The sequence below is a fragment of the Sminthopsis crassicaudata genome, chromosome 2, assembly GCF_048593235.1.
Source record: "Sminthopsis crassicaudata isolate SCR6 chromosome 2, ASM4859323v1, whole genome shotgun sequence".
NCBI classification, from domain to species: domain Eukaryota; kingdom Metazoa; phylum Chordata; class Mammalia; order Dasyuromorphia; family Dasyuridae; genus Sminthopsis; species Sminthopsis crassicaudata.
In genome coordinates, this window is record NC_133618.1 from 661,484,303 (window position 1) to 661,628,481 (window position 144,179).

The window sequence follows — 144,179 nt, forward strand, 5'->3', positions numbered from 1 at the left end:
AAACAAAGAGTGTCAAGTCTGAATATGAAGCCTGGCTTAGATTTGGGGTGAGAAAAGCCAGGTTCAAATTTGAGCTCTGCTCCTTACTGGGCAAATGGGCAAAATGCTTCACTTGCTCTGGCCCTAATGTCTTTAATGATGGGACTGGATTATTTTGATGACCTTGAAGGCCCCTATGTGCTTCAAAAACTATGACATCATGGGACTATAAAAAATCTCTTTTTTTTTTCCCTTTCAGTTCTCCAGGGTATAGAATTCCATTTTGCCTCATTTTACTTTTGGGTCCAAAATCGGCACACCCATTTAACACCAAAAACATTATTTTGGAGTAGATTTTTATTTTTGTTTGGGATAGAATTTTGGTCCTTTTTTTTGGACTGCTGTTTTAAACTATCTTTTTTGGGGAGGGGATCCAAGTACCAATGACTTTTTCCTAAGCATCATTATTTAAAAGGAAAATCTTTTGAGATGGCAATTTCTAGGAGTACTGCTAGGGCAAGAGTTGGGGGTTAGGATCTGAATTATTTCCCACATAGAATTATTGATTCTGGGTTCTGGAGATCTGAAAGTTCTTTCTCAATTTTTTAGGAGTTTTTAGGTGGTTCTCAACCTATCAGTTCTGTTCTCCCATGCTGGAAAGTCCTTTCTTGGGTGCCCTATCAGTTAGAGTCTGGAATTTGCCAGCAGTTCTCATTTCTTAGCATTCTTGTTGTTTCTATTCAGTTATTTTCAGTCATGCTTGACTCTCCATGATCCCATTTGGGGATTTCTTGGAAGAGATCCTGGAGGAATTTACCATTTCCTTCTCCAGTTTAGTTTTACAGATGAAGAAACTGAGGCAAATTGCCCAATAACATAGCCCAAACAATCTGGTTTCTTCCTGGAGATGATCCACAATCCACCAGGATCTTTTGCAATGTGGCTTTCTGGCTTTTGTTAGGATTTTTAAATTTTTAAATCAATTTTCATTTTTTTCCAGGCAAATGATTTTTTTTTAAAATTCTACTAATAACACCCAATATAATAATAAAGTGATGGTAGATGCTAAGATCTTGGAACCAATCCTATGGATTTGGCAGAGGAAGTGTTTGCTCTCAGTCTTCATTTAGGAGAATTTGAGTAGAACAGCCTCTGACCAGGTAATTGGTGAAGCTCCATGATGGGAGCCCCCTGAGAAGAGGGGAACATGGCAATGGCTGCCATTATGGAAAGTAGAACATATTATGTTATACTGAATGATGATAAGTTAACAACTGGCAGCAGCAAGAGAGAGACAGAGCTAGGTTGGAAGTCAGAAAATCTGGATCCCATTGGTTCTGCCATTTGCTGTCTGGGGGACATTGGGTAAGTCTCCTAATGTAAAAACTAGACAGGATGATTTCTAAGTCCATAATCCCACGAAAGTGCTTTCCTTACAACTACTCCTTGAGGTAGGGAGTAAGAGTGTTAATTCTGTGGAAGTTTATGAATATAAACCTTCAGCAGGGACTATTTCTTCATATTTGGCTCCCTGTCTCCTAGAGTACTTGCCATTTGGATGTCTCTTAGTAACTCTCTAGTAGTTTATTTTTGAATGATTGAATCTCATCTGAGCAAACTGAGGCTCAAGAAGTTTAAATTATTTTTATCTAAATACAGCCAGTAAAAATCTCAGTGTGGAAGGGAGAAAGGAAGATAAGGGGAGAGAGACAGAGAAAGACAGAGACAGAAACAGAAAGAGACATGCACAAAGATAGACAGAGAGATAGAGAGAGACAGAAAGAGAGAGAAAAACAGACATAGAGGGAGGAGAGACAGAGACACAGAGATAGAGACACAGAGAGACAGCTAAATCACAGGACCAATATTTCCCTCTATGATCAATTTAAGGTAATATAATTCTTAATGGATAATACAGCTAGCTTCAGGGCCAAGAAGACTTGGGTTCCAATTCTGTTCCTAATGTCCATTGCCAAGGAACCATGGACCAAGTATTTAATGTCTTTGTGCCCTTAGGCAGGTTTCTCAATTTGCAAATTCCACATGTTACAGAAGATATAATTTGCATTCATGGAATTTTCATGGGAAGGGTTCCTCAAACTGAGAGAAAAGAGAGACAGAGATAAAGACAGACTCAGAGACAGAGGGAGACAGAGACAGAGAGAAAGAGAGAGACAGAGGGAGACTGAGAGACAAAGACAAAGAAAGACAGAGACTGAGACAAAGAGAGAGACAAACAGAGATAGAGACATAAAGACAAAGAGACTGACAAATGCAGATCCAGATGTGTGAATATCATCAGTTTGAGGAACCCTTCCCATGAAAATTCCATGAATGCAAATTATATCTTCTGTAACATGTGGAATTTGCAAATTGAGAAACCTGCCTAAGGGCACAAAGACATTAAATACTTGGTCCATGGTTCCTCGGCAATGGACATTAGGAACAGAATTGGAACCCAAGTCTTCTTGGCCCTGAAGCTAGCTGTATTATCCATTAAGAATTATATTACCTTAAATTGATCATAGAGGGAAATATTGGTCCTGTGATTTAGCTGGTATAAAGAACTTCAAAATAAGAAAAATCCCTCTACGGATGAAGATGAGGATTCCCTCTGCAGCTGACAGAAAGGGTTGCCTAGAACACTGAGAGGTTAGGTAATTTGCCAATCTGTTTCAGAGAGAGTGCTTGAACCCCAATCTCCGTGTATCAGAAGCCAGCTCTCCATTGGGCCACACTGCCTCTCATATGATAAGTTTACAATATTGTTTATTTAACTGCTTAATATTCAGCGAGCCTTCATTGAATTGCATGGCCAGGAACCATCAGGAAAGTCTCCCTCAGATGCCTCCTCCTGGAACAGAAGGTTCCTGGGGTTCTACAGGGAAATGGAATCTGACCCCCAGCTGGAAAGGTTCAAGCTCTTCAGCAGAAAGGACGTCAGAGCTCACCTCCTCCACCCCCCGCTCTTTTTATAGATGGATTCTGAGACCCAAGGAAGTAGAGTGATTTTTCGTTAGAGGTAGGATTTGAATTCAGATCCTCTGTCCTGGTTTTAATTGGAGATTTCACACTACTGCACATTGAAATGTTTTGGTTACAGGAAGAGAAGACACTGTCTAGTACATCAGGGGCCGAGAGGCAGGGGTGGTGATTTCCTTCATGGAAAGTGGATACAATGAATAAAATCCCATATTCTTGAAGTATTAGGGTTCTGTTTTATAGTGATTCTTAAAGCAACAAATAACTCTCCATTCATTCATTCACAATGGAATTAAGTCCATTACTTTCATTGCTACTCAGTAATGATATTCGACATTTATAGGCTGGTATGAGGGAAGTACTATATATAAATGGTACCTTAAAATGCCTCAAGTGGTAATTTATGAAGGGGGAAGGGAAGGATGTAGAGTTCTGGGATTTTTCAGCCTGTCTCATCTCCTGGGGAGCTGGCAGTCTGGTTCCAGATGGCCCTGAGTCCTTATTCACAAATTGGCTTCTGGGCACTCTTTCTTTGGATAGATCTCCCAGATCCCCTCAAGGCTTATTATTCCAGACTCCAGACCTATGAGGAGCAGGTAAATATAAAATCAGGGTTAGTTTTCCCCAAATTTATAGAAGAGAAGGGGTTACTACCCCCATTTCTCAGACGGGGAAACTGATACCTGGGGAGTCAGGCTCAAACTACTTCTGTCCCTCCCGATTTTCTAGCACCTCCAAGTTTCTCAAAGTCTCTCTAATGATACTGGGAGCATGGAGATCAAGGTCTCTACGTGAGACAAGGCAGATACCCAGCATTTGTACTTGGGATGATGCTAGCTTATTAAGCTTTATGAAGGGAAGTGATTATAGAAATTGGTCTCTTATTGTGCTGAAGTAGAAAGCATTTGAAGTTAGAAGATCTGGATTCAAATCCCCTTTGCTCCTAACTGCCTTTGTAATCCCAGACAAGTTCCTCTGCTTTTCTGAATTTCATTTTAGACTCCAAGGTCTATCATCCTGAGATAATGATGTGGAAAGGTGTTTCAGGGAAAATCCAATCCAATTAACATTTATTTAATAAGATGCTCTTTTAGTAACATGAATTCTAAGAGGAGACTGACAAAAAGAACCTGTTCATTCTAATATAAACCTGTAAATATATAAGTTGATATAAGAAAGCTTGAGAAGTGAGACACAGCTAATGACATATGGGTCCACATCTCTCTCCCCTAATCTCCATGATTATTTCATGATTTGCTGTGGCCAAAACACTTCAGCATCTGACAGTTTTGATCAGACTCCACATAGAATAAAGTTTCTGGAGTTTCAAAGGCCCCGGATTCAAATCCTACTTATGACTGCAGATCACCACTTCCTGTGGTCTCAATATCCTCATCTGTAAAATTAGCAGCTTGTGCAATAACTCAAAGAAGGATTTTGGTAGGAAATGGTGTGTAAACCGAGCCACAGAAAAAAGCAAAGGTCTTAAGAAGGGAAGGTGAGAAGAAACTATATTTTAGGCATGGGATAGAAGTGGAGGGAAGCAAAGATCCAGAGCTGGGAGATGAGATCCTGAACTTAGAAATGTCAAGTCGGCTGCTTTGGTTGGAATGTGCTGTGTGAAAGCGACTACCAGAAGGTAAGTCTGTAAAGGTAGACTGAAGACACTTGGAAAGGTTTTAAATGCTGTGCTGAGGAAGGTTTATTTTTATCCTACAGTTTTGAGGAGCTACTAAAAATTCTTGAGGGGGAGTGAAATGATGAGGGGTCTGAGTCTTCAGAAGATTATTTTGGCAGCCATAAAGAAGCTGAATTGGAGAAGGGGCAACTGGAAACCAGGATAACGTGTTTTTTTCAGTAAGAAGTGATGAGGTAAGGTGATGGGTAAGCCCAGATGGTAGCTGTGTCAGTAGAGAGAAAGGGACCATTTCAAAGGATTCTTGTTTTGGTTTTTTGATCACTGAAAAGATTTTTTAAAAGAGAAGAAAGCTTAGTGAAGGACCTTAGCTTCTCTATCCTTCTTCTCTGGACCTCACATCCTCAGCCCCTCCCTAGGTCCCTCCTCCTGCTGATTCCTGCTCCATCAAATCTGGTTGCCGGTTCCCTTTTCCACAAATCAGGCAGTTTTATGGGCTGTAGAAACACTCCAATTGTTCACTCAATTACTCTGAGTGGAATGAATATATTCATCTCTCTCTTAACTCCAGTTAGACACTCAGGCTCCCCTCCCCCATGCATGGGCTTGCGTTAATAATGCATGTTCAATAGATATATTATTTTTTTAAAAGAACGACCCCAGGCGGCTCGTAATTTCTCCTAGCACCAGCTCTCCTCCCCCTCTTGCTCCCCCTCCCCCTCCCCCCAGACTGCAAGTTACAAATGACATGTGCTAAGTCCTCTTCCCTCCCCCACATCAGGCCAACAGCTGCTTAAAATTTCTCTTATGATAATGCCAGTCGTCCCTGATTAATATTGATTTTCCTTTCCCCCTACTCTTTAGAAAGGTTCTCTCTCCCACTGGTCTTTGCCTCAGTAAACTCAATCAGGCCCCGGGCAGGAACCACTTCCATCAGCTAATGCAGTGAGGGCCTCTCAGGGAGAAAGGAAGAAGAAAAGGAAAGGGAGGGCGAAGAGAGGAAAGAAAGGGGTTAGGGAAGAAGAGGAGGGAGGAAATAAAAGAAAAGAGAGGGAAGGAAAGAGAAAAGAAGGGAGGGAGAAAAGGCGGGAGGAGAAGGGAAGAGAAGGGAGTTAGGGAAGGAGAAAAAAGGGAGGGAGGGAAGGAGAAAAGAAAGGAGAAAAGGTGGAAGAGAGGGAGTTGGGGAAGGAGTAAAGGAGGGAGGGAAGGAGAAAAGAAAGGAGAAAAGGTGGAAGAGAGGGAGTTGGGGAAGGAGTAAAGGAGGGAGGGAAGGAGAAAAGAAAGGAGAAAAGGTGGAAGAGAGGGAGTTGGGGAAGGAGTAAAGGAGGGAGGGAAGGAGAAAAGAAAGGAGAAAAGGTGGAAGAGAGGGAGTTGGGGAAGGAGTAAAGAAGGGAGGGAAGGAGAAAAGAAAGGAGAAAAGGTGGAAGAGAGGGAGTTGGGGAAGGAGTAAAGGAGGGAGGGAAGGAGAAAAGAAAGGAGAAAAGGTGGAAGAGAGGGAGTTGGGGAAGGAGTAAAGGAGGGAGGGAAGGAGAAAAGGTGGAAGAGAGGGAGTTGGGGAAGGAGTAAAGGAGGGAGGGAAGGAGAAAAGAAAGGAGAAAAGGTGGAAGAGAGGGAGTTGGGGAAGGAGTAAAGGAGGGAGGGAAGGAGAAAAGAAAGGAGAAAAGGTGGAAGAGAGGGAGTTGGGGAAGGAGTAAAGGAGGGAGGGAAGGAGAAAAGGTGGAAGAGAGGGAGTTGGGGAAGGAGTAAAGGAGGGAGGGAAGGAGAAAAGAAAGGAGAAAAGGTGGAAGAGAGGGAGTTGGGGAAGGAGTAAAGGAGGGAGGGAAGGAGAAAAGAAAGGAGAAAAGGTGGAAGAGAGGGAGTTGGGGAAGGAGTAAAGGAGGGAGGGAAGGAGAAAAGGTGGAAGAGAGGGAGTTGGGGAAGGAATAAAGGAGGGAGGGAAGGAGAAAAGGTGAAATGGAGGCTGTTTCTCACTCCCCCCCTCCCCTCTCCCGGTGACAGCCGCCTCCAGCTTAAACACGTTCTGCCCCAGGCTTCCCCAGTGCTGGTTAAAAGCTACCTGAGGCTTTCTCTTTGTAGAAACGATTTTCTTTTATGGAAAACCAACAAAGGCTCTGTCAAGATATTTTTCATCGCTTAGCAAGGGGGACTGTCAGCCTCGGAGTCACGCAGAAGGAGGGAGGGGAGAGGGAGGGGGCGAGGGAGAGAGGAGGAGGGGGAGGGAGAGGGGGAGAAAGGGGGAGAAGGGGGAAGAGGGAGCGGGGCTTCTCCCCAAGCTCAGCGCCAGCTTGTCAGGGAGCGCAGCGCGGCGCTGCGAGGCCGGGGCGGCGATTTGTCGCGCTTGCGAAGATCCATCAGCTTAATGCCCCGTAATTATCCGCCTGGACTGTCACCTCGAGCGCGCCAGCGGCCCAGCCCAACCGAGCCGGAGGCCGGGCGCTGGGAGGGAGCCCTGGGGCGGCGGCCCCGGCCAAGCCGGGCAGGCCCCCCCCCCCCCGTGCCCCTCCCGCCCAGTCACTTCACTTCGATTCAATTCAATTCATTTTATTTCCATTCAAAATCAATTCAACTCACTTTGCTGTGATTCCATTCAAAACATTCAATTCAAGTTAATTGTGTAACATTTTTTTCCTTCCAGGGCGAATCAATTCCATTCATTTCCATCCGATTCCATTCATCTCCGTGCAGTTGAGACGGCAGATAATTCATTTCACTCCATCTCAGTGCAATCCGGTCCAGTTCAGTCCAATTCGGTTCAGTGAAGCTGATTTCCATTCATTTCAGACAAATCAGTTCGATTCATGTCATTCCAGTTCAGTCCAATTCGGGGCGTTTCACGTGGGCTCCTTCATTCGACGGAACTCAATTTAGTTCAATCCACTTTGGTTCAATTCCACAAACACAGATTATGTATTTGTAAGCAGGGACCGAGCCGGGGCGAGGGGGCAAAGGCGTTTATGCAGGCGTCTGAACTTGCCCCGGGGAGCTCATTGTCTGTGGGAGAGCAAGGCCCAGTCCCGGAGACTGTATTACACAATATGACTTTCGTGCTCGGCGAGGAGACAGCAGGAAACCTTCCTAGAAGGCCTGAAGATCTGGGGATGAATCCAACAGACAAGAAAGGAAACAGCTCTAGCAAAGGCACGGAGGTGGGAGATGACTGAGGGGCTCAGTGGAGGGGGGCAGAAGAAGTGTGTGCACAGAAGCAGAAAAAGAAGTGTGCAAGGCATTAGTGCTTGATTGGGCTGTAAGGACAGGGCATCGCGGGGATGGTAAAGATATAAGTGATAGTGATTAATTCTATAGAGAGATGAGAAAAGAGCCCCAAAGGAAGAAAGTAAGATCTAGGACCCAGGATGCCTTATTTCCCAGCCATAATCAGGAAGAACAGAAAGTGACTAGGAACTTCTCTGAGGTGCAGTTCCCAGGGGTCCCCATTGGGATGCTCCCTGTTGCAATCTGTGGGGTTGAGGAAAGAAGAAGGGATGGGGAGGGACGGAAGAAGCCATATAGATGTATTTTAAATTTAAAAAAAAATTGTGTCTTTTCCTCTCTTTACTATCCTCACCCCACACTTTTCGAGGAGGTAGGGACTGTTTCACTTTGCTTTTTTATCCCCATGGTACTACTTTGCAAGTAGTAGGGTTTTTGTTTTGGAAGCAATTGGGGTTAAGTGACTTGCCTAGGGTCACACAGCTAGGAAGTGTTCAGAGCTCTATCCATTATACCATCTAACTGCCCTTAAAAAGTAGGTTCTTTATAACACATTTAACATGTATGGGGCTGCCTGCCATCTAGGGGAGGGGGTGCAGGGAAGGAGGGGAAGTACAAGGGATAATGTTGTAAAAAAAAAAAAAATTACCCATGCATATGTACTGTCAAAAAAAAAGTTACAATTATAAAATTAATAAAAAAAGAAAATATCAAAAAAAAAAAAAAAAAAAAAAAAAAAGGAGCTTCTTGGGGAAACTAGGTGGTGCAGTGGATAGAGCACCAGCTCTGAAGTCAGGAGGACCTGGATTCAAATCTGGCTTCAGACATTGATTCAGCAAAAAAAAAAAAAAAAAAAAAAAAAAAATTGGTTCTTAATAAATTTTTCTAGATTGCTTGATTGATGTGTTCAGATGTTCCACAACCAGGTGATATGGGCCCCACTGGCCGATGGATTTTCGCGCCAGCCCAGCATTCCATGCCTGCTACAGATCAACTTCCCATGACTTTCTGTGGTTTTTCCCAAGTTTGGTTTTCTATACCCAATTAGGTTTTCAACCAGCATTTATTTTTGGCAGCTCCCAAGTTGCTGCCCATGGTCCCCTTGGGATTCCCTTGCAGGGTCTGTTGCCAGGGGAAAGCTGATGTTTGGATATCTGGGCCGTGCCAGCCAAAGCCTGTGATCCTGGGCATAGGCAACATGCTGAGGTGGGCATTAGCAAGCAGCAGTTGAGTGTGGGGAAATGATTGACCTATTGCATTGAGAGCAAGCATTGGGGAGCTAAGGTGGGCACAGAGAATAGCAGAGTAAGGCTACAGAGGAGTCGGGGTCCAGCATCTAGTACATAGTAGGTGCTTAATGTTTATTGATTTATCTCAAAGAAACATTCCCTTTGGATAAGAAGTTACAATTGAAGCACAAACCAGCTCCTGGGAGATTTTCTATACTCTCTAGCAATCTCCTCCCAATAGTATTGGGTTAATAATCCCCTTACTTGCTTCTGCCAGTCTCTGACTTCCAACGAACCCATTTCCCTAACCACTAGGTCTTACAATGGACAAATTTCCTCTTAGTTCATTGGGAACAAAGATTGAATTTTCCAAAAAAGAACTTGAAGGGGATTACAAGATACTGGAAAAAGCAAAATGGAGAACAGAGATTTGACTAATTTCATTTTGGACAAGGAAATCTTGTCTTAAAGATCCCCCATCTAGCCACAGATGCTAGCCAGGAGAAAGTGACGTCTTGTTCCCAGCTAATCCCCAGTTGATCTCAGTTTCCACCATTCTTATGTGTCAAGAATTAGACTATAGATGTGTCCTTGCCACTATAGAGCTGGCATAATATTATGGACATAACTTGTCAAAGATCACAGTATCATTGATCTAGAAAGTACATTAAGATGCTAAAGTCCATCTTTGTGGACTGGGGAATGGCTGAACAAGCTGTAGTGCATGACTGCAATGGAATACTAGTGTGCTATAAGAGATGAGGAGCAGACAGATTTCAGAAGAACTTGGAAAGCCTTATATGAACTGATGCAAAGTGAAGTGAGCAGAACCAGGAGTTTTACTGTACAATCTACAGCTGATCAACAGTGAATGTATTCTTTAAGTCATTGATACAATGCAAGGATCCAAGACAATTCCAAAGGATTCATGATGAAACATGCTACACACTCCCAGGAAAAAAAAAAAACTAAAGAAGTCTAATGCAGATCAAAGCACACTATTTTTCACTTTGTGTGTGTGTGTGTGTGTTTCTTTGGAGTGTCTTTTTTCACAAACAACTAAAATGATAATGTTTTACATAATTTAACATGTATAACATATAAAATTGCTTATTGTTTCAGGGAGGGGGAATGTGAGGGAGGGAGAAAATTTAGAACTCAAAAAATTTTAATATTAAAAATTGTTTTTACATGTAACTGGGGGAAAATGAAACATTATGAAAAAAGTGCTGAGTCTGGGTTCATTTTACAGGAGTAGTCTGCACATTATGATAACGATGATTCTATGATGTTATTCACTTCCTAGATTTGAATTTCTATTGGCCTTATTCTGATAGGACTGGATGCTCAAGATCTCATTCCCACTTACACTGATATAGGCAATGTGTTGCCAAATATTCCTACTTTTATAGCACAGGAAGCTAGGAGGTGCGGTGTGCCAGCCATGGAGTCAGGAAGATCTTTATTCAAATGCAGTTGTGAGACCCTGCACAAATCCCTTGACTCTGTTTGCCTCAGTTTCCCCATTTGTAAAATGAGCTACACAAGGAAATGGCAAACTGCTCCAGTATCTTTGCTAAGAACCTAAATGGGGTCACAAAGAACCAGACAAGCCTAAGAACAACTAGATAAGAAAAATAAAAAATTTCATAACATCTCTCATCTATTTCTTTGTACAGTCACTACCTTTATCACCTCTCACTTGGATTATTGTGAGAACCTCCTTATATCCCCATAATATCTCAGCTTCACTTCAGCTTCACTTAGCTGCCAAAATGATTTTTTTCAGAGGAGTCCTGTTCATGTCACCCATGTACACTTTAAATTTTAAAGGCTCCCTAGTGGTTCCGGGATCGACTATAAAATCTTGAGACATAGAACTATTCATAACCTGGTGCAGGGAGCTGCCTTTGCAATTTCCTTACATTTTACACCCTTAATGCAGTCTGCAATAGTTGTAGTATAGCAGTCTGTTTGCTCTCCATCTCTGCCCTTTTTCCGCTGTCTGTCCTCCATGTCTAGAATGCTCTTCTTCCTCACCTCCACATGGTTATTTCTTTGGTTTCATTCAAAACTCAATTCAAATATTACCTTCTTCAGGACTTTCTTTGTCTCCCCACCCCCTCCTCCATCTATCTCCTTCAGAGATGGAGGAAATTTGTTTGGTTTTCCCAATTTAGAGAAACCAGTCATCCTGAAGAGGAAAGAGAGAGGGGACAAGAGACTAGACTGGTTTTACCTCCCTTTTCTCAGCATGGAATGGTGGAGCAAGTATTGGAGCTGGAGCCAGGAAGACCTCAGATGCTTCATGTTACAGATAAAGTAACTGAGGCTCAGAGATTGGCCTTGTCCAAGTTGTCCCAGAAAATATGTGAAAAAACAAGATTTGAGCTCAGGGTTTCTAATTCCAAATATAGTGCTTTTTTAATAAAATGCTGCGCTCAGTCTCACACTGATGTGCTTGTGCACCCCTGTGCATATTCATGTAGTCATACATGCAAACAAACACACACATACCACATACATTCATCTATATACACAGGCATATTGACACACAAAAAACATATGCATTCATTCAAATTCATATGGAAATATGTGATATGTACATATATATGCATGTTTATATGTTTATATATAAGTATATATTTGACATACACATATGTTTATACATCTATAATATATGTGTGTATATATGTGTGTATACATATCATATACATATATGTCTGTAAATATATATGTATACATATATATTTCTGTATGGGTTTGTATATATAAATAGAGAGACTACATATATACATATATATATACTATATACAAATGTGTTATAATGATATATAATGAAACATACTTACATAATATGCACACACAGATTCCTTCCCATTTCCCTTTCCCCCTTCCCATAGTCACACATATACGGACACAAAAACAGATGCATCCCCTGAGCTCTTCTCGCTTTATCTGCACTCATCTCCCCAAAGTGATGGTAGCCAAATGAGGAAGAGGCCAGAGGGACGGCTGATGTATGAAGCAAGATTAAAAAACCCAGATGAGTAATGGGATATTTAATAAATGCTTCTGCAGATGGAGTGGGGAGGGACAGCTAATGAGGGCGGAGAGCCAACAGCGGACCACAGACGTAGAACAGAGCCAAGACCACCAGGAAGCAGAGAAGTCAGGGAAGAAAAGAACATGTGAGGCTAGTCCTTTCCTGCCTATTTCACATCTCTACAGAATTACTTTGGAGAAGGGAGCACTTTGATCTTCTCCAGAAGAGACAGGAGCTGTCCTGAGCTCCAGGATGGACCTAGCTTCAGGTGGGGGGCTAGTTGTAGCTGCTCCCAAGCCTGCTCTCCTCTCATCTTTGCCTCTTAGGATCTCTAATTTATTTTACTTTTGTCATCCACTCTTTTCAAAGAGGATCAATGACATCATGGAGGGGGGGATTGCTCTTGAATTAGATTTAAGCAAGATCAAGTTGCCCAAAATCATCTGCTTCAATCTCTTCCAGAGTCATGGAAGTCTAGTGAGGGGACCAAAATCAGGACAACTGTTGATGGCCCAGGATGCAGTGGATGACCATGACGTTTTCAGTGCCCAACCAAGCTAAGTGCTCCACAGCATATGCTTCAGCCGCCATCATGGCTATTGCAACAAATTGCTCTCACCTGCCCTTTCCAATAGGAGAAGTTTTCACATGCTTCAAATAGACAGTCGTTTAACTCACCAATGATTGCCTCAACCCAGTTTAGTCCATCTGACAAGATGGTTTTACCAAGGAGTGGCCACTGCACATGCAGCAGCTTCTTGGAGCCACAGATGATAGTTGGGTAAAAGGTGGACACCAAAGCCCTCCACACACCCCTCTAGTGTCTTTTAAAGCTTAATCAAGCACCAACTTCTCCATGAGGACTTTGCTAATCCCCCAGTCAAAGAACATCTTCCCCCTAGAAATTACCTTGTATTTTGGGGAAGTTTATAGTTCTATATATGAGAAGAAATTTTGTCTAGTGGATAGAGAGCTGGGGATCCAAATCATGCTTCTGATCCACACTGTCTGTGTGATCCTGGCTGGTGTGATCATTCCCAGTACTCTAGGAAACTCTTTAAGACTAAAAGTCAGTCAATAGGTAAGTCAATAAACACCTCCTAAATTCTTACTATGTTCCAGAAACTCTGCTAAATGTTATGGTTACAAACAAAAAACAAAAGAAAGTCAAGGAGCTCTACTGAGGGAGATAACACATTATGATGTACAAAGAAGCCATGTAGGGGATAGATCGGAGATGATCAACAGAAGGATGTACCAGCAGTAATGGGGAAGAGTCAATCTGCACTTTCCCATATCATTGAAGATCTAATCTCAAGCCTTCAATTTGTCTAGTATTTGTAATATTACCTCTGGGAAACCTCCCCAGTTTAATAATGAGAAGTTTGCAAATTTGGTCCTCAGGAATATGATAATTCCCCCAGTTTCAAGGTACTCTGTTGGTCCATACTTCTAAACTGTAATTCATGAGCCCCCATCAGTATATTTAGGTTTCATATTCAGTCAGTAGATATAAGTATCTCAAAATAAAGGCAATTATTAAGGTAGACAATCTCTAAAGCATTACATTAATGAATCTGGAGCATATTCTCCAACTAGCACACATAGTATTATGGAAAGAATGGGAAAAATATAGAATACTGATAATAATGCAATATGGGAAATTATGAGGTCAAGAGAAATCATGATTTGGCTATTGCAAGACTTTCCACATCTTTATTATTCCCATGGTGTCCTAAAGCAGATGGTTTGGAAATGATCCAAGCTTTTTGCCCATTTTATTTTTGTATTCTCAGTGACTAGCTCATTGTCTTGCATATAGAAGATGCGTAATAAATGCTTATTAGTTTAGATTGGATTGAATTATTTAATTTAAGGACCCAATTAATGATGCTTATGGAGGTAATACTTTGAACTCTATCTCAGATTATACTTACAATATTGTGTACAGCTCTTAATAAAATATTTTAGGAAAACTGACAAACTACAGCATATTAAGGTACATAGCTGGGATGATGAAGGGATGACTATGCAGATTTGTAAGAATATGAAGTAGCAAAAGCTGAGAGGTGAATAAAAATATAGGTAGTTAAATTAACTATAAAGAATTTATGAAGTGGGGCAGCTAGGTGGCGCAGTGGATAGAGCACCAGCCTTGAATTCAGGAGGACCCAAGTTCAAATCTGGTCTCAGACACTTAACACTTCCTAGCTGTGTGACCCTGGGCAAGTCACTTAACCCCAGCCTCAGGGGGGGAAAAAAAAAAGAACTTATGAAGAAAGCTGTTATCTGTATCCAGAGAAAGAAATGAATAGAAGTATGTGTAGAATAATTTTACATTTATATATATATATATTTTACACATAATATATGTATGTATGCATACAAATATACATATATACAAATATATAACATATATATATAAAATATATAACATTTCTATAATACCTCATCTCTGAAAAGTCATATAACCAGACACAAAACCTGGATGTATATACACAAATATATATGTTTGTATTCTCATATATAAACATATGCACTCTATAAAGGTGTGGCCATCTCTAGGGAAGAAAAAAAGTGAATTTATGTAATTTTGTTGTATATTTGAAAAGATTAGCAAATTGTGCATTGTAGTGTCCTGGTTGGTTTTCTGGAGGTCTCTGGACCAGCCTTGTTTCATTAAAGTAATCACCACAAGAATAGCCAGTTGTTAAAAGTCCAAATCCTTTATTATATCTTTCACAATCTAGTTTCTTTGCCTGGGGCCCGGGCTAGCTTTCTGGAAGTCCTCCAGAATGTGTCTTGGTTTCTGTGGGGGAAGCAGGAGGACCACCACAGCGCTCTCTGTCTTGATGTCTGTCTCAGTCTGAGAGCTTGTGCTCCAGCCTCCAGACACCATAAAGGTAGGAGATGGAATGGATCTCTGGCTGAGTTTGTCTCAGCTTATATGGAGTACACTGAGTATAAACCAATCATTATATCGTTAGGGAACCATTATTTGTTGTAAGATTAAATCAATCATACTGAACTAGAGAACTATTAAGCACCATGCTAAACTAGATAACCATTGTCTCATCAATTCTACTGACTTAAAACCTTGTAAGAATCCTTGTTTCAAGTACAGAGTTCTGGCCCATAACAGTGCATAGTGATTTTGTAGTCTCATGCACAATCTTTTTATTGTACTGTTATGGAAATGTTTGTTTTATTCCATCAATTAAAATTAATCAATGAAAAAAAAAATAGGTAGTATCTCTCTCATAAGGAAGCCTTCTCAAAAAAGTTACTCTAGGTCCAGAATCCTTGTGGATCTCCCTCACCTCAAAAATGACAAGTCAAGAGTCACCATCAATGTGCTGGTCAGTGAGAAAACACTATTTGCTCACAGCAAGGGCACTTAATGAAATAACATATTAAAAATAGTAATAGGACATTTCCCCCCCAAAAAAATAGTGCATAATCTTTCACAAATGTTCATGGCATCAGTGCGAAGAATTAGCATAATTTGTAAAAAAAAAAAAATATATATATATATATGAACACACACAGGTAATGCATATGGCCAGGGCACATTGCTGGAATGACCAGGACATACTTATAGAGGGTAAGTCTTTCTTCTGATGGTATAGAACTATGTTTCTTTCCTACAGCATCTAGCAAAGGGAGGGACACAGAGCAATGCTCTTTTGTTAAACTTATGGATTAAGAGAACGTGAATTTCTTAATATATCTGTCATAGAACAAGACACTGAGGTACTTGACATGGATTGGGGAAAGGATGTGGGCTCTCCTGTGATGAGCAATCCCTTCTCTGTTTCCTTACACAGAGATATCTGGTGAAAGTTTCTTTTAAAGCTTAACTCAAGCACCAACTTCTCCATGAGGACTTTGCTAATCCCCCAGTCAAAAAATCTCTTCCCCCTAGAAATTATCTTGTATTTTGGGAAAGTTTGTATTTCTATATATGAGAAAAAAAACCTTGACTAGTGAATAGAGAGCTGGGGATCCAAACCATGCTTCTGATCCATATCAAAGCTAGCTTCCTCCATCACCCTTCAATGATGTCTGTGGCCCCTGTGCCAGCAGCAAGAGAGAAATAACAATAATTCAACTGAAGCAGTGTCACTGAAGTAAACTGCTTTCTTGAACCTAATATTTGTTCTCTCTCTCCCAAGACCTTTTCCTCTCTTTTCAATTTCTTATTTGGCAGAATATTAAGGACTCAAACTTATATACCATCCTACCAAGAAAAGTCCAAGAAGTCTTTGAGAACATAGCCGGTAGGTAGAAATTGCCAATTCCATTCCTTGGGGCTACTTTCAGTTTTGCTTTACAAAGTCCTGATCTACTGATCAATTCATTTTTGCCCTTGATCCTGCTCCAGAATCTATTGCCATTCTTCTCTGCCCTCATCTTTATGCTAAGGTCACTCCCAAAATCTAGCCTATTCCAAAGAGGTATTGAGACAAAAGAGACAAAGGATACTGTAAGGATGGATTGGGGGGACTGAGGAAAGTGGAGATGAAGTTGAAGGAAACAAAACTCTAGTATGATTTGGAGCCTCCTTGAAAACTGAGGCTAGAATTCTTCCTATAATACCTCATCTCTGAGAAGTCACATAACCAGACACAAAACCTTACAGGCAACTGATAGGACTAAATAGCTTCTTCTATAATATGACAAGCAATGCTAACAGACCTCAGAAAGGTCAGAGAGTTTAGGTCCAAGAGGTTTATAAGTTCTAGCTTCAAAACCAGGAGAAACTTGAGTTCACATCATGACTCTGACACTTACTAGATGTATGACTTTAGGTAAGAAATCTCACATTTGAGTCCCCTTTTGAGTCCTTATCTGTAAAATGGGAATAATAATACTTGGATTACCTATTTCACTGTATAATTTTGAGGAAAATGCTTTATAAATTTTAAAGTTTTAAAGAAATATAAATTATTGTCTTACTCTTTAAATCAGATTAAGATGCAAAATTCTAGGTTTTTTTCCCAACAGAGGACAAATTCATTCCAGAACCCTTCATCTTGAACTTACATAATCTCAAGATGGAGGCATCATGCATTACATGCTGGCTGGATTTCAGGGACAGATAAATTTTAGAACTTGGAAAGGGCTTTGAAAGTACTCTCAACAGAGACTTTTACTCTGTTTACTTTTATTCAATGGCCTGCAAGCCAAGGATCTGGATACCATCTAATCCCAAATGTTGTCTAATTTAGTCAATAGTCCATTGGAGAATGATATCTCCTTGGGATGTCCTTGGGAGGATTTTTTAAATACTCAAAAATTTCTGTTATCATCAGTTTGGGAACCTCTTCCACTGATGCAGATTGCAGCGCTTCCATGCCTCAAAGTTTTATGAGTTACCACAAACAAACACGATCTAGGCACTTAACATGGCTGAACTGTACCTAGGAAATTTGGTAGAGCTCATTTTGTAGAGAACAAAGGGACCACATTCAGGAGCCAGGCTACTAAAATTCAGGTCCTGCCTGTGTGACTTTGGCTAAGTTACTTACTTTCTCTGGGTCTCTCTTTCTTCATGGGTAAAATGAGAAGGTTAGGTATGATAATCTTGGAGCTTCCTTTTAGCTCTCAATCACCCAACAACCCTATGACACACACAGAGATTATTGCTCGCCTGTTTTTGAATGTTTCAGTTTAGCAGGACCTGTCAGAGTTCGTATTTTGCTGGCATGGAAATAAATTTTTGATTCTATAAAGATAATCTAGAGGGAAATAGAATTCACTTTTCAGCCAGTTGGCTGCAATGCCTTGATTTCAATTCAACAAACATTTATTAAGCATCTGTTGTGTTGAGAGGAAAGCTACTCCATAAAGCAAAAAATATCTGGATAGAGACATTGTATAGGCTCTTCTCTTTAATGTAGTTTCCACTGTATGTCCAATATGGCTCTCTCTTCTGACATTATATGTCCTTTCTTTCATTTCCCTAATGCAAAGAGCAGAGTCAGAAATCCTGTGTTCTGGTTGCAATTCTGTGTGATGTTGAATATCACTTTATCTTCTAAGTCTCAGTTTTCCTATTTGTAAAATGACAAAGTTGGAGGAAATTATCCCTAAAGGGATAACTTCAAGAGACCTCACACTAAGAAAGACCTTATTTTAAAAAATTGATATCTTTTGTCTTTATATAACTTTCATTTCTTAATATCTCCTTTTTTAATCTCTCTCTTTCCCTCATAACAGAGAGCCATCTTTTCTAATATACAACAAATGAAAGAAAAAAATCTGTTCAGTATAACCACAAAGATGTCAATTAAATTAAGCAGCAATGTTCCAAATCCTTAGTCTACCACTCATTTTTAAATTTTATTTTCCAATTTATTCTTTTTAGCATTTTAAATTTTGTTTCAAATTCTTTCTCTCCCTCTAGCCCATATTCTACTCCCTAAGAAGGTAAGAAATATGGCATTAATTATAAATGTAAAATCATGCAAAACATATTTCCATATTAGCAATGTAACAAAAAAGCAAGAAAAATAAAAGTCAGCAAATTAATGCTTTGATTTATAATTAAAATTCATCAGTTCTTTGGAGGTAGACAGCATTTTTTCATCATGAGTTCTTCAGAATTATCTTTGATCATTATATTGATCAGAGTTACTGTTAACATGTACAATGATCTCAAAGTTCTGTTCAATTCACTTAATATCACTTCATATAGGTCTACCTAATTTTTTTCTGAAACGATTCCCTTCATCGTTTTTCCACAATAAGACTATTCTATCATAATCATATACCACTTCTTATTCAGTCATTGCCTAATTGATGGATATCCTATCAATTTCTGAATTTTTGCCACCTCAAAAAGACCTGCTATAACTATTTATAATTATTTAGCCAAATCCATAATCTCCCATATCAGCAAAAAAAGGTAAAGGAAAAATGTTCTTATATCTTATCTTCAGGGCCAACCTTCATTATGATTACACAGTATTCCCCAAAAGTCTTATTGTCATTTTAGCTATAAAAGGCTTTAGGAGCCCTCTGTGTTGTTCCAGTCACTGTGTACATTTTTTCCTGGTTTTGCTTAATTCACTTTGCATTGGTTTATATAAACCAAGGAAGAACTTTCTAACAATTAAAGTTGTCCAGCATTAGATGTAGTTATTCAGTTATCAAAATAGAAGTAGAATAGAATTCACAGGTCATCTATTTCAACACATACTTATAAAGGAATCCCTTCTATAGTTCCCTCAATAAGCCTTTGTTTGCAGACACCCAGTGATGGACCCCTTCTTTGGAAAGCTGCTCATTTTACTCTGGAATATCTTGAGTTCTTTGGAAGTTTTCTTTATATGTTGTTTAGTTATTTCAGTTATGTCCATCTCTGGGATTTTCTTATCAAAGATACTGGAGTAGTTTGCCATTTCCTTCTGCAGATCATTTTATAGATGAGAAAAATGAGGCAAATGAGATTTAAGTGACTTGCCCAGTATCATTATCCTCTGGAGTTAAGTACAACAAGACTAATCCTTCTTCTATGTGCAGCTCTTGCAGGCCTCAAAAATTATGTGTCTCTATGTAACTTGGTTCTTGAAGCACCTCACCATATTGGATGCTCTCCAGTTTGTCAGCATCTTGACCCCCATAACTGAGCACAGTACTCTAGAGGTGAGCTACCTAGGACAGCATGCAAGGGCACTATCAGTGCTTTCCTTCTGGATACCATGTCTATTGGTGTCGCATAAAAGCTAGTTAGTTTCTTTGGCTGCTACATCACACTCTTAACATACATTGAGATTTTAAATAGTGGTGACTCATTACTGACAATGTAATGTTCTTAATCACCATCCTAAGCTAGACAACTATTGTCTCATCAATTCCACTGACTTAACAACTTGTAAGAATCCTTGTTTCAGAGTTCTGGCCCATAACATCTCCCACTTTCTTTTGTTTTAGAATATAAGGTGGCAGAGAGAAGCCCGGGATGCTGGAGGTGGGGCTGAACCACCTCCCCTTTGGGATCCTGGCCAACCTCATTCTATTTCATACCAGCCTATTCAGCCCCTTGTCCACTTGCAAGGCTCCTCAGAAGCATGGATGGTCTTTGCCCAGTCAGCAAGAATTTATTAAAGCCCTGATATATGTCAGGTACTGAGTTAAGTGTCGGGAACACAGAGAAAGGCTTTCAGTCTGAAGGGGAGACATTCAAACAACTGTGCACAAATAAGACTCAGGCAGAACAGGTTGGGGTTGACTTCAGAGGGAAGTTACCATGATGAAAGAGCCCCAGGAAAGGCTTCTGGTGGAAGGGTGAGGGAGGCCAAGGAAACCAGCAAGAGCCTTCTGGTCCTGGGAGACAAGACAGCCAGTGAACATGGAGGAAGGAAGGACAATAAGAATGGAAAGTCCCCATGCAGCTCAGCACCTATCCTGCAATTTAGTCTCAGTTTCCTAGAGCATCCACTGGTTGATTTGCCCAAGATCACACACCCAACATGTATCAGAGGTGGAACTTGAAGGTTTTTCTTACTTTCATGGCTAGACTGCTATCTACTATGTCTCTCATCTTGCAGAGAGTCGATGTTTAATACAGGCTTATTGGATTGGCCTGAATTCAATCTCTAATTGAATCTTCCTTCCAGATCCAAAAAAAATCTGTGATTCTATGATTTTGTGTTATAGCTTTGCCGAGGCGAAAGTGGGGGAAGGGGGGAGACACACACACACAGAAAGAGAGAGAGAGAGAGAGAGAGAGAGAGAGAGAGAGAGAGAGAGAGAGAGAGAGAGAGAGAGAGAAGGAGGGAGGGAGGGAGGGAGAGAGACAGAGAGAGAGAGAGACAGAGAGAGAGAGACAGAGAGAGACAGAGAGAGAGAGAGACAGAGAGAGAGACAGAGAGAGAGAGAGAGAGAGAGAGAGAGAGAGACAGAGAGAGAGAGAGAGAGAGAGAGTGTGTGTATCCTTGGTCTTAGGGAAATCCAAGATCTAAGTGCACCGACATGGCTAGAAATGGTGATGTGATAAAGCCGGGACCCTGCTCTGGCCTTCTGTCCTGTGTTCTCTCAGGGCACAGACCTGTGAGCAGAAGTGTGCTCATCACTTGCTAGAAGAATAAATGCTGTCTTGCAAAAGGGCTTATTTTTATTTCAAAACTTTGGATCAAAACTTCTTTTCCCCAGAGACCTGCCTTCATTAGTGTCACCTTACTCTGACTCCTATTGTTTTTCTTGTCTCCTCATCTTCCCAAATGACAGGTAGAGAGTTGTGCTCAACTGCATTTAGCAAACCCCTGTGGTTTTGGGGGTATGAGGAACTTCTCATTTGTAGGTTTCCAACTCAGGTTGTCCCAATGCCAAGATCAGACCTTTATTCACTATCCCACATTATTGTTCATCTGTGTGTTTATAAGAGGCTTATATAGGAGACTGTAGTTTCTCTGTCTCTCTCTGTCTCTCTCTCTGTCTCTCTCTGTCTCTCTCTCTTTCTCTCTCTCTCTCTCTCTTTCTTTCTATCTCTCTCTCCTTCCTCTTTCCCCTATTTCACTCTTTCTGTTTTTCTCTTTCTGTTTTTCTCTTCTCTCTGTCCCTCCATCTCTATCTCTGTCTCTCCTCTTTCCCCTCTTTCACTTTTTCTGTTTTTCTTTTTATCTTTTTCTCTTCTCTCTATCTCTGTCTCTCTTTCCTCTTTTTCCTCTTTCACTTTTTCTGTTTTTCTCTTCTCTGTGTGTGTATCTCTCTCTTCTTTCTGTCTTGTTGCCCCAGCTGAGTCTCTCTGTCCTCTCTGTATCTGTTTCTGTCTGTCTTTCTGTCTGGGAATGTCTCTCTTTCTCTATCTCTTTGTCTCTGTCACTTCCCACACTCCCCCTCCCCCAATCTCAACTGGATCTGATCATTGTAGTTGACATTTAAATAAAGATTGAAGGACTACTAAGTCTTTCCATACATTTTCTCATTTGATCCTCACTAGAACACTGAAATATCAACCTCCACAGTTGTTAATATTCCCATTTTAGAATTGAAGACATGGAGACCCGGAGTTAGGTAAACGACTAGCTCAGAATCACACAGCTATGGCGTTATCAGAAATAAAATTTGAAACCAGGCTTCTGACTCTCAGCTACAGTTATGTCTCTTAACAGCTCTTGGAGACTGGGACAAAGTCTTTCCCTTCACCTTTTCCCAGAGTGCAGCCTGTCCTTCCAGAACCAAAGCTGGGAGCTAGATTTCTCTGTTCCTTAAATAGTTTAAACACAGACTTTAAAAATATGAATATGAATATTATCCACAAATACACTTTGATACATGAGTAACAATAACAAAAATTGACACAAAACCAGTTCTTCCAATAGGTGTGATGATGGTCAGAAGGTAAAATGGGAGAGAGGGGAGGAAACTAACTGTATCTCATCTTTATCTCTGACTAAGGCACCAGAATCCTCCTCTGGCCTTTCCCCAGGTGCAGAGCTCTGCCCCCAGAGGCCTCTGGTTCCTGGGCTGGAATGAGTCTTAAAAGCTCCTGAGAGAAGCTAAGCTGGGAAATATGAGAGTGGGGAGGAAGAGGTTTTGACATCAGGACCTCCTGGAGTCTGAAAGGTCTTGAATGGAAGCACTTCACTTTTCTTTTATCCAGGGAAAGGCCCATTCTGCGGCTGCTGGCTTTGTCTGAAGGTGCTCTTTGTCCTGTAATTAGTCTGACCTACTGTTTTCTCCCAAATGCCTTTGGTTTCTGCAAAAGAAGAGGGACCTTTTAAATCATCTATTTCCCACCCCAATAGAATGGCCTGGGGAGGGGGGAGCCTCCTTCTGCTCCAGCTAGGCCCATCACCCAAACCTGCTTTAGCATCTGCTTGGGGAGAGGGAGCTGGGCTGACGTGTGGAGGAGGTGGTTGTGACCTGGAGTTCCCCTCTCCTTTTTCATACTATTTTATGTTTCAGGGGCTCCTCCCCCTCAGCTGCTTTTCCGAGACACCCCATAAAATTCTTTAATGAAGAATGCTGGATCCTTGAAGGGTCCTTGGAGATTCCCCACTCCAGCCCCTTCATTTAACAGAGGAAGGAGTTGAGATCCAGGGAGGAAACATTGGTGAGTAACAATAATACTGGATGATCTTTAGCCCTTAACAAAGTCCTTTAGGCTCGTGTCAATCATGTTAAATAACCTGGAAACAACCTCGTGAGGTCAGTAGTATAGGTATTTTGGTCCTTTTTTTGCTGAGAAGAAAACTAAGGCATAGAAAAGTGCAGAGTCACCAGGCTAGGACAGTGGCAGAGTCAGAGCTTCTGGGCTGTTCTGTTTCCCCTCTCTCCTACCTTGGGTACAATGAGAAAGACTCACATGTTTTCTTCCTACTTCACTGCTAACTCAGGAACCTCCTCAGTGCAAGGCTAGAATCCAGAGCCAAGAGGCAGGGTTCTCCTCACAGAGCCATCCTCCTGCCCCGGGGGAAGTGCTGGCTAAAGTACATTATAAAAGGAAAAGCTATCCACCTATGGATGTTTCTACTAAGCTTATACCCCAAAGAGATTTTTTTAAAAAGAGGAAAAGGCCTCCAAATGCACAAAATACTTATAGCAGCTCGTTTTGCAATGATCAAAGAATTGTGAACCAATGAAGTGATATGTTAGGGAATGCCCTGGACAAAATGTGGCACACGAATGTTTTTTTTTTTTTTATTTTAATTTAATTTAGTTTTATTTTTACAAAAATTTTATGCATAGGTAATTTTCCAGCATTGACAATTATAGAACCTTTTGTTTCAACTTTTCCCCTCCTTCCCTCCACTCCCTCCCCCAGATGGCAGGTCGACCAATACATATTAAATATGTTATAGTATAAGTTAAACACAATATATGTATACATGTCCAAACAGTTGATTTGCTGTACAAAAAGAATCAGACTTTGAAATAGTGTTCAATTAGCCTGTGAAGGAAATCCAAAATGCAGGTGGACAAAATTAGAGGGATTGGGAATTCTATATAGTGGTTCACACTCATCTCCCAGAGTTCTTTCACTGGGTGTAGCTGGTTCAGTTCATTACTGCTCTACTGGAACTGATTTGGTTCATCTCATTGTTGAAGAGAGTCAGGTCCATCAGAATTGATCATTGTATAGTATTGTTGTTGAAGTATATAATGATGTCCTGGTCCTGCTCATTTCGTTCATGTAAGTCTCTCCAGGCCTTTCTGAAATCATCCTGCTGGTCATTTCTTACAGAACAATAATATTCCACAATATTCATGTGCCACAATTTATTCAGCCAGTTTCTGGCCACTACAAAGAGGCCATGGTACATGAATGTTAAAGAAAACTTTTTGTTATTGGGTCGTTTATGACTATTTGAGGGTTTTTTGGCAAAGATACTGGAGTGGTTTGTCATTTGCTTCTCCTGCTCATTTTATAGATGAGGAGACTGAGGGGGACAGGGTTAAGTGACTTGTCCAGAATCACACAGCTAGGAAGTGTCTTGATGAGTCTTCCTGATTCTAATGTCACTGTGCCCTAGCTGGAATACTACTGTTCTAATGGAAATGCTGAAAGTGATGGTTTCAAAGAAACATGGGAGACTTTCGTTAACTGATGCAATGTGAGCAGAATTAGAACAATTTATAGGATAACCACAAACACCTTTTTTGGTTTTAATATTTATTTTCCCCAGTTACATGTAAAACGATTTTAACTTGTTTTTAAAACTTTGAGTTCCAGATTCTCTCTCTTCCTTCCCACAACCTCTCACTGAGGAAGCACATGTGAAGTTATGTAAAACATTTCCAAAAAAAGTCATGTTGCAAAAGAAGATATAACTCCCCCCCCCCAAAAAAAAAAAAAAAAACAACCTCAAGGAAAAAAAAGTAAAAAAAATGCTTCAATCTGTATTCAGACTTTATTCCCTGGGTATGGATGGCATTTTTTACCATAAGTCCTTCAGAGTAGTCTTGAATCATTGTGTTACTGAGATAGAAAAGTTATTCACAGCTGATTATCCCACAGCTTTGCTATTATTGTGTTCATTTTACTTTGCTTGAGCTCATGGAGAACTTTTCTGAAAACAAACTTTTAATGACTGAAAGACTGTCGATCATCAATGTGATCAACTGCTATTCCAGAAGACTAATTTGGAAGCATGTTGCCTGCCTACTTCCTGACAGAGAAGTGACGGATTTGAGGTGCAAATTTATGTGACCACAGAGAGAATTATGTTTGTTTGACTCTGAAGATTTATTACAAGGGTTTTGTTTTTGTTTTTTTCCAATGAGGGAAAAATAAAGAGAGAAAGAAAATAAGTCTCATTAAAATATAAAATTAAACTTAAAAAGGAGAGGGAGAGAGAGAGGGAGAGGGAGAGAAAGAAAATAGAGACTGGAAGGGAAAAGGATGTTCTTCTCTGTAGTGCATGAATTTAAGTTTCTTGTACTTTTCACTTTCTCCCCACCCTCTGAGAAACTGCACCAAGTTTTTCTCTGTAAGACCATGACCCTGTGATGATTGCAGAGTATTAGTTCTCCCAGGGGAAGCTTGGGACCAAGCAATAACAGAGTATGGATCAGAGGCTATAGGGTGTTCTGAGCATCATAGTGGAGGCTCGGGGAGGAGGGGACAGGGGACTTGGGGGGGGGGGGAGAGGGAAGAACTGAATTTAGTGACAAAACACTTGATGGTCCTTAGGGATCTGTGTTTTCCCCTTCACTAGCCTTCACAAAAGGCTTTCAGAAGAAATAAGCACTTGTTCTCCACAAAACAAGCAGCCTGTTCAACAAGTCTTAAGTGAAGCTTTTGGGCATGTCCTCAGCCCCTATTACCTGACTCCTGTTACTCCTTTTACTCCTTTTGCTGCAATCCTTTTACCTGAGGGGAAAGGAAAGTTAATTTCAGAAGAACAGGCATTGGGGCCAGCAGAACTTGGGGCTATCTATGGCTAGGAGAAAATTATTGAGTGCTCTGGAATCCTCTGAGGCTTTCCTAGCTCCAAACCAAGCCCCTTTAGGCGAGGAGGGGATGAAATCACTGGGTAGCGTAGCAGGTGGGGAGGGGACACTGAGGAGCTGAACTTTGCCTTTCAGTTTGCATGGTTGCCTCCAGGCAGGCGCTGAGGGGAGTTCAGAGGCCCAGTGATTAGAAGCAGCTGCAGTGGGAGGGTAATCTGGCCTGGGCCTCCCACTGGAGGCACTAGTGCATCCCCACAGGGTACGAGTGGAGGAGGGGGGGTCACAGATAGGTGGAGGCTGAATCTGAATTGAGCTTTGGGAGCTGTGCTCTGCTATCCAGGAAGCCACCTTCAGCCTAAGTGAATCCAGGTAAGAGTCTATTTAATGGGTTTAGTGTGGGAAAGGGGACTGGGAAGAGAAAAGAAAAGGAGGAGAGGTCATTAGTGGCAAAAGGTTTGGGGCAGTGGGTTTGAGGGTGTCTGTGTGTCTGTCTGTCTTGTGCACCTGGGTCCAAAGACCTGGTTTGATTGGGTCATAGTAAAGAGGAGGATTAAGAGAGCAGAAAGACTGGGAGTGTGGTGGAGAATCGGGGACTGGAATGAACAGAGTTTTTTTCAGAATTAGGAACGAGAGACACAAAAAGGGAGAAAGGGAGAGGATGAAAGGGAAGAAAAAGAGAAAGTGGGGGGGACAGAAAAAAAGAGAAGATTAAAAGGGAAAGGGCCAGAGATAGAAAAGAGAAGAGAAAGAAAAAAGAAAAGAGACAAAAGAGTTGAAAAAGAAAAAAGGAAGAAAGAGAAGGAAGAAAGAAGAAAGAAAGGAGAAGAGGAAAGAGAAAGAGGGCTAGAAGAGATAGAAAAAGGAAAGAAAAGAAGAGAAAATGAAAGATTCTACTTCCACATTCTAGAGAGATAAGGAATAAAGAGAAATTCTAAGGCTCAGTGTAATAGAAAGAGTTTGAACTCAGAAGAGTTGAAGTCAGAACTTTTCCTTCTCTGTAAAGGCTGGACCCATGGGTCTCTAGATCCTTTCCAACTCTGGTGAGCTATGAATTAGTGTCTCACACACCTTTTGTCTGACTTACCATGCAGCATGTAGAAGTGTGTGGGTAGGTGGTGGTCGTATCGGGAGTTGTCAGGAAATTTTGCTGGATTATATTTTGGGAGTGGTGGGGGGTTTTGCTTCAAAATGTGGCATGGGAGGTCGGTGGTGGTTTCTAATGGAAAGGACATCAGGCTTGGAGCCAAAGAATCAGATTCCACCCCCATATCTGCTGTAGACTATGTGACCTTGAAGGCTTCATAACCTCTGTGGAACTTGGTGTTGTGTGAAATTGGAGGATGTAGCCTTTTTCTTATCTCCACCATTGTGTAACATTTTTGCTACAATCACTTTGGAGCTAACTTTCTCACATCACAGCTGACTGCCCCCCCCAACCCATTCCTGCCTGCTTATAGCAAAATATGTGCCTGTAGACACATGTATATTGCATGCATATGTAAATATATGTATGTTTATAGACACACATATATATGTATTATGCATATGTAATATATCCCATGTGGAATTTTAGAATCGGAGAGTTGGAAAGAATCTTTCAAATCATCTTGGCCAGCTTGCCAATCTCCTTTAAGAAAGTGAGTTTGGGGAATCCATGTACTAGCTATTCAGTAGGTTATGGATCATAAAAGTTATCTAATAAAACTCCTGGTTTTATAGGTGAGAAGCCTGAGCTGAGAGAGCTAAAGTTACTTGCTAAGGTTACACGGTTAGCAAATGACACAGATAGAATACAAATCCAAGTCCTCTGACTTCAATGGCACCAGTTTTTCCATTAAATCACTCATATAAAGAATCCCATTACCTCACAAAGGCAACCAATTTATTTTTATATAGTATTTTATTTTTCCAAATAGATGCAAAGATAGTTTTTAACACTTAACCTTTGCAAAACTTTGTGTTTCAAATCTTTCTCCCTCTCTCTCTACCAAGACAGCAAGCAATCCAATGTAGATTCAACATGTACAATTCTTCAAACATGTTACCATATTTATCATGCTGCACAAGAAAAATCAGATTAAAAGGGGAAAATGAGAAAAAATAAAACAACCAAACAACAACAACAAAAAGGTGAAAATACTATGCTTTGATCTTCAGTCTCCATAGTTCTCTCTCTGGAGGTGGATGTCATTTTGTATCATGTCTATTGTAATTGCCTTGAATCACCTCAAACCAATTCATTAAAAACAACAACTTTTTTCCACTAACATTTATTTCCTCTCCATGCCACTTAACTCCTCCCATTTAAAAAATATAAAAGTAGAACAATCTTGTAATAAGTATGCAAAGTCAAGCCAAAATGAATCCCCAAATTGGCCATTCCCAAACATACCTCATTCTTCATATTGATTGAATCTGTTATGCCTCCGCCAAAGACGTATTTATTAGTCTTTATGAATTGTGGTTGGTCATTGTATTGATCAGAATTATTGATCTTTCAAAATTCTTTGTCCATAGAATGTTGTTATTGCATAAATCAATGTCCTGGTTCTGCTCACTTCATTCTGCATAAGTTCATGCAAATCTTCCCAGGATTTTTTAAAACTGCCTTCATAATTTCTTACGGTAGCAGTAAGATTCCATTATATTAGTATGCCACAATTTGGTTGCCATTTTCCAGTTAATGGGTGTCCCTTAGTTTCCATTTTTTTTTGCCATTATTAAATGGAGCTGCTGTAAATACTTTTATCCATGTGGGTTCTTTTCCTTTTATTAAACTCTTTTTGGGGGGATAACCTTAGTAAAGATTATCTGTAGGTTAGTTGTTCAGTGGATCAGTCATGTCCAACTCTTTGTGACCTCATAGACCAACCGTCAATGAGGTTCTCTTGGCAAAGAAATTGAAGTGATTTGCCATTTCTTTCTTCATGGATCCACTGAATCCTTTTGTCAGGAAGAGGTGAAGTCACTTGCTTAAGTTCACATAGCTAGGAAGTGTCTGATACTGACTCCAGATCCAACATTGAGCCACCAGTTGCTTCTCTCTGGGTCAAAGTACATGATAACTTCATTTTCATCAGATTCTTGGTAAACTTTTTTATTTAGACTGAACCATAATCAATCTTTTTATAACTTCTACCCACTGAGTCTGACCTCAACAGCCCCATGGTAGACATCTAACTTCTCTTCCATATGCTGTAGGTCAGTATTTAGAAGAATTTTGATTTTGTACCGTGGGAAGTCCCTCCACTGATGCAGAATTCAACCAACCCACACCTCCAGAGCAAACTTATCAATTGGTGAAGCACTCTATATTGGTCGACTTTGAACTTGACTAAGGTTGGCCATTTGTCAAACCAACTTCAAAGGCTTTCCAAGTTAGTAGGACAGTTCATAGACTTGAGTGGCCCAGGATTACTTGTAATCCAAGATAAGGAAATAGATTAGTATATTAATATCAGTGCTTCACAACAATTTTTCAAATAAATTAAAATCAATTCATTAAAATTAAAGCTCTCTGGGTTTAATTATTCAATCAGCCACAAGTTCATCTATCCATACTATTGTATGTGACGGATCTCCATGATTCACCACCTTGATCTTAAGGATGTCATGAGAAAACCTGTTGAATTCTTTGCTGAAATTAAGACGAGCTGTATCTACGACACTACCTTGGATTGCCAGTCTATTGATACTTCAATAACAAAGATCTGTGATTTTATTGCTGTAAGAAGTACTCATTCTATGGAAACACATCTCAGCCTCTTTGTGACTTTTGAAGTTTTCGAGAGTTTCATTGCATGTCTAGTGACTGGCAGAAAGGAAATGAATTAGGTTTATCATGTTTTCTTCTTAGTGAATCAAGGCTGGCTCCTAATGAACACTACTTTATTTTTAATGAGCTCACAAGCCTTCTGCTTAACAATCTGTTGTAGAGTTTTGCCAGGATTTGGCACTAAACCCACTGATGTATAATTTTTGAAATATACCTTCCTCTCTCTTTATAAAAATCAGTGCTTGCCTTCCCTGCCATTCTTCCCATCCCTCCAAGATTTCTCCAAGGTCACTGATAATGGTTAGCTGTGTTAAAGCTGGCTGTGGGAGGTAGCTGAAGGGCACAGCACACAAGAAAGTTTGACCAGAAGCTCAGTAGCCACAGATGTATCCACAAGCTATACCACCTGCCATGGAGGGGGACTACTTGCAAAGTGTGTGACAAGGTGCCTGGGGGCGGGGATTTGCTGGTCATAGAAATCAGGTCCTGCTTTTTGTGGGTGGTTATTCAATCACAACATATAGCCACAGCCCTAAGGTCTTCTCTGCCCCATCCTTCTCTGTGTATACTTCTTTAGGGGGTTCAGGTACCAAAGAATGTGTGTGTGTGTTCTGACTGAAGAGAACCATCATCCTTATCTTTCTGTTCAAAGCTGCAGAAATGGTTGGTTTGGGGACTGGAGCACCAAGATTTATCAATAACTCTCAGGCTGAGATGTTACACACCAGACTGTCTGCCATGGGAGTGATATATCCTGACCTAGTTTTTCTTTTTTCCTTAGAGAAGTAATGATAGCAGAGACCCTGGGTTCCAGATAGGTCACAGGAGGGTATAATTCACCTGGCCTTGGAAAGATGGTCTTCTCTTACTAGTTCCTCGTTTTTCTTAGACTTGAAGTCCTTCTTCATGGAGTTGGCTCTCTCCTTTCCCACATGAAAGGCATTCTCCTTGATGGAGAAGGTATCCTGCTTTTTCTGTGTTGTCTATTAACATCACACCATTCCATTGACCCCAGGTAGTAATTCTTTTTCTTGGTTAAGGCTTAGCCCTAGTCCGTGCCATCTCCTGCACAATCTCTTCTCCTATTCCCCCCATCCCCACCCTGTTAGTCCTCTCTCCATCACTGAAATTACCTGGAATACATTTACTCACTTTTTTATGTCTACATTGCATCCTCTCAGTAATAATAGTAATAATAAATTTAAATATTTGCCAGATACTTTGCATATATTAACTGATTTGATACTATGGTTTAGGTGCTATTATTATCTCTGAAGCAGACAGTGGTTGAGTGACTTGCCCGCGATCATACAACTAGAAGATATTTGAGGTTGGATCTGAATTCAAGTCTCCTGATACTAAGTCCAGAACTCTATTAGGCTATACTTCATCAGTAGAATATAATTTCTTTGAGAACAGAGACTGTTCCATCTTTGATTTTGTATCATTACCTATCTTAATGTCTTGTAAATAGTAGGTATGTGATAAAAGCTTATTGAATTTAATTGTTCATCTTTTTCTGCATATGTTTTTTAAAAGTCATTTTGGTCATCCTTAGCATTTTTTCCCAAACCTCAAATCTTTTCATATTTCATTCTTTTTGACATTATTCTTATAGAATAATGTATTAACCCTTGTATTTGTAATTGTATTAACCCTTGGCTATATGTTCCTTTTTGTCTCTTTTGATCTTTCACAAATCTGAATTCTTGGAGAGTTTCCTATGTCACCACATTGTTTCCTTTAGATCAGTCAGGGGTAGGGGACATCCGGCCAGTGGACTGGCCTTTGAAGGCCTTTGAAATCATTTGCTAAGGCAATTTCAGGTGATGGTGCACTGAAAGGTAGGCACAAGAGCCTCCCACTGCTTGAGTTCTATAAGCTGATGATTTTGTATGGTCCATGAATAATGTTATAAATATCCAAATGGACTGTGGTAGAAAAAAAAGGTTCCCCACCCCTGCCTTAGATGTTGCCTCCCTTCTTTTCACAGTCATAGATCTAGACCTGGAAAAAGGTCTTGTAGGTCACCTAATCTGAGCCCTTCATTTTGTAGATGTGGAAACTGAAGTCCCAAAGAAGAGAAATTACCTTTCCAAAGTCACTCAAGTAATAAACGTCAGGGCTGAGAACTGAATCTGTGTCCCTTAGGTCCAAATTCAGTACTTTCCAAGATAGCAACTATATCCAGTGAGGTCCTAATTTCTTTGAATAATGAATCCCATAAAGGGGATCACATGTATTGAAATTCTCTGTATTTGAAGTTATAATTATGTAAAATATGGTAATTGGCTCTATTCCAATGGAAATATGCATTGTGAATTCAAATAATGTGACCACTTTGAGGGATTCATTATTTGCATTAATGGAACTTAACCACAATCAGAATTTTATTCTAAGAGCTTTTTATCCCAGCCCTTTCCTTTAAGAATTTAAGGTCCTTAAAAAAAAAAAAAGAATTTCAGGTCTTGGGATGTTCTCATGTGTTCTCTCTCTCCCTCTCTCTCCACCCCCCCTTCTCTCATGTATCACTAACTTGACCCTAATCAAGTCCAATCAATGGAAGCTGCAAATACAGTCCATATGGCCTTCAAGTACATTACAGAGACAGCAAGAAGATGAAAAGCAGAAATCAAAAGTCAGACCTTGTCTAGGATCATTAAAATGGGAAAGTGGAAAGGATGAACAGGATTGGAAATAAGCAAAGCTAACTTTAGTATATGAGGGAAAACCATCCCTGGCAATAGTACTTTATCAGGCCCAGAGTTTCCTACTTACTCTATGCTTGCTTTTAATGGCATCTGCTTATGCCCTTTGGTGTGAGCTATGTGTGTCTATGCTGGCTCCTTTGGGTACCACTTTGGTCAGAATTACGTCTGATAAAGTTGTCATCAAAACAAGTGAAGTCTTTAGAACAATGAGCCTCCTAGCAGAAGGCCTAAATGTTTGACGTTTCAATTCATTCAATTCAACAAATATTTATTAAATATATTGTATACAAGGTATCATCACATCAAGAGTAACTGACATAGTTACAACATTTGAAGATTTGCAAAGAGTTGTTCATTATCTACTTTGATACTCACATATATATATATATATGTATTAAACTATAGACCTATATAGATATATCATTTTTATTTTATATACAATACATATTTTATATAATATATATTATATATAAATATACATTTATATATGATATACAACCTCAATTTTCTTACTTTTTTATATATGGAAATAGCCGTGTTTGTTAATAATGATAATAGTAGCGGACATTTATGTAGTGCTTTAAGGTTTACAAAACACTTTATAAGTATTACATCTTCATTCCCACAATAAGTTGGTATTACTATTACCTGTGTTTTATAAGTGAGCTCACAGAAGCCATGAGATTTTAAATGACTTCCCGTACTTACAGAGCTAATAAGTGTCTGAGGTGGGGTTTGAAATCAAGAAGACTTCCAATCCAACTCTGTCCATTCTCCTAGTGATGCTGAAGATTTTCTAGTTCAGAATTTTAAGAATTCACAATTTAAAAAAAAAGACATTCCCCTATAGACATAATGCAAACATAAGTCTCATTCTACTAGGTCTTAGTGACAACTTTTGTCAAATAATAATAGTAATAATAATAATAATAATAATAATAATAATAATAATAATAAATCAAATACCCTTAGTTCCTCTTGGGTATCTTAGAATCTTGGTGGTGACAGGAGGCATTTGGCATAAATTCTACCCTATAAATGAATCCTATCAGTAATAACGGGAGAGAGGGAGACATGAGGCCAGAAACATTTTTCCCAATGTTCCTCTCTCTCATTTTCACTGGAGATTTCCTGGACCCTTTTTGCGTTGTTGTGTTTTTCAGAGCACTTGCCTATGAAGCCTCATAGTGAAACAAACACCATCTTGCATTTGGAGTCAGAAGGGGGATCTGGGCTCTACCACTTACCACCTATATGAGCCTTCTCTGGGACTTGGTTTTCCCAATTGTAGAATCAGGTGGTTGGACTACATGGTGAAGGAGATTCTTTCTCGTTATAAATCCAGCAATAATTTACCTCATGATTCCAGCTGGGCTTTTTTCTTCTTCACTTTTAGATTTCAATTTCAAATTTTCTTGACTAGGCCAGCAAAAGTCTTGCCAAATATGTTCTTCCCGGTCTATCCAAGATTTACTCTTTTGCCAGAAGCTCTTTGTTCAGGGATCATAATCCATGACCCAGAAAACCAAATCCTTCTTTGTTATGTCACTTAATGAACTACTATTCATTCTTCACATTCCTTTTCTCTTTCTGATAATCAAGCTTGATGAGAAGAAAAGCATCCAGTCTGGATTCAAAGCACCTGAGTGGAAATCCTCCCTTGCCATTTATTTCGCCTGGATGGCCTTTGACTTCTGGGTCTCTGTGCTCTGACCCCTGTAAATCAAGTATACTGGACGAGATAACATCTAAGGGGCCCTTCTAACTCTAAATTTATGATCCATAGTCAAGGGATTTAAAATTGCAAAGGACTTTGGAGACATCAAGCTCCCTCATTTCACAGGTGGAGAGACTGAGTGAGGCTCAGAGGCATTGTGGTGTTCCCAAGGTTACATGGGTAATGAGTGGTAAATTATGTATTTAGGTTTTCTGACTACAATAGATATATAGATAGATATATTTACAACTAGCTTCTGCCTCAGTGGCCTTCAATTTCTTGTCTGGGTCTTCAAAGTCAGCAGAAACCTGTTTTGTGAGTAGCAATTATTTCACTTATTGTGTTTGCATCCTAGCACTTAGCACTGTGCCTATAGTAAATTAGCTTTGAGCTTTTTGTTTTTAAAGGCTGATTAATAAGGGGAAGCACAATGGTGGTGGGCTCAGGAGCTTCTAGAATTATAGACCCATCACCTGAAGTGACAGCAGCCTTCTAGGTAAGGAGGTTCTAGAAGAGGTTTAAGAGCCACAGAAAACTCTTTGTTATTTTATTTTTATTTTTTTAACACACATTGCTTTATATTGGGAAAGAAAAATAAGCAAAAAGGAAAAACCATGGGAGAGATTAAAAAAAAATTAGAAAAAAGAAGTGAACATAGCATGTGTTGATTTACATTCAGTCTCCTTAGTTTTTTGTTTTGTTTTGTTTTTGTTTTTGTTTTTGTTTTTGTTTTTGTTTTTGTTTTTCTGGATACAGATGGCATTTTCTATCCAAAGTCTATTGGGATTGTTTTGGATCACTGAACCACTGAGAACCAAGTCTTTCATAAGCTGATCGTTGCATGTTCTTGCTGTTATTGTGTACAATGTATTCCTGGTTCTGTTCGTTTTGTTCAACATCAGTTCATGTAAATTTTTCCAGGTCTTTCTAAAATCAGTTTGTTCGTCATTTTTTATAGAGCAATAATATTCAATTACCTTCGTATACCACAACTTGTTCAGCCATTTCCAGCTGATGCCATCTACTCATTTTTTCAATTTTTTTGCTACCACAAAAAGAGCTGCTAACATTTTTGCACAAAAGGGTCCTTTCCCCTCCTTTATGATTGCATAGGAAACTCTTTGGAAACTGTGCAAATAGTCTGAATTTCCCCCCTCCTCACAACCTGCAATCATGTGCCAGAGAGAGTGCCCCACTAATAACGCCAGGGCAGGGTATAGGTAGTCGGGGATGAGTGAAGGCTGGAACGACCAGGGCAGATTGCCAGGAATAGGGAGGATCTGAACTGGGCTATTGCCACAGACTTGTTTTTGTTTGTTTATTTGTTTAAACATATTTCCACATTAGTCATGTTGTAAGAGAATCAGAATAAAAGGGAAAAACCACAAGAAAGAAAAAAACAAGTGAAAATAGTCTGCTTTGATCTGCACTCAGACTCCAGAGTTCTTTCTTTCTCTGGGTGTGGATAGCATTTTCCATCATGAGTCTTTTGGAAACGTCTTGGATTTTTTTTTCCCCTTTCTTTCTTTCTTCATTTTTTTTTCCCATAGGGACTTGTAATCAGCTACCATCTGATTAATTAATCCTTTGCTAAAGAGTTAAGCTGTCCAGAAAGCCTGCAAGATTGCCTGGAACAAAGCTCCATTGAACTCTAGGAGAGTTTCAGGCCTTGGAGTTGGTATTTAGGGGCTTAAGAGCCTTCTGGGCCGGGCCGGTACCATAGGCTGGCAGACCTAGATATGGATTTCCCTACAGTTGTCTTAGTGAACTCGGTCAAGGAGGCAGCATGAAATATGGGAGATAATTATTGGCTCGAGGGTCTGAGAAACTGGGTTCAAATGTTACTTCTGTTTGATGTTTTGTGGCCCTGGGGACCATAGCACTTCAGGACTGTCTATGGCAAAGATTTTGGAATGGTTTGCTATTTCTCCTGGCAAACAGGGCTTGTCCAGGGTCACACGGCTAGCAGGTATCCAAGGCAGAACTGGAACTTAGGCTTTGTGCTCTGTGCTCTCTGGTATCACCACAGTGATCTGCTCAGCGACGGATAGATCACCCCCGCTCCCTGGGCTTTGTCCCTCACTCGGGGATTATATACATTAGAGGAGATTCCTCATAAGGCTATGAGTGATTCCATTGGTAGGAAAATCACTTTCTAGGAGCCTCTGTTTCACCGTCTGGGAAATGGAGACATTGGATTCAATCAGGGATTCATTGTTGCTTTTTCTTAATAACTTCATAACTAATTTTTGGTATAAATATCCCATTTTCCTTTGTAACTTTGTGCACTTTATTTTGCAAGTTTAAAACTGTTATTCTGAGGCACCTGATTATCAAAGGGACCTGTGTCAAAGGCAACAATGGCATTGTAAAATGAGAAAGATGACCCATCTCTTCCAGCCCCGACAGTCTCTGGTTCTGTGACTTTGTCTATTCTGAAGTTCCCACCCACCACAGGAGCCTCCCGGGGTGCCCCTTCTCCCCATGCTGAGCCAGCTAGAAGCTGGCCACTCCCGGAGGTCAGCAGATCCCCCCTCAGAGAAGGAGAACTGGCAGCTGCCCAGACCTCCCCTCCTGCTCAAAGGGCCTAGTGTGCTGCCTTTGAGGCTGGCCACCCCTCTTGCAGGTTGGATGAAAAGGCCATGTGTCTGGGGCAGGCCTAGAACCATCACCTGACTGGGAGGAGGGGAGGAGGGAGCCGGGAGGCCGAGGCCTGCAAACAGGGAAATAGTGTGGGGGAAAAGGGGCTGGGAGCCCCTTCTGGGTGGGGCCATGGGGAGGCTGCCCAGGGGCCTGGCCCACCACATGTCAGAGCTGGAAGGGTTCTGGCCCAACGTGTTACAACAGAAGAACAAAAGCTCATCTTAGAGAAGTCAAGGAAAGAATTCTGAACTGGATTAAAGCTTCAGACTCCTCCCATGGCATTGCACGGCTCTGACCCACAGTTTTTTCCTCTGCAAATTGGAGATCATCAGAGGTCTAGAACTCAAAGTAATCTTAGAGGTGATGGATTCAAATCCCCTCATTTTAACGATGAGTGAACTGAGACCCAGAAAAGGGAATAATTAGCTCAAAGTGTCACAGATGGAGAGAAGTGGGGCTGAGATTTGAACCCAGGGCTTCTACTTCTACTACAGAATGCCCGTGTGGCCTCCCTTTGCCCCTTGCTCTGCACATGGCACCTGCTCTCTCCCCTTTCCTCCCCTAAATCTGAAGATGCTCAGGGCTTCCCTTGCCCCTCAGCGAAAATCTCCCTCTCCCAGAGCTGTCGCCCGTAATGTCATGCGGTTTTAAGTATGAACAGCTTAAAACTACACTAGATTTTTTGGGACCCCCAGAGGCTGCTAAGTCTGAGCTCTCCTTGCTAATGAAATTTCCCTCTGGGCACTCCTTCCACAATCTCTAGATGCCCCCATCTCCCCCCAGAAAAAGAGGTCTCTATCTCTGACCTCCAACCCCCTCAGCTTTCTAAGAACCAGGCTCCTCCCTCTGCCGGTGTGGGGATGCTCATGTGCACCCCACCCCCACCGTCTCCTCCTCTCCCTTCCCCCATTTAGCATCTCTTTATACATCATCTTCTCTGCCTTAGAATGGCAGTTCCTTAAGAGCTGGGATTGAGAGCTGTCTGGCTTGCCTTTGCCTAGTGCTTCCAGTAGTGCAGAGCATAATAGACACTTAGTCTCCCTCATTTTCCCTATCTATTATCTGTCTATCTACCACTCTATCTACCCATCCATCATTTTGTCTATGTATCTCTAAAATTAAGGGGCGTTTCTGTCCCCTGCTGCCATCTATGCTTCTGAGTAAAGCCAAAGTTCTGGGGGCTGCCTCGGCCCCCACGGGGCTCAGAGCCCACCATGCAGGGGACTCGCTGTGGGCAGAGTTTTAGATCCATGATGTCTCCTCCTCCATCCCCTGACCCACCCTCTGAAGGGGAGAGAGGTTGTCATTCTAAATCAGTCATGGCGGCAATAAATGGCCCAGCTAGAATTGCAACCCAGAGCATCTGACTGCAAACCCAGTGATCTTTTCCTGCACCTCGATGAAGAAGAGGAGAACTCTGTGTTTGGGGAGCAAGGGGAGATGTTTGGTCTCCGTAATTCCATTTTATTTTATGTTAGACCAGGATTTTTTGTAGGCTGAGAGGAGCGGGTAGCACCCTTCTGGAGACTGTGCCCAGGGGGAGTCTGTTGGGTGTTACGGGTGGGGGGCAGACCCTGCCCTGGGGGAGGGGAACCAACAGAGTTCAGAGCTTCAGGATGCTCAAGCTGAGGCTGGAGTCTGGTCTCCTGGGGAAAGATGAAAGGCTTCTGGGGCAGGCAGAGAAGCTCTTTGTAGACACCTGCCTGCCCCCGAGCCTTCTAGTCTTTGGGGTTCAGAAAGAGATCACAGAGGTCATCATTTTACAACTTCCCAATATCCAAAGGGCCAGGCCACAATTCCAAAGCCCAAGTCCAAAGTCAAATTAAATGGAATTAAATCTTCAAAATCCACAGGGCCCAGAGCATCCGATGTTTATCATCTTTATTAAATGCCACTGGGCTGCGGAGGCTCCCCTCTCTGCGGGCCCTCCCCTCCACCCCCTCTGTGAAATTCATCTGAGCAAGACAGCAACTGGTTCTCCCTTCCACCCCCAAGGAGTGATGGATGGTGACAAATGAAGTGGGGAAGGGGCTTATTGAGGCCATCAATCTGGAGCCGTCCAGGGGGCCCTCCCTTGATCTAAGCTAGAGGAAGGGTTTCTCCTCAGAGGTTAGATCCAGGGTGAATGGATTGGGTTTCAGGCAAATGGCTGGGGGGGGAGAGTTTCCATTTGGGCTGAGACAAGGATCCCTCTGTTTTTGGTGTGGGACCGGGACTCCCTAGGGGAAAGGGGCTCTCCATGGTGGGAGACTTCCTCATCATTAAAGCTCAGAGAAGAGAGAGAGGTGGGGTGGGAAGGGAAGGCAAAACAGGCTTCCTGGGAGGGTAAGGCTTGGCTGATCCAGTAAGGGTGGTAAGGAGGAACATCAGGGAAGAGTGGGGTGCCATTGCAGGCGGGGGAGGGAGGGGAGTTATAAGAACCAGTGCAGCAAACTATAGTGGGAGGGAAGGGATCGTGGGACCAGCACCAGAAGGGGTTTTAGAGGCTTTCTAATCCAAATCCTTCATTTTTAGAGATGAGATACCGAGCCCCGGGAAGAACCTCTATAGCAAAATAGAAGCTGTATAATAAGGAGCCAAGCTGGCCTGGATTATGAGGGGCAAGTCAAGGATTATAAACTTGAACTACTGGGAAATCGAGAACCACCGAAAGTTCTTGAGCTGGGGAATGACACAACTAAGGCAATGTTTAGGGATGAGCCTGTGCAAATTGGATTAGAGGAGGTGGATTTATTAGTTCTTGTCTGTACCTAGGGAAGGAATGGGAAACAGCCCAGGTGAACCTGGTGAAAGGATAAATGATAAAGTCCCCAAGCAGTAATTAATTTCACCTGAGTTTATCCCTCAATCATCCCAGATGAGAAACTCTTGTAAGGAAGAAAATGCAAAGTCTCAGGATCTCAGACCTACAAATGACTATAAAGACGTCCAATGTCCGATTGATGCCAGAATCCAGAGGCAGTCATTCAGCCTCTCCTTGATTGCCTTTAGGGACTTACTACTTCAGACGACAGCCTATTCATTCGTGGGGCAAATTGTTAAATTGTTAGAAAGTCCTATTTTCTTCTGAATCTTCTAGAGGGTTCTTCCCATCCCTATGCTCCCCAATTGGTTTTTTTTTTCCTGGAGCTTTACCTTTTGAAATTACATAGAATAAACAAATTACAATAATATTAATTATTAAATTAAATAATATAAGATTAAATTAAAAATAAAACAAGCCCCCTTCTTCCTGAACACAATGTCAAACTTTCTCTAGAGCAGGGCTTCTTAAACTTTTTTTCCGCTCACAACCCCTTTTCTCCCCCCAATTTTTTTACCTCACCCTGGGTATATAGGTATATAAAATCAATATAAAAATCAGACATTTACTAACAAATCATAATTCCATGACTTTTGCATTGTTATGAGACCCACATGGCATCATGAACCGCAGTTTAAGAAGCTGGGCTCTATAGCATCCCTCAATCTGCATATTCCCTTAGTGGAGGACAGAGTGGGGCTCCCCTGGCCTTTGAGTGAGGGTCCTGGTAAGCAATGTCAGATAAATGGCTCAGGATGAATGGGCTGCCCTGAGATCTCCATGTTCTAGTTATCTGCTCTCATGCCTGTGGCCATATGTAACACAGATGGGTAGGATCAGGGGTCAGTGGTGACTGGGGTTAGGGGAAGTTCCAGGCTGGAATTTGGGGTCATTTTGGGGAGAGAGTAATCAATCTGTGGTCGTGCTCATGGAAAATGGAACCTCCTGCTATTGCCAGGATTGTGATTGATCTGTGACCAAGAAGCAGATTTGGGGGGGGGCAGGAATTAGGGAATCTGGGGGACTAGAGACTTACTAAGGCAAACTGTAGACGACACCTGGAACCCCGGGGGGAAATGGCCCTCCTGCATTAGCCCCGGGCTCTCTGGGGTCCAGATAGTTTTCCTGTGCTTCAAGAAGCACTTGCACATGCCTGTCTGGCTCTTTCTCTCTTTCTGACCTATTTTTAGCTCCCTCTATTTTTTTTCTTCTTTGCTCTTTGTGGCTTTTGATAAAAATGGATTTTGCAGATTGGGCCGAGGGGAAAAGGCAGGTCTTGTTTTTCCAGTGGTTAAAATTCCTTGAGTTTAATCAACAGGAAAGAAAACAGCAGGAGGGAGGGAAGGAGGAAGCTGGTCCCTGGTCCTTCATGGTCTGAAGAACCTTGGCCCCTAGGGAAGGGAAAGGAAGGAAGGAAGTTCCAGGATGGGTCCAGAGGACAAAGTTTTCTCTCTATCCAGGTACAAGAAACTTTTTGGGATGCCCCACTTTGTTCCAGCCAAGGAACATAGTGCTCACGAGTCCTACTGAGGTTCCATGTCAATGAAGATCTCCCCTTTCCCCACAGTTTACTCATCTGTAAAATGAAGAAGTTATTCTAGATCAGGGCTTCTTAAATGTTTTCTATTCTCAACAGCTTTTCTAAGTGACTCCGGGGATATAGGAATATAAAATAGGCATCCAGATCAAATACTGATAATAAATCCTGATTTATATAAAGTCATGAAATCATGATTTATTTCATGACACTCACACTCAGTTACAAGATCCCACTTGGGAATCTCGAGCTACAGTTTAGGAAGTTGGGTTCTAAGTGGCCTCTCAGGTCCCTTCTGGTTTCTAGATCTATATTGGGCAAGTTCCAAAGACTCATTTGCTTGGTGCACAGGCAGGGAATGCCATGTTTTGAAGCTGGCTTCTTCACTGCTGCCATAGACACCTCCTCCTAATGAGGGAAAGGAAAGGGGGAACCCCATTTCTCGGCACATAGATAATAAGATAATCCCATGCGACGCAGTGTCCCCTGTAAAATGAATTTACAGGCCCGAAAACGTAGGTTTATAAATAAAAGGTTTATTGTAGTAATTTGGAAGTAAAGTTAAGTTAGACGTCAGGGCCAGAGGTGGCCACTGGGCGGGCAGGAACCTTTACATGGCCGGAAGGATACCATGTGTTGGCGGGAGGGCTCAGGCTCGTTTCTTTTATACCTAGAAGATGATGGGTGGTACCCCTAAATTCTTGGCGGGCTTTTCAGTTAGCTCAGATCAGGTGAGGGCTGGGGAAGCTGAGCTGATGGTGGGGGCTGGGCCTGGATATTCAAAGGGTGCCTTTGACCGGGATTTGTGAATCATGGTCAGCCATGAGTTGGGCAATTAGAAAGGAATCTTAAAGGGACCCCAACCCCCATCACTTCATGTTTAGTCCTTCCTCGGTCTTTGTGCTTGTACACATTCCCATTAGAATTTTTTTTCATGTGAAAATATTTCTCATTCTTCAAAATTAATTCATTTTTTCTTTTCCAATTTTTATTTTATTTTTTATTACAAAGCATATGCATAGGTAAATTTTTTAGCATTGACAATTGCAAAACCTTCTGTTCCAATTTTTGTTAAATACAATATATGTATACATATTTATACAGTTATCTTCAAGATTAATTCAACTATTACTTCCTCCAGGAAGCTTCCTGAACTTCTTTCTGTTATTGTTATCATCTACATTTTACAGATAGGGAAACTGAGGCTGGGAGAGGTTAAGTGGCTTAAGCTACCTAGAAGTGCCTGTAGCAGGAAATTCCTAAATCAGGAAGACTCCAAGTCCAGCCTTCTCTCTATAGCACTCAGTTTTGACAAAATGATTTCCTGAAGTTACACAGTAGGATGCATGGGAAGTCGTTTTTAAACCAGTGATGGACTCTAGCCCCAACTAGCTCTCTAAACATTAAAAAAAAGTACACAGAAAACACTTTTTAGTTTAAATTGCATCATTAAAATTTTCTCTAACATTTTAAGTCTAAATGATCCACAAAACCCTAAGTTGAGACCAGATTTGTGAAGTATAAATGTTCCTCTTGAAAATTTAACGATCTACTCTGGCTTGTTTGAGCTGGCTCTTGAAGACTTTGACTCCAACCCAGATTCTCTAGCTCCAGAACTGGGGCTCTTTCGACTATACCCCATTGTCCTGTCACTTGTTTTAAAAGTTTCCTACTTGACCAGAGAGGGAGATCAGGAAACCACAGAATTTACTGCCCAGCACAAGGTCACCTGACTGAATAAAGGACATTCCCTTATTATTGTCCATCCTTTAAAGGTCAGATTCAATGTCCAGCTCTCAAGGAAATCTTCTTTGTCTTTCCCCCTCCACCCCCCATTGGCAAGAATCTAGTCTATCTAGGCACTTACCATGATTTAACTTATTCTATTGATCTGTAAATTTGCTGTTTTCCCTAAGCTCTATGAAGGATGGAATTGGGTCTGATAAGATCCCCAATTCCTGGACCAGACCTAGGTGCAGTTGGAGGGGGGAGGGGAGGAGAAGGAGGCTACTTAATGCACTTTGAGATGTATTATTATTCATGTTTTGTCCATGAATCAACAAGCATGGGTTGGACATCTCCATATGGGTGAAAAACCCAGGGTCCATTTGATCCAGCAGCTTTTTATTCAAAGAGTCCTCGAGGCAGGGCCTGGGCTAGTGTTTGAGACCCCTCCCACCAGGATCTCCTCACCTCATGGGGGTGAACACCTGCAGATACCCAACCCATCATCCCAGCTCTTGATCTCTGTCTCCCAGGGTGACAACTAGTTAATTTGATAAACTAATCTGGCTAGAGTGTGGCCATGGATGTTATCTCTTTCCCCCTCCTGGGGAATTTAATTGCATTTTGGCAGGAGAACCTGCCTTTCTAGGGAGAGTGAATCCAGGGCCCATCTGTGACCAAGGTTACAGTAAGGGGCAGCATCCCAGTCTTTTTAAGCATCTGGAGCGTTGCCATGTGAGAGAGAAATGAAACACGGTCTTCTTGACCCCAGAGGGTGGATGAGCTATTTCAGATGGAGGCCAGTTTTGGATTCAAGGAAGGACACATTTTCTAACAGAGCAACCTCGGGCTGTCTCCAGGGGTGTTGGGGTCTCCGTCACTGAGTGCCCAGTAGACAAGGTGGGAATATGTGCCCAAAGCAGGGTTTGGAAACTGGGCCAGTTCCAGCGATTTGGTGATGAAGGGAGCCATCTGCACCCAGAGAGAGGACTGTGGGACTGAGTGTGGATCACAACATAGCGTTCTCATCTTTTTGGTTGTTGTTTGGTTGAATTTTATTTTTGTTTTCATTTTTCTCTTTTTGATCTGATTCTTCTTGCACAGCAAGATGATTGGATAAATGCATATGCCTATATTGGATTTGCATATATTTTTATCATGTTTAACAAATATTGGATTACTTGCCATCTAGGAGAGGGAATAGGGGAAAGGGGGGAATTGGCACACAACGTTTCGCAAGGGTCAGTGATGAAAAATTATCCTTACATATGTTTTGAAATAAAAAAAATTTTTAAAAAGGAAAAGAAAGAAAATTGGCTCCTTTATGGGTTACCAAACTTTGAGACCCTTCCTGGGATAAGAGTGACTTACTTGATTTATCATAAAATAAATACTGATATACTGTGGAACATGGAATTTTCTAGCAAGAAATAAAAACAAAAACAATAAACACAATGAGATACAACCACCATCACCAATAATATATTTATTTAGAAAAATCATAAGAAAAAGCAAAGGCTTTGGAGTCATTCTTGCCTTTGTCACTTATCACCTGTGTGGTCTTGGGCAAATTATTTAAACTTTCTTGACCTTTAAAATGAAGAGACTGGGCTAAGAGTGCCTCAATGGCTGTTTTTTGTTTTTCTCCTAGATATTGCCATGAGTCTATGAACTTCATTCCCCGGATATAATAATATTGAGTTGTGGATGTTGCTGTCAGGAGGGAGCAGAGTCTGAATCCTGCTTCTTGTTCTTAGGAATGAGTCCTAAGTCCCTTTAACACTCTGAGACTCAGTTCTCTCACAGATCAGATGAGATTCCAAGTGCTTGGATTATCACACTAATTAATTAGGTGTAAAATGCTTTGCAAACATGAAAGGGGCATGGAGTAGCTGAATGCTGTCAGATATTATTTACCAAAATGCTTTGCCCAGCTCTGCCTCACTTAAATCAAATTCCCCTGTAAGTTAAGACATCTAGTGATGTCATTCATCCTCTTTGAAAGTGAAGGAAAAACAATAACAATATTGGAATGCAAACAATTCTCAGGGAAGACTGAATTCCTTGTTGGAAAGAACCTCAGTGACCACCATCTATCTAGTCCAGTTCATACATGACAGAAATTCCTTTAACATGTCTGACAAGTGGTTTGCTTGAAAAAAAATGAAAGAGGGGGACATGCAACCTCCATAAACAACCTCTTTTAGGTATATGTAATTTTTAAAAAATGATTTTTTTATTTTTAGTTCCAAATTCTCTCCTTCCTTTCCCCTTCCTCCATTCATTGAAAAGGCAAGAACTATGCTCCTCATTATACCTTGGAAGTCACGCAAACATATTTCCACATTAGCCAATTGTAAAGAGGTGAGGGGAAACAATAACAAAAAACAAAACAAAACATGCTTTAATCTGTACTCAGAGTCCATCAACTTCTCTCTTTAAAAGAGATTAGCATTATCACAAGTTCTATGGAATTGTCAGGTCATTGTATCAACTAATGCAACAACCAGTGTTTATAAAGTGTTTATTATCTTATTTGCTAGTCACTGTGCTAATTGATTAGAGTAGGAAAGTCTTTCACAGTTGATCATTAAACTATATTGCTATTACAATGTAGGGTATTCCCTTGGTTCTGCTCATCTCACTTTGCACTAGTTCACATAAATCTTGCCAAATTTCTCTGTAACCATCTCCATCATTAGATGCCTGGAATAGTTGAGAGAGGTTGGTCAGTTTAGTTTTTCCTCAAATCAGGCCTATATTTTCTTCCTTACAATTTTTTCCCCATTGCTCCTGGTTTTTTGTCTTCTGAAGATAAAGTAAATCTAATCCTTCTTCTACTTGACAGTCCTTCAAATATTTGGAGATAGTGGATTGCCTCCCCCATTCTTCTCTTCTACAGGTTAAATATGTTCTTTTAATGGATTCTCATTTAATATGGACCCAAGATCTTTCACTACCTTGTTTGCCCTCCTTGATGCTCCCCAGTGCACTGATGTTCTTAAGTCATGAGTCCCAGAACTCCAAACAATGCTCCAATGAAGCCTGAGGAAGGCAAAAAAATAGCCAGGATCAGTGGTTAACGAGATGTTCGTTTGTCTAGACCCTCAGGATTACAAGGATTTTCTGGGAGGTAGACAATGCAAGGGGTTTCCCCCCTAATTCAGTAATGAAGAAACTGGGAATTAGCCTGGTTAAAGCCTTGCCCAGCTTGGGTCAGTAATGGCTCAGCTTGGGTGGTGATTCCATGTTGATGGCACAGTTGGGACTGGCGCTGCCTCTATCATTCACCTTTGAGAACATTCCCTTATTGGGGCATTTCATTCCAGTGAGTAGGAAACAGGACCCTGAGAAAAGGGAATTCAAGTAAATCCATCAAACATTTATTAGGTGCTTACCATGTGTGAGTGCTGAGCAAGGTGACAGAATTCATACTTGGGTTAGAGGTGGGAGGTGAGGGGGAATTCCCCAGGGAAGAAGGCCCTCTGGGGCATTGGGTTTTGGGCAATACATCTGGGAAAGGAGGACGAGGCGTTTGTTCATACCTGGAAGAAGGAAAGGGAAGGAGAAAAACTGAACAGACTCATAATTATTCTGAGATTGGTCCTGGCCCTGAAGGTGGGCTGGACTCTCCCCAGATCAAAGGTAACAGGGGCTCAGAAAGCCCTGGCTTTCCCCGGAGAGGAAGGTTGCTGTGTTATTGTTGCATGATACCATCAGCATATTATAGAGAAAGAACAAGGTCCGGAACTGGAAGATTTCCTGCTGAAGCTGGTGGAAACCAGCCTGGGGGTGACTGGATGCTGCAGAGGCTAGGATGGCTGAATCCGGGAACCTCCGGAATAAAAAGAGGTGCCCTCTGAGCCAGGAAAAGCCTGGCACTCGGGGCAGAGTGGCGGCTGCAAGCCAAGGAGAGTTTGCCCTGCTGGGCTATGGGGCAGATTTGGAAGGAGAGGATAAAGGAAGACAAGAGGAAAGACCCCTGCTTATGCAGTGGTACACCAGACATAAGGAAAGAGTTTGTCCCAGAAGGTGAACCCCTGGTGGGTAACCCTTTGGCACAAGCAAGGGAAGGGGATTATGGAAGCAACCGTGACATTTAAGAGGGGGAGACCCAATAGAGAATGGTTATACTTTATGGTGCAGTTAACCCGGACAACTCCAGGAAGAAATCAGGGGTCAATCTGGGAGCAAAGAGGAATGGAGTCTTCCTGATGAAGGTGTACCCCCAGGACAGGGATCACATTCTTGGGGTACAGTTGCATCTGACAGCCTCCCATAGGAGACATAGGTTAGTCCAGTACAGTTGTATTGAGTGATCCCTCCCAAAAGAGAGGGTGGAGGAGGTGGGAGTGTGACCCTTATGATCTATGTCTAAACGGGACTCAAAGAGAACCAAAAAGTGCTGGAAGGGGAACTATAAGAAGTTCTAGTAGCCAGTGGAATAAAAACCCCAAAGTAATGCTAAGATAATTTAATATGAAGGGTCTAATTGAGTCCTTTGTAGGATTTTTTCTCTCCTTCCTTAGTTTCTGAAACGTTATAATTGAATACAGTTATTGCCTCATTGTTGCATCCCATTGCTGGTCACCTTTCCTAATCGAGATTGTTCTAGACAAGTCAGATGGACCAACATATCTGCTCAAGACTTCTGTGGCTGGAGGCAGGGAGTCAACCAGGATTCACTAAAGCTTAGCTGGGAAGACTGACTGGAATTCCAAGAAATTGTACTGCTCGGGGAGATGACAAGGAAATATGGGAGGCTTTGTAGCTTGAACTAGGAGACTGAGAACCTTCCTTTAAGGAGAAAGGGATCAGCAAGATGGCAGGTACCATCCAGTGGGATGCTGTGGATGAAAATATACCTGACGCCCTTCACAGATTCACAGCCTCTGCCACTGGAAGAAGACTCATAGGACATTGAGAAGCATCGTGGACTGTTGGGTGGAAGCTGGACTTGTTCCAATGAACCCTACCAATAACATGAAATAGCTGCTCGAAGATTTGACTGCAATACTTCCCATGGAACCACAGTCCCAGTCAGTTAATCATGTTGAACTTAAGTTTCTAATCAATAAGACTGGAATGGTAAGACCTTCTTGCATTAGCTATGTCACAGGAGAAAAGTGAAATAACCTTGCAAAGGGCTTTCTAGCTCTTAATGTGCTCTATACACGCTGATTATTATCAGTAGTAGAGTATAAACCTCTTGAGATAGGAGCTTGTTTTTCATTTCATCTCTGTATCCCCATCATCTAGCAACAATATGTTTAGTGAATGATTCATTGATTGACTTGATTAGAATTAATTGATTATTGATTAATTTTGATAATGTAGATAATTGATTAATACTTGCTATACATCAAAGGGCATACAGTGGGAATGAGATGTACACAAGTCTCTGTAATGCCCATTGCACTGATCATCAGAGTCCATCAGAATGGGCTCCTTCCTCCGGCCCTCTCTTTTCCTTCAAAATCCAGTTTCAGCAATATCTCTACCCCAGCCTCTCAAGACAGAGGAAGAAGCACAAGAAATTGAGTCCCAGGGCCAGGGATGAATTCAGACCCAGGTCACTGCATCTCCTTGAGCCTCCCTTTCCTTCTGGAAAAATCTCTAAGCCTCTTCTGTCTAAATTCTATTGGCCTTTCTCCATTTTTCACAGGCTTTGGAGAAGGTTTTAGTTGGATTCCTTTTCCTTGCTCTCTCTCAGGCCACCATCTTCCTTTCCCTACTGCTCTCCCTTCTCTTTCCCTGTAAGTTCCTCTCTTTCCATCCTTCTCTCTTCTCCTCCTTAGGTGGTCTCCCTTCTCCCCACCTCCTTTTCTTACTATGTCTTCCCCACAAAGTTTCCTCTCCCCTAGCTGGTTTTCTCCCCCCACCCCTCACACACACTCAGCCTTTTGGTGGTGATGCTCATGGGGTGGAGCAAATGGCCTGGCTTTGGAAGCGGAGGGGAGGGAGGCAGGACAAAGAGTTCCATTGCTCTTCCTTTGTGGGCGGCTCCTCGTCCTTCGGGTCTGCTTCTTATTTAAATGTTTTCTGCCTTGGGGGCGGGGGGGGGGATCAGTTTATCTTAGACTGGTGGAAGAAACAAAAAGGTATTTGAGATTCTGAACCACCCTTGGAAGAGGAGCCCAAAAGGCGGGGCTCTCCAGCTGGTTTCCCCCTGTCAGAAGGTCCCAGGAGAGCTGATCGCCTCTTTCCTTTGTACTTTCTCCTTAAGTGGATGTTGTAAAAGTGGTCCCTACAGAGTGACCACCCAGAGGCCCAAAAGGTTCTTCTGCCCGTTACTCTGAAGTGGAAATTCCGCCTCAGGGGATGCGGAGGCCAGAAAGTCAGACAAGAACCTTGGATTTGAGTAGGAAAATCTGGATAAAAGTTCTATCTCTGCTGCTTCCCATCTGTGTGACCTTGGACACATCATTTAAACTGCTGTCCTTAATCTTTATCTGTTAACATCAGAAGATGACTCATAAGGGTCTCCTAGTGCAAAATCCTAGGAATATTTTTCTACAGTCCAGATCATTCTTCTTCTGGCTTCCGAAAGTCAAACTGTCCATGGCTGAGCATTAGTGGGGCTATGACTTGTGGGTGCTTTTGATCAAAACAACCCAAAAGTTTGGATAAAATGCAGTACTTAGCACAGTGACTAGCATATAGTAGGCACTTCATCAGTCATTTATTAAATGTCTACTATGTGCCAGGCCCTGAGAATACAGAGATAAAACTGAAAGATAAAAATGAAATTTTTATGTATTTTATGGGGGACACTTGAATACATCCCCCCACACCCACAAAGTAATTTTAAAAGTATATAGAAACAGTACATAGAAAGCAAATACAAAGTAATTTTGCACTGAGTGTGAATTCTTTGTGCAGGATATTAGTGTGGAAGGATGTGTTTGTCTGTGCACATACATGTTATCTTTGCAAATATATGTGCAGCTCTGTGTGCATGTCCATTTTGTTCATGGCTCATTTGTACAGATGTGTCCCGTGTCCTTTCCCCATAAAACACTGGCTTTAATATGATAAATCCCTGAAAGCATTTGGATCATAACATCTTAAATTTAGACCCGGAGGGCATCTGAGCAGCCATTTTTCTGCCTTCTTCATTTTACAACGAAAGAAACCAAGTCTCAGAGGTTCTGCGTGGGGTGGCAATTTGCTATGTCAGATCCAGGCTAGGAACCCCATGGACCCCAAGTTCAAATTCATCTCTTTTCCCACTACAATCGATTGCCTCTCCCGTTTCCCCTTAGCTCGTGAGAGAGGGGAGAGAGGGACCATCTACTTTGTGGCTTTAGCCCCTAACATTCCCCTAGGTAAGGTTCCCTTCCCCTTCTTGCCCCAGAGACCTATTTAGCTCTATTTCCCCTTCCTGCCCCCTCCTGAAGTCCGAGGTGTTTAGGGAAGGCAGCCCTAGGCAGGTCTTGGTCTCACCCCCCCCAAGGGAGGTGGAGAAGAGGGGGGAGCTTGGAGGGCAGAGGCTGGACCCAAGGCTGAAGCTAAACCCGCCTTAAGTTACAGTAATCACTTCACTTCTAGTCCCGACTGGCTTTCTCCCTGGGGCTGGGGGCGTGGGTGAGTATGTAGGGATGCGTGCGAGCCAGTGGGACGGGGGATTGCCTCCCAGTTTTGTTTCCAGGAGCTCGGCAACCTCCCTTTGGAAGTCATCACCCCGTGGAGGGGGAACGAGGGGCAGATGAGCCGGGGGCTATCCCTGCGCTGGCTTGGAGAGCACTTTTCCTCTCTCTTGCCCACAGGGCATCCCTCCTCTCAGGACGCTTGCATCCAAAACAAAACAGTTTTGTTGTCTTTTATTTGTCTGCACACTTTTTTTTTTAAAGACTACAGGGGAGGTTTTTGCTTTCTTTCCAAAACCCCTTTTAACTTTTTGCTTTTCACTTTGTGTCTGGGGTCATAAGGAACATCCACTGGAAGATGCCATCCCTGGCATCGGCAAACCAGAGCCTTGGCGAGCCCGAGGATTACTCCTACGGGGACTGGTACTCTGAAGGACCCACCTCCGAAGGAAAGTTACCGCAACCAGAGCCGTAAGTTTGGAAACTCCCTTTCCCGGCTTCCCAGGGGATTTGCGTTCCAATAGCTCCTCTGCTCCGAGTTAAGCAGCAGTTAGCTCAGAGCAAGGAATTCTAGCCCTAACTAGGCAACTGAATTGGCGGGATGATCTTGGACATGCCATGAACTTTCTCTGAGTTTCAAGGTTTTCCCATCTGTGAAATGGGCTTAAAAAAAATTCTCCTCCACCTATCTCAAAAGGGCTGGTGTGGAGAATTATTGAATTGCAAAAGACGGATGAAAAAGTGCTTTGCAAAATATAGCAGGTAATGAGAATTCCCCCAAGCAATGTTTTCTGTTATCCCTAGAGATCCTTTATTCACCCTCCTTAATACAATCCATCAACTCCTGGGCTGGAAAGTTCTGTTGAGATTCATCTCTTCCTCTATTTATGATCGGGTAAATTGCCTCTTCTTTCTGGGTCTCAATCTCATCCTCTTTAAATGGGAGTCACAAGACTCAGGTTAGAATCCTGCCTCATCTCCACCATCTGGGCGACTTGGAGAAAATCCCTTAGTCCTTTTGGGTCTCAGTTTCCTCAGTTGTGAAATGAGGGACTTGGACTCGATGATCTACGACCCCATGATTCCCAGCGCCCCCAATGTTCTTTCTAACTCTGACAACCTATATGTAAAAAGTTTTATTCCGTGCAGAGAAAACTCTATTGAGTAATGTCTGGTTTTCTGCTAGAAAGTGGATAAGAAGAAGGGAGATTCAAGAAACAGCTTTGGAAGCAGAAATAAATGATTCTGGAAATACCGATGATCTTTTTATTTGAGGGGTTGCTTCCTTAGCTGTTATTGGTGTTTATTCTGGGTCCCTGATCTTTTAATATGTAAATGAAACGATAGCTTTGTTAGAAAGCTGGATGGGAGCAGAGCAAGGTAGAAACGGTCTCATTTATCTTGGCTCTGAAACTTTGATGTCCTTATTTAGACCAAGCATGTCAGAAAAGTGAGGGATACAGCAGATAAATCATCTCCACTGGGGCAGGTCTAAGAGTAGGTTCTTGTTCTCTTCCCATTCTTTTTCCCACAGCCAGCCTCCCGCCAAAGTCCGGCCCCATCCCCACTTGGACAATCTGTTTTATGAGGTAGGAAACAGCATAGGTAAGGTGAGGGAATTGCAGAACCAGCTGTACTCACATCTGCTTCACATCAGCTCGAACCTTAGAAACTAGAGATGGAAAAAACAACAACTAGTGAATGGTACTCCCTGGGGCCTCCCGTCCGGGTTATTCAGGCAAGGGAGATTATCCCCGGCTGGTTATGAGAGAGGTTTTATAGTTCCAGGAGGCTCCAGTCACCCTGCTTACGGTGGGGGCAAAGGAAAGGCTGGACGTGGGATGGTGGCCAGCAACTCATAAGCAGGGCTTTGTACCATTCATTCTCCTTCTCTCCTTCTGCACTGGCTAGTTAGGTTTGGGGGGAATAAAGAGAGGAGATGAAGCATTTGACTCAGAGTACGTTTTGGGAAGAAGCTAAAGGAGGAAAGAGAATGAGAGATGGAGAAAATGAATGCAGGAGAAGGTAGAATTTCAGAATAGAAGGTGAGAAAAGGGGGGAAAACATTTTAGGGGCAGGAATCCCATCCCTACAGGGCAGGAATTTCCCAAAATTTACCCTCATGCTATCCTGGATTCTGGGCTAACTTTTGCTATCTGACCATAAATTTCTGTGGAGATATGGCATCACCCTTAATTAGGAACGGAGGAGAGTTCTGTCTCTTTTCTTGGGCTTCCTGGGAAACTGTAAGAGTTTAAGGAGCCATGAAGAGAATCCAGTCTCCTACTGACTCATTGAGAGACTTTGGGTAAACCACATGCTTTTTTAAGCCTTTGTTCCCCAATCTGGTGGGCTGGTGACATGAATATTGTATTAGGGAGTCCCCTTCAGTGCAGGAGGGAGAGATCTGCAATGGCATCCTTCGGTTTAATCTGGATATCAAGGAGCTAACTCTGACCCGGCTCCTCCTGGCTTGTGTGCTACTAATCCATCAATGTCCCAATGCATCCGTGACATCTACCATATGGGAACACATTCCATTGATGTGTCTCCTCATCTCTCCATGATGCTTCCAGAAATCCTTCACAGAAGAGCCCTGTCCCTATCCCCCAAATGCTGGGACTTTTTCTCTATGTCCCAGGATCAAAGGATCCAGAATTGTAGGGGGCATTAGAGAATGTCTAGTCCAACCCCCCCTCATTTTAAAGATGAGAAACCTAGATAACAAAGCCAGAATTTGAACTCAGATCTTCTGACTCCAAAACTGGGTTTCTTTTGCCCTGTATCACATCTGACTCTTGATGGAGTTACTGAAAATTAAGTCAAGGCTATGACTGGAGCGGTTGGGGGTTGCCGGCTGTTGGGTAAGGAGGGATTGATCAGAATGTGACAGAGTGGGAGTTTTTAGGATTCTTAAGCATCCCGCCATGGTATGTACCATCATTAAGTAACAGTCTGAAGATGAGATCGTGACCAGAGTCTGGTCACTTTGCCAACTTTCCAGCATTCAAAATCCCCTGGCTGTTCCTGGGAACAGGCTGGGATCCTGTGGGTTTTACCCCTGCTTGACTTTTCCTTTGGAGAATAAATTCCAGACGAGTCAGACAGGTGGACACTGAGTAAAGTGGATCGATGACTGCCCAGCCCTGATATTGCCATTGACCGCCATTATCATGTTTGACCTTGGCCATGACCTTGTGAGTAGATGTGACCCCATTTTTGCAAATGAAACCAAAGAAGTGAAAAGGAGGCGGTTTTTTGGTTTGTTTTTTTGCCTTTCTCTGAACCCCCTGCAGGTTAGCGAGTGGTTGGCGCATAGGAAGAGACACATAAATATGTACTGACCGCCTGGGTTCCTGGCTCTGCGCTTTCTATAACAAAGTCGGCTTCCAGTTAACGGTAGGATTGGGACTCCATCCTTGGTCTTCTGCCTGTTAAGTCCCATATTTGTTCCCCTACACAAAGTGATGACAGACGATGAAAGGAGATTGAGAGGGGGGAGACTGGAGCTCCACAACCCTCTATGAGGCTTGGAAGCAGCAACAGAGAGCCAAGGGCTCTGGAGCGTATCCCGTTACCAGAAATGTGCGGTGTTGGCCAGATCCTGGGGTTACATTGGACCTAAATAGAGGGGATGTGGCTCAAAACAAATGAATCACTGGCCTGGGACTATGATATTTTGTGGTTGCAAGGAGACATTAAAAAAAAAAAAAAAGGAATTATTATAATGCTGTTGGACCTTTGGGAATTGGCTTCTATCACTACTTTTGCTTCTTCCCCAGCTGTGATTTTGAGGGGGGTAATCTACTGATTTCTTTTTTTGGTGTGGGGGGGTTTCACAAGTGACTGAGAGCAGGGTGGTACATGCAGAGTCTGAGCTCATTACCCTTCCCATGCTCACCATCAACTCTTTGATCTTTGCTGCTCCTCACACAGGACCCTCCGTCCGGCTGTCCTCCAGGCTCAGGCCACTTCTCTCTTCCTCTCTGACTTCTGGCTCACTAGTTTCCTTCAGTCTCAGTATCTCATCTTCCCAAAAAAGCCTTTCTCGATCCACCTTAATCTAAACTTCGGTCTTTCCTCTGAGATGATTTATGCTGCCCCCATTTATCCGGCTGTTATCCTATTTTTGTGTAGTTTGCAGATTGTCTTGTGAACTCCTCGAGGCCAGGGATTTTTAATTTTTATTATTTTTGCCTTTCTTTGTACACCCAGCACTTTAACACATTATCTGGCACAAAACAGGAGCTTAATAAATAAAACTGGCTGGCTGGGTTCAGATCCTGGCTGTAGTTGCCCATAATAAAATGATTTGGGGCACCATCATCAGAAGGCAATGTGATTTTTGTGCCTCAGTTTCTCTAGGTATCTGGTTTAGCATTTTTCTAACACAATTAGGTCATAGTTGATCCTCAGAAAAAGCCATCAAAATAGGAAAAAGTTACTATTCCCTCATCATTCATAGAAATATAGAATCACACAGTCATACGACCATAGACTGGAAGGGACCCTAGAGATTTTCAAATGAAATCCTCTCATTTTACAGATTAGTAAATCATCCAGAAAAGTAAAGTGATCTGCCCAAGATTACACAAATAGTAAGTGGCAGATTTAGAATTAAAACCTGGTCTTCTGACTCTAAGCACCATGTTCTTCCTTGTCTACCTTGCTTGATAACTGTTCTTCATGCATTTCCTTATACTTATTATTTCTTTTAGAAATGGCAATGGCATTTAAAAAACTTTCTTTGTATTTTATTTCTCAATATCAAGCATTTATTTTTCTTTTTTTTATTTAATAGTTTTTATTTACCAGATATATGCATGGGTAATTTTACAACATCAACAATTGCCAAATCTTTTGTTCTAATGTTTCCCCTCCTTCCCTCCCTCCCCCCAGATGGCAGGTTGACTAATACACGCTAAACATGCTAAAGTATAAATTAAATACAATATATGCATACATGTCCAAACAGTTGTTTAAGCATTTATTTTTCTTTTGCTCCCTCTCTCCCTCTCATTTTAAAGACAGATCCTTATAACAAAGACCCATCGTCTAGCAAAACAAATTTCTACCTTGTTCATGACCAAAAATATATAAATGGTTTCATATCCCAAGTTTATCATTCTCTATCCAGAATGAGGAGCAGAATTCATCACCAGTTCTCTGGAATCATTCTTAGTTGCTGTATTGATCAGAATTTTATCAAAGTTGTTTGTCCTTACAATATTTTCATTCAATAAATTGGTTTTTTTGATCCAACATCTGCCTTCTTCTCTCCCCTCCCTTCTTCCTTCCTCTCTCCTTTCTCTTTCTCTTCTTTCCTCCTCTTCCACCTTCTTCTCCTTTACCTCCTCCTCTTCCTCTTTCTTTCTTAGGCCTTTTTTTCTCTCTCTCCTCTCATCCTTTCACTATCTTCCTTTCTTAGAGAGCTAAACTCCTATTGTGAAAATCAAAGAATTTTATGATTTGGGAATCTCAGAGATCATCTAACCCAGGGATTCTTTATTCATGGTCTGCAGACCTCCAAAAGATTCATGACTAGATTTCAGAGTATCTATATGAATGTGGATAGAAAAAAAAATGCACCTTTATTTTCAGTGGCTTTTGAATTCTTTTGTAATTATAGGTATTTTATTTTATGGATTTAAAACAGACGCATAATGATAATTATGGAGCTATAGAGAGAGGAATTGCACATGTTTAACATATTGGATTGCTTGCCATCTGGGGGAGGGGTAGGGAGAAGGGAAGAAGAAAAAAATTGGAACACAAGATTTTGCAAGGGTGAATGTTGGGAACTATCTATGCATGTGTTTTGAAAATAAAAAGCTTTTAAAAATTGAGAAAAGGAAAATTCAGTAACACTGAATGTCTTATGAGCAAATTTGCATTTTCTGAAGCATCTTATCTGCCACAAGGACATTTTTTTTCTTACTGTATAAGAGAATTTAAAAAGTTTAATATGATTATTAATTTTATCAATGGAATATAAGAGGAAAATAAATTCGATGAAAAATAAGTACACAGAAATGGTTTTCCTATAACTTTTTTTCTTCAGGGCTGATGATTTTTATCTCCCTTATGCTCTTATCACATTATGTTTTGCTATAATAAAAAAATGCATATTTATTTTAATAGATTCATTATTCTGAGAAGGGGTTCACAGGTTGTCAAAGAGGAAGACTCTCTGATCTAATCCGATGCTTGGCTTATTTAACAGGGGAGGAAATGGGACCTAGAAAAATGAATGAATCATCCCCATCTCCAGTAGTTGAGAATCAGCCATATTTATACATGAACCCAAGTCCTGATTCTAAATTTCTTTTGAGGTAATTAGGGTTAAGTGACTTGCTTCGGGTCACATAGCTAATAAGTATCTGATCCTGGCTTTGAACTCAGGTCCTCCTATCTCTAGCACAAGTGCTCTAACCACTGTACTACCTAGTGGCCACTGACTCTAAATCTGATTGTCTTTCTAAGCACCGCACTGCCCTTGGAATCTGTCCCTGCCATGTAGGAACTAAAATTCTAATTGGAGGTATGATGTCTGGGAAGACATTCTCCTAACCAGAGCCATAGGAAGGGCCAAGGATTTCCTGTGAGGTCTCTTGCAGTCATAGGATATTAAAATCCTGGAAAATAGTGCCAGGGAGCCCAGACTGCATGCTCAGGGCTCTCTGTCCTAGGCTGCATCCCTCACCAAGCCCTTAGGAAAACCTAGCCCAGCTGCACTCCAGGTGAGATCTGTGATGGTTCGGCGACGGCCAATAGCACAAACTATTTCCTTCCTTCATGATGAACGCAACGCTGTTGAGGACTGGACAATATTCTCTAAATTCATAGAATGAACGTATTGCTCTGCTCTAGGGTCTGCATTTTAGGAAAAGACCTGCTGGATGGGGGCAGGGAGAGGAAGAAGGGGAAGGGGGTTGTTCTAAGGAGGCCCACAGACCATCTGCATAATACATGCTGGGATTTATAAGGCAGGGAGTAATTTCTGTAAATCCAATCCTGCTTCCCTCTGGGGAGACTGACTTGTGGTGAACATTGAGCCTGGTTTTTTTTTTCCCTTAAATGCCTTCTTCCTGCGCAGAGAAACCTGCCTTCTTTTCCTTAACTCCTTTCATTCTAGGCTGGGATGAGGGGGAGGTGGGGAAACTCAGCCAGAGGGTTTTTTAATGGGTTTCATAGCAAAAAGAGCAGAAACAGGATCAAGTACTGGGGGATGTTAGAAAGCGGCTCATCTCAACCCTCATTTTACAGATGAGTGAATGGATGGCTATATGAATGAATGAATGAAGGAGCAAAGGAATGAATGAAAAAAACCGTTTCATTTATTAGCACTTACTTTGTACCATAATCTTCGCTAAGTGCTGGGAATACACATTTTTAATTAATTTTTTAAAAACTGGCCATTTATTTATTTACTCAATTTGATTTTATTTTTTCCAATCCCATGATAGACATTAAAAAAGCAGTCACTACCCTGAAGTAGCTTATACTCTAAAACATAGAAGAAAGTGGTTGCCAGGGAGGGATACTTTTGGTTTGGAAAATTACAGGGAATCTGATTAGAATCAGAGGAAAGAAAGTTAACATCCTTTCCAGGATTAATGGCAGTATTGATTTGATTATAGTTCTAAAGTTCAGCAAGACAGCTGGCAAGAAAGTAGGGGGAGAGCAGAGTGGGGTTTGGCTAGGGCTGATCTGAAATAGTGGGTCCTGGGAGGGATAAAACAGATGGCCCTTGGAGAGGTTCAAATGATTCCCCAAACTCAAGTCTTCTGGATCCAAATCAAGGAGATTATAGATATATGTAAAGATATATGTAAGCATATGCCAACTTTAAAGTGCTGTATGTGTTAATGATTAGCGCTCTTTCTTTTGGATCAGGGTTCTTTCTTTGTACACAGATCCTAAAGTGAATCCAGAGCCCAGGGCCTAACTTGACTTTCCAGACTTCTTACTCACCCTTACCTGGTTCTGTTAGGCCCTGGGCTCTAAAGCTCACCTTTTACCATCCATCTTTGCTTTCCTGATTTTCCACTGGGTCTTAGTGATAGCCAATGGCTTCTTAGTCAGATAAAACATATCCTAAAGAACAGGAACCTACAACAACTAACAGTGCTTGGCACATGATAGGCAGCTAACAAATGCTTGTTGATTGTTTGAGAGCAGAACGGTTTGGTGTCACAGAAGTATTAAGTCCCAAAGTTAAGGTTCGGACAGAGATCCCTGACTCCAAGTCTTACCTCCTGCTCTTTGTGCCATCTATTCCATCCTTTGCTTGAGAGCCTACAGGCGAAGGAAGCTCCTGGAGCAGCTTTGGGCAGCTCAGACTGGGCAACTTCATCCCACTGTGTTGATGGTTGCTCATCCTTCGTTCTTGAAAAGGACCATGACTTCAGGGAGGTGGTACCATGACCATGATTTAAGGGAGGGAGGGCTGGGCTAGGTCCCCTGCCTCATTTTCCCCTCCAGAGCCTTCTGGGTCCAATGGCCAGATGTGGATCATGACAACTGGAGATGGCCCTGGATGAAATGGGAGACTTGAGCTTTTGTAAGCTAAGATCTTCTACAGGTCTCTGTTTGAAGTCATACTCATTCAAGTGATGAAGACTAAATAGGCCTCTTTCACCTATTCCCAAAAATCTAAGTTAAGTGAATGAATGAGTGAAGAATGAATGAATGAATGAATGAATGAATGAATGAATCTGGGAGGGGAAAGTCAGGGTTTCTGGCCAAAGCAGAAATGTTCATAATATATGTTCAGTCTGAGTCAGTCACAACCCAAATAATGACCAACTGGAACTTGGCCTAGGACCTACTGGTGGCCAATTAGAATCAGATTGGTTTTAGTTTAAAGCCTGATCCTTTTTTTTTTTAATAAATTTTTATAATTATAACATTTTCTTTGACAGTACATATGCATAGGTAAATTTTTTTTTACAACATTATCCCTTGTACTCCTTTCTGTTCTGAATTTTTCCCCTCCTTCCCTCCATCCCCTCCCCTAGATGGCAGGCATTCCCATACATATCAAATATCTTATAGTACATCCAAGGTACAACATATATGTGCAGAACCGAATTTTGTGGTTGTTGTTGTTGTTGCAAAGGAAGGATTGTATTCGGAAGGTAAAAATAATCTGGGAAGAAAAACAAAACAAAACAATGTAAAGCCTGATCCTTAAGAAAGAAATCTAGCCAATAAACCCCAAGATACCTTGGGAGGATTCAGATGAGGAAAAGACAAAAAATGTTTTAAGAGCATGGTTAGGTAAGCGTATGGTACCCTATGTGGACAAAGGGAGGAAAGGCAAGGATGGCAAACAATCAATAATCCAAATAATGCTTGGGGGGGGGGGGGAATTCTGTCTATCTCAGCTACCGTAGACACTTCCTAGTGGTAAGATTAGTTCCTAAATCACAAGTTTCTTCTTAACTCCTTCTCAAGGTACTTTGTTGCAAAATTGTCCTAGGAACAGATTCATCTTGACCTTTATTCATTTATTTTTTGTCTAGGTTTATTCGAAGCTGAGACATTATTTTTGCAAACATGTCATGGGGATGATTAAAATAAAACACATTTAACCCAGAGGGGAAAAAGTATGTTTCAGGAGAAGCGACAAGGGCATAGCCGATATTTTTCTGTCCTGCCCCCTCCTTAGGGATATAAAACCTCTTCTTTGAGGAGCTATAAGGCTGTTCTCTGACTTCTGCCAGTCTTTTCATACCAGAGGTACCAAGCATCCCTCCAAGGGCAGGACAGCGAGGCTCAGGGCTGCCTGTGCTACAGGATGGCCATAAATAGAAGGAAGGACAGAGAGGAAGAGGAAAGGAGGATAGAGAGGGGAAAAAACAAGGAAGGAAGGAAGGAAGGAAGGAAGGAAGGAAGGAAGGAAGGAAGGAAGGAAGGAAGGAAGGAAGGAAGGAAGGAAGGAAGGAAGGAAAAGGAAGGAAGGAAGGAGGGAAGGAAGGAGGGAAGGAAGGAGGGAAGGAAGGAGGGAAGGAAGGAGGGAAGGAAGGAAGGAAGGAAGGAAGGAAGGAAGGAAGGAAGGAAGGAAGGAAGGAAGGAAGGAAGGAAGGAAGGAAGGAAGGAAGGAAGGAAGGAAGGAAGGAAGGAAGGAAGGAAGGAAGGAGAAAATGAGCATAATTAAGTGCCTGTTATTTGCCAGGCACTGTGCTAAGTGGTTTACAAGTATTATTTCCTACAACAACCCTAAAGATATGCGCTATATTTATCCCCGTTTTGGGGGAACCTGAGGTAAACAGGCCCAGGGTCCCACAGCCAGTGAATGTCTGGGTCAGATCTGACTCGGCTTCTGGACTTCCGGCCCCACACCGACCACTGCACTACTTGGCTGTCTCTCAGGGCCGGTGCTAATGGACATCAGAGCTGCCACAGCCACCAGGTCCTGGGTATCCATCAATACACATCGATAGCTTTTAAGTCACTCATCTAAGTCACTTCTAGCACTTTGTGTTTTAAACCTGACCAGCACTTGCTGCTCTAAAAGGCTAACGGAGTGGCCCTGGCAGCCACGCTCGGAGTTTCTCTGTCCTGTGTCTCCAGGTCCCCAGGAGCCCCCCTGCCTTTCCCTACCATCCCCCCCCCTTAGCTGCCCGGGGCCCATGTTTTGGAAGGCCCAGTGATGCCCCACGATCCTGTTGTCCCTTGCCCCCTGGTCTGATGAAATAACAATAAAATCCCAAAACCCCTGAGCTGGAAGGGCCCCTAGTACATCTCCAACCAGTAGAACAAACTATTCCCAACAAACCAGACGAGTAATTGTCTCTTTCCACGGGGAGACTTGTGGCCTGGAAAACTCGCTTCCTTCCAGCACAAGCCATTTCCTTCCTGACAAGTTTACAACTTTAGGTCTAGGAGAGACTTTTTCACTCACCTAACTCAGCCCGACCGTCCTACAAATGAGGAAAATGAGCCATTGAGACTGTTACCTGTCCCAAGTCAGACAGCAAGGGGCAGAACCAGGAATCTGAACCCAACTTCCCTGACTAACCGGCGCTCTCCCCAGGACAGCCTGCCACGAAACGGCTCTGATTGTTTGTGTGAGCGGCAGCATGGACAGTGGATAAGAGACTCAATTTGTTCTAATCTTGCCCTTTGGGGGCTAAAAAAAACCAAATCTAATCTCTCTTCACATGTCAGTCCTGGTAAACAGCTATCACATGCCCCCAAGATTTCTCTTCCCCAGAGTTCAGGGGAAACCCTCGCAGTTCTTTCAGTGAGTCCTTTCCACCCTCGGTCACACATCCCACTTTCTCACCACCCCCAGACCAAACAAACAATCTGACTGAGATCTGAGCAGGACGGAGCAGGATGGGACTCTCCTCCTACCGAACCTCAGAGCAGGGAGACAGGGGGGCAGCAGCCTTGGGGCTGGCCAGGCAGTCAGACTCTGGGAAAGTCATTCAGCTTCCTGCCTCAAGAATCCCTCAGTAAGCTCTCCCTCACAGACAGCTGTGGTCAGCCTTCCCACACCAGAAGTCCCCATATTTACATTGACAAAATCACCAGTTTTTCATGTATTTACCTAAGATCATATTTCCCTTTTTTTAGATGTCACATCACAATGTGGAGTCCCACGGAATCTGTTGTTGGGATCATTGTCTAGCTACCTTTCTACCATCTTTCACATGGACAGTTCATTTTTCAAACCCAAATACCTTAGAGAATTTACTATTAAATTTCATCTTATTAGATTAAGTCCATTATTCTAGCCTGTCTACGTCTTTTTGAATTTCAAATCCATAATCCAACATATCTTTCCTAGCTTTGTATTAGTCATATATTTGGTAATTAAATACTGTCTATGCCTTTATCCAACTCTGATAAATATGATGAATAAAATAGGACCAAGCATGGATAATGGGACATTTTCTCAGGGATTTCCCTGCAGGTTGACATGACATTTTAAAGATGTGTGTGTATATATATATGTGTGTGTGTGTGTGTGTGTGTGTGTGTGTGTGTGTGTATATTATGTGTGTATGTATGTATATAGTGTTTATATCTATATGTCTATATAAAGAGACATTTGTTATTCAGAAATTTCAGTTATGTCTGATTCTTCATGACCCCATAGGGAGTTTTCTTGGCAAAATGCTGGATTGGTTTGGCATTTACCTTCTCTAGCTCATTGTACAGATGAGGAAATTGAGCCCTCCAAGAACTCTAAGCCCAGTTCCCTGTGGTACCCTTTATGTCCCCCTCTCAGCCTTATTTCCGAACTCAGCATCCTCATTTCCTTCAACACTCTTCACGTGGCATGATATACCAATATACCATCTGCAGTCTGACCAGGGCACAGAGCAGGGAAGATCTTCCTCTGGAGTCTCTCCGTGCAGCCTCAGATTAAATTATCTTTTGGTTATCACATCATACTCCTACCTTATATTGAGTTTACTGTCTGGTAAAACCCATAGGCTTTTTTTCTTTTTAACATGAACTGTAATTGTCTACCCACATCTTTCTCTCCACCCCTTTATATGTATACAATTGAGTTTTTTCAACCTGTGTTTACAACTTAAACTTATTCCTATTGAATTTCTTCTTCTTAGATTCAGAATATTATTTTAACCTGTTGAGATATATGAGGAACACAATTCTGTCATCCAACTGCCCCTCCTGGTTCCATGCCAGAAACAAGATATCTCTGCTTTTATTCAAGCAATGGGAAAAATTGCATTTAACAAACACTTCAGTGATGCTCACCTGGAGATCTCCCTCTTAGTCTTGCTCTGTCCAGTCAACAAGTTTGAAATGTGCCTCCCTATACAATATTTCAAGCAGCTAGGTGGTAAGGGATTCAAATACAATCTTAGACAGTTAAGGGCTGTGTTCCCCTGGGCAAGTTATTCAACCCCAATTGTTTCTAAAATATCCCCCAAAAAACCAAAAACTCAATCTCTCTCACCTCTCCTATCTTTTCATCTGACCATACCTTTTCCATCTGGTCCACAAGGATATCATGAGAGACTGTATCGGACGCCTTTCTCAATCCAAGTCTGCCACGTCTATGGAATTGCTCTGATAAATCAGATAAATTTCAACTCTGGCAGCTGCAAAATTCATGTTGTGTTGTGGTTGTTTGTCCTTTGTTCTGGAACCATGACATCATGGAGGTGATGTGCAAGAGGATTGGATTAAAGTGAGGGAGGCTGGGCCCCTTCAGAGCCATCTGGGTCCAGTGGCCAGATATAATCAGGGTGACTGGAGATGGTCCTGGATGCAGTGGGAGACTTTGCCCTTTTTAAGCTAAGTTCTACAAGTCTCAATTTGAAATCATACCCATGCAAGTGATCAAGGCTAAATAGAAATCGAGGGAAAAAATGGCCTCTTTCACCTAGTCTAAAAAAAAATCTAAATAAGCGAGTGAATGAATGAATCTGGGAGGGGAAGACCTTTAGGGTCTTTAGCAGAAATGACTGCTATTTACATTCAATCTGAATCAATCAGAACAGAAATGATAACCAAATGGAACTTGGCCTAGGATCTACTGGTGGCCAATTAGAATCAGACTGGGTTTGTTTTAAGGCCTGGTCCTTAAGAAAGAAATCTAGCCAGTAAACCTCAAGATATCTTGGGAGATTTCAGAGATGTAAAGGAGAAAAAAAGGCTTTTAAGAGTTGGTTCTTGGTCATCCCATATTAAGTCCAACATGATCATTGCTTCTCTTGTTTCAGACAGGCAGGAGTCCTGGAGAGACCTCTCTGCTGAGTATCTATCTCTCCCTGACTAGTGTGATAGAAAGGAACTATAAAACTACTGACTGTGGGAGTATCAGGGGCCGGCTGACTCAGTAGAAAGTGATGAGATGGTGGAGAAATGTCCTCCTCTGGATCGATCTACTCTGAATTTTATCATGAGAAAAAAGATTAAAACTTGCACTTGCACATTGCTTTATGCTTTCTAAAGCATTTTCCCATCTGCTATTTGGTCTTCACAGTATCTCTGTAAGAGAATCAGGGCAGGGATTATTGTTATTCCCTTTCCACACTTGAGAAGACTGAGACCCAAAGACAGGAAGCTTCTTGCCCAAGATTATGCCCCAAGAGTGAGTTAGAAGGCACCCAGCTGTGGAACCTAGACTTCCTGAGTCCCCCCATTGCACCAAACAGGTGCCTATGGAATGACAATTTCCACTCCCCTCCAGCATTTCCAAAGGTCCCCACGGGGTGTGGAGACTGGAATGAATACTAAAAGGTGTTTGTTACAGGCACATCTGGAATGTTAGGAACATCTCAAGGTCCAGACAGTAGGTACCTGCTTGGAGTGGGGGACAAGGGACAAAGGGAAATCATGTCTGGTGTGTGCTTGTGTGAGCAGAGCGCATACAGTGATGGGCAATGGGAGGGAGAGAACAAGCATTTATGAAGCACCCACTGTGTGCTAGGCACTGCACTGAGTGCTTCATGAATCTCTCGTTTGATCACACAAGGTATGAAATGCAGGAGGATATGGGAGTGAGTGGATCCCTCTACATGGGGAGATGTCACCAGTTCACTGCAATATAGCAGGAAAAAATACTGCATTTGGAATCAGAAAACTCGGCTTCAGTCCTGCTCCACTTATTGAGTAAACCTCTTCCTTTCTGAGGCTCAATTTTCTCACATATAAAATGAGAGAGGGGTTTGACATCTCAAATCCCTTTGAGGTCTAAACCCTATGGTGGAAAGAACACTCCAGGGTCAAGTCCCGGTCCTTGAGGAAGATGAGATGGGGGAAGTTCCACTGTACAAACCATAGAAAAATAATATTTTTTTATAAGTGATGAAGTTTGTCTTTCATGTTCCCAGGATCCCCTGCTTCCTGCCTCCTCCCCTGGTCTGTACGGTTCCCTTCCTGTCAAAACCTGCTCTCATCATTCACTGTGACTCTGAGGGTCAATGGCATTCTCAACCAGAGTCCCCCTTGGGAAGTCTCAAATCCTAGACTTTTCAATGTTCAAGCTGATAGGAACCCCCGAGATCCTTGAATCCATTTGCCAATGGGGACATTGGGAAAAGAACCCATCTATATGGATATGTTTGTTAAGCATCAAGGTAGGGGGATGGTCTTTCTTGGGAACCTTAGAAATCATAGCACCGGTTACAGAGAGAAGGCGTTTCTAACTCAGTCCATGCCCTCCTAAAATCCCTGCCAAAGGAGGGGCCCAGATGACTTGCTTTGTCAGCTCTCGCTCCCCAAGTATTTCCCTGGGGAGAGAGGAAGGGGTGGTCCTGACTTCAGTTATGGGGTCACAGCGTTCTCCGTCTCTGGGGCTGGGTTGCTGGAGGCCTTCCCCTTCCCTCTACGTTGTAATTTCCCAAGCATAACATGAAGAAGGAAAGTGATGTCCTAGTGAATGTGCTTCGGGATCCAGGGCAGATGAGGGTGGCGGAATTAAGAATTGGGACAGGACTGGGAGATGATGGATGATGGTTCTCTTACAGCCTTCTCTCCTCCATCGATCCATCCAGCCCAGGACCTCCTCTTTGCTCTCAAGCTGTGTTCCTCTTGAGGCCCCTCTGTTCCAATCCTTCACTTTTATAGAAACGATTGGATTTAGGAACCCATCCAAGGACCTGGGTCTTGTTCTTCAGAGTCATTTATGCCAGCTAAGACTATTGAGCTATAACTAACTGCCAACTCTATGGAGCAGCTTCTGTGTCTACAGAGAGGAAGAGGAGGAGGAGGAGGAGAGATTCTCTCACTATGGTGATCTCACAGGCTAGTTGGTGATGTAGAAAACCTTAGATTTGAAGTCACTTTAAGAGGATTATCTCATCTGACCACCTGTTTTTACAGATGAGGAAACTGAGGCAGAGAGAGGGGAAGTGACTTATAGTTGCACAGCTAGGAAGTTTTATAAGTACGACTTGAAGCCAGAAGACCATATGTTCTTTGAGGGCAGGGAAACTTTCATTCTTGCCTTTGTACCAGTAGTGCCTGGCACATCGCAGAAATCTAATAAATAACCAGTGAATTAACTTGATTTCCTACCTGCTGATCATCAGTGTCCCCTGGCTCACACATGAACCAAAGGGTGAGACACATTGGGGTGAGATCCCAAGTGAGAATGGACGGTCAGACTTTGAGGGCTGCAGAAGGATGTGAACTCTAGGGAAGACTTCTTGGAGGAGATGATCCTAAGGAAGGGACAGAATTTGGAATGGGAGATCATTCTAGGGTTGGGGGATATCATGGGGAAAGGTGCAGGGCCCACAATAATCCTGTTCACAGCATTATGGAAAGTAGACTGACAGTTGGGATCATAGAGGTCATGGAGTCCCATTCCTCCATTTAGCCTCCAAGCCACCTGAGACCTTGTAGAGGTGAGGTGATTTCCCCTGGTGTCAGGTGCAGAATTTGAACCCAGACTCCCTGATCCCAAACTTGATGTTCTGTCCCTGTTGGGGAGGATGAGGGACCCAATGAAGCAGGAGCATGTTGGGGAGCCGTGAGAGAGGAAGGTAGCAGAGAGCCAGGAGCCAGAGAAGCATTCCTAGAACCATGGCCCGCGGGCTCTCGCCTGTCTCTTGTCCTTGGGGCTGGGCGAGTTCTGCTCACATCTTTGTGTCTCTTTCTCACTGTCTCCAGAATTATTCCAGCCTGCCACCACAGCTTCCCGCCCAGCCTTTACCACACCTGCGTGGCCTCGCTGTCGGTGAGTATTCGTGGGCCTGGGACTCCCCCCTGCTCCAGAGCCTGCCCCAGCACGGGATGGGCCTGAGGTCCGGGCAGAGTGGGGGTGCCGGGGCCTTCCCCTCGCTCACTTGCCCAATCACCATCTCCTATAGCATTAGGGAGACCCAGGGAAGTGGAACAGTTGTTCTCAAGTTTGCAATCCTCCTCTCCATTCCTTGGGATCCTCTTCCGTTTAGACGGGGCCCCATGAATCTTTCCCAGGCTGAGGGTATTGACTTTCCCTTCCCCTAGAGCATTTTCACTGGACAATCTTGTGTTGATCAGTCTATCTTCTGCACCCTTACCTGTGTAAATCACAGCCCCTGTTAAATCACACATCCCTGGGAATACAACGGTCATATTTCCATTTTATTCTTTCTAGCACCTAGGTCTGTGCTTGACACATAAATTAATAGTTTGTTTGTATACAGTGAAATGAGAATAGAGTAAAATGTGGAAGAGCTTTAGATCCCAGGGTAAGAAGTCTAGAACTCTCACCTTCATCTGCTTCATTGTCATCAAACAAAATTTAAATAGAATTTTAACATTTAGGCAATGGGGAGCTATCAAAGATTCTTGAACCTAGGAGAGTGACAGATGTTTAGACCTATCCATTAGACTGGCTCTGTTTGGAGGAAGGACACTAGGGTTAAAGGGGGATGGACTAGGGAAAGGGAAAGAGTTCCTGGGGAAGAGGGAAGAGCCCACAGTAGGGTCCTGTGTCCTTGAATATTCAGGGTCTAGTTTTCTGGGACAGTAGTAGATAGTTCAGGGTGTGTATAGGGTTGCCCTTCCTTACTTCTATTATATGGTGTCTCTCTTTATTAAAATGTGAGCTTTTCGAGAACAGAGACTGTCTTGCCTTTCTGAATGTATTCTCAGTGCTTACTTAGTGTAATACGTGGCACTCAGTAAGCACTAAATAAATGCTTTTTCATTCATTCATCCACTCATTCTGTCCCCAGTGATATTACATGAATTGTTACCAATCTTAGGATCTCTTGTCTATTCTGGATGACTATTTGTCAAAACACTGCACAAGTGATTCCTGTTCAGGTACAAGTAAGCTCTCTTGCAGCTCTGAAATACTGGGTTCTGGGCTTGCAATCACCCCAGTGGGACTTGCCTCTCTCCCTTGCAGCTGGCCACCATCTTGGTGCTGTCCCTGCTAGTGAAACGCCAGAAACTCTGCCTGAAATGCTGGAATGGGACCTTTGGACTTCCAAGGTACAGAGAAAGCTCTGGGATGGAGGGACACATCTAAGACCAGAGATAATCGAGTCTCTAGCAGAAGAAGATCTGGATTTAAGATCCAAGAGCTTGGGGTTAAATCCCCATTCTGCTAGGGACTTTTTAGGTGACCTTGGATAAGAATCAATTTTTAATCTATAAAATGATAATGATAGTCACAGAACACCTGTCTTCAGGGATATTGGATCAGAAAATATTCAATGAGTATGACCTGTTATTCAGAGCATTGCTCAAAATTCATTACCATTGGGCACCTATCAAAAGTTAGGGGAATTTGAAGGGACACAAGGATTTGTGACTGTTGAAGACTTGCCTGCATCCTTTGGTCCTGTAGACACAGGTACATTCATTTGAAATTCCTAGAATCACTTACAAGGTTTAGAAACCCTGATGGGGGAGAGCAACCAGAAGTTAGCTGTGTGTTTCAGGGTATGTTACTTAGCCTTTCTGAGACTCAGTTGCTTTGCCTATAAAATAGAAACAGCCCCATCCCGGGGGAGGGGGGGTTGGAAATCTGGTGAGATAACAAGAAAGGTGTGAGCATCCTGTATCTAATTTAATATTTCTCTTCATCCCTGCTCCCATCTCCCCAACCCCCATCCTATGTATCTCATCCATTTGGCTGCAGTCCTGTGGATTTCTTGGCAACAGAAAGTGGCCGGCTGGTGCCCGTGGTTGTGTTTGGGATCCTCCTCACGAACCTCTATGTGCTGGGTTTGGACGAAGATTTTTCCCCAGGTAGTCAAGCCAATACTGTGTGTGTGTGTGTGTGTGTGTGTGTGTGTGTGTGTGTGTGTGCGCGCATTGTGTGTGTATATATATATGTGTGTGTGTGTGTGTGTATATATATATATATATATATATGTATGTATATGTATATCAATGACATCCCTATGTTAGCATTAAGCTGCAGTGCACCTGACTGAACAGTTTTGAAATGCTCTGCCCCAGCTTGGGCACCAATATCCATTTGAACACTTGGGGTGGATTCTCTAACTTTGCCTGTCTCATTTCTTCAAATCTGCTTTGCTCATAGAGCACAGCACCTTCCCTTGTGAGGGCACACTATGCGGGGTGACTTTGTGCTATGGGTCACTTCAGGGATGGCCGTTCTGCACTAGTAGGACTAGGGAAGGTGACATATAGAGGGACCTACCTATAATGGGAAAGAAGGCTCTGCTTGTATGAGATGATGTGAGATGCTCAGAGAAAGCCTCCTTGCCAAAAAATAGTTCCCTATTTACCTTTTACAGTGCCTGAAATCTCATCATTAATACTTTCTACTCTTTTTGGGTTTAGCATTAAAATAATGATAATAATGGCTGATATTTATAATGTTGAAAATAACTAACATAGCTATACTATTATATATGCCTAATGATATTATATGGAATATAATGTAATATATAGTATATATACATATTTATTTATAAAATTATTTGAAAGCTTAAAAATGCTATGTAAATACTAGCTATTAGTAGCATTATAAATGTTGGCTATAGGTAGGTAGATGGAGAAATAGAAAGGTAGATACATAGGTATACAGATAGAGAAATAGATGCTACTCACAACATCCCTATGAGGGAAATGCTATCATCATCCTATTTATAAATGAGAAAACTGAGTATGAGACATCTGGAGGAAAGCCACATATCTAGTTAGCCTCTGAGCCAGAATTCAGATTCTAATCTTTACGATTCCAGGTCCACTGGCTATCTGGTTGCCTCTGTAATCCTGTATTGTCCTTTTTTAAAACACTCTCTTTCCACACAAAATTCTGGGGAAAGGTGAGGAATTTCCACACTTAGTCACTCCTCCCTTGATGCTTTGAATTCCTTCTCTAGACTTTTGCTGTCAACTCTCCATGTAACTCACCAAAATGCTAGGAGTAGACGACACTGCCTCTCTAGCATCAGCTGCCTCTCCAGGCTTCCCTGGAGCAGGATGAATTTCTAGTGAATTTTTTCCATGAAAAATAAATGAGGAACTGGTGGAGCCTTGATTAAATGTCTCAAATGGGAACCAGAAAACATTGGTAAAGCCAGTGATTAGGCAAGAGTAATGGGTTTGTCTTGTTCAGCCTATAAGGAGCTGATCAGCTTGGGGGATTAGCCAATAACAATTTGGATGATGCAAGCCTGCCTTTCCAGATCTATGATCCAGGGGCACTGAGTGGGAACCAGCACATGGAATCATTTTTCTGGTCTCTGGCCTTTTATAAATAGTCCATTTCAGGCTAGAGGAAGATAGTAAGATGTGTCCAGGAAAGGGATAGGAGGGGAGTGTGTAAGAAATACCTAGGATGGGGTAAGACATCTCTCCTCTATTTAGGAGAGCTGTAATCATAAGTGCCAGTCTCCTGGAGAGCTGAGTTTGAAAGACTGCAGGCCTGAGGGAAAGTCATTAACCAACTTACAGGCATTTACTTAGTCCCTTCAGCTACGTGCTTGGTGGCAAAGAAGAAGAAAAACTCTGCTGACCCAGATACCTGGGGAATATCAGCAAATGTTAGGTTGTAGACTGCAGATGGGTTTGGGGTCAGAGGATCTGGTTTTATTATTGTTCAGCCATTTCAGTCACGCATGACTCTTTGTAACCCCATTTGTGGATTTCTCGGTAAAGATATTGGAGGGGCTTTTCATTTCTTTTTCCTGCCTATTTTACAGATGAGGAAACTGAGGCAAACAGGGTAAAATGACATGCCCAAGGTCACACAGCAATTTTCTAAGGTTAGATTTGAACTTGGGTTGTCTCTCGGCACTCTATACACTCCATCCCCAGCTGCCTTTGCTTTTGCCCCTTATTAGCTGTGTAACCTATGTAAAAGGAAAGCATTGAACTCAATGATTTACAAAGCCCCATCCAGTTCTATAACTATGATTTCATGAGCATAAAGGGATGGAGCAGTCAGAGGGATCTTCCTGGAGAAGTCGCAGGATATGGAAAATGTATGAGATGGCTTCTCTCTGCCCAGTACTATCCAGAACCCATCTGGAGTACCTGTCCAATTGTGCCCTGTTGTAGGATAGTGTTAACCAGATGAAGTTCTTCTCCAGCTTATCCAGGACATGGTGTATTGGAGGATGGTCCAGCTGCCTTACAAAGCAGGGGATTCCCCTTCCTTGAGGATGCTCAAAGAGAAATTTCTGTACAGATTTGGGCAAATTTGACACTTACTTTCTTAATCTCCTTCTATCTGGGAGATTCTGTGTTTGAGGGGATGAGCTGGTCCTTAGAGGGCATGCAGGAAGAAAGGATCCCAGAAGCCATTCCAAATAGGGGGACTATGGCATTATATGCATTGGGGAAAAGCCAAGGGGGAGTAGGCACTGAGGATTACAGAGAGAAATGTGTTGCTGAGTGGGCATCTCAGGCTGTTTCAGACTCACATACACTCCTGAACTCAGCTGACCAGGTATGTGAGGTCTTGGGATTAGCCTTCCACTGTTTTAAGTACAGAGTTCTGGCCCATAACATCCCCTGATTTCTTTTGTTTTAGAGCACAGGTGGTCACACCCTCCCTGACTTCTTAAGATGGTGAGAAATCCCCCCAAAAAGGAGGTGATCATGCCTTCCCTGACATCTCAGGAAGGGAGATGAAGCCATTAAAGGAAAATGGGGAATCAAATTAGATTAGGTGGGTTTCTGAAGGGTCTTACTTGAAACAGGTATACATAAATTCATCAACATGGGAGGTATTACACATAATAACACAGGCTAGTAGTGATGTAACAAACAACATGAATCAACATGAGGAATTATACATGTCCATAAGTCCTAGAAATAAGTATACATAAATTCATTAACATGTTATTACACATAATAACACAGGCTAGTAGTGATGTAACAAACAACATGATCAACATGAGGAATTATACATGTCCATAAGTCCTAGAAATAGTCCAAAAGGAATCTATTGTCCATTACTTCATGTGTCAGAGAATCCAATGATTCTTGCTGGTTTTGAAGTTCTGCAACAGTCTCATCAGCCATACTCTTTCAGTGTCAGATGTTTCTTAGTTCTTTTTTGTTTCAAGTTTTTTTCTCTTTTCTTGTCTCTCTCAAGGTGCTCTTTGGAACCCATCTGACTCTTTCTATATCTGTAGAGATACAAGCAAACCCTTTCTCCCAAGCAGTTAACCTAGCTGATCCCTTCCATTCACCACTTTCTGGATTTCTCTGCATCACCTGGCAATTACATTGGAGATGCTCACACTGGACATTGCCCTTCTGTTGGGTTAAAAATCCTATATTCTCACCAATTGTAATCCCTTTCTCCCTTCTGATTTCTTCTCTGCTGATTGATCATATCTGAGTCCTGAACTTCTAAAGACTCTCTGGATATGAACTTGGCTGCCATCATGCCCCACCTGTCTTTTGTTTGATGTCTTGGAGCTGGGCCCTGCCTCTCATTTCCCTGGGTCAATCTATATTCTAATGCCCAATGGAAGCCTCTGTTGCATTTTGGAATGGGGTTTGGATCTTGTTCTCCCACCCTATTTTCTCACTCTGTCTATGCCTACATTGAGCTTTCAGATGCCCTACTTTTACCACACTGAAAGCATCAATGAGTCTCTCTAAAAGTCCCTTGCCAAGAGCGACCCTGTCTTCCCATGTTCTGCATCATGGCCTGGGCATAAAAGGCATTTGTGCCCACTGTGGCACAGCACCTTATGATCTCTTCTAAAGGAGCATCCTTGTGTAGTCCCAGAATAATTCTTCTACAAACCTCATTAACATTTTGTCTAGCAAGTTGTTTGATTATTATTCCTGCCACTGCATTTTCACCAATAGTTCTTGTGACAGCTGTCTGCAGACAGCCCACTAAATTAGCAAAGAGTTCATTTGGACCTTGCTCTATTTTCGTGAAGGCTTCCCTTCTATGTTGTCTTCCTGGGAGGGTGTCCCATGCTTTGATAGCAGTAACAGTAATTTGCTCATATACTATCAAAGGGTAATTAATCTGTACTGAAGATACTGACCTATACCTGCTGGTTGGTCAAAGATAACTTGTATTTTAATTCCATTTTGCCTATTTTGTTGGGCTTGTATTCTACAAAATTCACTATACTCTGAAAGCCACAAGTTTAGGGTTTAGAATTTCATAAGCCAAATTCTGTAATACTATCTTAACATAAGATTATGTAGCCCTATAAAGAGTGCAACTCTTTTTTAAATCTTTGGTAATTTCAGATCAAAAGGAGTGTGTTTTCTCCTTTGTTGACCTGAAAAGTCAAACTCTTCAATAACATTTTTCAAATCAGATATATCCTGTCTTTCCTCTTTAGCTTTAATTAGTGCCTTTTGTAATCTTGTCATAGGCTGCTTCATAGGTGGTGCTGATTGTGTTACTGTCCTTCCCCCTTCTTCTCCCTCCACCCATGAAGGGTTAATTGAGGGGAGTAGGTCAAGGGATGGAGAATGCCCTAATAGCTCCTGCTGTGAAGCACCACATTCCTTCATTTCATCAGAATTGTACTTAACTCCTTTTTTGTCTAATTCTTCATTCTTTTCATCTAGTTTGTCAGTATCCTCCTCCTCCTGCACGTTCTTCTTTTTCCTTATTCTAATACTTATATAATTTCCTAAAGCCAATTGTATTAAGTTATATGTATAGAGTGTTTCTTTAGGGATTGAATTGGTACCATTATCATTGTAGTATTTACACAGTTGCTCTCCTACTAATTTCTACTCATCTAGATCTAATTCTTTTTCCTTAGATAACCAAGGAGATGAGTATTTTAATATTTCGAAGAGTTCAATGATCTGCATCCAAGTTACAATCAAACCTTGTTTTTTATTAGTTTATCCATGCTCTCTACACATTTTCTTTGAGGTGGAAAAGGCTCCTTTCTAAACATTTGTCCCATTCAGCTGAAATACTACTTTAGCCCTTAACAAAGTTCTTGTCTATTTTTGTACTTACCCTAATTTCTGGGTCAAGGAGACTTTTCCATTAAACTCAGGATTGGAGATTTTTTCACTGAATCAGGATGCGTCAGTCTGGACTTCTGATTTTAAATCTTTAGTCCCTGTTTGGGCGCCAAATGTAGTGGTCTTCTGGGCAGTCTTTGTTTCAGTTCAGTAATTATCACAAGAATAGCCAAGTGTTAAAGTCCAAATTCTTTATTATTTCCTTCAAAGTCTAGTTTCTTTGCCTAGGGCCTGGGCCAGCTTTCTTGAGAGCATTTCAGACAGACCTTCTGTTTCAGTGGGGGGAAGTGAAGGAGGACAGGCCAGCCACCACAGTGGTGTGAGATGGAATGATCTCTCTGTCTCCTTGGGCTTGTGCTTCAGCCTTCCACCATCATAAAGATGGATGATGGAATGAATGTGTCTCTGGGTCCCTTCTGAGTCTGTGTCTGGCCCTTCTGAGTCTGTCTCTGGCTCTGACTCTGGCTGAGTTTGTTGCAGCTTTATGTGCTCTATTTTGAGTATAAACCAATCATTATATCACTAAGAAACCATTATTTGTTGTAAGATTATATCAATCATACTGAACTATTAAACACCATGCTAAACTAGATAACCACTGTCTCATCAATGTTAGTGCCTTGTAAGAATCCTTGTTTTAAGTACAGAGTTCTGGCCCATAACACATGTGAAATCCTCTGGGGTGAGGGCTCTGCTAAAGAACGAGGGACCTTCCTGAAGGTGAGAGAGAGAGGAGGTGAGAGTTTGGCTTGTGGCTTTGTGCCCCCTTTCAGGCAGAAGGAGTCTGCCATCTGGGGCAGAAGCCACAAAAGCCAAGTTCACATTCTTACTTCACTAAATCAAAACACTTCAGAGCTCACAGCATGAATTTAAGCAAGTAATTTCCCTTCTGTGAGTCTTGGTTTCCCCATTTCTGAAATGAAGCTGATAGTCCCTTACATATCCCAGAAAGTTTCCAGAAGCCTCAAAGGAAGTGGGATGAAGAGCACCTCTCAGTTAATTCATTTAGGGCAGACCCGGTTCAATGTCTGCCCCTCCTCAGTCCTCTTGAGTGGTCCTTACAGCTTCCTCTTACTATTTGCCAATTAACTTCAGGGGAGCTCAGCTTGTTTTAGTCCCTTCTTCCACAATCCCTCAGTGCAGCTGGGTGCAGAATAGAATTGATTTCTTCATTATCTACTATTCTGTGTTACCCAGTTGCTTCTCCCTGCCTAACTCTGCAGTTAGCCAGGAGGGGCCAGTCAAAGGCAGGGGCTACATGGAGGAAACTGGGGCAGAATTCTTGGTCTCTGTCCTTGGAGCCTCCCCAACATGGTCGGGGAGCCAGGGATCACACACAGGAGATGGACTGTAGGCAATATGTTACCAAGTTTGGAATGAGATGGTAGGCATAGGACTCTGAAGGAATTCAGCAAGAAGGAAGGGTCCAGAGGAGGCAGTGATGTGGGAATAAGGGCGGGCAGGTTGATGGTGCGAGAAGCAGGGAGAGGGGCGATGTTCCGGACATGGGAAAGAGTGGAAGCCCAAGGCAGGACTTAGGAGGTTGGGGGCTGAAGGCACAAGGACATTTCCTTCCCACAGATTCCTTTCCCTGCAGGCCAAGGATATGGGTTCGAGAGTCTCTCCCTGGGCAGGGTAGCTTTGTTCAGCTTTGCCAGAAGCCTTATGAGAAAAACACTGAGTAACTGTGGTTGGACTTCTCACCTATGCTTCTTGTCGCCTCTTCCCTCCTCTGTCTGTCTGTTTTCCTCCAGGTTACTTGAAAACCTTAGGCTTGCTCTACTACCCAGCTCTCTACTTCCCGCTGATGGCGTGCGCCACAGTCAGACACCAAGCCGGATACATCCTGGGCTGCTTACTCTCCTGGGCCCACTGTGTGGTCCAGATATGGTATAAAGTGGAGTGCCCTCAGACCAGCAAGGTAAAGGCCTGCTTTACTGGGGACTGCCCTAGCAGAGAGCATGCTGCTCGTGGGGAGATGGAAGGATCTGAAAGCCCTGAAAGGCCAGGCTTGCTTTTCTTGGAGTCACAAAGCCTAGAATTCAAGTCCTCCTCCTCTTCCTCTTCTTCCTCCTTCTCTTCTTTCACCTCCTCCTCCTCTTCTTCCTCCTCCTCCTCCTCCTCTTCCCCTTTACTTATGTTGGCTACAAGCTACAAGAAAAGGGGGCCGAGCTAGATGGTCCCCAAGATCCTTGAAAGAATTGGGAGGCTCAATGGGTACAGCACTGGGTTCAAATTCAGTCTCATCAACTTATTGGTATATACAGTGTCCCAAAAATCTTAGTGCAATTTTAAGGTTTTGAAGTAATTTAAATCCATTTAATCTGCTTACTTCGGCTTCAATTGGAAATAGAGATATTAACAGCACTTATATCTAGGGTTGTTGTAAGGATCAAATGAGATATGCTAACAAGATAAAAAGCACATAGTAGGAGCTTTACCAATGTTCCTTCCTCCTAAAGTCCAGGATCCCATGGCCCTTGGAGTGTAAGTGCTCCTGGGACCCCTCCAGGTACATCACGGGCCTGCACTAACTACTCGTGCAACCCTGGGCAGGCCATTGGCCATCTCTGAGCCTCAATTCCCTGATCTCTAAAACAGGGTGATAATATTTGGGTTGGACACTTCTACAGCTTTGTTAGGAGGAGAATGCTGGGATAAGTCTTTTTAAAGCCCTCTGGAAAGGAGAGGTACAATGCAATGGAGCTTTGGGGCTCGGGGCTCTAGCCTGGGGCCCCCCGGGGCAATGGCTCCCTTTACTACAATATTGATTCATCTCTGTGTCCAGCTCTCTCTGCTGTGGGGGAGACAGATGGAGGAGGAGAAGGGGGAGGAGCAGATAGGGAATAGGTAGAGGGTGAAGAGGAAGAGCGGAAGAAGGGGAAAGGGGGCAAGAGGAAGAGGAGGAGAAAGGGTGAGGAGGAAGGGACAAAGAGGAGGGGAAGGAGGAGAAGAGAGAAAGAAAGGGGAAGAGGAATGGGAAGAGGGGAAGGAGAAGGAGGAAGAGGATACAGAGAAGGGGGAAAGAGGAGGAGGGAAAAGGAAAGGAAGGTGGGGTGGGGAGAAGAGGAAGAGAAGAGGAGAGGGAAGAGGAGGAGGGGAAGGAGAAGGGGAAAGAGGATAGGGAGAAGGAGAAAGAGAAGGGAGGAGGAAAGGAAGAGGAGGGAGAAATGTCCTCCCCGCCTGGTTGGGGAGTCTAGAATCACAGCCCTGGAAGGATGAGGCCTCCAGGAGTTGGGGGCGCAGCATTGGCCTCCAAGGGGAGTGATGATTCAAGGAAAGGGGCCATTATTATGGACAGGAGAGGTCAGGGAAGGCTCCCTGGGGGAGGAAGGACATGACCTGGCCTTGGAAACGAGGGAGGCCGGGGAGAGGGAAGGGGAGGGATCGCACGCGGAGGGCTGAAGTGGGGCGAACAACAGGCCCGGAGCAACCTGGCCTGAGCGCCAGCTGGGGGCCGGCTGGGGGAGGAGCAGGGCCTGGGGGGGGCTTGGGAAGGGGACCACATATCCCCAGAATCGTCCTGAGAACAGAGAGGAGTCTCCTAGAGAAGGAAAAAGGCTGGGTGAGAGTTGGCAGCTCACGCTATCAAAAATCAGAGGAGGGGGGGGGCTCTGGACGGGGGCGGGGGGGGGGGGGGGGGAACGGACACGGACACTTGAAGGTAACTCAGGTTGCTGCTGCTCCACCAGATGTACAGGCACTACTCCCTGCTGGCCTCCTTGCCTCTCCTCGCCGGACTTGTGGTCCTGAGCTGTTGGTATCCGGCACAGCTCCTAAGAAGCTGCACTGGGAAGAGGGCGGCCGGCCCAGAGGTAATGGGGGAGGGGCTAATGCTGCCTCAGTGCCCTTCCAGGCCGCCGTGGTGGGGAGGAGGTGGGGGCCGAGCCCAGCCTGGGGCCGGATAACTCCCGAGCCACGTTTCTGTGCCCCCCTGCACCCTGGGAGGGAGGACGTGGGTCATAGAGATGGGAAACCACAGACTCCAGCCCCTCTGACTCTCAGATCGGCGAACTTCCCATGACAGCCGATTGGCTGTAGTAGCAAGCACTTATTAAGCACCACTGTATAGTCAGGTACTCTGCTAGCTTTTTTTTTTTTTTAATGACAACCAGCAAAAAAGTCAGCGAGCCGTTAGTAATAATGGCTGCCCCTTGCAGGGTGATTTTTGGTGGTTGCTTGTTCTCTGTTCTCGGAGGGGACCCTGAAATCATGGAGCTGAGGCCAGGGAATGGGAGTGAATTGGATTTAGAGGAGGAGGCTGTGCAAGGTCCCGCACTCCACTTTCTCCTGCATCTCCCGTTATCTCTGGGCCAGCTTAGAGTCAGGAGGGCCTGAATTCAAATCCAGCCTCACCTCTTGCTGCGTGACCCTGGGCAAGTCAATTAATCCTGAATTCCCCAACAACAACATGACCTCATCGGACCCCCCACAATGCTGGGGAATAGGCCTTATTGTTATCCCCATTTTTACAGAGGCTGAGTCACATGGCCAAGGTCACACTGGGGTCCCTCATTCATCGGGGTCTCTCCCTGGGCTGTGGCCTCTCACCCTCGGGGAGCTCCTCCATCTTACTTCTCCGCCCCCCTACGGAGCGCCTGGGGAGTCTCATAATTGACCGACCTCGTTCACTACCATTCATGGTACGTGCCCTCAGCTGGGCCCTCCTGCTGCTCCATAGTCCTTCTATTTTGCCCTTATCGATTCCCTATCTGGCTCCCTGCAGATGCAATTGCAAACGCTTTTCGTTTCTCCTCCCCCCCAAACTCGCAGGGGAAGGCCTCGCTCCCCCTTCCCTCCTCAAACTCAGGATCAAGGTTACTCAGCGGGAGCTCCCTCGGTTCTCCCTCCAGATAAGAAGGGTCCTCACTCTCTGCCCCGTGTTTTATCCTATCCTCTCTCTCCAAGAACTTGCTCGTCAGCATCCTGACTCCCCTTCATCTTCAGTCTCTCCCTCACCACTGGTTCTTTCCCACTGTCCTCAATAATTCTCAGACCTCCACAATCCTTAAAAAATCCTTCCCTTGATCCTTCTACCCCACTGGATTGCAGACTCGTCCCCTCTGGCCTGTCACTGTTGGATTTCTTGGAGAAGCTGTTGATAGTAGATGTCTCCAATCCCTCACTCTGTTTTCCCTTCATACTCTTGTAATCGTGCTTAGGCAGTCCTTAGTTGCTACCCTCAAGCTCCCTAATGACACAATTACTAAATCCAAAGGATTTCTTCTTATTCCTCAGCAGCAGCCCTTGGCACTTTGTCTCTCCCCTCCCTCCTATCTTTTCCTTCCATGGCTTCAGAGATATCCCATGGGCCTGGTTCTCTAACCTCACATCCCAAGGACTTGGTTTTCCAACCTTATCTATCCTTCCACATCCCATGGCTTGGTCTTATGGCGGGGTTGCAAAATTATGATTTATTATTAGTAACTATTTGATTTCTATACCTATTTTGTATACTTGCATATCCGGGATCAGGTAAAAAAATTTTGGACAAAAAGGGTCATAAATGGAAAAAGCTCAAGAAGCCCAGGCTAGGATTCTGATGATGAGGGTCTAAACAGGGGGTGTCTGTGAGCAGAGAGGAAAGCATGGGTACTTGGAGGTGGGATGGACAGGCCTGGCTGCTGCTGAGATGGGAGAAGGGGTGAGCACGGAGAGCAGAGGATGAGTCCAAGATTGTGATGGAGGGGGGCTCTAGGACTCTGTGACCTGGGGCAGGGAGGTACTACCTTCCTCAAGGATTCTGAACTGTGTGGAGGTGGGAGGAGCCATTACTTAACTCTCTAGGGCTCTTTATTAGTTCTTTTTCTTCTGCTTTGGAGAGACTATAAGGATTCCTTGTCTCTCCCCTTTCTTCACTTATTTCCCCTCCTGAGCCAGAGGGGATAGAAAATCCCCGCTTATATAAACCCCTTAGTGCAAGAGGATTAGGTTTCCAAGGCCATATTAGAGGAGCTGACCCTGAACTATGCGAATAAGGGAGTTAGGGGATGGAGGAGCATGCAGGGTTGCTATGGCAATATGATATCATCTCATGTGTTTGTTTCTTATTTGGGGGACAAAGGGACCGGGCCAGACGTAGTAGGGGACCCACCCTGTGGGCCTCAGGCACTTCTCCCAACAGCAGAAACTTCTGAATGGGATTTTGCCAAATCCTCTTAGCCTGGCCAAGAGTATGACCCAGAATGACCCCATTGCCTAACGCCCTGCCCTGGCTACTGAGTCCTGCGGCTAGATGGGGACTCCCACCGGAGGCTGACTCACCTTCAGGGAGCAGCCTCAGCCTTCACGCTCATGGCAGGAAGGGGGTGGGTGAATAGCAGAAGCGGCAGGACTTGATAAAGATAGATCCCGAGAAGAACTCTGGCAACTGGAGCTCTGAAAGTGTGAGCTGTCGGCTGGGGGTGGACTGTCCTGAAAGGTTCCCTTTGCAAAAGGGAAACACGTGCACTCGTGTACACACGGACTGGCCCAGCTTGAGCAGAATCTCCCCATAAAGGCGGGGGAAGGAGCAGATGATGTCTAGAGATTAGCCATGAACATACCTTGTTTGCTATGAATTTTTAAAAAATTGTTCCTTTATCTTTTTAGATAAAAGATGAAGACTGCTGGGTTTTCAATGAATGAATGAAATTTGACCAAATCAATTAGTCAATATAGTATCATCAGCTAAGTACCTACTATGTGGAAGGCATTACTAAAGACAGTCCCGTCCTCATGAAACTCATGGTAATTGAGGAGAGATCATGCAGACAACTATATGTAAACAAGATGTGAACAGGATAAATCGGGGAGAGCCTTTAGGGAGCAGGTACAAAGAATAAGGAGACCTGAGAAAGGCTTCTTGGAGAAGATGGGATCTTATCTGGGACTCAGAGGAAGTCAGGGTAGCCCCAGGGACTTCTCCATCAGGAGCCCGGGGTCACTCGGAGTTCTAGAAAAGGTGTGCAAAGCTGGCTGGGATTTCTAAAGATCTGGATTCAAATCCTGGCTCTATCACCTTCTGCCTCTGATTTTGGGGTAGTCACTTCAAATTGTCAGTGGTCTCCGATGGAGTCAGAGAGGTTCAAAGTGGATCAAGAAGTAGGTAGAGCTGAGGAGGGAGAAAGTTTTAGGGACAGTCTGTGAAAATACTCCAATTTAGGAAATGGGATGTCTTGTTTAAAAACCAGCAGGTCAGTGTCGTAGATTCCTAGAGTTTGTGAAGAGGAATAAGGTGCAAAAAGACTAGAAAAATACAAAGGCCCCGGGGATGAAGGTCTTTAAAAGTTAGACAAATATTTATCTTGGACATGATTGAATGGGGGTGGGAATGAATGATAGGATCAAATGAGTTCTTTAATATAATAAATAATTTTCTTTTGAATGCCTATGATATTGATAATTTAGGTCCAGATCTATTAAATTTGGAACTCCCAGAATAGAAAACCTTTCCATTCATAAAGATAGGTCATCCCCCTGTAATTTATACTTTTAAAGGTTTGCCGGGGGCACCAAGGGCTAAGTGACCTGTTCCTTTTCCCATATGCATTCTTTGTCCAGGTTCAGATAGAACCAGATTCAGCGTTTGAGTCCAAGACTGGTCCTCTACCTACTATCTCATCATGAGAACTGAGATTGGGACGGAGCTCTTTTAGATTTGCAAAGGTTCATATTCATCACCTATCGTGATCCTCCCAGCAGGCCTAAGAAGTAGACATTTTAACGTCTATTTTCAGATGAAGAAATTGGGCTTGAAGAAATCCAGTTATTTGTTCCTTGTCACAAATAGGAATGGGAAGTAGAATTTGCCACATCCAGCCTTGGACCCACTAAGCTGAACTGCTTCTGGCTAGGTTCCCTGGTCCCGTCAGCACGGCCTTTGTCCAGATGCACCTGTCCCCCTCCCCCCACCTCTTGGTAACAGGTGTTCCAAGTTCGGCTGTTTGTCTGATCTTATGGGGATGATCCTGTTCTCATGTTACTGAAGCTGGTCCTCAGACGGTCTATCCCCAAAGCCAGCTCTAGAGCCCTGGCAAGACCTATGGCAATAACGACATAATCTCATGCATTTGTTTCCTGATTTGGGGGATGAAGGGTCCAGGCCAAAGTAGGGGACCCACCTTGTGGGCCCCAGGGACTTCTCCATCAGGAGCCCGGGGTCACTCGGAGTTCTAGAAAAGGTGTGCAAAGCTGGCTGTGATTTCTAAAGATCTGGATTCAAATCCTGACTCTATCACCTTCTGCCTCTGATTTTGGGGTAATCACTTCAAATTGTCAATGGTCTCCGATGGAGTCAGAGAGGTTCAAAGTGGATCAGGAAGTAGAGAAGGAAATGAAAGAGGGTGCGGGCAGAGAAAGCACTGCTAGCTCAGGTGGGATAGGGAGCCTGCCTGGCCAAGGGTCCCCACCTAAGGCTCAGCAAGAGCCGTCTCTTCCATCAGACTTAGGAGTCCCAAAGAGGGGACCATGTTTTTCCATCACACCAGGAGCTCCCTGAAGGAAGAGACTGAGACCTCAGTTTCTACATATTTCAAATGATGTGATGGGAAAAGATGAATGCTAAAGTTATGGCCATTTCCAAATCCTTTGCTCTCTGGAGGACCACTCTAGGGGCAACCAGGTGGCAGTGGGCAGAATGCCTGGGCCTACAGTTGAAGAAGACTTGTCCTCCTGAGTTCAAACCCCAGCATCAGCACTGACTAAATGCAAGACTCTGAACAAGTCACTTAACAATTTGCCTCAGTTTCTGTGTCTGCAAAATGAGCTGGAGAAAGAAATGGTAAACCTCATCAGTAGCTTTGCCAAAAACACCCCAAATGGGATTGTGTGGAGTTGGACATGACTAAAAAACAGCTGCATAAAAAATACTACTCTCTGATTTTCCAATCCTTTTCATTACAATGACCCTATAAAGTAGATAGTACAATTATGCCCATCTCTCCTATGAGAAAACTGAGACGAATGACTTGACCGTGGCTGGGCAGCTAGTCAATGAACTTGGTTGAACCCAAGAAATCGAGCACTGTTTCCACATGCCCCACTAGAGAACGTAACGGCATGAGTTTTGAGATCATCCTCAGCAGGACCTTTAGCCCCTCTGTGCCCAATGATGTCCCTTGTGGGTTCTGTGCTCTTTCTGCAGGAGATGGAGGAAAGCTATCATGAAGACTATCTCAGGCAACTCCTCAGTAAGAAGAAGTCAAAAAGCAGGTAGAACGTCTGTACCTTCCATCATCCTCCCATAACCTCAGTAGGGATCAAGAGGCTGCAGGGAGGAGCTGGGAGGGGGGCAGCTTGGAGGGCTGTGCTGGCCCGAGGGGGCTAGGGCTTTTGTCTGGCACGAGTTAGAATGTCCCCCTAGGATCAAAGATGCATCAGTTCCCTCAGACTCGGGTGTGTATGGGGGGCGTCTCCTGAAGAGACTTCCCCATCCTCTCAGGGGTCTCTGAGGGAAGGGTCTGAGTCTATTTCTTTTGCCTCCCTTGAGTGCCTGGGACAGAGCCCCTGCCCCAACAGGACTACCCATCACTAGGAGTATGGCCTGTCCCCTGGAATTGCTTTCATTAAAAAGCCATTTTGTGTCGAGCCTTTCTTGTCTATGTTTCTCCTTTCCAGCTCCCTGGTGACCGATGGGAGCTTCCTCTCCCGGGCCCTGCTCTATCTCTTCCCAAACATCTACATTCCGCACCCAGGTACTTGCATGTTTGGGGCACGGCTGGGGGCACCGGTCACTGGTTCTTGGAGGTCTCTGTTGGCTGGTTCCCCCCTTCCCCATCCCACCCCCCTCCACTTCCAGCCTCAAGAAGCCATTTGTCTCGGCTTTCTCGGGAAACCCATCTGGGAAAGAGCTGCTGCCATGCTAGACGTGGGCATTGCCCACTCTCCCTTCGTGGCTCTCCCAACCTTCCCAAACCTGGGGAGCCTCCTTCCAGCCCGGGATCTGACCTGAGGCTGATGAGAGGGGAGGTCATTACAGGCTACTGGGGTGAGAGGGTGAGGGGGCCTAAGGGCCAACTGGTGGTCCATGTTCTCGTTTTCCTTCACACAGTCAACAAGCATTGAGGGAGTCAGGAAGTGTTTGCTGTGTGCAGACTGATTAAGAGAGACTGTGATAAGACAAGTGGGCACCCTGGGGGTTAGGATACAGTATCAACGCAGATAGATCATTTACCATAAGAGTGTGTTTGTATTGGGGGAAGAGGGGGAAAACTTCCTGCAGAGCTGCCATTGGGGCTGGTCTTTAACCAGGGAGCCCGCTCTCTGCAGGTAAGATTGGGGGGGGGAATTGCAGACATAGGGCAGATATAGAGAGCACCCAGCGGTCCTTGAGCCCCAGTTGTCCAGCCAGAGCAGAATAGAAAGACAGTCTTCATCCTTTGTAATGGAAGGAAGGTCTTGAGGTCTAAGAGATGCCCAAGGGCCATTCCCCTTCACAGAGCCATCTTTAAATAAGCTGCCCTCCCTGTGGGGTCTTCCACAGACTCCTTTCCAGCTTCCATGTCACTGTGAGTCACTGGAGACGTTTCAGGTGAAAGGCAGCTGGGGAAGGTCTAACACAAAGTCAGAGGATCTAAATCCTTTGTGTTCCATTCGCTGCTAAAGTGACCTTGGCAAATGACTCCTTTCCTTATGCTAAAGAACATGGGCAAGTTGGTGCGAGAGTTAGGGCTTGGTATGAGGAAGACCAGAGGCCTGTGGGGATGGATGGGAATACCGAGTAGTTCTAATCACTCCAACTTTTCCTTTGGGGGCTGTAGGTTTCCGGCTTCCCCTGAAACTCATCCTTTCAGCTACCTTGGGAGCAGTCACAATTTACCAGGTAACCCTCTGTTCCCTTGCTCTCACACTCTCTTCTCTTCTGTACCCCTTGTTCCCACCACCCCCACCCACCTTCACCCATCCCCTAAGGACAGGACATTCTGGAAAGCAGCATTAATGGAGGTAAGGCAGCCGGAGCTTTTTACAAAGTCAGCAACAAGGATTGATCCCTGTGGTCACCATGACCTGACGTCGTGCAGGTGTTTCACCACCGGAAACTCAGACTCTCAGAGGGAGGCTCCAACTCACGCCCGACTGAAAATCGTCTCCCCTTTCCCTAAGTGGTCACTCAGACTTTGGATGAAGAGGATAGAACGAGTATATTCTGAAGCTGGAGGAGGAGGTCTTCAGTCAGGAATGGGGCTTGTTAACATGGAGATTTCTTTAGCGTTTGGGGCCACTTTTCTTCCCTCCACACTCAGAGGCTATGACTGTTACTTTCCTCGTGTTAAGCTTCAGTCGGTCTTTGTGTGGCCTTTGATCCCAGTTCTGCCTTCTAGGGCCACGCAAAGCAAATTTCTGCCACAGGAGGTAACGTTTGTGACGTGCTTAGCGTTGCCTAGCATATAATAAGTATTTAATTCCTTTCCTTCAATACCCCAAGACAGCTATTCAGTGATAGAATGTTGGGCTTAGAGTTACAAAGTCTGAATCCAACTCCTATCTCAGATAATCGGTCGCTGTATGACCCTGAGCGAGTCAGAGTCTGTGTCAGCCTCGGTTTCCTCAACTTTAAAAGGGGGATAATTCTAGCACCTACCTCTCAGGGTTATTGAGAGGAGCAAGTGCAATAACTAGTTTTATAAATATATATATAGATATATATATATATAATCATTTTTATAAATAAAATATATAATATATAAATTATAGAACCCTAAAGTATTTTACAAATGCTAAGAAGCTGTCATAATCTTTTTGAGACTTCTCCAGCCTAAATATCCCTTATTCCATCAAAAGATTCCCTATGGTATAGTCCCAAGGCCTTGCAATATGCTGTTTGCCCTCCAGCTCCAGCATATGTGCCCAGAACTGAATCTACTCTAGGTATGGTCTGACCAGGGCAGAGTGCAAGAGGACCATCCCCTGCCTCACCAGAAGCCTCCTGATTGCTCCTTAATCACTGGTGTGGGATTTATCATCAGCTCCCCTTGCTCCAGGGGAGGAGAAGAAAACAAACTAAAAAAAAATCACAATTTGTGGAATCTACTACAAAGAAAGAACAATTCATCCCTGTACTTAGTTCACCTCCACCACAGATAGGCATTTTTCCCTAGAGTCCTCAGAAAGCCCTCTGCAGTCAGAGCCTGCTAATCTGGATTTTCTGAGGCCCAGATGGCCAGTGTAGAGAAATGAACAGTCGGTGGGTGTTAACACTTTCAAATACTTGCAGTGATCTCCCCCTAGAATAAAAAATTTGCTTTCTGGGAGAGAAACAACAGTGTACTTAGAGACCAACTTTCATGAACAGAGAAAGCCTTCTAGTTAGTCTAGATTGATGCTCGGCAGATTCTACTTTTTTATTTGTGATTAACAGTATAGATAAACTTCTGGTTAGCCCTGGAGGAGATGAACATACATAATGGGTTGGTAGGGTCTGAATTAATGCACTTTGACCTTCCCAAGAGCTTATTGATTTACAGAACTCTAGGAGCCAGACCAAGATAATGTTGTCATTGCTTCCCAGGTAGGCCTGCTGCTCCTGGTGGCCTTTGTCCCCATCATCCAAAAAACCAGGGCAGGAATCACAGTAGAAGTCACCTACCTGCTGGCTGGCTTTGGAGTGGTCCTCTCAGAGAACAAGACAGAAGTCATCGAACTGGTGAAGTACTACCTGTGGACCCTAGAAGGTGAGGAGGTTGGGAAAGCCCAGATGGGATGCTTAAGGGAAGCAGGGACCATCTCCTTCCTTCTCTTGTTTCAGGGTGGGGCTTATCCTGATTCAGCACCTTTGGGGAGGCGATGGCCCTTCCCGTTTCAACCCCCCCGAAGGAGGTCCCCTTCTCTCTCTCTCACCTTCCAGTCTCACTGCTCACTTATTCAGCACATGTGTCCAGAGGATCGAGAGCTGAGCCCGCCCCTCAGTGTGGGATGCTCTCATCCCTCCCCCCCATTCTCGTTTCCCCTCAATGGTCTCCTGATTCAGCCTCCTGCCCCACCCCGACTCCCTTGGGTTTGACTGGTGAGAATGGGACATGGCAGGGATGGGAGCACAGATGGACGGGGAGATCCCCAGGGATTCCTCTAAGGTGTTAGAGCTACAGCAAAGAGCAGACATCAAACGGAGCCTGATGATGCTGCCCTTACGCCAGAATGTTTTACAGAAGCAGGAAATGGGAAGGGAGCGAAGGGAGCTAGCCATCTTGGACCACGTGACTTTATCCTGGGTGGTGAGCAGTTGGGTATGTGAGAGTGAGGGGCATTGGATGTAGAAAAAAAGATCTGGGCCGATTACAGGAGAAGAAGGAGGGAAGGGGAACACGGCTCTGGCTGCCAGTATTGGGGGTCTGGGTCTCTTTCCTCTTATGTCTTTATTGTGGGGTATTTATTCACAGCTGATTCTTTCGATCTTGGTTAAGGATCGAGCTCCTCCACAATAAGTGATGACGAAGCCTTGTTTCAGAGCTGGCCTCCAGCTACCCAGCTGAACTTTCCAGAGCAGGGGTGCCTTAGGGCAAGCATCACTGAGGGGGAAAAAGAAGAAAATCCTTATGGTCCAAGTATCAGAGACCAACATTCAGCGATAACTGCAAAAGAGGGGGGAGGTGCGCGAGCCTCGGTGCCACACTACAGATGGCACGTGCACGGGGATGCCAGCTTGTGCCACAGCAGAGCAGATGGTGGCTCATCTTAGGCACATGACTTGTGAGGGCTTGGGCCAGGAGGAGAGACCCTACAAGAGCCCGCCTGGAGGCAGCCATTGGCCATTGTCCCTATCCTCAGCTCCCTTATACCCAGTGATGGTATTTTTCCTAGAGTACATAAGAATAGAATGACCTCATAAGGCTTCTTTCTCCTTAGTATTAACCCCACTCCTCTCAAAGACCCCCTTTGCTTCTCCCCCTTTCTTTCCCCCCATTTTCTAGTTTCTTGCCCTTTCTCTAGAGCTGGCACATAACAGGTATTAAAGCTAACCTGCGGTTTTCTAGCAGGTGCGTCAAGGTATGGGGCCAGGGCTTGGGATTACACTCAGGGTGACACTTTATGAACACAATAACCGTGGATCCATGCCCAGGACAAGCAAGAACAATCAACTAGATGAAGTGCCTCTGGGTCCATTGTGGAGGTCAGTTAGTTAGCTGGAGTGCCCCAGGCCAGAGTGATAGCCAGCTTTCCTCTTACCTGCTGAGAGGAGAGAAAGGGAGGAATTGTCCTCAGCGGAGGTCTACGGGGCAGTTCAATTCCCCACAGGGTGTGATTCCTTCCCAGAACTCTCTCAGTCTAAGTCCATTTGCTGAGAGAGTCCTTTCTGTTGCAGGTAAACTTGCTAACTCTGTTGCCTGGGCTTTCCTCGCCCTTGAGCCTGCTCAGTCTCTTGGGGTCAAAGACTTGCATATCTGTCCCATTTCTTACCCTGCTACCATTCCTGCATTTCCCGGCTCCAGCATCCATTCCGAGCTTCCATTTTCTTCCCCTCTCCCTTGCAAATATGCTATACCACTAGTGGGATTTTCCTGGGTTCATTGACCGAAGGAATGATGCATAAATTCTGGCATAATCTGGAAAAATAAGACAAAGACACATGGGAAAGGATGATCTATTTATAGCCCTAACTCATCCTGAACAGTAAAAGTTCCTTGGGACTTCAAGCTTCAATCCTATGATTCTTTAAACTTAACGAGGATATTTTCTTCCTTGAGTCACAAAGTGAAAATGGCTCTTCTCCAGAACAACATTCATTGCTTTGGGATTGGTCAAGAATTCTTGTATTTCATGAGCCCAGGCCAACTTCAGACATTCTCCCCTCCCTGCCCCCACACACATATTCGTGTTTACCTGCTACTTTAGGGAGCCTGACAGTTCAAGTGATGTCCAACTTTAGAGTTAAAGATAGTCCATGTACCCAAGAGCATCCAAACCGCCCCCCGAGGCGCTATAAAGACCCTGCTTTTCTTTACAAACACTTACTTTCTGTCTCAGTCATTTGGCACATCCATCCCAGACTCACTAGTTTTAATGACTTGAGTCTTTTCTCCCATGCTAGAGTAAACTTCTGAAGTGCAGAGATTGCGATGTATCCCCCTCTGAGTCACCTGCCATAGTACTTCCTAGAGAATAGGGAGTGGCTCTAGGATGCCAGGGTGAGGAGATTCCCTGTAGAAATGGAGGATGGCATCTTCTCTGCAAGTTGCCAAGAGAACTGAGAAGTTGTCTCCTGACTCAAATTTTCCCCATTTTGAGGTCTTTCTCTAATCATTGTATTACGTTGACTTGCTTTATGATATACTAATAAGTACTTATTGTGCTTAATAAATGATACATCCCCAGACTGGTGTGTATTTATGTGCATAAATATACACATGTCTGGAGATATATCCAATTATTAAGATATAGACATATATCTCAATATAGTATTATATTATATAATATTTAAAGAGAATAGATTTTGTAGATTTTGTGTGTATTATGCATAGGAATACATACATAGATATAGTTGTCATAGATAAATAAGACATATAAATTTGGATACCTATAGATAAATGCAGGAAATATACACATCAAGAAGCTACATTTTTAGCCAATGTTTTCTACTATAATGGTAGCATGGGGGCTTACATGAACAAATGGCTTTTACTGATAGCAAACTTGGAAAATACGCTTTTTCCTCTGCTGAAAATATTAGCTAATGTTTCTTCTTTAGCCATCCCTATTCTATGTCTCTCCCCCACCTGTTCTGTGTCTCTTCTGTTCCTCTTATTTCCTTTCTCTCGGCCCCTTCCTCTCCTTCTCAGAAACATTGACTGAAATATCTCAAGATCCCCACCTTCAAGGCCCCTTGGCAGGGGCACTCGTTCCACTGATGGTGGCTCTTTAAGGTCATGCCTTCCCCTGCAACCACACTGATGAGAAGTTTCTCCAAATTTAGGTGGGTGGACCCTCAGCTATGTAATCCATCCCGAGAGTCCATACTTGAAATCTCTCTGGTTTCCTAAGCATCTGCCTATGTCATATTTGGCTGAGCATTTGAGAACCAAGATCATCTCAACACTGGGATGATCCATTGTATTAATGAAGGACAAAATACATATGATGTAGAAATACTACAGATATGCAAAAGTCATGTATATTCTAGGAAAGGTACTATCTTCAAGCAGAAAGAACAATTATTACATAGGTTTCAATTTGAAAAATAAAGTCCTGTTAGAATTTTTTTGGGGGAAAAGGGATTTTTTTATTTATATAGTATCTTTTGAAGTTGCTTGACTCAATACTAGAATAATTGCTAGCCTAATTCTAGAATAGACTAGCATTATTTGAGCATATGCCTATGAAAAACCAAGGGAGAGTGCCCTGGAATGGAGAGCCAGGTGGGACTGGACATTTCACTCTGTATGATCCACAAACCATATCTACATCCTGGCAGTTCATGGAGTTCTGTTAATGGTCATCTCTGAATAAGGAATATGAGATTTATGGCAGCCATTCCTGCTAATACCCAGTTCAGTGGGTGGGAGGTCTCCCTCATGTCACTGTCCTTTTGGTTCTGGCTGCTGACCCTCCGGCCCATTCTTTTTCCAGTGTGCTATATCTCTGCCGTGGTCCTGTCCTGCTTGCTCACCTTCTTCATGCTGGCAAAGTCACTGGTGACCCACAGGTGAGTGGGGTTTGGAGTAGGGAAGAAGGAAGGGCAGAATGTCATTGGCTTATGGAACTGACCCAAGCTAAAGAGTGATGTAAACTCCTTGACCCCTGGGAGTTTAGAGGGAGGCAGGGAAAAGGGATGAACATGGAATTCATGGACTAGAGTATGAATTTCCATCACTGCCTGGATGAGCAAGTCACTCAAACTTTTTTTGTGTCTCATTTTTTCATCTATAAAAATGAAGAGATTGGACTAAGTGACCTTTAATAAATTCCCTTCTAATTCAAAATCCATGATCCTACAATACTGATAAGGAGAGGAACTTAACAAGATAAATTGGAAATAATAACAGAGGACAGACATTAGCATACAGGGGGATCAGGAGCAATTCCTAGAAAGGGCAGGATGGTGAATTTGGGGAAGGATTTGAATACAGAGAATGTTGGCAGATTAGAAATTGAAGGACAAGGAAGGGAGGAGAATAAGATGAACAAAATGAATAAAAAGAAAAGCATGGCATGTGAAGGCATCAGTGAGGCAGAGCTGTAACGAGGATGAGCAACAGGAGCTTTTTTTTTAGGGCACAGAAATATTTAGGGCATAAAACTTTAATACATGCATTTTTTGACAGCATATAGTCCACTAGAAGAGCTGATTTCTCCTCCTACTTAACTGAATTTTAATCGCTTCTTGTTTTAATTCCATATCATAATTTATAAAGCTTATTGCTTATATTCAGCACCATTCCTTTTCTTGAGTCTTCTTGTACCTCCCTTTTCTCTGAGTTCTTGCCGTTCCTCCTTTTCCCGACTCCTCTCTCCCTTCCCTATACCTGGAATGCTCTCTCATCCTCATCTTCACCTCCCAGCTTCCCTCCCTCCCTTCAAGTCTCTGCTGAAGTCCTGCTGTCTATGAGAGAGCTTTTCCTGATCTCCCTTAATATTAGTGCCTTCCCCTGAGATCATTTTCAATTTTCCAGCACATATCTTGCAAACACTGTTATTTTTACATGTTTCCCTCACTGCACTCTAAGCTCCTTGAGGGTTTTTGCCTTTCTTTAAACTCTTATACCTTAGCCCAAGGTTTGGCAAATAGTAGATCTTTGATGATTGTTGACTTGAGTTGACATTGCAAAGAACTTTGCAGACTCCAAAGCATCATCTAGTTGCCTGATATTCCTGCTACTGTTGCTACCTTGCTCACAGTATTACTGGGGGAAAACAATTAGTATGGAGAGCTCTATAATTTGTAACTGAATATTATTCCTACCATTGTTTCTTTGGGGAGACCAGGCTGGTGGCTTCCTAGGGGCAGGTAAGAGGAGCTTGACAAAGGGCATGGACAAGACCCAGAATTAAAAACCCAATAGACTTCCCTTCTTCCTGAGTCGGCCGAATGGTGGGGACGCTGAGGCCCTCTCCTGCCTCCTTTCTTTGCCACCCTCCACCAGATTCCCCAATCTTTCTTCCCAACAGAGCTAACCTGAGGGCTCAGCAACGTGCTGTCACCCTGGATGGAAGCCCCCCGCCACAGAAGCAGGGTTTGGGGGCCACAACCATCTTCTGCTGGATGAGCTTTACGGGTTACCAAGCAGCCTTCGTCTGCCTCGGTGAGCCTCCCCTTCCTTCCTGGACTTCAAGCAGCACCCATACTTTCCCTAGGAGAAAAAGAGGAAGAAGGGAGAAAAGGAAGCTTTGTCAACAGGCCTCTCCCCATCCTGTGCCTAGCTCAGTGTTAAACTGTGGGAGTGACAATAGGAGAAGACCTCCCCTGTTCCTTGAATCTTACATAAAAAAATCAAAACCCTTAGCCGATAAGGCAGTGAGTGCTATGTTCCAAGTAAGAAATAAGAAAAATAGAGCTACCAGAGGCCAAAGGAGGGAGGGGTCTGCGTGGACCAGATCGATCAGGGAAGGCTCCTGAAGGAGGAGGGACCAACACTTCAGGATGAGCCAGTGCAAGGAGGGAGAAGGAACTTTAGCTGAGAGGGATGGTGGACGCCAAGGAGAAGATGCAGGATTCCCAGGGAGGATGCTTCCCAGGAGGGCGTTCGTTTGGAAGGGGCCCAGCTGACGCTGGGCGTGGTGGATGGAGAACAGCATATGATCGACCCAAGAGAGGAATATTCATGGTATAGGGCCCTGGGCACTGACCTCCAGTGTCTCAGCCTTTCCCTCCACAGTCTCAGACACTACCTCTTTTACCTCCTCCAGGGCTCTTTCTCCAACAGATCATCTTCTTCCTTGGATTCGTGGTTTTCAGCTTTCTGATCATCATACCCATCCTGTATGGCAGGAATCTCCTGCTCTTGCATGTGCTGGAGAGGATGTGGTGAGTGAGGGGCGGGCTGGACCAGGCCAGGCCGGATTGGGCCGGGCTGGGCTGGGCCGGGGAAGCTTGGTCTTTTGCAGGTCCTTGGGCTGCTCTTCCCTTGCCTGGCCCTCACTGTGGCTGCTTTCCATATAGGCTTTTCTTCCTCATACTGGTGCTGGCTGTGATTCTGCAGAACCTAGCTGCTCGCTGGGCCTTCCTAGAGAACCAGCATGGCCAGCAAGAGCTGACTAACAAGTAAGAACTCTTCTCTCTCCTACTATCACTCTATCCCTCTTCCTCTCTTTGTCTTCCTTCTGTGCTTCTCTTGAATTATCTGTCATTTCTCCTTTCTGTTTCTCATTCTCTTCGTCTTTCTGTCTCTCCATCTTTTTCCTTCCCCTGATTTCTGTCTCTGTATTTCTTTCTGTTTCTCTCTCCTTTCTCTTTTTCCCTCTCTCTCTCTTTCTTCTCCTCCCTCCTTCCCTCTACTCTTCTCCCTCCCTTCCTCTCTCTTTGTTTATTTTAATGTCCATATAGAGAAGAAACATTTTAAAAATAGACCCATACAGAATAAAAATGAGAGGCTAGAACAAAATTTGTTTATGCATCAGATGAAAAAAAACCCAACAAGACAAAAAATAGCTATCTGTCCTTTGCCCCTCCATCTCTTTCTCTGGGTCCTTCCCTTTTTCAGTCCTTCCCCTTCCCTCAGTTTCTCTTTGTTTCCCTAACCCATTGTCTTATTCCTCTCTCTTTTCCTCTTTCACTGTCCCTCTGTCTTTCCTTTTACCTTCCTTTCCTCCATCTCTCTCACATATTTTTCTTTTTTAAAAAAAGCTTTTTTATTTCCAAAACATATACAAAGATAATTTTCAACATTCACCCTTGCAAAACTTTGTGTTCCCAAATTTTTTCTCTTCCCTTCTTCCCATACCCTCTCCTAGGCAGCAAGTGATACAATATATGTTAAACATGTGCAATTCTTCTACACATATTTCCACAATTATCCTGCTGCACAAGAAAAATCAGATCAAAAAGGAAAAATAATGTCTCTCGCATTTTTTCTTTACCCTTCCTTATCTTTTTCATTTTTGATGAACAAAACTATCATTATTTCTCCAGCATGGCACTCTAGAGTGTGCTTTCATATCTATTATTGAGGGAGTAGGGAAAAGGGGGCTGAATAAGGAGTTGAAATACCTGGATTCTTGTGGTAGTCCTACCAACTTACTGAGAGAGCCTATACAACTGAATCTCAGCTGCCGCATCTGGAGAATGGGAGGCTCCAACTAGATATCTCTAAGGACCCCTGTAGTGCTAAGATCCCAGCTCTGTGATGGTTCGCTCCTGGAAGTAGGAAAGGCAGGTATCATTACTTTGATCTCACAGATAGAGAAAAGTGAAGTGACTGAGGAGTTTGGACTGTGTGAACAGGGCTTTGTGATGAGGAAATGGAAGACTCGCCTTTCAATCCGAGCTTCTGGCCTCCCATTCCAAGCTTTGTTCTTCCTCTCCTGTTCTTTTGTCCCCTTTCTCTGCCCTCCCAGAAAGCCCAGAACTGAAAGAGGGGCCCTTATTTGTATCTGCCGGGACAGAATGGAAAGGGTGTCCCCCTATCCGTAGGTGTCTTCTCCACGTGGATTCGTGGTGCCCCAAGTGCCCACGTGAGAGCTTTTTGGACTCAGCACTGTTCTCTCAGGCTCCATGATTGCCTCTTTTGCCCCAGCCTGGGTGGAGCTGTTAAATGCTCTTTTTCGAAGGGACAGTTGGAGCATTCTAGGGTCCTGGGGCGGGGGCTTCCCCAAGGGAGGGAGGCAGGATGCTTCATGCTTTCTCCTGTGTCCCCTTCCCATTAGGAAAGCTCTGTTTGCCATCACTTTTCTGCTCTTCCTCGTTAATGTAATGGTGGGCATTATTGTGGGCATCTGCCGGATGGTGGTCTCCGCCCTCTTCAATGTCATCCACTTCTGCCAGCTGGACCGCAGCCTGCTCTCCTGTAGTGTGGACACTTGGGACCCAGGTAAGGATAGTCATGGGGACCAATCTTAGACCCCAACTACCAAAGCGGGGAGACCAGCAGGGAGCTCGACAGGGTAGAAGACCTCCCAGACACGGAGAAGGACGAGGCCTAAGCTATGCTAGCAGTTACCATTATTACACATAGGTATATTTAATTGAATTCAATCCAGTTTATCAAGCCATAATTATGGTGTAATGGGGTCAAATCCTAGCCCTGTGACTATCTGTGAGATCTAGCTCAAGTCGTTTTATCTCCCTGGACTCTCCATTGGACTAGATGACCAGTTTTAGTTCTGTCATCCTCCTATGGCTGTTGCGGGCCCTGTTAGGGCACTGGGGGCAGAGCAGGGATCAGAGAAAGCACTTTTGAAAGGAAGCCCCGCTCCCAAGGAAATTGCCTTCTGCGGACTGGTATGGGAAAGTCCTTACCTTGATCTGAGGGGAAGGGAGCATTAGTACCTGCAGAGATGGAGAAGCTCTTGAACTAGGGGACTCCAGGGCTGAGCAAGGAAGGGGAGCCTTCCCTGGCAAGAGAGGATGGCGGCTTGGGGAAAGCCCCGAGAGGGGTTCAGAGGGTTTCCAGGGTGAAAGGGAGCGCTGGGAACGGAGACGGGAAGGGCAACCAAACCCAAAGCCTAGTTTCAGCCAGGGAAGCTTTTAGAGGGTAGTGGGGGTGTGAGAAAATTATTCCAGCAGCTCAATGGACTATGTAGAGAGGAGGAGGATGGGAGGCAGGAAGGTGGTGTAGAAGGCTACCCCAGCAGACCAGGTGAAAGGCTAGGGCCTCCCAGGCAGGGATGCTGGCCACTATAAGAACCCAGGTGTTCGGTGGGAGCCAGCCTCTCACTAAGGGTTTCCTTCTCTTTGCTTCCCTTCCTCCCTCAGGCTATCGCACTTACTGCTATTACTTGAAGATGGAGGCCAGCCAGTCACACCCAATAATGAAAGCCTTTTGTTTCCTGCTCCGGCAATTACCTGGCTCCCGGGGACTGGCTGGAACCCAAGCTGCTCTCATACCCGGTGACATAGAAGGTGAGAAGCTGGCTTCCCTAGCCCAGGCCCGGGAGGAGGACCAGTATTTCCTTGCTACTCTCTGCTCCCTCTGTCCCAGAACTTCCTCCCTTGGCCTGCTTCCTCCTGGATCTTCCAGGAGCTGCTGTGGGAACTTTGGAGTGCCCTATGAAAGCCTGTCTCTGGCTGCAGATTTCTCCCCTCCTCATTTAGACCTGGCTGCCTGGGGAGGGCTCCAGGTGGTGAGCCTGACAGATAGACCCTCTCCCCTTCCATATTCAGCTCACCTAAAGAATAAAATGTTCTTTTCAGTCCTTCCTGGCCCAGATCCCAAAAGCATGCACTGGAAAAATCTGAGCTCCATATTATGGGACTTTATGAGACAAGGAGCTCTCTAAGCTGTCCATGAGTCACTCCCTCCTGCTGTTCCTGTCTCAGGCCCTATCTTTTCCAAGTCTCAGGAAGCTCAGGAAGGGGAGGCAGGGGCCAGGAGGGGCAGGAGAGGGGGGGGTCGACATTGTGCAGTGATTCCCATGGTCTGTCTCCTCCAGGAATCCATATGATCCGGACCAAGAGCCCAGCCACCAAAGCCAAGCAAAGCCGGCTCCGCTGGGGACTGGCTTATACCCTTATCCGCAATCCATCTCTCCTGGCCTTCCGCAAGAAAGCCCTGGCTGGCCCTCAGGCCAATGGGAGCCAGCCCAGCCCTCCCAATCCCTGATGGATCTGCAGAGGTGGGAGGAGAAAGGAGAGAGAACCACCCAGAAGTATCTCTATCCAGGGATCCCTGGCAGGAGCCTCACCGACATTTTCCTTCTTTCCTCTCCCTCCTTCCTCCTGGACTCTTCCCAAAGTCACTGTTTTGAAGTTCTTCCCTGGAGATACGCTGGACTCCTCCCACTGGAGAGATGGTACCCAGAGCAGCTCTTGAAGGCTGATGGTGCATCATTCCCATAGCAGCTTCTGTTTATTGTTGCCCTTTTTTGAGGGGGTGAGGAGAGACAAATAATTTGCTGTGACCCCTGGGAAATGTCAGCATCCTCAGCTTCCTAGAGTACATATACATTCATACATGCATACATTATGTGTGTACATGCTCACACACAGCAGAATCTCATCCCCAAGTCGCAGATGCCTTGGAAAATTAATACTCCTGCTTCCCATCTCTTCTTCCAAAGACCATAACAGCAGATAAAAATCCGTAATCTTCACGACTCATTTCCCTCTATTCTTCCTTCTCATTCCTTCACTGATCCATTCATTCAACAAGCATTTATCAAATACTAAGAGAGAGTCAGTGTTGGGCTCTAAGGGTCCAAAGTTAAAAAACAGCTCCTACATTCTTTTGGGGACAATTACACCATTTCCACATTACATCACACAATTATAAGTACAAGTACAGTATACACAGATAAATACAAGATGATCCGAATAGAAAGAGAGAAGTTACAAAGATGACACTTGAATTGAAAAAAGTTTCTAGGATACTCCCCTCTCTGGGGTCACCTCTTTTCCTTCTGAGACCCAGCCCCAAATTAATTCTCCAGGGCCCCTTCATCATCCTTCTTCATACCACCTCCAAACACAGACTTCACTAAGTACCCAGCAAGTCAGACAGTGATGACCCTACCTACTGGAGAGTACCCAGGACTGGACTCATGTCTGAAGATCCCATCCAGCTTTCTATTCCAGAAAGCCCCACTACCGGTCAGTGGCTCTGAATGGTCCCCAACTTCCTCGTTTAAGCTTTGTTTATTCTTAGAAGCAACTAAATGGATCAGATCGCTAAATATAATCCTGGGCAAGTCACTATTTGACTTAATCCACTGGAGAAAGAAGTGGAAAATCACGCCGATCTTTGCCAAGAAAACTTCACGGACAGGATGGTGCACGAAGAGTCGGACACTGAACAATAAAAATCTGATTCTTAGGCTCCTTCCAAAGACTTCTTGAGATATTTTCTCCACCTCCACAAAGCACCTTCTAACCCCTGGGATCCCAGCCCAGCTGTCTGGGACTCAGGCCCTGGTGGTGTTTGGTTTGGCATCCATCTTCCTTGCAAGGGATCAGGGCTCCCACCTCCCTCTCTAGCTCAGTCCCCAGTTCCAATGACCATATTTGTCCCAAGAAGTTTGGAGTATTCGTGGCTTGGCCCCCTTTCTGGGGAAAAGCCAAAAAGTTATCACTTCTCCTATTATCCAATCAGCAGTAAGTAGGTCCAGAGAGAAAATAAAGACCATTCCCACATTCCACAACATCCCCAAGCAGACAAACACTTCACTTTCCTGCTCCCTCCTCCGAGTACACAAGAAAGAACTATTTCTGTCCATGACACTTGTAGAACTCCATGCAAATGCGATATATTGAATATGATTTCACTATGGACTGATTTCCTCTCTACATTTAAGGGGACTGTGGATTCAATTCCTGCCTTGGTCATAGGAGAAATAAATTGATTAAAGTTAGCCCTTGACAGTTTCCAGGTACCAGTAAATTTATGATAGGTTTGGCTCTAATCGGGTGTATAATATGGACCAAATTGGAGCGTTTGGGATGTTAACATGGTATCAAGTACTTAACCCTTCTCCTCATTGTCTCCAAGCCCCACTCTCCCAATTTTGGGGCTCTAAGGGATTCTTAGGGGTTTCTCCAGAACCTCCCTAAGACCTCCAAGGTACCATGGAATAGAGAGGAACTCTGCCCCCCATGGCCTTTGGCATCTCAGAACTACATCTCACTTTTTACACATGGCTGCTTAGTGTGAAGCAAAACCCCAACAATCCGAGCTTTCTGAAGATAGATCTGGGAACAATGAGTTCCTCCTCAAGTGAAGGCTGCCTGATTACTTTTGGAAGAGGTAGAGGGGATTATTGTACATGTGAGGACTGGCCAGAATCCCCAGAGGGTTCTTCCAAGTCCAAGACTTGGTGCTGAAATCCATCTTCCACTCCCTACCACTCTCCCTCATACTTCCTGTCTTCCTCTTTGAAACTAGCAGTAACCTCAGCTCTAAGACAGCATGAAGCTGGTCAGAATTTTTGGTAACTATTTGGCTACTTGACTACTAGAGAGTGCAGGGGAATTCCCTGAGATGTATTTCCCATCTCAGAGCACATTTTATCTTCTGGTTTGCTGTTACAGAATCTGGGCATGGCCTGGAGAGAAACTTGAATTCTGGATATTTAGAGTGTATTTCTACCTTTGCATTTTATGAATGAGATGGATATATTTCCTCTAATAAATGACTCCAAATGAACAACCTCTGATAATTTATTTTATTATTATTAAAATTTTTTTATTTTTAAAACATATGCATAGATAATTTTCAATATTCATCCCAAAAAACCTTGTGTTCCAATTTTTCCCTCCCTTCCCCTCACCCCCTCCATTAGTAATTGAATATATGTTAAACTTGTGCAATTCTTCTTTAGATATTTCTACAATTATCATGCTGCACAAGAAAAATCAGATCAAAAAGGAAAAAAATGAGAAAGAAAACAAAATAGAAGCAAACAACAAAAAAAGATGAAATCACTATGTTGTGATCCACACTAGGTTCCCACAATCCTCTCTTTGGGTACAAATGGTTCTCTCCATCACAAGAGCATTGGAACTCACCTGAATCATCTCATTGTTGAAGAGAGCCATGTCCATCAGAATTGATCATTCCAAAATCTTGTTGCTGTGCTCAATGTTCTCTTGATTCTACTTGCTTCCCTTAACATCAGTTCATGTAACTCCCTCCATTGCTCTCCAGAATGGTTGAATCAGTTCAACAATCCACCAACAATGTATGTGTCCCCGTTTTCCCAAATTCCCTCCAACATTCATCATCTTTTCCTGTCATCTTAGCCTATCTGAGAGGTGTGTAGTGGTACCTCAGAGTTGTTTTAAATTTGGATTTCTCTGATCAATAGTGATTTAGAGCAATTTTTCATATAAGTACAAATGCTTTCAATTTCTTCATATGACAATTGTCTGTTCGTTTCCTTTGATTTATCAGTTGGAGATTGGCTTGGATTCTTATAAATTTGGGTCAATTCTCTATATATTTTAGAAATAAAACCTTAATTAGAACCCTTGAATATTAAATATTTTCCCCAATTTATTGCTTCCCTTATAATTTTATCTGTATTGGTTTTGTTTGTACAAAAAGTTTTAAACTTAATATAATCAAAATTATCCATTTTGCATTCCATAATATACTCTAGTTTTTCTTTGACCAAAAATTCCTTCCTTCCTTCACAGATCTGAGAGGTAGACTATCTGTTGTTCTTATAATATGCTTATAATATCACTCTATTTCTAAATCATGAACCCATTTTGACCTTACTTTGGTATAGGATATTAGATGTGGAACACTTTCTAGTTTCTGCAATACTAATTCCCAGCAATTTTTACTAAATAGTAAGTCCTTATCCCAGAACCTGGGATTTATCAAACATTAGATTACTATACTCATTAACTATTGTGTCTGGTTAATTTAGCCTATTCTACTGATCGACTACTCTATTTCTTAGCAAGTACCAAATGATTTTGATGACTGCTGCTTTATAATATAGTTTTAGGTCTGGTACAGCCAGGCCACTTTCATTTGCATTTTTTGCATTAATTTCCTTGAAATTTTTGAACTTTTTTTCTTCCAGATAAACTTTATTATTTTTTCTAGCTCTGTAAAATAATTTCTTGGGAGTTTAATTGGCATGGCACTGAATAAGTAGATTAATTTAGGTAGTATTGTCATTTTTATTATATTAGCTCAGTCTACCATGAACACTTGATATTTTTCCAATTGATTGGATCTGACTTTATTTGTGTGGAAATTTTGTAATTGTGTTCATATAGTTTCTGACTTTGCCTTGGCAAGCAGACTCCCAAATATTTTATATTATCTGCAGTTATTTTAAATGGAATTTCTCTTTGTATTTCTTATGCTGGACTTTGGTAATATATAAAAATGCTAATGATTTATGTAGATTTATTTTGTATCTTGCAACTTTGCAAGTTTATAGATTGTTTCTAGTAATAAGATTTTTGCATTAATATTCATTATTGAATTTGGTTTATAATTTTCTTTTTCAGTTTTGACCCTACCTAGTTTAGGTATCAGCACCACATCTGTGTCATTAAAGGAATTTGGTAGGACTCCTTCTTTCTCTATTTTTCCAAATAGTTTGCATAGTATTGGAATTAATTGTTCTTTAAATGTTTGATAGAATTTACATGTAAATCCGAATGGCCATGGAGATTTTTTCCTAGGTTGTTATTAATAGTGTGTTCGATTTCTTTTTCTAAAATGGACTATTTAAGTAACTTATTTCTTAATTAATCTGTTAATCTGGGCAATTTGTATTTTTGTAAGTATTCATTTTATTTAGATTATCAGATTTATTGACATATATTTGGGCAAAAAACTCCTAATTATTGCTCTAATTTCCTCTTCATTGGTGGAAAGTTCTCCCTTTTTCTTTTTGATACTCACAATTTGATTTTCTTTTTTTATCTTTTTCTAATCAAATTAACTAAAGGTTTATCAATTTTATTGTGTTTTTTTTTCATAAAACCAACTCTTAGTTTTGTTTATTAACTCAATAGTTTTGTTACTTTCAATTTTGTTAATCTTCCCTTTTATTTTCAGAATTTCAAATTTGACATTTAATTGGGGATTTTTAATTTGTTCTTTTTCTAGCTTTTTTATTGATCTTTTTGTCTATTTTATACAAGTAAGCATAAGATAAATGACAGAGATATAAAACTTCCCCTACAAGCTTCTTTGGCCACATCCCATAAATTTTGGTATGTTGTCTCATTATTATTATTATCTTGGATGAAATTATCAGTTGTGTCCATGATTTGTTGTTTCACCCACTCATTCTTTAGGATTAGATTATTTTGTTTCCAATTAGGTTTTGCTCTATTTTTCCCATGCCTTTTATTGCATGGAATTTTTATTGCATCATGATCTGAAAAAACTATTTCTGCCTTTCTGCATTTGATTTTAAAGTTTTTGTGCCATAATACATGGTCAACTTTTGTGTAGGTTCTACATACCACTGAGAAATAGTATATTTCTTTCATCTCATTCAATTTTCTATAAAGATCTATCATAACAAACTTTTTAAAAATTCTATTTACTTCCTTAACTTCTTTCTTATTTATTTTGTGCTTTCATTTATCTAGTTCTGAGAGAGCAAGGTTGAGATCCCTCACTAATATAGTTTTACTGTCTAATTCTTCTTGCAGCTCTCTTAACTTCTCTAGGAACTTAGATGCCATATCACTTGATGCACATATGTTTAGTATGATATCACTTCATTATCTATGATACTCTTTAGCCAGATATAGTTAAAATGACTAATTCTGTATTTCCAACCATCTTGTTTTCCCCAAGTTATATGTTTCTCTTTCCTTTTCCCCTTTCCCTCTTCCCCAATATTTTGCTTTTGACCACCTCAAACATACTTCCCCTTTTATAGTCCCTGCTCTTTTTTTATACCTTTCCCCTTCTACTTCTGTTCTCCCTTCTATCAGCCTCCCCTTTTCCTTTCCTCTCTTACTTCCCTATAAGGTGAGATAAGTTTCTCTGTGAAGCTAAATATGTCTAATATCCTCTCTTTGAGCCAAAGTAACATTCACCCTCTCCCTTCTTTCCCTCAATAGGTCTTTTTTGCCTCTTGGTGAAAAGTAGTTTAGCCCATTTTATTTCCATTTTCCTTTTCTTTCAGTACAACACCCTTTCCACCTCTAGTTTTTTTTTAATATCATTACAATAAAATCAAATTATACCTACACCCTCTAAGTATATACCCATAACAGAGATACAGTTTTCAAGAGTTAAACATATCATCTTCCCATATAGAGATGTAAAGTTTTTAATTTTTAAAAGAAACAGGTTTTTTTCTTTCTTTTTCTTTGTAGTGCTGGGTGGGCATGGTCAAGTCCAGTGTTATCCTGGGGTTCAGAAGCTCACTATTTGCCTTTTGTATTTGTGAATGTCTCATGGCTAATCTGCTGATCCATTGGCTTTTGAATCAGGACAGAGTAGCCAATGCTGCTGTATTTTGGCTTAGAGACTTCCAATGGATCCCCTGGGTCCCTGTGCTGTGTCAGCGCTTGGCTACCTCCCCCCACCATGCCCGATTAAAACAAACCTTTTCTGAAGTTCTTCCAAAATATCTTCTGCTATTTGTTATACTCCAAATATTTGTGGGTTCTGTCACTCCAAAACCAGTTCAGAGGCTTGATCTGGTATTGATCTGAGGGATGCTAGAAAGAGCTCAGATAAAGATCTGTCTATTCTCCACAATCTTGGCTTTCCTTCTCTCCACTCCCCACCCCCATTATTTTTTGGAAGGGCCACCCTATCAATCAACCAGTGCTCATCACTCATCTGCTGTAACAGCTGACCTTTACTTAGAACTTCAGGGTTTGCAAATACTTTACATAAATTATTTCACTTGGTCTTGCATGATAGTCTCCTGAGATACGATACTGTAGGAGCAGACAGACAGTTAAGTATTTCAGTGGACAGAACTATGGACAGAACTATTTCAGCATCAGTGGTGGGAGCAAAGGAAGGAAAGCATTTGGAGACTGGATTATGAGATATTGGATTAAAGAAATGCATAATGTTTAAACTGGAGAAAAGACTTAGTGGGGACATGACAACTGTCCCCCAAGTATTTGAAGAGCAGTCATATAGAACCAAGATTCTTAAACTATGGTTCTCAACTCTATATGGGACCTCATAACTGAATGTGAGGGTCACAAATTTATGATTTATTATCAGTAAATGATTTGTATGCCTATTTTATATACCCAGGACCTCTTAAAAATTTCTCAGGCAAAAAAGATTCATGAGTACAAAAAGACCTCTTAGTCTCAGGGCAGATCTCAGTGATAGAGGTTACAAAGAGGCAGATTTGGGCTCACTAAGTCCCCAAACTTGTGAACAATCAGAGCCATTACAAGATACTGGCTGTCTGGGGAGGTGATGAGCTCACATTCACTGGAGATATCTAAGCAGAGGCTGAGGGTCCACTTTTTGAAGATGTTGTAGAAGGATTTTCTGTTCATGTATAGGTTGGTCCAAATTACATGGTCCATTATATGGGAAAGAGGAAGAAAGTGAGAAGAAATTTGCTGGGATTGGAATGTCCCATCGACTCAGGTGGGGACCATATAGATGGGGAAGCATTCATCACCAACCAGAACCAGGATGATGTTGGTGATAATTTTCAATAGCACGTTGAGGTGCCCAAAACACTTTCCTTGGCCCTGGATTATCTAAGTAATATTCTCTATATTCTGAGAGGTTTGGCAGTGGAATTCATAGTGTAACAAGATGGAAGGGAGCAAAGGAAGCAATATCTATGGAACAATGGGAATAGCCCAGGAGGTGGGGAGTCAGGATATGGAGACCCTTCTCTCCTTGTTTCTAGGCAAAATTCTTCTCCTTTCTCCTTGTAAGCAAAGAGTTTCATCTGTGGCCGTCGTGTTCCCCACTCTGCTCTTACCTTGAACTGGAAGAAGTGGAAATCCTGGAAACAAAATGTTACCACTGAAACGAGACCCCGGGTATCAATGAAGCCGATTGATCTTTTACAAGCTGGGAAGCTGAGAGTGGCTTGTCTAAGGCCACAGGGTGGATTGGGATCCAGGGGCCCTGAAGCCTTGCCAGTGGCTCTTCTACTATCCCATGTTTATGAGGAAGGAATGGACCATGAGACAGGGTCTGCGAGGTGAATGGGGGACTCATCCAGAAGCTAAACACAAAGGAGGAGAATCACAGACTCTCAGACTGAGAGCTAAAAGGGGCTGAGAGATTGTCTAGCCTGAGCCCCTCATTTTATAAACATGTAATTAGAACCTAGTGGAGAATACTGTAATCCCCCCTCCCTCGCCTGCCCCCCCAACACACACACAACACGTATACACACATACATGTGTGTGTATATATATACACATACTATACATACATATATACACAACACACACAAATATATGCAATACACACATACACATATATACACACACAAATACATATATACACACATACACAGCACACATATACATGCCCACATACACACACAACACACACACACACACACACACCTTTAGTGGGAGAAGGGAACAAGGACAACACCCATTTTATAGACTAGGTGGGTGTTGGAGAAAACAAGATTCTTGTGACTAGAATTGTTGGTTCAGAGAAAACCCCTGGAACAGGGCCGTGTGGAACAGTTAACCAGTCTGCATCTCTGAGGATCAGATGTCTACCCCAGCTAAGCCTGGCTCCAGAGACTCTGCAAAACCTGCTGGGATTAACTGTTCTCTACTAGATGTGAGGAGCTACTTTTGACAGGCACGGTGTGGGAGCACGCTTCCCTGTCTACCTTTAACTTCCTTCTCCCCATTCCTAACCTCATTTTCAAGTCTGTTGATGCTTAGAATCTGGACCACAACTCTCATTCTGAGCAAGGTCTCAGTTCTGGTTTTTCCTGCTTAAAAAAGGGAGAGGAAGGGGGTGAAGAGAAAAAGAAGTGAGAGAGGAGAATTGGAAGAGAGAAAGGGAGAGAAGAAAAAAGAAAAGAAAGTAGGAAAGGAAAGGGAAAGGGGTTGCAGAGAAGGAAATAGAAAGGTAAGATGGGAGTGATTAAAGAGGGGCAGGAGAGGAAGATATATGAAGAAAGGGATGGAGGAAAAAGGGATAAAAGGAAATAGGAAAGGAAAGAGGGGAAGGAAGGAGGAAGAGAAAGGAAAGAAAGAGAAAAGAATAAGAGGAAAAGAGTGAAAGATAAAGAGAAAAATGGAGAAGAGAGAAAAGGGGGAAATGATTATTCAGTGAAAAGGAGGAGAGGGCATAAAGAAAGAAGACAGAAGAGATGGGAGGGAGAGAGAGAAAGGGAAAGGGACAGCAAAGAAAAAGAAAGGAGAAAGAGGGAGGAAAAGAGAAAAGATAGGGAGAAAGGGGGAGAGAGGAAGTGAGAGGGAGGAAGAGACAGCACGAGAGAGAGAAAGAGAGGCAGAGAGACAGAGACACACAGAAAAAGAGACACATAGCGAACAAGACAGAGAGACAGAAACAGATATACAGAAACAGAGACAGACAGACAGACAGAGACAGAGAGAAACAGAGAGACAGAGACAGAGAAAGAGCCAGAGATAGATACAGAGAAACAGCCAGAGACAGCCAGAGAGACAGAGGCTGCCAGCTCTGGGTGACTTAGTGCCAGCTGTGCCCTTCCCTGCCTTCTCCAGCTGCATCAGCCCCACTCAGGGGAGCAACCTCTGCCTTTCAGCTCCAGCTTCTCCCTGAGTTTTGTAACCAAGGCAATTAAAAGCTGTTGAAACTTTTTGAGCTAAAAGCAGGGGCAAGGACTCGATGAAAGCCATTTGCTATTCTCTGGCAGGGAAGCCCTTTTGAAGTCAGTAATGAGGCCCTAAGAAAACCGCAATTAAGAGCAATAGAGGGAGAGTGAATGAGGAGGGAGGCTGGCAAAAGGCAGAGGACAGAGGATGAGAAGGTGGGGAGGGAAGAAGGCTACTGACAAGGCTTCTCTTCACCTGGGAGACACACATCTAAGGATCTATAGAAAGGCCCCAGACTTCCAAGACAGCTGAAACTCCCCCACCTCTAGCCTGGTGGCCTCCAGCCAGTTGGAGGTGGGACAAGCAGGAGGTGGACTGATGTTCCTTGGAAGAAGTGCAAGGAAGGGCCAGACCAGGGGCTTAGGTTCCTTCCTGATGCCCCAAAACTCAGAGCAGGCTTCCCTCACTGTCTGGTTTATATGGTGGCCACAGTCCTAAGTGTTGGATAATTCTTTTCGCCATTGACTTCCTAGGAACCTTGCATGAGCCCATCACAGTTAAATGGGCTGACCAACGAGTGGGGGATTGAACAGAACTCTCTTGTCTTGTCCTTTTGCAGGGACAAGGGTCCCTGATTATATCCTGTGCTTGGCCCTTGGGCTCGGGAAATTTCATGTTTTTATCAATGACTCAGATGGAGGTTGAGATCATCAGGCTGGCAGGGGACAGACACAAGCTGGGAGACAAAGCTGACACAGTGAATGACAGGGCCAGCATCCAAAATAACTTTGACAAGCCAAAGCCCGGAACTGAATCTAATTAGATGAAATTAAGAGTGTGTAAAGCCTCAGAATTGAGTTAAAAAATTTAAAAAGCTTCCAAAGTACAATATGGGAAAGACAATACTAGTGCGTCATGTCTGAAGAAGATTTGGGAGTTATAATGGGTTTCGTATGCAATATAAATCAGCAACGTGGAAGTGAATGTCTTAAAAATGCTAAGGACACATAGGGATGCTTGAGATTATCAGATCATATACAGAAGGGACTTTGGACTAGTCTAACACCTTCAGTTTACTGCTGAGGAAATGGTGGCAAAAGGAGTTTCTCCAAAGTCACATTGGAACTCACATCTTCCTGACCCCACACCTAGTACCCAGCTTCTGGGAATCAGGAGTCCCCTTGTACCCAGACTCAATCTGAAGTGTTGTGTTCAGGTATGGATGGTACATTGTAAGCTAGACCCACGCACCCCAGCACCGGGCCCCAGTCACTCCTGCTTTCCCCACAACCTTTCTCCTTCTAGGCTGCTCCCAGTCCTAACCCAACCTCCCTATAATTATCTCTGATTTCATCACCTTCACTCCTATCCTCTCCTACTCTCTTGTTTTAAACAAATACTGAACTCCTCCTAAAAGGGGATCCTACTCTGAATCCTCCTGTGAAGTGAAGCAATTGAAGCCCAGTGACTCTCAAAATGGGTCCCCCAGGAAACCCTAGAGTTCCTGAGGTCTCTTCGGAGTGCTGCAAAATCAAAACCATTTTTATAATAATACTAAGATATTCTAATTTTCAGTATAGTAACTCTCTCTTCTCTCTTTCTCTCCCTTTTCTTTTTCCCTCTCTTTTCCCTTCCTCTCTCTCCTCTCTCTCTTCTCTTTTCCTTTCTCTTCCTTTCCCTCTTTCTCTTTTTCTTTCTTCCTTCCCTTCACCCTCTCCCATATAAACAAAAGTTTTTTGGAGGGGCCCTCAATAATTTTCAAAAGAGCAAAGGCATCCTGAGACCCAATAATTTAATAATCACTTTGTGTAGTAGACAGAGTTCTGCTTTTAGTCAGGAAGTCCTGGATTTAGTTTATTACTACTTATATTCATTACTGGTTCTATGGTCCTGGGCATTATTTACAGGTAGGAAATCTGAGGCTCAAAGGGAAGTGGTTGCAGTCTTGGACCACATTAAGCCCTTTTGAAGCAATATGGAGCCAGCTGGACCGCCATTCCTTGGTCCCAGACCCAGTGGGAACCTTTCCTAATACCTTCAGGAGCCCCACTGGATGGAGAACCCAAGGCAAAGAGAAGGATTTCAGTGGCACTTCTAAGGCTGGATGTGTTCAGTAGAACCCCAACCTGGGATTCTGGGCCCACAGCTTACAATTATTTTGACCCTAATGCTACATTTAAAGACGGTATCGCGCTTTTTAAGTCATTTTCCTATTTGTTCCCTTGGAGTGGACAACGTTCTCCCCTCCCCAGATTATTCTCACTTAATCTAAAGACATGTTTAGAACAGAAACTCCTTGAAGGCAGGAGGTAACAAAACTACCTCCAGGATCTGGTATAGGTTCTTGTATATAACAAGAACTTAATAAATGCTTCCTGAACCGAACCTGGCATTTCATGTGCAGGGAGCCACTCACGGGGCCCCTCACATGCTGACTACGGGCACTGGACCCCCTTTCTTCCTTTGAAGCTCTTCTTCTTTTAGCTCTTTCCCTTCATCTTACTGCATTAAGTTGAGGAAGGGATAATTTGTTGAGCTTAGCTGTTCTCCAAGCATCTGGCACCCATATAACCAGCCCACCAAAGGCTCAGGGTCTACCGGGACACACTCATGGATAAGTGAAAATAATCTGGGGAGGGAGAGAGCATCTTCCCCTTCCTGTGATGCAGCGAGTTCAAGGACGCTTCTTGGGGTTTTTCCAAGGGGACGTGTGTGTGCTAACGTGTTCATATTGCCATTTATGATTTCTCTTTGGACCAATGAGCTCCCGAAGAAGTGACATGAGGTCATAGAAGACCCGGACTTGAAATCTGGCCTGCCTCACGCTAGCTGTGTGAATAGGGTTAGGACACTTGACTTCACTTCATGCTTTATTTCTTTGGGTAAAGGCACCTGGGATGAGTTGGGAAATATATCAATCTTCTCAGTTTCCCAATCTGTGAAATGGGGATACTATATTCACAAGATTGCTGGGAGGGTGATTTCTTTTTACTAAAGATCCAAGGGATGTTGGAGAGATGGCCCTTCTCATGTTGGATATCCCCTCTCTCATCTTCCATTCCCTCCCCCAGAAAATGTCACAATGTAAAACCACAGAAACCTCATGGAAATACTATTTATTACAGCAAGCAACAACCTGGCCCTCTTCTGTTCCATCACTCAATGGCAGAAGGTGCGACAGGTCTCTGGGAGAATACATCTATATGAGGGAGGAGGCAGGAGGGCTGAGGAAGGCCATAGAGAGGTGATGAGGAGGAGGAGGGAATTTCAGACACAGCCTTCCTTCTTCTCTTGGTAGAGAGAGACAGGATCATGTTAGTACTAGCTCCTTTCCTTCAATCTGAGGGGGAGATGCTTCTCCAGTCCTTATTCCTGTGGGTGGGAGAGTCCCTCAGGTTGAGGGAGGGGGAATGGACAGGAGGGGGCCATCAAAGGAGAGGAGATTCAGGCCAGGCCCACCAGCATGGTGTGAAGCCTTCCCTCCTCTGTCTCCTTCGTCTTTGCCAAAGTGGTCTCTGCAGCCATCACTCAGTGACCCCAGCAGGGCCATCCTTGCCATCCTTGCCCACTGAAAGGAAGTGAGAAGAGCTAGGAAGAACCCACTTCTCCTAAATATTCCCTCCATTGCCTATTCAAGATTCCTTCCTTCCACCCCAGACACTGCCCAAGTTGGAACATGAATCCACTTGAGGGGGGAAAACACTGAAGCTGTTATTAATAGCACCTTGAAATGAATTGGTTTCTAAGAGCTGGCCCCAGCTAGCTGAAAGGAAGTTTGGGGGCTAATTTAAAAGGGATGAGGAGGAGGTGATTAAAAGCGGGGGCTGAAAGATTACAAAGGCACACAATTCGGGTTTGTTGTTGGGGTTTTCTCCAGTTGGACTGAAGGCACATATCGAGGATTGCCCCCACTCTGTCTCCAGTTGGCCCAGTGGCCTTTCAGGATGTCTCAGCCACGAGTTAACAGGCCTATTATGGAGCATTTGGGGCAGAGTAGACACCAGAACACCAGGAGGAAGCGCTTATTTCACCTGCTGGAAGCGACATCAGTTATTCCCCTCCTGTCCCCAGTGAGACTAGGAAGACCTGAGGGGGTCGTTGGGACGGTATCCCAGTGGCAGGGAGAGATTTGGGCGAGAGAGAGCTCCGCAGATCCTCTAGCTAGCTGGAGGTATTGAGGGGAGCAGGATATTGAAGGACACAGAGAAGAAAAAAGGAAAGGGAGAATTAGAAGGTCAGGTGAAGAAGACCCAGGAAGAGAACCCAGGGGCCCAGCTGCCCAAGGGAACTTGCCCTGCTTTTCTTGGGGTTTGTGCTGGACAGGTAAATGATGACAACGTTGTCTTCGGGCCCAGATGGCTGCACCTCGTTGTCAACGGTGTAGCAGCCCTTGCCCTCCACGGCCTTGCCGTGGAACTTGCGGCCCAGGGCATCCTCACTGGCTTCCCCCGGAGATGCCAGAGCCACATTCACTGAACCCTCTGCGCTCCCCAGCTCGTTGGTGGCCCGGCAGCTGTAGGTCCCTTCCTCCTGCTTCCCAAAGCCTGGGATGAGCAGACTTCCATTGGCAAACGCCTGGAAGCGGGGCTGGGGGGACCCGGGGACTCCTGGGACGCGTCCGTCAGAACCCACGTTGGGGCTCGTGATCTCCACTTTGCCGCCGGGTGTCTGGATCCGCCACTGGACCTCCGGCGGGGGCTGCCCGTCAGTGTCACAGTGCAGGGCCAGGACAAAGCCGTCCCGGAGCTCGGCCCCGTCCTGGTTGGGCTGGTAGGTGAGCTGCACTGTGGGAGGGGCACAGTGCAGGGGGGGGAGCCGGCCCAGGGGGATGCCCTTGAGGAAGGGGGGTGAAGAACAGGCGATGTTGTCCTGCTCTGGGATGGAGACCGCCGTGGCCACAGCCCACACCTTGAGCCACAGCAAGCCGCAGGTGCAATTGAAAGGATTGTCATTGATCTGCAAGTGGGACAGGGAAGTGAGTCCCTCAAAAGTGCCGTCCACCAGCGTCAAGAACCGGTTGTGGTTGAGCTGCAGGGACCTCAGGTCCCCGAGGTTCTTGAAGGCATCCCGAGGTATCACGGCCAGCTCGTTGCTGTCCATCTTGAGCAGCTGCAGGGCACTGAGATTGTGCAGGTCGTTCCAGGAGAAGTTGGAGATGAGGTTGTGACTCAGGTCGAGGCTCTTGAGGTAGACCAGAGGGGCCAGGCTGCCGGGGGCCACGACCCGGATCTCATTGTGGGCCAGCCACAGCGACTGCAGCAGGGGCACCTCGTCGAAGGCCCCCGCCTCCAGGTCCCCCAGACGGTTGGCCGAGAGGCTGAGCGTGGTGACGTTGGCCGGGAAGCCAGAGGGCACCGACTGTAGGTCACGGTAGGCGCAGTCGGAGATCTGGAAGCCATACTTCTCCCCACAGTCACAGACCTCGGGGCAGCCCGAGACCGAGCTCAGGAAGCTGGCCAGCCACAGCAGGTGGAGCCGCCTCATCTCTTCCTGGGAATGGAGAGGGGGTTAGAGAAGCAGTTACTGCCTACATATTCCCAGGGGCCAGCATCTCCTAATATGCTACACTCCCACAGGCTATTATTAGCAGAGGTCATCAGTCCCATCCACACAACAGGGGACAGAGAAATTATTTACAGACAGAGGGGAAAATGTCACATTTTTAACACAGGGAATCTGGGGAATTGGAAGGAACACAGGGTTAGGAGACATGACTTAGTATAAATCTTAGCTCAGCTAAGATGAACCGTGACATCACAGGGAAGTCACTCACTGCATCTTCAGCCTCCTCATCCATAAAGTAGGAGACTATAATAACCGCACACCTATCTGGCAGGCCCATCCTAATACAATTTCTTAGTGTAAGGATTAGGCTCCAGTGATTATCCCACCCGTGTTATAATAATCATCTCTGCTTGGTAAGAATACTTCCTGATTGAATTAATCAGAACAGAATGGGAACAGGGCCTATACACTTCCTTAAATCAAAATCACTGTGTGAGACATGTCACAAAGAATCAGTTTCAAAGGAAGGAGCTCTCTCTGAAACAGAGACATGAAAGGTTAGCAGCAAAGAGGAAGCAGCAGGTTCCCTGGAAAGAGAACCTGAATCCAGAACCAACAACCACTGGGCACCCAACAAAAAAGAAAAAGAAAGTGGGATCTAGCTGGGGCAGAAAAAAAGAGATTTTTAGCCTGGGTGTTGATCTTAAAGGTATCTCAGGGTAGCCCTCAGTAGCCTCAAGGACTGAGGGAAACTAAGAAAATGCCAGCTTTTTTCCCCAAAGTTTTCTCCCAGTGCATTTTCATCCCCAGATACCATAATATAAACTATTATTTCATCACCCAAACATTTCTAGAAATTGAAATTTTGCCTCAACCAGAAAGAGATCAGGAGTTAATTATATATAGATATGTGCAATTTACAATTTGATGACAATTCAAACAACACATTTTAGAGATAAAGATTTTAAGGAGTAATGAAATGACTTATCAGATGTCACCCAAAGAACCATTGGCAGAGAGAGGAAAAGGCCTTATGACCTTGTGGGATTCTGCATCATACCAAAGAAAACTGACTAAGGAGCAGCAGAGGATGTTTGAATCCTCCTGATGCTCAGGTGTGCCAGGTAAAAGCTAAAGGGCAATGGAAAAGGAATGAATATCAGGATAGGTTTCCCTCTGTATCTAAATATTGCCCAAGTGGCTTCTAAAGGACGGGAGCAGGAAAAGGGATGATTCAGAGCAAGCATGGATAGTGATAGGATATACCTGCTGAGCTGAAGGCCTTAGGTATAGGAAGGCCAGTCCAAACCAGAACTAGGCTACAACATAAGGCACCTGAAGCCTCTCCACAGATGACAGGGCATCTTTCCCAAAGAGAAGCACTTGGGACTTTCCCCATATTCCCATTGGAGTCCCAAAGCCTACATTTATGCACATCTGCCAAAAATATACTCCAAGGGCATAAGTCTGATGATGTCATTCTCCTGCCTGCAAGCCTTCATTGTTCCCTCCTGTGTGCTGGATAATTTCTAGTAATTATAGCCTTCTGCAACAGTTCCCACCTACCTCCCCCAGCCGTATTTAATCCTGCTGTCCTTCCTGAATCCTGGGCTTTTTGGTATAACATCTTCTGCCTCCATGCATTTGAATAAACTATCCCATCATCTCTGCCCTTTCCAAAAACTTTCTTGGGTTTCCCTCCTTTCCTTCCTCCACATAGAATAAAAGATTCAGAGGTGGAAGAAATTGTAGAGGTCACTGACATCTACAAATGAGGGCAATCTCCCCATTTTCCAGATGAGGAAACTGAGGCCCCCAAAGGGAATTGAGTTGTACGAGTTGCCAGCACTCTTTAAGTTACTCTGTGTTATTCTTATCTACCAAGATTCAGGTTTCATTCCACCTCACTGCCCCAGGAACTCCCTGAGGACAAGGATTTCCTAGAGATGCTCAAGCCGGGTCTGTGATCAGGAAGGACTGACATTAGAGTTAGACTATAGAAGGAATTCCATGACTTCTTCTTGGGGCTCTCCATAGAGAAGATGACTTTGGGGATTTTTAAGAACAGAACTTGGCTTGGGTGGATTGATTTGCATTCCTATCCTACTGCAGGGGAATGGACTGAAGGCCCCGTGGATAATCCATCTCTTACCTCCAGCCTGCAACTCTGATCCTAAGTAATGCTGGCTTAGATGTGTGGTGATCTTTTCATGACAGCTGAATGCATTTATTAATTAGCTTCCAGTGACCCTAGATTAGACATTGGCAGCCTCACAAATATGGCCAAGGAAGAAGAGGGCAGATTCCCTCTGTGTCTGAGCTGTTTCCTGGGAAGACTGGGAGCAGCTCCAAAGTCCACAACCCTCTTTGGGATCCCACTCACCCTACTTATTGAATGCAGCTCCCAGAATGCCCCCCTCCTACCTGAGTCCACAGAGATGGTATTTTCTTATTTCTATGGGAAGCCACATACTTGGCCCTGAGGTTGGTTAAATGCCTCCTCGAAGTCAGTCAGTAAGTATTTATTAAGTACTTATTATGTGCTAGGTTCTGGGGATGCAAAGGAAGGCAAAGCTCATTCCCTACTGTCTCATTTTAAAGCCTGGCATCCCTGCTGCTCCTTCCCCAGGGACCACACCTTGTGAGGCAGGAGATACAGCACGAGGTGACCGAAAGGAAACTAGAGAGCCAGAAGACCTTGGTCCAGTCCAGGCCTTACTAGCTTTGTGCACTTGAGAGTTCCTTCAGCTGATGGTTTTCTCATAAGATCTACACAAAGAAGCCCGAGGCCTGAACTCTGGTCCAGGTCCGGTCATCAATGGCCCGCGAGGCCCTAAGCAAGCGTCAATTTCTCATCTTTTAACAGTTTCTTTCTCAGATCAGAGTTTTTAGAAAGTGAGTTTGCCGAGGGGCTTCGGGCGAGGGGTATAACCCCCCCCATCACTCTGCAGCTGCCTTTGTACTCATGCCCGTCAGCTGCTCCCTCACCAGCCCACCCCGTCCCTGTCCTGGAGATCTCCCCATGGTCACAGACCACAGAAATTCTGACCCCAAATTCCCCTCCAGCTCCGGGGTAAGCTACCCACTGCTGGCTCTTAGGGTCTCCGATATTAACTAACGGAAACAATCTTCTATCCCCCCCAGCCCATCCTCCCCCTCAAAAAAGCCCGTGGATTCGTTTTCCATTCGGACAAGCAGGCTGCACTGGGCAGTGAAAGAGCGCGTCCCAGGCACTCAGGGCGCCTGGTTCCGACCAGGTTACCTCCGCTCTCCCAGTCTCAGTTTCCTCCTGTGCAAGGTCCTTGGGTTAGCGGGTCCCTGGAGTCTCTTCCAGGTCTGCGTCCGCACCAGAAGTCGCGCCCCCTGCTTTTCCCTCTTCCTCCCCTGCTGCCGTCCCAGACTCGGCCGCTCCCTCCGCGGGCCCCACTGCTAGGTATGTATTTATATTCGCTTATTGAAGGCCCCTGTTATGCTCCGGAGTCCCCCACCCCCACTCCTGAAACACACCCAGTCGCCTGCTGGTTTCCAACTTCTCCAGTCCGCCCTGGGCGCCCAGGGACCCCGTCCCGAACGGGGCTCCCTCCCGGCCTCGCCCCCTCCCCGCCTCCTCCGCTCTGGGGGCTCGGGGCGCCTCGGGGTCCTTCTGGTTGGGAGGGAGGCGGCCGGCTGCACAGCCCGGCTGCATCTCCTGGGCTCCCTGCCCTGCCTCCACCGCGCCCGGGGGGAAGGTGGAAGGCGGGGATTTCCCCGGGTTCCCTGGAGCGGGCATCAGCGGGGCATCCCAGGCGCCCGTGGCCCCTACGGCCCCTGCCTGGTCGCCAGCCGCGCTTCCTGGGAAGTTACTCGGGAGTTGGGGAAAGTTTCTCGAAACCGACCAGCGGGCAGCTGTCCCTGCCTGGGGGGGGAGGGGGGGAAGGTCAGCCCACTGGAGGCTCCCTCCGGCCTCTGTCAAGTTCAAGTCCTTCCTGGCACGGTTCTCCAGCCCAGCCCACACCGTCCTTAAAATAACAATAATAAAAGAAAAGCCCTTACCTCTTTTTTTCCCTCTCTCTACTCCTTTGTCTTTGGGAACAAGGCAGTTAGGACGGGCTGGCTAACGTGGATTGGAGGTCCCGACAGCCTGGCTCTCCCCGACCCTCTGAAGGGAATCAGAAAGGACAGAGACCCACAGTCAGGAGGGAGCTGCGCCGGAGCCTGGAGCGCTCGGGCTCCCCGGGGCCAGCTGTGGCCGGCAGAGGGAGGCCCCGACCTAGGGGGCGGTTTCGCCTCCAGGAGGAAGGAGCCAGGGGCTGGGCGGGCTCACCGCTCCCTCCCCTCTCATGTCCCCCCCCCCAGCCCTCCCGCGCCCCATCTCTGAGGTGCCTACCGCAGCCGCTGCCGCCGAACCCAGGCTGGGAGGCACCGGGTGCGGGCTCAGGACGCCCTGGCGCTGCCGTCCCGCAGCCTGTGCAGCGCGGGGACCTGCGGCTCATAAGTGACACCAGAAACCGGAGGAGGCAGGGATGCCAAATTTTTTTGGGCTGTGCTCTCTCACTCACTTTTTGGGGGGTGGGGTGGGGGGCGGATTTCCATCAAGTTAGGAGTTTCTTAAAGACACAGCGCTGGCCGGAAGGACCTCGAGAAGGGGGGGGGGGGGGGTGAAGGAGGCGGACTTTGAGTCCTAGCATTACTGCTCCGGAGGCAGGATCTGGGGGTTTGTCAAACCCACTCTGGAGGTTAAGAAGGGGGGTTATTTTTTCCGTGGCTGCAGAGGAAGGAATGCACGGGCTGGTTATTTTTTCTTCTTTTTTAAATTTTTTTCCTTCAGTGAATGGCTGATGAGGCAGAACCTTTATGAAACACCCACCAGGCCCCGCCGGGGCTCAGGAGCCAAACTCCCGGGCCTGGTTTTTTTAATCCTCCTTCCTTGGTTAAAGCCCCTGCCAGGCTGCCTGTGAGGCCTGCCTGTTATGAATGCATGTCTTTCTCCAGTTGGGGAGACTGGGATCCGGCCGCAGGGGCCTCCCGCTGCCAGGAAGGACTCTCACCCTAGGCCAGGCTCCGGGTGGAGTCCAGTATCCCAGTGGAGTCCAGCATCCGAGAGCCCTGATCACCCCGGATTTCCCTCCTGGAGCCCAGCTGGATTCCACAAGATCCTGAAAAGCAGCAGTGGAAACGTTGCCCTCCATATCCAAGGTGCCCAAGTGGCTCCAGGGGGCACTGGGAAGGCCTCCTCCCCAGAAGCTACCCCTCCCCCCATCCTTCCTCCACTCACCTTTCTCTGCATCTCCCCCTTTTATCATTGTCTTCTTCAAGTCCCTGTTCCCTCAGGGACACCCTCAGCACCCTTTCACTCCCACCTGAGGCCTGGGGTTCTGAGCCACTTTTCTCTTTGAAAGAAATCTTGGAGGGACGAAAAGTACCGGGGATGGGAAGCAGGAAACCATCATCACCTTCTCTCTACAACTCATTCATTGGGTGACCCCGTTCCTTTGTCCTTCAGTCTGTTCCTCTGTGCATTCCTTCTCTGGACTCATGATAAAGGGCCCCTGAGGTCCCAGGACAGGAGACCCCTCTAGTGGGAGATCTGCAAAGGGCCTAGGACAGAGGCTAGAAACATTGTCTTACCCCTTTCATGCTTCTCTCCTGCCCCCAGTCTTTCCTTATACTCCTCCAGTCTCCCAGCTACAAAACTTTCTGGATTCTGAGTTAGTTTCCCCATGTCAAGATCATCTCTGGTCTCATAGGGGAGATATTTTCAGCTAAAAATTAGTCTCCATCAGCTTTCTCCCCATCAGGGCTGCCCGAGTCAGTAAATAACCTAGCCAGGAAACATTACTGGCAACATTTGAACCCAGACCTTTTCCAACTCCACGAGCAGCAAGTCTATCACATACCAGATTGCCTTCAGGTGAAATTAAAAAGGTGCCCAGAATCATCAAGGCTACAGTTTCCTTCAGGGAGTTTTTAGTCCTGCATAGCCCTGATCTCGATTGATCAATCAATCAACAAGCATTTTTTTTTTAAATTTATTATGTGCCAGAAACTGAGCTAGACAACAGTGAAACAATCCTTATTCCCAAGAATTTAGGTTGACCTGGGGAGAATCAGTATGATTACAGATAAGAAAATCTATAATATAAACCCAAAAGATATGCAGAAATGAACAGCTGAATCAGGAAAGGCCCTGGAGGTTGACATTGGGGCTGAGCCATGAAGGGAGGGAAAAGTGATGAAGAAGAATGTTCTAGGTGTGTAGGATGAGAGGTGAGAGCTGAGATGTCACGTACAGAGAACAGCAAATAGAGCAGTTTGGCTGGGACACAAAACACATAATATGTAATCATCTGGGAAGGAAGCTGAAGCTGGTCTGTGAAAGGCTTTTTATTTTCTTATGTGTATTTGAAAAAAAAATGTTTCAATGGTCCTCATTTTGGAGCACAACTTTTGCTAAATCCTCCCCTCCCCTTTCCTCCCTTCTCCTCTCCCCTCTCCTCTCCTCTCCTCTCTTTATAGATTTCTCTGGACTCCACTTTGTTATTTCAAAGTTCTTACTTTGGTCTTTTCATCAGAAATGCTTGGAAGTACTATTTACTATTAAAACTCTGATTTGTTTTTTTTTTTTCCTGCTATAAGATTAAACGCTGTTTTTCAGGGTGAATGATTCTCATTTGTATACCTTATCTTTTTTTGTCTTTTGTCTTTGTATTCCAAGTTTCTGGTGGTTTTTTTTTTTTTTTGTTTTTTGTTTTTTTTTTTAATTGTAGAAGCTGCCACATCTTTGTGTGACCTGAACTGTAGTTCCTTGGTACTTGAAATGATTCTTCCTGGATGATTACAATATTTTGTCTTTGATGTGGGAACTTTGGATTTTGGTTATGACTTTTCTTTAACTTTTTTGTGTTCCTTTCAGGAGGTGGTTGAATCATTCTGTCTTTGTTTTGTTTATGGTTCTAATAAATTTTTATTTATAATACTGAAATATACACTTAAAATATTTTTATCATGGTTTTCAAGGACTCCAAAATCTTCAATTATTTCTCATTGATCTGTTTTCCAAGTCAGTTTTTAAAAATCAGCTCTTAAATTTTATTTTCAATTTTTAAACTTTATTATAATATTTTTGTTGTCTCAAAAATTATTTATTTCTGTTTGTTATTCATTTTCATTGAGTTTGTATTTTGGGTACTGTTTACCATTTTCTTTTCAAAATTATATATTCTCTTTCCAATTCTTTTCAAAACTCTAAAAACATCTCTTGGTACATTTTTCTAGATAATCATACAGTCCTTATGGAAAATTCATTTTCTCCTTTGAATCTCAGCCTGCGGTTGTTATGGAGTTGTTTTCTCTTTCTAGACTTGATTTTTGAGTATCTCTAGATCTACAATAATTCTTTATGCAACTCCATATTGTCTTCAGTTTTATCCTTCTCTCCAGCTTTAGTTCCTGATTTGGGGGCCTTGTGCTAGAGTTAAAACTCTATCATCTGCTGGGATTTTGGGTAGGATGGTCTGTATTTCTTGGTCTCACTATGGGTCACCTGGGTTTCAACATGCACCTTTATCTCCTAAGGTTAAATCCCCATGAATTTTTTAAGGTAGAGAGCCTGTCTTCAGGGTCCTCAATGATAACTTAGAACTAAGTATTAGGGATCTCAGGACCCCTGAACTTCTAGGCAATCCTGATGAGAACGCTGTAGCATCTCAATAATTGCTGTCCTGGGGTTACCACAGTTTCCTCTGTGCAATTCCTAGCACCTTTTTTGGTCTGGGTTTTGAGTGGAAGGAAGGGAGTGGGGAATGGGGTAGGGGTTTGAGTGGAAGGAAGGGAGTGGGGAATGGGGTAGGAGCGAAGTGGGGGGAGAGAACTCTCTCTCCTTTGCTGCCTCCAGATTCAGAGATTTATGAGCTACACCTGTCTGGCTCATTGCTGACAAGCAGGGAGGCTGTGGATTTGTTTGTCTGAACTCGTGCTTGTTTTACTGATGATGGCCTTCTTTCTAATTTCCTCTGATCCTTTATTTTACTTTTTATTCCAGTTCTGAGGGAGAAGTAATCACTTACTGTCATTTCTCATTGGATCTCTTGATCTTTATTTAGTCTGATGAAAATTTCAGGATTTTGCTGGAATAGGCAAGTGGAAGCTGGGCTGTCTGCCTTCATTCATGCCCTGCCATCTTGGCTGAAAGTCTACAAGAATATTTATAGTAGCCCTTTTTGCACTGTCAAAGAACTAGAAACAAAGAGGGTTCCCATTGATTGGGGGATACCACAAACTGTGGTATGTAAATGTAAGACTGCAGCAGGCCGATCTGGATCTGAATTCTGTCACATAGTGGCCCTACAATCACTTAATCTCTCAGTACCTTAGGTAAGTCTCTGAGAATGTAAATTGCAATGGAAGTGCTGACCCACATAGGAAGAGAAATTCTTTACTAGGAGTTCCCTATATACCAGAAAAGTCCTAAGTTTTAACCAAAAAAAAAAAAAACCCTTTTAAAAATTATGCTACATCTGGGAGTAGGGGTGGGGAGTCAAGGGAAAATATGACAAGGATATAAATGAACAAAAAAAGAAAATAACATCAGTGAAATATTTTTTAAAAGTTTACTTTTATTTGTTTTTACAAAATGTTGACAGTTAAGACATCCCTTATACCACAATTGTAACTTTTGACCATTTAAAAAAATAAGTCTTTTATTTTCAAAATATATGCAAAATAGTTTTCAACATTTACCTTTGCAAAACCTGGCATTCCAAATTTTTCCTTCCCTTCCCTCTACTCCCTCCCCTAGAGAGCAAGTCATCCAATATAGGTTAAACACGTGCAATTCTTCTATACATATTATTATGCTGCACAAGAAAAATAAGATCAAAAAGGAAAAATAAATGAGAAAAAAAGCAAGCAAACAACAAAAAACATGAAAATACTATGTTGTGCTCCACATTCGGTCCCGACAGTCCTCTTTCTGGATGAAAATGGCTCTTTCCATTACAAATCTATTGGAATTGGCCTGAATCACTTCATTGTTGAAAAGGGCCATGTCCGTCAGAATTGATCATTAAATCTTGCTGCTCTTGGTCTACTCACTTCACTCAGCATCAGTTCATTTAAGTCTCTCCAGGTCTTTCTGAAATCATCTTGCTGATCATTTCTTACAGAACAATAATATTCAATAATGTTCATATACCATAATTTCTTAAGCCATTCTCCAACTGATGGGCAGCCACTCACTTTCCAGTTTCTAGCCACTACAAAAAGGGCTGTCACAAACATTTTTGCACCTCTGGGTCCCTTTCCCTCCTTTATATCTCTTTGGGTTATAAACCCAGTAGTAGCACTGTTGGATTAGAGGATATGCACAGTTTGATAACTTTTTGGGCATAGTTCCAAATTGTTCTACAGAATGGTTGGATCAGTTCCCAACTCTACCAACAATATAGCAGTGTCCCAGTTTTCCCATATTCCTTCCAATATTTATCGCTATCTTTTTTTGGCATCTTAGCCAATCTGACAGGTGTGTAGTGATACCTCAGAGTTGTCTTAATTTGCATTTCTCTGATCAATAGTGATTTGGAGCATTTTTTTCATATGACTAGAAATGGTTTTAATGTCTTCATCTGAAAATTGACTGTTCATATCCTTTGACCACTTATCAATTGCGGAATGGCTTGTAAGTATGATATTTTTAAAAAAGAAATATTCCTAACTGGTAAACTAGCCAGTGGAAATAGTTGGAAGCCATGGTGCCAGTGGGTTTATGGGGAATTTGCTGCTTTTCTTTCTCTCAATTAGGGAAAGCTTCCTGATGGAGATGGGATTTAAAAATTTTTTTCTTACTATACACTCTATATCTTTCATTGTCTTGCTTTTATTTCATGTTTTTATTATCCAAAAACAATGACAATCTGTTGAAGGTAGACATACACACAGACAAACCAAAGTAATGGCACAGGGTGAGGAAGGTGAAACCCAGCAGAAACTTTTTTTTTTGCTTTAGTAAGTTACCATTTATTTTTATTTTATTTTATTTTATTTTAAATAATGAACAAGTTTTTATTTAATGACTTGACAATTGGTACTGGGCAGGAAGACTGATATTTCCTTCATATTCCATTTTTCTTTTTTTTTTATAATATTATCCTTTGTATTCATTTTTCCAAATTATCTCCTCCCTCCCTCCACTCCCCCCCCCCCGATGACAGGCAATCTCATACATTTTACATGTGTTACAATATAAGCTAGATACAATATATGTATGTAAATACCATTTTCTTGTTGCACATTAAGTATTAGATTCCAAAGGTATAAGTAACCTGGGTAGATAGACAGTAGTGCTAACAATTTACATTCACTTCCCAGTGTTCCTTCTCTGGGTGTAGTTATTTCTGTCCATCATTGATCAGCTGGAAGTGAGTTGGATCTTCTTTATGTTGAAGATTTCCACTTCCATCAGAATACATCCTCCTACAGTATTGTTGTTGAAATGTACAGCGATCTTCTGGTTCTGTTCTTTTCACTCAGCATCAGTTGATGTAAGTCTCTCCAAGCCTCTCTGTATTCCTCCCCAGCAGAAACATTTTAAACAAGCCTCAATACGATGTATTTTTAAGCTTGGAATGGAAGGATAATGGAATCTTTATGGCATTAAGCCAGGAAGTGTTTTCTCCTAATTTGTCATGGACCAACATTCGTGATTTCCTGTCATCCGATCCTGTCTTCGTGACTTACTGTGGCCAAAAATAGTCACCCTTTTGGGGTAGTTTCCTCTCACTCTGTGTGTCTGTCTCTGTCTGATGAGAATGTCTGTGCTCTTAGAGGAAAGAGAGACAACGACAAAGAAGAACAAGGACATTCAACAAGTTGCTTTCAAAAATTCACAGTTGGCCTGCTATTTCAGAGGTAGCTGACGGCCTGTGTGACTGGGAAAATTAGTTCCCATTAGGTATCCCCATCCTATTCTGGGCCTGAAAACTAAACTTCACACTTGGTCATTAATTTTGCACAGTGTCTCCTACAATTCTAGCAGGGAGTGAAAGAACAAGCAAGTCTAATTTTGATTCACAAATCACTTGTCAGCTCCAAGTTTCAATTTCCTCATCTGTAAAATGGGGTTAATGTTGACCATAGCACAGGGCTGTTGTCAAATGTAAAAATATCTGCAAAGTGTTCCAAAACCTTAGCGTCCTCCCTAAAAGTCAGTGATTGTCATTGTTTCCATTAGTTCTAAGAAGCCCCACAGGTTTGAGTCATGTCTTTGCCACTTATTACCTTAGTGACCTAGGACAAGCCCCTTACTCACTGTGGGTCTCAGCTTTATCATCTGTAAGATGAAGAGACCAGGTAGCCTCTGAGGTAACTTTGCTCTGGATCCATGATTCCTTATTCTATCACATCATTCTAGAAAAAGTTACAGGGTCCTGAAGGTCTTCCTCTCTATAATCCCTCTCTCCATAATCTCTATAATCCAGCAAGTACCTTGTACTTCTCAGTCTCCCACCCCTGGCTGTACCCTCCTTCTCTCTCCCTCCATCATTTCTCCTCTTATTTGTTTTCACTCCCTCTCCTTGCTGTTCCTTGACCTATCCCCGTCTCCTTTCTGGGGAATGTTTCCAGGATGTGGTTAGCTACTTTTCCTCTTCTCCACACTTTCCCAGACCCCTTTCTCTTTCTCTACAGGGTCTCTTCTTGTATGGGACCACTTGGAAAATCCCAACAGCCAATCACATCTGAGTACACACACACACACACACACACACACACACACACACACACACACACACACACACAAGTTAACTCTCTTCCCCTTAAGAGCACAGACATTCTCATCAGATAGAGATGATAGAGAAACTACCTATGCATTCAGAGTATTATATGTTAGGGACCATGTGGGTGCCTTGGTTTAGGTTTTTGTAAGCATGTTTGATCCCAGCACAGAAAATGCTTCTTGACCTGAGGAACAAGGCGCAATTTCGAGGTTGCCTTTCACAAAATCTCTCTGGTTTTTACCAAACTGGAAACATCAGTGTATGGCTCACATCTCCCAAAATGTTCATCTGGTTTACGTTCCTACCAGGGGAATCACTGGGGATGCTAGCATACATCTCTTTTTGTTCCTCACAAAAGGGCTCCTAATGTAGCTTCCCTGAAAATGCTCTTGCCCACAAGTGATTGAGCACAGACTAAATAAGTTTTATTTAACTTGGCAAAAAAATGCCCAAAGGGCTCATGCCCATAAAAATAAAAAGCATAATCCCTGTCATTGAGAAGTTTATATTCTTTGGAATGGTGGAGTGAAGGATAGGATATGGCCACAGAAAAAGTAGAATTCACAGTAGATCATGATGGGAACAGAGGAATATGGATTAAGTTCTATAAATACTTGAAGAGGAAGAAAATACTTTTTGTTGGGAGCAATCAGGGAGTTAACTTTGGAGCAGAGCCTGGAAGAAAGACAACAGATTCTGAAAAATAAACACAAGAAGGAAATGCTTCAAAAGGGAAAGAATGACAACAAAAGGAATATGCAGAAGTGAAGAGAAATGCCTAACCATACCGGGAGACTCGGAGAAGGAAGGAAAGATGGACCCTTGAAGGTTTAGAATTAAGGCTTTTCTGGAATCTTCTCATCCCTTATTCCCCAAGGGATGACTGTGGGAATCCATTAAGAGGAGAGGGAGGTAGATCAGGAGAGATTTCAGCCTTTAAAGGAAGAATAGGAGAAATAAGTTGTAGGGATAAGTGACTCCCTATCCAGGTATCCCATGGTCATTACCAACCTAGTATAAACAAGAGTCTGCTGTCTATCCAGGCCTTGGAACTAGGGATCTTTTCTTTCTTTCTGGCTGGGGCAGTTGGGGTTAAGTGACTTGCTCAGGGTCACACAGCTAAGAAGTGTTAAATGTCTGAGGTCAGATATGAACTCAGGTCCCCCTGACTTCAGGGCTGATGCTCTAACCGCTATGCCACCTAGCTGCCTCTAGGATCTTAAGCCTTTGGCAATCTAGTGAAGACTCCTCAGAATAATGTTTTTAAATGAAAAAAATAAATCTATGGAATTACAAAGGAAACTGATTATATTGAAATTAATTTTAATTGAATCTAATTTCATTAAGTTTCTAATTAAAATTTTATTTATTTTAAAACAACTTCAGAGAGCCTTGGTTAAGAATCCCTGATAGAGAATGTGCTATAGATCAAGCTTGATGGTCATGTTCTACTTCTGGTGTTTATAAGTGGATAGATGAGCAAAAATTAATAAGCTAAATTAATTAAAGATCTAATACAAGGAGACAAATGGACATGTAACAGTGACTGTTCCTGGCCCACACTGCCCCATCGTCAGATCCATCACATATCATCTCTCCCCCAGAGTTCTCCAGATGCTTAAGGGGATGCAAGGATATCTAGAGTCTCGGTATTGGATCAAGTCCCCAGATGATATTCTGCCTTTCTAGGGATTCTCTCGGTCCCAATTCCATTTTACCACTTAACAGTCATATGAGCTTTTGCAAAGGAATATTTGTTTTAAAATCACCACCTCACCACAAACACACACCCCAATCTCCTCCTAATCCCATCACCTGGAGACCGCTCCCATACCACCTTAGTCTCAAGAGATAGGAAGAACTTCACAGTTTAGCTCCAAAGCCCAATCCCACCAAGTTCCAAGTTCCAAGTTCCAAGCTCCTCCTGGGCCCTTCTCAAAGCTTCCTGCAGGTCTAGATTCAACATCTGGCTTAGAAACCTGTCTCCAAGGTCACCATGGTTCAAGTCTGGGTCTGATGGAGATTACACCATCTGGGTCTAGAATTGAAAAGGACAAACAAGATACCCCAAAATCCTGAGCATGAATCTCAGGACCAAAGGGCCTAAAAGTAGACCAGGGCCAGGAAGCCTTTTCCCATCCCCACCCCAGGCTGGTTCATAATGCCCATGTTATAGGTAAATAAGGCTATGGGAGAGAGAGGGAGAGACAAAGACAGACAGACACAGAAACACATACACACAGAGACAGAGAGAGGGGGAGAGAGAAAGGGGGGAAGAGAGACAGGGGAACAGAGGGGGAGACTGGGTGGGGGAGAGATAAAGGGAGACAGAAAGAGGGAGAGACAGAGAAAGGCCAGAAGGGGGAGAGGCAGAGACAGAGACAGAGACAGACAGAAGAGAGACACACAGACACAGAAACAGAGAGACAGACAGACAGAGACACAGAGACTCACAGAGAGACAAAGGGAGAGGGGAAGAGAGAGACAAGGAAAGAGACAGAAAGAGACAGAGACAGAGAAATAGGGGGGAACAGAGGGGGAAACGGAGGAGAGAGAGAGACAGAGAGAAAGGGAGGGAGGGGGAGAGAGAGAGAGGGAGGGAGAGAGGCTGAGACAGAGAGACAGAGAAGAGACACACACAGGCAGAGACACAGAATAGACAAAGACAGAGAAACAGAGGGAGAGGGGGGAAGATGAAAGAGAGAGGGGGAAGAAGAGAGGGTTAAGAGAGAGAGAAAGAGAGGAAAGATAGAGGGAGGGGGAGAAGGAGAGGGAAGGGGAAAGGAGAGGGGCAGAGTAGAGAAGAAGGGAGAGGAGAGGAGAGGGAGGAAAGGAAGGAGAAAGGGAAGAAAGGGGGAAGGGCAAATGGAGACTGTCTTGTACTGAAAATAAAGCTGCAGATTGTTCTGGCCATGCAGCCAATGTGCAAAGAGGCTATTCTGCGCCCAAACACAGCGCTGTCTTCTCTCAGAAGCAGCTCCCTCCATCTTAGGTGATCTGGTTATGTGCAAGACCCTATGTGTTATAGATATCAGTGAAATCTAGTGGAATGGAAGCAATGGCCAGAATATGGTTATGAAAGATTATACGCTATTCAAAATAACAAAAATGATTAACCTTTATATAGCAGTTTAAGTTTTATAAAATCCTCTAATATGTTATCTTATTCAATTCTGTCATCAGCTCTGTAAGGGAGGTATTAAATATCCCCATTTTGTTGCTGAAGAAACTGGGTCAAAGTTTGTTACCTGCCCTGGGTCATACGGCCATTACATGTTGGAGGAAGAGTTTGAATTCAGACGCTCTTAAGTCCTGGTGAAATGACTATTTCTCGGCCTCCTAACTGCCTCTGAAACAAAATAGATAAACAGAATCAAGGAGCAGCCTTGTTTATTAAGAAGCTAAGCTTTGTGCCTGAAGGGGGTATATACCTGGGATCCTCCCTTCCAAGGAGACTGAGTCTGGCTGATCTCAAGATCTCAGGATTTCAGAACTCTAACAGGCTGAGTCCTCACAATGTGGTGCATCCCTGAGAACATGTCAGGCTGCTGCTCAGAGAGGGACAAATCAGACAGGTAAGATTCCATGTGAATGTCCCCCTCCCTTCCAGCCTGAGATCCATCAATCAATAATCATATAGTGAGTACTTATTATGTGCCAGGCACTGTGCTAAGTACTGGATACACTGTGCTAAATGCTGGAGATATGGAATTCCAACAAAAGTGTGTGTGGGGGGGGGGGTGTAAAAGGTAAAACAGAAAAATGTAGATTTGATCCCAGAGGTGATAGGAAGTCATAGGAGTTTATGGAGCAGAGGAGTGACCTCTGCTTTGTGGTTGCTGCTTTGGCAGGAATGAAGCAGGAAAATGACCTGAGGTACAGAGACCAATCAAAGGCTAGTGCAGGATAGGTGAGGGGACAGAAGTAGGGTGGGGGCCGCTCCAGCCAGGTGTGACAGAGATGCGTTTTGAGCTGACAAAGAGTTCTCTTATAGACTGCAAAGCCAAAAGAACCAATGATGACTTGGATTTATAAAAGGATGTGATCAGCCCCCTGTGCTCTCTCTGGCTTTGAAGTGGGATTAGGACTGTTTCAGTTTGTTTCCTGAGAGCTGAGTGGGAGATCCCCTCCCCACCCAGTACTGGTCTACCTCAACCTTGAACCTGAATTTTAGCCGCCTCTTGTGTTTATTTTTTCCCAAATTTTAGGCAAATATTTCAGCATGGATGTCCTCAGGACTGGAGGAAACCTCTGATTCCAAGAGACGTGAACATTCTGAGCTCTTTAGAACAAAAGCTAGTTGTGACAGCTACAGGAGTGAGGAAAGGTTTTTCATCAGAGAAAATGGCCATCAATAAGATTGCCTAGAACTGGCCTTTTTACCAGTAGACAGCACTGAGCCGAGGTGAAATATAAAGTCCTGTAAACTTCTTTGCTTTCTAATGAAGTTTTAAGTATCAACTTCTCAACAAATTGTAACAAAACTTGGAAATTGTTACTGAATCCTGTTTTAACTTTGTTTTAGATACAGGATCTTTTTAAATGCTACCTTTAGCATTTATTTTGTTTGTAAGCAAAAATTCCCTGTACCATGTCTGATTCACGTTTTAGATTGAGTGCTTTTTTATTTCCCCTTTCTTTTTGAGGGGAAATTCTAGAGGAGATCCATGAGTAGAAGTTTTCTGGGGTGGGGGATTTAATATATCTGTGAGTTTGAGAACAGGGTAACTTTGCATCTCTCATTAGTGGCCAAGTTCATCAGGAATGTGCTCCTGGACAAGACCATGTATCTGGGTACAGAACAGGGAATAGGTGGTGGCTTGGCCCCTTGTAGGTCCAGGAATTGGTTCTTTAAGGGTAGCTATAGATCTGAGCATCATCATCAGAGAGTAGATTATGGGAAATAAGTGTAAAGAGAAAAGCCCCCAAATAGAGCATTTAGGAGAAGGGTGTGAATGATGATCCAGCAAAGGAGGCTAATAAGGGGTGGTTAGACTGGTAGGAGGAGAACCAGGAGAGAACAGTTTTGAAAAGCCAGAGAATGGACAGAGCTCCCTATCCCTTCTTACCTGGAGGCAGGAGGGTGAATTCAAATCCACCCTCAGGCACTTGACATTTACTAGTTATGTGATTCTGGGTAAATCACTTAACCACTATTGCAGAAGTAGAAAAAAAGAAGAGGAAAGAGAAGAGGAGGAGGAGGCAGCTGCTTCAGCCACTGGAGAGAACTAAAGAAGAATGTAGATTAAGAAAAAGCCTGACCAGTTCCAGTGGTTTTGTGATGAAGAGAGTCATCTACACCCAGAGAGAGGACTGTGGGAACTGAGTGTGGTCCACAATATAGCATTCTCACTCTTTTTGTTTGTTTGCATTTTGTTTTCTTTCTCATTTTTTTCCCTTCTTAATCTGATTTTTCTAATGCAGCACAATAATTGTAAAAAAAATATGTATGCCTATATGAGATTTAACATATATTTTTATTTTTAAAATAACTTGTTTATGTTAACATATATTTAACAGTTTGACATATATTGGATTACATCAAGGGGAGGGGGGAAGGAAAAGGGGGAGAAATTTTGGAATGCAAGGTTTTTCAAGGGTCAATGTTGAAAAATTATCCTTGCACATGTTTTGAAAATAAAAAACTTCAATAAAAAAGAAAAATCCCAAAGATGTGACAATTAAATGGTCAGCGATAACTTTGAAAAGGAGCTATCTCAGTTGTAGAGACAAAAATTTGAAAAGTAAGTGATGGGAGAGGAAGTAGAGACAATGAAAATTGGGGTTTGGCTTGAAAGGGAGGAGAGATGGTTGCTTGAAATGGTGGCAGGTTCCAGCAAATGTGTTTTTAAAGATACAGGAGACCTGGATGTATTTGAGACACCTGAGAAGCCAGAAGATAGAGTGAGATCGAAAATTAATCAGAGAAAAGGGACAGTTGTTGGAGCAATGTGTCAGAGGTGACAAGAGGGCATGGGAGCAAAGTAAGTGAAAGTAAAAGGGATAAACCACCTCAATTTAAAATTGCCAAACTGTTCAGGACTTGACCCATATCTTTTGTGTTCTTTGTATTTCACTATATTCCTTCTTGACATTGCTCTTTCAAGGAAAAATTTCTCTATAAATTATATTTATAAGTGGGTAAGATGGAAGGAGAAGCAGACACGTCCTCTGCCCTTAGGATGCTGTCTGTCTGCTTGAGAAGATGGAACTCCCAGATGAAATGATACCAATTTCAATGTAGAGTGTGACTGGGAACTGAAATAAGAATGTAGTATATAATTGGGTCAGGGGCTTACAGGATCATAGATTAGAGCTGTTGTTTTCATGTACGACTCTCTGATGGCATTTGGGATTTTCTCAGCAAAGACGCTGAAGTGATTTTTGTTTCCTTCTCTGATTCATTTTGCAGATGAGGAAACTGAGGCAAACAGCATTAAGTGACATACCCAGGATCACACAGCTAAATAACTGTCTGAGGCTGGATTTGAACTTATGAACACGAGTCTTCTTGACTCCATACTTAGCACTTTACACATGGTGCCACCTAGCTTCCCTAGAAAGGGCTTTAAAATGACTCCTTCACATTTTATAGATGAAGCAGTTGAGACCTGGAAAGGCCAAGGGATCTGCCCAAGATCACACAGAGGTATTGAGTAACAATGGCAGTATTTGAATCCAGCTCTTCTGACCCCATGGACTCACACTGCCTCTCATATGTGGGGGAGTAGAATAAACGTTTCTATAGTGCCATCTATACACCAAGCACTCTGCTAATTGCTTTACAAATATTATCTCATTTGTTCTCTCTCTGTCTCTGTCTCTGTCTCTGTCTCTGTCTCTGTCTCTGTCTCTCTTTCTCTTTCTTTCTCTCTCTCTCTCTCTCTCTCTCTCTCTCTCTCTCTCTCTCTCTCTCTCTCTCTCTCGACTGAGGCAATTGGGGTTAAGTGACTTGCCCAGGGTCACACAGCCAGGAAGTATTAAGTGTCTGAGGTCAGATTTGAACTCAAGTTCTCCTGACTTCAGGGCATGTTCAACTCTGAGAGGTGTAAATGTACAAATATTTATAAAGCAAGTTCGAGATTGGTGTGGGTTGTATCAGTCAAGGAAGTATTCTTGGAGAGGCAGGGACTCAAGCTGAAATAAGGAGAGTTTGTCTGCTGAAGGACATTCTCAGTGGGAGAACAGGAAGAGAGCTCTGAAGGGAAAATGTACTGGATGCTCATGGGAACGTGTGGGGAAAATTAATTTGGCCACAGGAAGGAGGCTAGTGGTACTGGTTTTCCCAAGGTGGTATGGGGTTTCCAAATGTCCCAGAACAGAGACAGGTCCTTTGGTTGACCCCATTTCCGAAACCTCCTAATTTTCTTCTCTTCATTCCACTTGGAAGAGATGTCCCTTGCCTCTGCAAACAAGCAAGCCCCTAGGCAAGCAGTTTTCAAGGTTAGAGGACTCAGTGAGTCCCTGCTTTCCAAGAGGAGAAAGTGGCCCAGAAAAGAGAAAGTGAATTAAGGCCAGGTCCAACTGATTTGGCAGCTGAGCCAAGATCAGTTGTTGGGGAAGACAGGACAGAACTCTGGAATCACAAGACCTTGTTTCAAATCTTGCCTCTGCTGTTGACCTTGAGCAAGTAACCTCCCTGGGTCTGTTTTCTCATCTAAATGATGAAAGACTTAGACTAGATTGCTTCTGAGGCCCTGTCTAGCAATAGAACTATCGACTGGTTTTCAACTCCAATCATAGGTTAGAAAGATCTTTCTGACCTCCTACCTTGGAAATCATAGCATGGGATAGAATCCCTTTCTAAGTAAGACAAAGAACTCCAGTTAACTTCAGAACAATATTCCATTTTATGGTCCCCTCAGTGGGAGTCTTCCAGACTTGCTATTTTCTCATTTTCTTCTTCTTCTTCTCCTTTCTCTGTTTCCCTTCTCTCCCTCTGTCTTAAAAAAAACCCAAGCTATTTGTTCTCCCTTTCTTTCTTTTCTCTCCTTCTCCTCTCATCTCTTGCCCTTCCCCCCTCTCTTTCCACTCCCCTCTCTCCTTTCTTTCTTCCCACTCTCCTTCCCCCCCCCCACTTTCATGTTTTCCAGAACAAATTAGTTGGGATACACTATATGAAAGGGATTTGATACTCTGACAATCTTGATGGGCCACCAACAGGGCTCTGGGATTCATTCTTACTGAATTTTCCAATCCATCCTGTTTTAAACATCTGGCTCTGCCCATTCTTGGCATCCCTTCAGTTCCCTTAACGGTGCAGAGGTGTGTTTGGCCCAGAATGACAGCCACAGTAGCTGCCCATAGATTTTCCAAGTTCTTGACCACATTAGTAGCTGATCCAGTTTCTTTACTGCATAGTTACCAGGAATTATATGATTTGTAGAGTGTTTTGTCTATATTTTCTTCAATTATGCAGGGCATGGTGACCCAATTAAATTTCTTTGGTTGTTCCCCAAGTGAGTGTTTAATTACATCTCCTTACCCAATTTCATATTTTCCAGGAATTACGGATTATTTTATATTCTTTATTGTCCAGAATTTCAAATTGCAGTTTCTTATTACCATTTTAAGTATTCCAGTTGCTTTGGAGGATGCAGGGGGCCATCCATTTCCCTTCCTTGGGAAGACGTAGCCTAACACATATGTGGTATTTGGCCACATCTATGAGTTCTGACTCCTAGATTCAAATCTTGTTTACCGGGCCCCTTCCTCTTGCCAGACCTCTATATATTCACATGGAAAATGACATTTTAGACTTCTTGATGATACTAAGAACTCTTTTAGATTTAATTCTGTCTATACTAAACTTCCTAGTGCTTCCCCAGAATCCAAGGGAAAGTGTTGAGCCTGGATCAACATTTTCCAGGTATTCTAGGAGAGAAGTTGTTGACCCTGATGGATGAGTGCATTGAGATGAAGGATCATGCATGGAGGGTGTTAGATAGCTCAGGAAGGAGATCTGATTGACCAAGTTCTGAATATTGAGAAAGCTAGGAAGGATGGGCTCTATTACATCATAAGGATTTTAAAAGAAAAGGGGACCTTGTATTATACCCTGGATCACAGCATTGTTGTGAGGATTAAAACATATTATATATATATACATATGTATATATGTATGTATATATATATATACATATTTATATATAATATAAAGTACATTGCAAACCTTAAAATGACATATAAATGTTAGCTAATATTTAGTAGTAATTAAACATTACTGTTATTGTTATTTTTATCATAAATCTAGATCTAGAAGAAAATGTGGTCCTCCTCTTTGTTTACAGCTAATATTTAAGAATAATTAAATGTAACTATTATTGTTACTATCATGATCATAAATCTAAATCTGGAAGGGACCAAACAGAAAATATGGTCCTCCCCTTTGTTTGCCTCTGAGACATATAGAAAATAAGTGAGCTAAGGTGACACAGATAGTGAGTGCTATCATGTGCTCTATAAGCTACCAGAAAGTCACAGGAAGGCACTGGTACAGTCATCAGTCCATCACGTCCAGGGGAGGAATCCCTGTACTGGGTTTGGAGTCCTCTCTATACAGAATCCAAGCTTTGCTAGCACTTAATGTGATTTCCAGGAAGGACATCCTCTTACCAATATCTAAGGCCCTCCCTCCCTCTGAGAGCTTAACAAATGAGGTCCAAAAGCATCTTCTCTATGGTAGCATAGGAGAAAGAACCTTGAACAAGCAGCCAATAGGACTAGATTCAGATCCTTGAGAGAGGAAAAACAGAACACATTGTATTAAGAATGTGCTTCTGCCACTTAACTAATCGTGGGACTTTGCACAAGCTATTACATTTCTCGGAATGTCAGCTCATTATATGACAAATTAGGTAGATGGTCTATCTTTGAGCTTTGTACAGCTCAAAGATCCTATGTGGTTTTGTATTTTTTTTTAATTCTCTTCATTTGCTTTCATTTCCCTTTTGAGAATTCAGGCTTAAAATGTGCTTGCTTTTAGGAAAGGAAGCCCAGGGTCAGAGAAGCACACTAGGGAATCATAATCTGATGGAGAAGGAACTTAAGGGCCTTGGCAGGCTTTTTAAAGGGAGAAGGCTGCCCAGAGACAGCCCTCAGTAGACTGTGCCCCCGTAGCCAGCTCCGTCAGCTGAAAATCTGTTATTCCAGAAATAATGAGATGTGTCGTAGGAGACAGAATGACACAGAAACACTGCTTTTTGGGCATCTGATCCAAGGAGTTCCACTTTTCAGAAAGGGTTTCCGACATATGATTGTCATCTTCCCCTGCCCTGGGCAAGATGGTGACAATGGGAAAATGAGGTCATGTACAGCTTTGCAGATGGGAGAAAGGGGATTCCTGGTGCTGACCCAGTCAGAAAATCCTCAAAGAGAAAGAAGTGGCTTCTGGGACACCTAAGAGTAAGTAGCTGATAGATATTATCAAAGAATTTCCATTTGAGTGGAACTGTGCTCTAGTAGATAGAATGCTGGACGTGGAAGCAGAAGAGCTGGATTCAAATTCTGTCTCAGATACTTACTGAATTTATCAGTCTTAGTTTTCTCATCTGTAAAATGGCTATAATTATATTTACAGTATAGATTCACATGATTTCCAAGTTAACCGTAATTATCTAATCTAACCCATACATGAACAAGAATTCCTAATATATATTAACACATATATGTGTGTGTGTGTGTGTGTGTAGATATATATACATATATATATATACACATATATATATATGTAACAAGTCATCATCCAGCCTTAATTTAAAGGCACCCAGTGAGGGAGAGCCCAATTTAGATAGAGGTGGAACCCACGTGAGTTCATTGCTGATGCACACAGCTTTTAGGGCCAGCTGTCCCTATAGTTATGGTTCTGGGTTACAGCTTTCCTGCTTCCCAAGGTAATCTATTTCGCTTTCAGAGCATTCCCATTGTTAGAAGTTTGCCCTTATATTGACTATATTGGACTTTTTGCAACTTTATTCCTCACTCCCCCAGATTCAGATCTTCTATCTGGGGCCAAACAGAAGAAGGATAGAACTTCTTTCAAATAACAACACTTTTCATAATTGAACACATTTCTCCTTGGTCTTCTCTTCTCCAGCCATATTATTTACATTCTATCAACATCCTCATAGAGCATGAGCTCAATACCCTCCATCATTCTGGTGACCTTTTCTGAGCACCCTTCACTTTATCAATGTCCTCAAACTGGGGCACTCAAAATTGAACACAAGGCTGCAGATATGGTGTGAGTATTTCCTACAAGTTCTGTCTTAACAGAGTTCAATGTCATATTAGCTTTTGGGGTTTCCATATCACATGAACTTTCCAGGAATGTGAAGAAAACATTTTCAATCTTCTCAAGGGCAGTACAGCTAGCTCTAACAATTTAGGACATTAGTTGTTTACACCCTTTTTTGTATCCTGGACATATTTGGCAACCTGATAAAGTCTGTGAACATCTTTCTAAAATAATGCTTTTAAATGTATAAAATAAGAACCTTTGGCTACAAAATTAGTTGAAATATAGTTATAACAACATATTTTTTTTTAATTTGCTGATCCCAGATTAAGAACCTCTAGTTTAGAGTAAGGATAAATTTCACAACTCAGTTAAAGTTCCCTGACTGTTCTATAAAGATTTTCCTTAACATAAGATGTGAGGAAAGTATTTTATAAATTGTGTAGTGCTATATGAGTGAGTGATTATATCTATTGTATATGTTATCATTAGTATTGCTGGTAGAGGTCAATTTGGTCAACTGGCAGGATATGGCAGGGCATAATTGTAGAGGTTACTTAATGATTATCATGTCTAATCCCTTCATTTTCCAGCTATTGAACCCGAAATCTGGAGAGGTTTACCTGAGTTGGTCAAAGTCATGCCAATAACAAGTAGAAGAATCAGTCAGGAAGAAAGCAGCAGGAAGAAAACACTGATTTTTAATCAGCGCCTACTGAATTTATTAATTATTTAATTAAATTATTAATTTATTAAGTGCCTACTATGTGTCAGGTACTGTGCTATGCACAACTATATAAAGAAAGGAAAAAGGCAAGATTAGTCAGAAAGGGCATAAGCAAGTGACATTTTAAAGACAGAATGGATAGAATTGGCATTAGATTAACAATGAGGAGGAAATGAGAGAGAGTGAAGGATGCCTTTTAGACCAGATGCCTGGGAAGTTTTTTGGGAAAGATATTGAGTTCATTTTCAGACATGTTGTGTAAGAGATAAGAGATGTCCAATAGGCAGTTAGAAATGAGAACCTGGAGATCAGGAAAGAGGTTAGAGCTGGACAAATAGACCTGAGGATAACTTGTATAGAGGTCATAAGTGAATTCATGGGAGCAAAAGAGACTCACTAAGTGAAACAGGGAGAAGAGATCTCCTGAGAGGAGATAGCAGAAGGCATTTGGGTAATGAAATGAGGAGGAGGAAGAGAAGGAGATGAGGGTTAGGGTTTTTTTTCCCCAGTGAAATATGAGACAAGATGTTCAGCTGAGAGAGTGACAGAAGAGAGAGTCATGGAAGATTCAAAAAAGGGATGGAAAAAAAGGTTGGAAAAAGCCCTATGGTGAATGAGATAGTGAGGCCCCTAGAATGGTGAATAAAAGAATTGCTTTGCTTCATCGGGAGCCCAGTTGAGGCTACGCAGTACACTGCGTATAAATGTACACATTTATAAGGAACCCAGACTGTACAGCTTCATGATTTAGTCCAACTTCATTTAGCAGCACACGAGTAGGGGCGAAGGTCAGTGGATGATGAGAATTATCCAAGACTGAAGCTTGGAAAAGCAATATTTTCAGTAGGGTAAGGATGAAGGTGACAATAGAATTAAACTGATTCTTCAAGAGATCAAGATGAGAAAAAGAGGAGAGTTTAGCTAGTGATGGTCCAGAAAAGGATGGAGAAATGGAGGGATCAGAGATCATAATGAACATGAAGAACAGGATTTGGAGTATTGAGGCCCAGGGGAAGACAGAATGATAACACCTTGTGATAAGATAATGGGAAGACAATAACAAAACCAGGATTTGAATTCAGGTCCTCTGGCTCCAAATCCAACTTTCTTTGGACTATACTATTCAGTCTCGACCCCTGAGGGTACTTGTAGGTGCTTCTTAGAACATTCCTCTATCCCTATGGGCTCAACTTTTGATTGGGGAGCTGTTCCTAAGACCTCTACTTAGAGGAAACACCCAGGTCAGCCCCATGTTTGTTCCTTCCCTACTCTGGACTTCTCTCTGACCTTCTCCTTGGAGATTTTATTTTATTGCTTATTTTTTTTTTTTTGGCTTGTCTTGTATCTTTAGCACTTAGCACACTGCCTGATAAATAGTAAGGGCTTAATAAATGCTTGTGGACATGTCTTACTCATGAGGAAGTTCCTTGTAGACTTCAGAGAAGTTGCCTGTAGATTGCAAGTTATTGTAGGATGTTGTAGGACTTTGGCAGTAAAAAAAAGACAAGTGAAAAAGTACTACTGGGGAAGAAGAGAAATAAGTACCACTAGGTGCTTACAAGTCTGTGACTCAGGGAGTTCCCTTCCTTTAGTTTTCAGTTCCTTCATGTAACAAGTAGATGTTGTCCCATGTAGACAATAAAAATCAGAATGGCTGTCAGTCTGCACAGGTGTACATGCGTGTTCACACATGTAGAAGAGGCTCATGAATCAAAAGCACTGACACATATGTCAGCTGCACAACAAAGGCTGTAACGGGCACGCTTTGTACGTGTCAAACCGCTTTGGCTTCGAAAGGGTTCATTAGAGACAGAAAGGTTACACATTCTTACTGCTCTGCGGAATGTCCTTCCTCCAGCTGTTGACATCTGCTTCTCATTAACAGGTCATGCAGCAGGACTTTGAGTTTCCATGCAACGGCATCCTGCCCCCATCCTCAGTCTCTGGCATCTGTTCATCTGGGAAAGAAGCCAGAGGCACCCAGGCTCCCTCTCACTGTGAAGGAGGGAACAACCAATGGTAGACATCTTGGACACCCTCGGAAGAGGGGCAAGAACCTGCTAGCCCTCCAGTGAAGGCCATTGGCCTGGAGATGATTCACTAGCTTTGAGGTGTGCTCGCTACAGAGGATGGGATGTCTTTGAGAGGGGCAAGAGGAGTAATGAGGGGACTGGAGCAATGAAAGTCCACCCCCATAGAAACAACCCTGTATGAGGCACTTTAGGGAATTGCAGAACTGCAGCTGAAAAGGTCCTGGTCTAATGAAATCTCATTAGATGGTAAGCTCTTTGAGGGCGGGGACTGCTTTTTGCTTCTTTTTGCCCACAGCATTTAGCAAAGTGCCTGGCACTCCAAACCCAGTGCTCCTTTCAGTTGCAGGGGCAAAGGTGGGAAGGTGACAGTGAGCATGGTGTGAGTTTGAGGGTTTGGGGAAGGGTAGTCATGGAGGAGGAATGGTGGTAACTCACACAGAGGTGACATCATACAAAGAGCTTTTTTTCACTGGAAACTGAGTGGATGCTCCCCAGTTGGGGAATAGCTGAATAAGTGATGGCATATGAATGTAATGGAATATTATTCTTTTATTAAAAATGATCAGCAGGATGATTTCAGAAAGGCCTGGAGAAAATTACATGAACTGATGCTGAGTGAAATGAGCAGAACCAGGAGATCATTATTTACAAAAGATTATACAATGATCAATTCTGATGGACATGGCTCTCTTCAATAATGAGACGATTCAGGACAGTTCCAATAGACTTGTGTTGGAAAGCCATCTGCACCCAGAGAGAGACTGCAGGGACTGAAAGTGGAACACAACATAGTATTTTCACCTTTGTTGTTTTTGTTTGCTTGCTCTTTATTTTTTGTCATTTTTTTTCTTTTTGATCTGATTTTTCTTGTGCAACATGCTAGAACAACATGTGAACAGGATGGGAATTAAAAGCAATGTTGTTCTTTTTGGGGTTTGTCATTATTACTGTTGTGATATCATTTAAGTAGTGTTTGGTTCCTTCTGTCCCCTGTTTGGGGTTTTCTTGGCAAAGATAGTGAAGTGATTTCTATTTCTTTTTCCAGCTCACTTGACAGATAAGGAAACTGAGGCAAACAGAATTAAGTGACTTGCCCAGGGTCACACAACTAGTAAGTATCTGAAGCCAGCTTTGAACTCAAGCATATGAACTTTCATGACTCCACATCCAGCAATCTATCCATTTTGCCAACTATCTGCCCTAATCTTATTATCCTCACAAAAACAACAGATTGATTTGTAGACTTGGAAGAATCTTGAAGGTTTTTTTAAAAAGACAGATTTGAGCAAAGCTCTTTTGTTAGCTGGTTGTGTGTGTCCATGAGTCTAATTTACAAAAGAACCAAAACAGCCCTGGATGCTGAGCTCTCTTACAAAAGACCTGAGATAGCATCCCCCCCCCCAAGCAGATGTGATTCAGCAAAGAACCTTGGTACACATTAGGTACTTAATAAATGCTTATTGACTTGTCTCCGAGGTAGCACCAACTGAGATGCTACCAGTGCTTTGGTAGTAAATGTTTAACAACAAGCTCTCTAGGAGCAAAGGGGGATGTGCTCACAGGAGATTTTTAAATTTAATTTGCATTATTAACATTTTCTCCATCACTTTCATTATAGACAATCCATAGCAAAATGAGAACTCAAACCCTGATTTGGAGCCTGATTAAGGGAGTGTAAACACTCACACTGAGAATTTAACAATGAGCTGTCTACAGCATTCCCTGGCCTTAGAGAAATCCATTGCCAGGCTAGGTGCGCTTCCTATTCATGTCCCATTTTCCACCAATGGTGACCAACAGTAGAATAGCTTATTTCAGTATATGAGGTTAGAAGGTGGAGGTGGAGAAGTGTTCTTTGCTCTTAACTTTTCTATTCTGTCTTAATTAAATCCCCTTAAAAAAAAATAACACACCCTCTAGTGTTGTTTGATGAAAGATAAAGATTATTGGAGACTTGTGAGCTTTGGTTTTGAACAACTGTCTACCCAAAGTGAGTCTCAAAAATGGATCTGGCTTTCAAAGGCCTGTGAATGTTCTGGTTCACAAATGTTAAATATATGACATGACATCACACCCTCCGGTCCTACTCCCAAGTGGGGCCCAAACCAGATTAAAAAGTAATTGGACATGTATAACAAAATAAAAATACAATAGACCACAGATAATGTTAACATGCAGTTTTCTAAGTCAATAAGGATCTATAGGGTTCTTCTATCAGTTAGTGTTTCTGTTTGACAGAACTGAACCCCGGAGCATGGAGATACAAAAATAATTAGTGGAAAGAGTCTTGGAGTTAGATAATCTGAATCTGAGTATTGCCTTTATGGAAATCTATGGGTCTCTATTTTCTCACCAATAAAATGAGCATAATGATTCTTGCAGGTACCTCCACCTGGAGTTGTTTGAGATGAGGAGATCACTTTGAAAACCTTGTTATAAAATATTACCTCTTCAGCATTGTCTAATAACTCTCTCCTCACCCCCAACTCCCTATCTCTTTGCTCTCCCTCCCATGGCATAGACTTATGGCTCCCTTCTGCCCATCCAGGAAATAAGTCCCAGTCCATAAATCTGTCACAGAATTTTGCTTATTCTCTTGGTGGCAGACTCTACTTGTCCTAACAACTCATAGAACTGACCCTTTCACTTCCAGTTAGTCTTATCTCCAAGCCAGTTGACTTTCTTTTAGATATTAGATATTAGATCTTTTTTGGCTTGAAGCACATTTTGCTTAATTAACAAATGAATTCAGCATCAATCCATTCTGCAACAGCCCAGCTCTATATTTTGCTATCTAGTGGGAGAAAAGGGGGAAGAATTAGGGGAAACTAAGCAAGTGGCATGGAAAGGAAGAATGCTAAAGGCATTGAGAAGGAAAACTACAGAAGAATGTTTTCTTATTGGGCACTAGAGTATGGAAGTAGGGAAAGGGAAAACAGAGAGAAGGGAACTTTTTTTTTCTTTCTTTCTTTTTTTTTCCCCCTGAAGCAATTAGGGTTAAGTGACTTGCCCAGAATCACATAGCCAGGAAGTGTTAAGTGTTTGAGACCAGATTTGAACCCAGATCCTCCTGACTTTAGGGCTGATGTTCTATCATCTAGCCACCTAGCTGCCCAGGACTTTTCCCATGCAAAGGAAAATAATAAATGATTTTGTTTGGGGAAGGGGCAATGCTGCTATAGACACATATGGTGATGGGGGATGATGATTATTAATTAATTAATTAAAAATAATATAAGTATCATATTATCTAATTTTCAGATGTCACAAAGCAAGGCAGAATAGCTACTATAGCAGATAATAAACTCAGAACAGTGATAAATATAAAATATTACATTTAATTGCAAAAAACCATTTTCATAAGTCCAGAATGGGGAGATGTGGCTGGACATGAGTCCATCCGCAGGAGACAGAAGGCTTTTAACGAATTGCATGTTTGAAGAGTGAAGATCATCTTGTGGTCCCTAGCCTAGATCTGCTCCATTATTGCAAAAACTGAAAAGTTCTGGAATTGGTCCCACATACATATTAAAGGACAAAATTTGAAGCAAATGATTGAGAAGAGGAATGATACAGTCACAAACTGAGACACAGAGTTCCAAACATATTCAAAATATTAATTTTCTCAATATCCTCAAGCTCTCCCTAAGGTCTTTTTTCCCTCTCTGCCTTTCTTCCTCCCATTTATTCATAGGGAAGACCAAAAGAATCTTGGAACTGAGAAAAACAAGGGGATCTCAGACTCAGCCTGTGGCAGGCTACTATATGAACACCTTCGAAAATGTTGCTAAATTGGTACAGTTTGATGATTGATTATTAAGCAATATATACGGTATTCTAATACAGAATCCACTAATACTAATACAGAAAACAGAGGTGCAGTCATCCATTTAGGTATCCATGTTGCAATTGGTTAACTTTGGGGTGCAGCTCTGATTTCGCCCTTCTCACTAGCAATGAGCAGCAAAATGATGTGGACAATCCATAGCCTTTGTTTCCTTTCTGGGAAGTCCAGCAGGATGCTTGTGCTAAGAGATCCTTCAAAGTGATCAACAAAGGAAATTTGGCTACCCAGGAAGGACTCAGACAATCACAGTCTTTGGATGTGGGCAGATTAGAATATTAGTGTTCTAACAGCTGGGCTGCTGCCCCTGGCTAATGCAAACTTTTCACTTGGGGTATCAAATCTTTCAAGAAAGCAACAACTGCTCTCACCCATAAGTATGAAAGAATTGTTTGGCATTTACAATCCTGGCTAGGTCCTATTACATTACACAGTCTCATTGCAAGCCTTTACTTCCAACTAATTGTACCTTCTATTTCACCCACTGGTGGAGCATGTAAGCTATTGTCTTGAGTAGAAGGGAATTCAGAGTCCTCTGACCAGAGGAGCTCATACACTGGACCCAATTTTCAAGGTGCTGCCTTAAGAAGGACATAGCATCTGGAGATGAGGAGGTCCTACTGTATACTACTTTGCTCACATCACATCTGGAATAAGACATATACTACTGGACATCACATTTAGGGAGGACCCTGATAGCCTAAGTCAAGGAACAGAACCAGGATTTAAGAGAAGTTGGAAATTGCAAAAGAGGGGAAGCGATTTTTTTTAATAGTGCAATTTTAAAAAGCTATTATTTTTATATTCTGATGGTATAGCAAAGGAGCAGACCAGTGTGGGCTACTACAGTCAGGGAAAGTTTCCTGGAGTAGGTCAGCATCACTCTGGACTTTGAAGGATGATTGGGAAAAGGAAAGAATATTTCAAGAGGAGGAAATGATGATGGATGAGACATAACCAGAGAAAGCTATGGCAGAGAAGTCAAAGAATGTTGGATCTAGAAGGGACACCAAAGGTCAGCTAGTGATCCAACTCCTTTATTTACAGACTGGAAAAAGGAGATACAGAGAGTAAAATAGTGGGAATGAAGAAAAGAACTGGGGCTGAAACCCAAAGCTCCCGATTTCCAACACAGAGAGGGTCCTTTCTCCTCTTACAGGCCTTGTAATTACAATATTTTTTATTCACATGAAGTTGTTTTAGATATTTCTCTATATATATGCACATATATAAATGTGCATGCATACATACACACATATACATAGTACTTAGAAGCTATATTTATAGAATATCATATAAATTATATATCATATTATACTATTTTACTATATGATTAGTATATTACTATACTCTTTATTATATCTAATAATATATGATGATCAGAACATCATATATAATATGTGTTATAATTAATTTATTATAATTATATATATAATATAATATAATATAGGGGTTATTCCAAAAGTCTTCATGTGATTTTAAACTATTAAAGATATTAAAACTTTAAGCTATACTTTAAAACTGCAGGAAGATTTTAGGTTCACTGTGTATCTATACATACAGATTATTACCATAAATGATATATAATATAATATAACACAATACCATAAATTATATATAGCATGTAGTACTGTACAATACTGTACTGTATAGTAATGTATAATATAATATATAAAATTATATAGTACTATATAATTTTATATATTATATTGTACATTACATTATATAATCATATATACACATGCATAGATACATACATTATCACAAACAATATATAGAATAATATGATACCATATATGTAATATTTTATATATTATGTTTTATATGATATATTTAATATAATAATATTATAATGTATATATGTATAATTATGAACATACATACTATATAAGGTATAATGTGTACATAATTAATACACACAACATACATGTAACATATAATAATGTGTATGCATGTATAGATATTTTAGCATAAAGAATATATAACAATATATTACTATACTATATAGCATGTATATAATTTTAGATGTCATATAATATTGCATTATATATTATATCCTCTATAATATGTAATAATATATATCAAGCAGATAGGTCGCAACGGCAGATAGAGCACTAATCTGAAGTCAGGGGGACTTGAGTATCACATTGATGGAAATGAGCAGTTCTGTCAGCTTAGCCTGCTTCTTCCATTGGCTTGACCCTTCCTTCCTCCTATTCACCTTTGGCAACTGCTCCCAAATCTACCTTGTGCTTGAAGGATACACAGAGACAGACAGAAAGACAGACAGAGAGACAGACAGAGACAGAGAAAGACAGAGACAGACATACAGAGAGACAGAGAGACAGAGAGAGAGAGAGAGAGAGAGAGAGAGAGAGAGAGAGAGAGAAAGAGAGAGACAGAGAGAGAGAGACAGAGAGAGAGAGACAGAGAGAGAGAGAGAGAGATACAGAGAGAGAGAGA

General features: G+C 43.1%; 2 protein-coding genes across 7 annotated transcripts; one reads left to right on the plus strand and one right to left on the minus strand.

The window, feature by feature from the left end:
- Window positions 1-26,125: 26,125 nt before the first annotated feature.
- On the plus strand, window positions 26,126-99,563 carry STRA6 (signaling receptor and transporter of retinol STRA6). Of its 4 annotated transcripts, none has more exons than XM_074297011.1 (18): window positions 26,126-26,353; window positions 50,827-50,955; window positions 67,093-67,159; window positions 68,321-68,406; window positions 69,059-69,168; window positions 76,119-76,285; window positions 78,057-78,179; window positions 83,489-83,556; window positions 83,962-84,038; window positions 85,104-85,165; window positions 86,852-87,014; window positions 90,904-90,979; window positions 92,443-92,576; window positions 93,181-93,298; window positions 93,434-93,535; window positions 95,137-95,300; window positions 96,185-96,331; window positions 96,862-99,563. In XM_074297011.1, exons 2-18 carry the CDS (start codon window positions 50,843-50,845, stop codon window positions 97,029-97,031), a joined length of 1,947 nt encoding a protein of 648 aa, XP_074153112.1. In that variant the 5' UTR covers window positions 26,126-26,353; window positions 50,827-50,842; the 3' UTR covers window positions 97,032-99,563. The 4 variants fall into 4 exon arrangements, with proteins under 4 accessions (XP_074153112.1, XP_074153113.1, XP_074153116.1 ...); XM_074297012.1 differs by lacking the exon at window positions 26,126-26,353 and adding an exon at window positions 34,279-34,502; XM_074297015.1 differs by lacking the exon at window positions 26,126-26,353 and adding an exon at window positions 47,877-47,983.
- A 10,159-nt stretch (window positions 99,564-109,722) lies between these two features.
- On the minus strand, window positions 109,723-116,659 carry ISLR (immunoglobulin superfamily containing leucine rich repeat). Of its 3 annotated transcripts, XM_074297020.1 has the most exons (3): window positions 116,493-116,659; window positions 116,159-116,264; window positions 109,723-112,111 (listed from the first exon to the last, which is right to left on the minus strand). In XM_074297020.1, the coding sequence occupies exon 3, from the start codon at window positions 112,103-112,105 to the stop codon at window positions 110,849-110,851; it is 1,257 nt and encodes a 418-aa protein (XP_074153121.1). In that variant the 5' UTR covers window positions 112,106-112,111; window positions 116,159-116,264; window positions 116,493-116,659; the 3' UTR covers window positions 109,723-110,848. The 3 variants fall into 3 exon arrangements, with proteins under 3 accessions (XP_074153121.1, XP_074153120.1, XP_074153122.1); XM_074297019.1 differs by lacking the exon at window positions 116,493-116,659 and having other exon boundaries at window positions 116,159-116,372; XM_074297021.1 differs by lacking the exons at window positions 116,159-116,264; window positions 116,493-116,659 and adding an exon at window positions 115,389-115,493.
- Between the last annotated feature and the right edge of the window lie 27,520 nt (window positions 116,660-144,179).

Bases quoted from the DNA above. Each gene is read 5' to 3' on its own strand.
- STRA6 (XM_074297011.1), top strand. From the start codon at position 50,843: ATGCCATCCCTGGCATCGGCAAACCAGAGCCTTGGCGAGCCCGAGGAT. The intron at 92,577-93,180 runs GTGAGCCTCCCC...TACCTCCTCCAG, and splicing joins AGCAGCCTTCGTCTGCCTCG to GGCTCTTTCTCCAACAGATC. The intron at 93,299-93,433 runs GTGAGTGAGGGG...CTTTCCATATAG, and splicing joins CATGTGCTGGAGAGGATGTG to GCTTTTCTTCCTCATACTGG.
- ISLR (XM_074297020.1), bottom strand. From the start codon at position 112,105: ATGAGGCGGCTCCACCTGCTGTGGCTGGCCAGCTTCCTGAGCTCGGTC.